We start from the raw sequence: 144,179 nt of genomic DNA on the forward strand, positions 1-144,179 counted from the left end.
TAAGACCCACCCAGTTCAGTGGAACGTTGGGGGGGGGGGCAGGTCAGGTCTTATTACTTTGTGTCTTTGGTCATCCAACCTCTGCCTCTCATCTCATCCATCCTTTGACCATCACACACACACACACACACACACACACACACACACACACACACACACATACATGTATACATGCATACATACATGAACATATATTCATGATTTAAATCCATTTCTTTCCTTTCTTCTCTACATACACTCTTTACAATGCATAAGTAACTTTCCTGCCTACCTCCCATGCTGAAAGCTCACACCTATAAGTTACTCTGTCTTTTCTTCAGTGATACTATTTATATATTAGCAATAGACAATCTTGATGATCAACAGAAATTTGATCAACATTCATGAGCTGTTAGCTCTCAGCTGCTGCTGGCACTAACTGACCACACTAGGAGAGGAGAAGAATGGGGCTTGCTCCATTACACACCTGCTCTGTCTTCTGGTCAGCAGCTCCTGGCTGATAAGGTTACTTGTAGTGGGTAGCCATTACAGCTTTGGCCTGGGAGTTCCAACCCCCATTGAGGCTTCAGTAACTATCACAGCTACAAGGCGGGGCCAAGGGAGGGCCCTGAAGACCCGAGATCAGGATGTGCCGCGATCTCTTCCTACTTAGACCCTGGACGCTAGAGGTAGACCGAGGAGAGTTCTCCAGAGAACACCACCAGACTGCGCTGCATCTTTCCCAGAATCTGCCACCTACCTATCCCTTTATTTGTAAGTTATGCCATTAAATAAATCTTCCTTTTAACTACGTGGAGTTACTACTGGAATTGTAACCAGCATTCCTTGCTGGGCAGTAACTGGAGGAGAGGGCACTCCACATTGACTCAGAGATGGATTTGATAATTATCAATGAGCATGAACAATGGGAAAGAATAGAGATTTTGGAAACTAACACATCTTCCTATAATTTCTCAAAATTTCTAATAAAATAAAGTTTTGAAAACACTTCAGAACGAATATCAGGCATTCAAGATTTTTCCAAACTTCCTTCTCAGTAACGACCAGGGCCACCCAGATGGCACAGCAGGTAAAAGCGCTTGTCAAGCAAGCCTGACAACCATCCATAGAACCCACAAGTTGTGGTTTCCTATCTGTTGTTGCAGCAACACTGCAAACCAAAGCAACTTAGGGGAAGAAAGGTCAGAGGTCACAGTCTGTCACGAGTGAAGTCGGGGCAAGCACTTGAAGCAGAAGCCACGGAGGGACACTGCTTGCTGGTTCACTCCCATGTTCACATTCAGCTGGCGCCTTCTACAGCCCAGGATCCCGTTTCTTGGGGAATGGTGCTGCCCACAGTGGGTGGAGCCCTCTAACATCAATTGGCAATCAAGACAATCAGCCACAGACGTGTACACTGGACAATCTGATCTGGTCAATCGTTCTCAGGTGACTCTAGGCTGCATTAAGCTGACAGTTCAGCTGACTAGGGCATGACATGAAGATGGAAAAAGAGAATGGACTCCACAAGTTATCCTCTGGCCTCCACATTGGGCACCACGACCCATACACACCCACATACATACATCATACACATGCAATAATAATAAGTAAAAATGTAGATAGTAATAACAATAGAATATATACAAACATTGTTACTTGTGAATCATGTTTACAACCATAGAGTGGACCAATACCAACTGTGTGGGACAGATGTCATTTTGTAGTTGAAGAAATGAATGTCTGCATTTAACTGACCAGGAGTCTTGTTGACAAGGATAAGGAGAAATGGAGAGGTGGCTCCTTGGTTAAGAGAAATTGCTGCTCTTCCAGAGGACTCAAGTTTTGTGCCCAGCACGCACATCAGGTAGCTCACAACCACTTGTAACTCTAGCTCCAGTGAATATGACAGCCTTTTCTGGCCTCCACAGGCACCAGGCACACATGAGGCACACAGATATACATGCAGGCAAAATACCCATATGCATAATTTTTTTTAATTTTAAAAGGACATGACATGGAGAAATTATTACAGTTATATTAACGGTGACAGGAGGATTTGATTCAGCTCACCAGAAAAGGCAATATCACAAAGTTCAGTCTTTGACCCCAAATATACTTTAGTTTGTCCTAAAGAAAATAATGTGAACAATGATTGAAATAAAGTAGTGTTCATCTCAGAGTTTTTTAATCATAGCAGTGAATTGGAAACAATATAAGGTATAAACTACTAGTATTTGGGAAAATGTCTCCTCGGTCTGCTGACATTCCCTAGCCTTTCTGATTTGGGGATTGACCACAGGGTTGTATTTTGTGTCACTGACTATAAGAAGTACGACACAAGCAGGTTTGAGTTCAAATCCACCCATACCGCTGAGCCAGCCTCCGTGCTGATGACAGTGAATGTGCAGATGGGTAGATAAAGAAACCGGGAGCCTACAGTGCATGTTGTCAAAACTAGTAGGAAGAATCCTACACCTCTGGACGGACCATCTGCAAAATGTCGCCTGAACTGATTACACTTTGTATGAGCAACAGATAGTTTTACCAGAGTAAGACACCAAGGTTTGAGTATTTGCCCAGTGCAGCTGCTAATGTAAACACTAAGATGGACTTTAAATATCCAATGATGAAGAAATCAGTCTAATAAACTAAAGTGATTTTCTTGCAGCTCAGATTCTCTTTGAATGAATTATTGATCGGAATCTGGGCAGTCACCAAGCTGAAGAGAGATCAAAGCTGTGTTTCCATCCTGCTGGACCATTGGCTTTAACTGCAGCTCTTAAATGAATGTGAAGTGTGCACTCACTGCCAGCTTTGTGTGGTTAAGCCAGGGTCACTCTACTTCACGTCTTTAGTTTCTCACACTGTTTGAGGTATCGAAAAATAAACAAACGATGATTTAAACAAGTAGATGGAAATTCACCTTGGGTTAAATCATTTTAAAGTAAAATGACACATTCTCTTTTCTTTACATTTTTTGAGGGGGTGCCACACCTCCATGATATCACAGGTCAGAGGACAAGTTACAGAATTCTATCGTCTCCACCCGTAGGTGATCAAGCTTGACGGGAAGCACTTTTACCTAGAATGTTGCATCTTGTGGGCCAAAATTATCTTGTGTTTATTGCCCATCTCTGTGTGTGTCTCCTTGTGACTATTAGGTCAATTCTTTTAGTGGTCGACTTCTAGGTTCTACAAACCCAGAGGCCGGCAGAATCTTGACAAGTGGTCCCTAAAACCTGCAGCAGAGACTTCCCCACTTTGCTATACCCTGCCTACCTAAGGTTTCTGCCAGTGCATTCCAAAAGTGTCTTCAGAGGCTGGAGAGATGGCTCTGTAGTTAAGAGTATGTACTGCTCTGCATAGTTCTGTTCCCAGGAAAACACACACACACACACACACACACTATACACTATAGATGAAAAAATAGATGAAAAGTGTCTTGACTTGTGTATTTCTTTGTTGGTACTATATAACATAATGAAACTGTTACCACATTGAACAAAATGGGGTTGTCTGAATCTGTGTTCTGGGCCACGGTCACTTGCATTTGACTCCAAACAATCTCCTATTCCCTTTGAGATGCAAGCTATGTTTTTTTTTGTGTGTCAACAACTACAAAGAGAATATATACATGACAGCCACCTTCAGAATCACCCCCACCTTTGAGAACAGACCACCCTCTTCCTGGAGCAACCCTAGAAAAAGACTGGGTTACTAAGACTCCCCATTTCTATCCATCACAAGACTTGTCTTGGGGGATTATCTTGGCTCCAGGGTATCTGTCTGTGGGAAACACTGCATGTCCAATTTCAACCCTCCCCTTTCCACAGGCATCTTATCCCCTGGTGAAACACATATATCCTGAATCCAGCTCAGCACCTACTTCCTGGAAAAGGCACATAAATCACTTTGCAGCCTTCTTAAGACAGAAATTAGGTCAGGGGCTATTTAGTAAATTAGTTGAGTATAAAAATGAAATTTAACAATTCAATATGACAATGTGTCTTCCTCAAACTTTAAATGTAAGTGATCGCCCTACAGATAATTCCTTATTTCTCTGCTAAGGCAGATACTACAATTGGCACATAAATCAGTGTTCTGGGATCTGCTGTAAAATGTCAGCATGGAAGGTGCGTAGCTCATGTCCACAGACATAAACTGAAATTGATGGCAGTGTGGCTCACCCATCTGCTTCAACCACTGATTCTTATAAATGATCTTCAGATAGATTCGGTCATAGGATGGACAGCTTTGGGGGCTGGAGGGATGCTTCTGAGGTCACAAGTATGGAAGGTTGCTATAGAGGCCTGAGTTTTCTTCGTAGCACCCAAGTGGGGAAGCTCACAACTGCCTGTGACTCTAGATTCAGGTGAGCTGGTGCCCTCTTCTGGCCTCTGAATTCACTGCACTCACATCCACATACCCACATAGACATTTTTTTTAACTTGGGGGCTGAAAATATGGCTCAGAGGTTGAAGTCCACTTCTGGAGAATCCAAGTTTGGTTCCTAGCATCCATAACAGATGACTCACAACCACCTGTAACTCCAGTTCCAGAGGATCTGATGCTGTTGGTATCTGGTATCCATCAGCACCTGCACACACACAGCCCACACCCATATACAGACACACACACCTAATCATAATTTAAAATAATAAAAATAAATATTTTAAGTTAAAAAAATAATTTACAAAAGAAGATTGTATTAGCAGCTTTCTTGAATGGAAGAAGAATGCACGGCCACATGAGGCAGAAAGAGCGCAGAAGCATAAGTTGGTCTGTGCATTGGGGTTGTCACAATTTAAGTATATTAGAGCTGGAGAGATGGCTCAGCAGTTAAGAACATTCGGCTGCTCTTCCAGAGGTCCTGAGTTTGATCCCTATCAACTGCATGGTGGCTCACAACCATCTGTAATGGAATCTGATAACTTCTTTTGGTGTGCATGAAGACAGAGCACTCATATCCATAAAATACAGGAATAATTAAGTATATTGGGACCATTCATATTGTCTCAAACAGAAAGAGGTAGTAGAGTTCATCCAGAGCTTACAGTATCCATAGGGAGCAACAGAACAAAGACCAGACATACAACCATCAGGGCAGAAGAAGTACAGCCAGTGTAGGATGGCATCCACCAGTGACTGTCAGCCAACGGAAGCCACCATGAGTAATCTCAGCTGCCACTGGAGAATGCTGGCTCTCCCTGTGGACATTCTAAAGATCATGCAAATAAATGGAGATCATTTGTCAGGATTGGACCCCAAAAGTGCTGTGGATATCACTCTGTATAAATAAACACTGGTTGGCCAGTAGCCAGACAGGAAGAATAGGTGGGACTAACAGAGAGGAGAATTGAGGGAACAGGAAGGCAGAGGGGGAGACACTGCCTGGAGCTGCCGCCAGGACAAGGAAGATGTAAGGTACCAATAAGCCACGAGCCAAGTGGCAAAGTATAGATTAATAGAAATGGGCTAAATGTAAGAGTAAGAGCTAGACAATGATAGGCCTGAGCTAATAGCCAAGCAGTTTAAATAATATAAGTGTCTGTATGTTTATTTTATAAGTGGGCTTGTCAGGCCCTGGAGAGAAAACTCCAGCTACACAAAAGAGCTTGTATTTCCCAAGACTTTATTCCTTCCCTACAAGAGGTGGAAAGAGAAAAGTCAGGGATGATGCTGATTCATTAACACATAATCCAGTTGTGGGCCTCACAGCTTTGTGTGGAGGCCAAAAAAGGACATTAGATCCCCTAGAGCTGGGGTTACAGGAAGTTGTGAGCCACCCAACATGGGTGCTGGGGACAGAAAAAAATGGGTCCTCTGCAAACAGTGAGTGTGCTTATGCACTGAGCCATCTCTCCCAAACTCTTAATTTTTTAAATTTCATAACAACTTGAAAATTACTTAACACAACAACAAAAATGTGCATACCCCATCCTGAAAATGAACTTCTTGGTTGGGGATCAAAGCATATAATTCTTATCTGCAGTGAAAAGTGTGTGTTCGTGTTTAAACGTTTAACTTCCCGAACAAGAAAAACTGCAGCGTCTTCAAGAAAATGTGAGAAACACAGCTCCTCTGCATTTAGTCATTGCTTCTTTCAAAGGACATGGGTGATGCTATTGCCTTTAGTCAAGCAGTCCTTGTTTCCAGTCTCAATGTCAAGTGTAGTTGAATCCTGTGATAAGTACGTATGGGCCGATCAGTCAACTGTACAGGAAAACACTCCTGAAAATACAGTGACTTGAGGAAACATGACACCCAAAGGCTTGTTAAAAGTCTGGGAGAGTGACTCTCCCTTAACAGGACATGTACTAGGGTAAAAGCCCTCCCTGCCACACATCAGTCTCACAGCGAAGCCCTACTTCCTGAGTTCTGATTCATTGCTATCATGTTTTCCCCTTTTCTCTCTTCTTTCTCACATTGACCCAAATTCTGGTCAATCAAACCTCTTGAGAGAAACAGACACAATGCATACATTACTCCTTGTGGCCTTTATAGACCGGTCCAATAGGTGATCAGGCATTTACTCCCTACACAGTCACATTTAGAAATGCATCCAGCCATCATTTAAAAGAACTAGAAGGCTGGACGATCAGGATATTTCCAAGACAGAGCTGTGTACATGGGCAAACTGTTTCACAAACCAGGTCACTGAATGCCTCTGCTGAAGTAGATGGCAAAGAAGGTACCCTCTGAATTCAGTTATCAGCTCTTCAGCTTCTTGGCTTTAACCACTCAGCTTCCTTGCTGGTAATCCATCAGTGGTCTTTAAATTCAAGGATGCCCATCCTCCATGGAGCTTGGGGTTCAACTTTGTATCTCGGTTGTTCATTTAGAGAGAGAGCCCATACATTGTGTATGGTTAATTCATCTCTTGTTAGGAGTTTTGTCTATCCATCCAGTGAATCTCTTGTAGACAGACTTCTTGTATGTTCTGTCTAAAGGCTTGTATCTTTGGCAAAATAGCAGCCTGCTCTGGGTTATGGAGCCTCTCCTATAGACATTTTGAGCAGGTCTTGAGTGTGTGCTAGTGGTAGAAGTCTTACAGAATGGGTGTCATGTATAAGGAGCTGAGGCACCAACAACCATAAAAGGCAGGATAGAAAGATGGGGAATATACAGGAGATGTGAGAGGGAAAAAGGCCCCTACCTGGAATCCCATTAAAGCCTCTTGCCAGCCTCAAAGCAAAGATTCCAACACAATTAACAGTTGCTCAAGGCCTCTTCCTTCCCACCATCACCCTGCAGTTTCCTGGGAATCTCACCAGAAACCCATTAGAGGGAAAGGAAGTGTTTCACCTTATCAGACGACAGCTCCATCCAAGGCAGGTCCGGAACCACCTCACGTATCTCTAGCTCCATCCAAGGCAGGTCCGGAACCACCTCCGTATCTCTCTTATCAAATGAGAAAAGGGGGTGGAGGCTCTTAGCAACTTTTGAGCTGTAACTTGAGAACCACCAAACGTTAAACATGGATGCTGCAGCTAAGACATCGATTGCTTCTGCTCTCTTGGAGACGTGGAGACTGCACCCACACCCCCTCTTGAGCATGCTTTACTTTTCTTCTGAGTGCCTCTCTTTCTCCTTAACCCTCACCCCTAAACCCACATTAAAACGCCTTTTAACAAACCCTCCAATCCTGCTTTGTCTTAAACTGGCTAGTCCAGAAATTATTTTCCTCCTCAAAGCTGTGAATCCTGATTTGTCCTAAGTCAATGTCCCTAAGAGTCCCAGGGGAAGGGGGACAGACTCCTCAGGCTGCGGAGGGTGCCAGTGTAGAGCCGTCTCCTCATCTCTAACAATAATGCCTATAATCACCCCAGTGAAAAGCAGAAATGAAGCCCCCAAGACCACTAAATTCCCACCACATAGTTTCCCAAAATCTTTCCCCAAAGGCAGTGACATCAAATTTCTCTTCCTGCAGTGGTGTGGAAGAGGCTGTCCCACTGAGGCTGCTATCTCTACTCATCCTTGTGACTCTCAGACAAGCTCTCTGAGAGGGCCCACCAAGGCTTTCGGTCTGAGGCTGCCTCCTTTAGACCCCTTCTCATGCAGTTATAAGAACTAATAAAGAGAAATTCCTCGATACACCTCCACCCAGTGGTATAATTTTAGTAAAACGTGAGCCTATTTTGTCAACCTGAACACTGACAGCTGTACAAACTACTGCTTTGAGTTGTAGTTTGACTTGTATTTTTATGGGTTTAAGTCTATATCTATTTATTTTTTGAGAAGCTGCAGATAGAATTTCTTTCCATCACTCATAACAGGCATGGTGGTTCACAGCTATCATCCCAGCACTTGTAAGGTAAAGGTAGAAATTCAAGGCCATCCTTCCCTCAAACAAACAGAAAACACCACAAGGCGCAGCATGGAAAATGAGTCCTAACATCCTTGTTCTAAATCCTTAATAACTTTAGTTAGTAATACACATCAATACTGGTTCATCAGCAAAAAATTAATAATAATAATATGACGAGATTGCATTAGTACATGCCAATAATAAGGAATCCAGAGGGTAGGGGAGGCAATACAACTAGCATATACCTTCTGCTTATTATTTTTAATAAACTTAAAACATCTTGGAAAATAAAATTATAGTCATTTTAAAATGCTTAAACCAATGGCTCCTTCAGCTGGACCTAGCACTGAGCAGCCGATACTGTCATCTTGGGAAATCTGCAAATTTCAGTGGCAGTGTCTGACCCCCAGCTGCTTGGTGTCATCTAAAGGAGAATGGCCACAGAAAGCGAGGCGCTCAGAAGGGCTTGGAGATGTGCGCTTCGCCCTGCATCTTCTCTGGCAGATCCGCAGCCCCTGGCCAGAATCAAGAATGTGAAATGTCCACCATTCTGGTCAAGCTCCAGGCCCTATGGAATGGGCACATGCGCTCATCCCACTATCGCTTAGATGTGAAACTTAAAATGTCAAAACATTCTCCAAGGCATAAAAAGGATTTCAATAGAACTTTTTTCTATGTCATTTTTGGTGGCTCTGGAAGAAACTTTTGTTACTGGTTTAAAAATGTGTATATGTGAAATGTGTGTGTGTGTGTGTGTGTGCGCGCGCGCGTGCGTGCGCACGCATGAGTGCTGCTGTGAAAAAATCACAAAGAAAATGTTGTACTTAATTTTTACCACAAGCAACAATAATTATTTCTGGTGGAAATATTAGACATGAATAGCACGGGAAACATTGTGTAAACTTTTATACTGGCAAAAAAAAAAATCCTCCAGAACCTTAGGAATATTTACAGCTCAAGCAATCACAGCAGCCTCCAGGAGCAATGCACTCTCCAACTTGTACATTAACAAACATGCTACACCCCCAGGAGGAGAGAACCACTTCACCTTCCCAGATAAAACCTACCACACATGAGTCTGACCAGCTAGTTAGGGGCTTGAATCACAATCCTTAACTCTGCTGAACCTTTTTCACTTTCTTTGTTAATTGAATGCCATCTTCGAAAGATGCTCTATGGATATGCGTTTGGCCTTTAGGCACTCTGATTGTCCCATTGTCCGATTAACAGGTAATGAAAAGGACAGGGTACGTGTGCCTTTCTCCCTTTCTCTTCCTCACAGGAGTGTGGTGACATAAGAATGAATGGCACATTAGTAATTAGCTAATCTCCAGAGAATGGGACCCATCTCCCTGTCTTATCCCTGATTCAGTAGTGCATGCTTCTGCCAGGTAACTGGTCCTTACTGGTTTGTCTTGAGATATCCCAGAGTTCTGTTGTCAGCTGCTCAGTGCATATGGAGAATCATGGGTAAATTATTTTTGAGCACAATCAAGACTCAATCCTGCTGATGACTAACTTGGCGGGAAGGTCCGTTTACAGATTCTCTGATCTATCGGTTCCGCAGTTTTAACTCCAGTTCCAGAGGACCTACCGCCCTCTTCTGGCCTCCGTAGGCACGGCATGCCTGTGATGCACTCAGATGAAGGCAAGACGTTTTCATCATACTCATGAAAGAAAAGTAAATAAAAGGGTTGGCAAAAATTGGCAACTGATTAATAACATCACACTGTGTGGAAGGAAGTCACCTAAGGGAGGTTTGGCGTTTCTCCATTTGGAGATGTCGGCCATAGCTGGATTTAGGGCTCTTTCACTGGCCAGTGGGAGGATTTATAAAGCTTGCAACACTTTAAACATAATTGCGATGTCCTGAACTCCTGAGGGGCTTGTGGCACCTCTTGTCTGCTGATAGTTTAAAAGGAGGGTAGAGGTCCTCCTGTCTGCTGGCTCAGATACAGCCCGGTCTAGTGTGAGAAACACCGCTGAGCTGCTAAGGTCTGCAGGGGGACCAACTCAGCTGCAGATGGGCAGATGGCTCAGTGGGTCGCTTTAAGAAATGATGCTTGCCTCACAAGCATGAGGAACTAAGTTTGACCCCCAGAACCCACATAAAAAGCCAGGTAGGGAGGCTGGAGAGGTAGCTCAGAGTTTACAAGCAGGAACTGCTCTTGTAGGAGACCCAAGTTCAGTTCCCAAAGTCTGTCTTGGGCAGCTCACAATTGCCTGTAACTCTAAATCCAGGATGATCTGAAGTGTCTGGCCTCTGACATCTCTGTGGACATCTGACTCATATGTGATACCCACACATACTACACATAATTTTAAAATCAGGCATGATGGCACATTCTTAAAACCCCAGAACTGGACAGACAGAGACAGACAGTTCCTGGGATTTAGTGGCAAGTTAGCCTCGTTTGGGAATCATTGGCAAACTAGCCTAGCCTAAGCATCAAGTTCTAGGTCTCAGTGAGAGACCTAGAACCACTAAAACCAGGAAGACAGATAGCCAGAGTTGTCCTCTGGTTTCCATATGCACAAGTACACACGTGCACCCTCACCCCACATGACCCCCCCCCCCCCCCCCACACACACACACACACACACGCACACGCGCGCACACACACACACAGACACACACACACACACACAGACACACACACAGACACACACACACACACGCGCGCGCGCGCGCGTGCACACACACACACACACACATACACACACACACACACACACACACAGACACACACACACACACACACAGACACACACACACACACGCACACACACAGACACACACACACACACACAGACACACACACACACACACACACACACACACACACACACACACACACACACCTGGCCCTTACTCTCAGCCTCACTTTAGGTTCTAAGACAGGCTTGACCCTGTAGCTGGAGAAAGATAGCTCTTGGGGCTGTGCTGACCCTTGGAGGGCTCCAGGCCCTTGCCATGTTCTCAGCCAGGCCCCTGCCATTGGCAGAGCACTTTCGAGACTACAAAGCAGTGAGAGGAAGCACTCAAGAGGGATGCATTCCAAAAGACAGCCCGCCACAGCTTGGCTGAGAGTCTTGTTGATCTTTCTAATTGTGTTGCTAGGCCCTGAGGCCTACAGTACAAAAAGAAAAAAAAAAAAAAAAAAGACTAAATAAAGTGTAGGAATTCACTAATTAAGAGCTCCTGTGATTTCCTGTGTGGTAATTTTTATGGACCACCATGATACCTTCCTCACAGGAGACCCAGACAGAAGCGAAGTGCCCAGAAAGTACTTGGGAGGAAAGATTAGCTATTTAGGGGAACATTTCCCAACCCAAACCCAAGGCTCCTCTGAGGAATGTAACGTGAGACCTTCAACATCAGTAGTGATTATTTTATTTTATTAGTATGATGTGTGCTATATACATGCATGCATATCTGTGTGCATTTGAAAGCCAGATGGCAACATTTAGCATCTCCATGATCACACTCCACCATATTTTTGAGGCAGGATATCTCACTGAACCTGTTGTTCATGGATTGACTAGACTGGATGGCCTAAGAACCCCTGGATCTTCCTGTCTCTGTCTCCCCAGCACTAGCCCTACAGACTATGCACTGTACCTCAATTTTTATTTGGGTGCCGAGGATATGAACTTGGGTCCTCATGCTTGGTAATGACACTTTACCCACAGAGACAATCGCTCCAATTCCCCCAGTTCCTTTATTTATAAGGCCATTTCTGCTTTGCCAATGATTTGGTTGCTAGGCAGGCTGTGGCTCTGTGATGCTGAGCAGGTTGAAGATCAGTGCTTTTGGACTGAGTGTGCAGAGAAGTCATCTTGCTAAAATGAGAATTCTGATTTGGTTAGGTCTGACAAGGGTCTTAGAGACTGTATTTCCAAAAAGCACACAGGCTTTCTGTTGCTACTGGTCTGCTAGCAAAGCTGTGCATGGCTAGGTTTTAAATCACTTCAAAACTAATCCAGCAGGTGCAATTTTAGATTGTAAAAGATACTCTCTAAAAAAATCAAATTAAATTAAACCCACACACCAGGAAGCTACTATGATTTTCAAAGCTAAATGGTTATGTCTTTGGGGGCCAAGTAGGAGCTCTTGCAAGCTGAGGCTTCAAGAGGAAGTTGGCAGGACAAAGCAGTGAAGACTAGAGCCAGAGCAGCCCGGAGGAGGCAGGAGGCAGCCCAAATCACTGTGGGCAAAGTGCTGTGGTAAATTCACATCAAATCAAAGCCATTTTCAGAATCTGAATTAAAGACTGGCTGGTGGGGTCCGAGGCAATCATAATCGGGCAAGAGGCAGTGATCTTGTTCCAAAAGTGTTGATCTAGAGAGAAACAGGCCCCATTTTACCTGTGTGGGAATAGAAAAGTCCAGACTTGAAAAGGTGGTGGGTCCTGGCCAAGCAAGCTGCTGCGGTTCTGGGCATGGTATCCATTACAAAGAACTGTACCAGGGTGGAAATCCTGTCCATGAGCATGGGTGAGCCCACGCATGGAGGCAGGGAGAAAGCTCATTCAGTGAAATCCAGGGATTTGTTAGGAGATGCCAGATGCTAGGATTAGCACCACACAGCTGCTTTCATGCTCCTGACCCTCAACTGTAGCTTTCCTACCAGGCCTCTTTCCAGTGACATCTCTAAGAGGACTCAATGGAACCTGCAAGCCAGGTTGCAACAAATGCCCTATTAGATTCGAGACGCTATGCTGAGTGCTTAAAAGGAACACTTGTCTGTGATCGAAGATGTTGTGGTTTGAATGCAAATGGCCCCCATTGGCTCATAGGAAGTGTTCTTGTTGGAGGAAGTTGTCACTGGGGTGGGCTTTGAAGTTTCAAATGCTCCAGCCAGACCCCATGTCTCTTCCTGCTGCCTGAGGATCCAGGTGTAGAACTTTCAGCTCCTTCCCCAGCACCACGTCTGCCTATGTGCCACCGTGCTTCCTACCATGACAAAAACAGACCAAACCTCTGAACTGTAAGCCAGCCCCAGTTAAATGTTTTCCTTTATAAGAGTTGCTGTGGTCATGGTGTCTCTTCACAGCAATAGAAACCCTAACCAGGACAGAAGAATTTCATTCTTGGAAGGTGGGAAATTGGATTAGACAAATTCTTTTGAGAAAGCTCTAATCTAGTGAGAGAGGCAAAGAGTGACATGATAATCACCAGCGTGCACTGCATTGGCTAACCAGAAAAGCACCAGAAATAGAAGGTATAGAAGTAGAATGGAAATACAGAAACAAAACTACCTGTTGACTTTGTACACCTGACTAGAGATTTAAGTAGGTGATTCATAAGAAGGAACAGGACAGAAGGGTGATCTGGCTCATTTAGTAGAGTCCTTCCCTAGCTCCTCAGCAAAATGTAAACAAGGTGTGATGGTTCAGACCTGTAATCCTAGCACTGGGAGGTGGAGGCAGGGGGATCGGAACTTTAAGGTCACCGTCAGCAACATGTGTGAGACCAGCTTGGCTTATGTGAGACACTATCTCAAAACAACGGCAGAGTTTGTTAAGAGGAATTCAGTTAGCTCATGATTTTGGAATTAGGAAGGCTAGCCAATTCAATACCCACCAAATGTCTTAATTCCCACCCCCAGGACTTCATGGAACCCAGGACAAACTCAAACTTGCTATGTAGCCAAGGATGACTCTGAACTTCTGATTCTCCTGCCTCCACCTCCTCAGTGTCAGAACCAAAGCCATTCCAAAGGTAAGTCTGTTTAGTTGGCTTTCTGCTGTTGTGATAAACACCATGAACAAAAGCAATTTGTTGAGGAAAGGGCTTATTTCATCTACAGGTTTCATACAGTCCATCATCAAAAGCAGCCAAGGCAGGAAATGGAAGGAGTCTGAAACCATAGAGGAATGCTGCAGACAGGTTTACTCCCAAGCTCATGTTCAGCTGCCTTTCTTACATGGTTCAGGTCCACAGGCCTAGGGACACACACAGTGGGCTGGGCCCACCTACATCTATTAGCAATAATTTAAAAAAAAAATGACCATAGACATGCCCAAAGGCCAATCTGATGCAATTAATTCTTCAGCTGAGGCACCCTTTTCCCAGGTGTCAAGTTCATAGCTGAAGCCCACAATCAAAATTAATCACCACATAGGATGCTAACAGGTGGGAAATGCCAATATTTGATGGTGTTTTCTTCATCTGTGACCTGCAGAGGAAGCCAAGCAGGTTGCAGATTTCAGGCAGGATTTCTGTTACAATCTAAAGGCCAAGTTCCCAGGAAACTTAGCTGTGTCCTTGGGGTGTCAACTGATGGGGTGAGGGCCGCCTACCAGAGGGCCTTCTGCTGTCCTCATAGCTCACTGATCCTAATAGCAGTCACATCTGAAATTTACTTGACATTATGACCCCATAGACACACAAACTGCTCAGGGAGGTCCTGTTCACAAGGAATGTAGAACTTGACTCAATTGGTTTCCACTCTGATTTCTATCTCCTCTACTCACCAATTAAGGAATGAACTCATGACCACAAGATCAGCCAACAGCTCTTAGCTATTCTCTCATGATTAGCCATCTGCATGTTAGGATATTTCCTTCTAGCTCAGAAGATGCTAGAGATTAAAGCAGGGTCACCTGGTTCCCAGGGTGAAGGAAGCTTTAATGAGAAATGTTTACTGGATTATATAACTACCTTTAAACAAGTTCAAGTCGCTCTTCCTTCCTTTTCTTTTTTTTCTTTTCTTTTCTTTCTTTCTTCTTTCTTTCTTTCTTTCTTTCTTTCTTTCTTTCTTTCTTTCTTTCTAACAGTTCAGCTTTGAAAATTAGGGATAGAGTCAGCACAGATCTGTTAAGAACAGAACAGCAAAGGGATGGAGAGACTCAATGGATAAGAGCACCCCAGGTGCAATTCCATACCCAGATGGCTGCTCACAAACATCTATAACTCCAGGTCCAGGGGATCCAATACCATCTCCTGGTCTGTGGGTCCTGCACGCATGCAGTACAAAGACATACATGCAGACAAAACATCCAGACACATAAAATAAAAATAAATACTTTAAATAAAAATAATGAAAAACTGGAAAGATTTTTTTTTCATTGCATTTTGAAAACCTCTGGTAACCATGACCTTGGAGGAAAATAGCCATGGGTTTCCTAGACAGAGCTAGAGAGCCAAGCAGTGGCTACTTTATAGATCAGCATCTACACTTACCTGATCATGAGGTTCTGGCTTCAGGATGTGAATTTGCCTCTTGTCAACATTCTAAATGAAGTCAGGCTGTACAATACATTATCGTGACAGGAGGCATAGGTCATGTGTCTTATATGGAATCAGACCCTTGATCAGGAGAATATGCTCCAGATCATGTCAAATCAGCCTTGTAGAAAAATCATCACAAAAATTGGAAACCCCCGTCTTGTTCTCTGGACTTCCCATGTCAACACAAAGAGACACTTCCAACCCTGAAGGAGACACCTGTCTCTTCCCATCTGTCACATCAGAGCCTGCAAGTGTGTCAGCACCCTCAGCAATGTCACATCTCCCATGTCATTCTTGTGGGAGTACAGCATTGACATGTCAGAGGGACGATGACGACTTTCCAATTCCATGTGTTGTTTTTTCTCCCCGCCTTTCTCTTTTGCCCTTCAATGCTGGGGAACGGAACCCAGGGCCTTGGGCACTCTAGTCAAGTGTTCTGCCACTAGGCTGTGTCCCCAACACTTACATGGAACTCCCTGTTAGAGATTTTAGCTAAGGGCCAAGATGTTCACAGGTTAACAATGTGTGCAGGTCATTTAACACGCGATGCTTTTAAGTTCAATTTATGGCAATTCTTAAAAAACAAAAAACAAAACAAACAAACAAAAAAACCACCTTTGGTTTTTGTTACACTTACATTACTTTGAGTAAACCACAAAAATGCATATGTGGAGGCTAGAGAGGTGGCTCAGTGGTGAAAAGCACTGGCTGGTCTTCTAGAGGACCTGGGTTCAATTCCCAGCAAACACATGAAAGCTCACAACTGTGAAACTCCAGTCCTAGGAGTCCCAACACCCTTTTCATCAGGCACACATATGTGCACAGACATGCATGCAGGAAAAACATGCATATGTAACTGGAGGTTCCCATCGAGAGCCGAGAAAGAAGGGACATTGCTGATGGACACCCGAAAAGTAAGGCTGGCCAGTAATTTAAAGAAAAAAGAAAAGATAAGGGTGAATTGAAAGGGGTGCAGCTAGCTCACAGTCAGTTAATTGGACTGCTGAAGCAGGAGAGCACCGAAGTTAAGACAGGGCAAGACAGCTACAGATTTTAAATAAAAAAGGAAATCTTCCCAATAGAGAAGAGGGAAGGAAAGGAAATTTCCCTTTAGAAAAGGGAGAAAAATTTTAATCAAGTAAAAAGGGTTTTCCTGGTAAAAAGGGGGAAAATGTTTGAAACTAGGCCTGAAGATTTTCAGGGCCCTGTAGAGGAAGGATGAAGGAAAGAGAGAAGCCTCTTCCTGTGGTAATGGAGGAAGAATAGACTCTTTCCAAGTGTAGAGTTTTCAGGATAGCTGAAACTCTGAAAGCTCTTTCTTCCTGCAAGTGCAGAGCGGCAGCATCTGAATTACAAAGAATCGGCAGGTAGGCCTCATTGCTGCTGGCTGAACAGCAAGTGAGCCCAGAGCTTCAAGTTTTGCTGTCTGTTTGCTTATTTTGGTTCAAATGTTTTTTATTTTTCCCTCGGAGTGGGAATAATTCAATATTTAGGATCCCTTCATGGGAAATGTTTTTGTTTTTCCCTTAATGGTGAGAATAACTCATTATTAGGTAGTCCCTTCATGGGAGTAAGAGCAAGTTTAAATGTGAGTACACCTGTGTGGGGCACGCGCCCAGCATGGCTGCGAAGGTGTGTGAGGTAGCCAGAGCAGCAGGTGGGAGGCTTAGCCACAAGGCCAATAAGGGGCCCAGACTCAAGGGCCGGCAAGCAAGCAAAGGCCAGGAAAGGGACTAGCACTAAAAGTTTAAACAGGCCCAACTTCTGGTGAAAAATGGTTTCGGTAAGGACATGGAATGCTAAGTCAATGCTGTTTGAATATCCAGGGATATTGATCATTCATTGTATAAAGGATTTTCCGTTCTTTTGATTGTCTTAATAAATGTTTAGATGAATGTTTGATTCTCATGGTAGATAAACAAAGGAACAGAAATCATAATTTTGAACTATACATTAGGTATGCTCTTGTCTGTTGATCATTACTGAGAATTTGGCTCTGCTCTTTAAGTTGCTTTCTAGAATTCTATAGAAATATAACATCTGGAATTCATTGTGTTGTTAGCTTATTAAATAATGTTGTTGCTAAGATAAACCCATAAAAATAATCTCTTACTGATAAAGAGGTTACAAAATTATTTTTCCAGTAAATAAAATACAAGTAAATTGTTTGGTCTGCATTGTTAATAATTGACTATTTGTGCTAATGTGTTACTTGGAATCTATAAAATAGGAACCTCTTTTTAAGATTTTATAAAAATACTCTAGAAGAGTATTACCTAAAGTTACCTCTTCAAATCCTATAGAGATTGTATTTAATGATTTTATAATTGGTATATGTAAAAAGGACCATAGAAATAGAAGCTGGTGATAGAATTGTTCAATTATTATTGCTTTCATATTTTAAATGCAAAATGGCACCTATATGTAGAACTGGAGGCTTTGGAAGTACAGGAGGAAAGGTGTTTTGACAGTTATCAATGATAAGCAGCCTAAATTAAAAATAAAATTATATGGGATTGAGATTAAAAGATTATTGGATTCTGGTACTGGATATATCTATAATTTCACAAGAATCCTGAGATCCCAACTGGCCTCTTAAAGAAGTCAGGAAAATGGTGGCTATTATAAGACCTAAGAGCTATAAATAAAATCATGCTTCTCATGGGAGCAACACAGCCTGGTTTGCCTGCTCCTGTGGCAATTCCTAAATATTGGCATATTGGCATTTAATTGTGACTGACTTATATGGATGATATATTATTGGCTGCTAAAGATTAAAAAAAAAAAAAACAAAAAACCAAAAAACTTGTTTTTGATGCCTTTTCTAAACTACAAGAGGTTCTTAGCCTGGCTAATTTACAGATAGCCCCAGAAAAGGTACAGGTATCCTTTCCCTATCATTATTAGGTCATGAATTGTTACACACAGGCATACGTCCACAAAAGATTACTCTGCGTATGGATCAGCTACGCACACTTAATGATTTCCAAACCTTTCTAGGAGATATTCAATGGCTTTGCCCCGCTTTAAAGATTCCAACAGGTCAACTCTGTCCTTTGTATGATGTCTTAAAGGGCGACCCTGACCCTTCATCTCCCTGTGAATTAACAGCTGAAGGACATGTAGCCCTACAACGTGTGCAAGAGGCCCCGGAACAGGCTCACGTGCAGTATATAGATCTTTCTTCTCCCTTATTGTATTTGATATTTTGTTTTACTCATTCACCTACTGGAGTGTTTTAGCAAACAGGTCTTATTCTATGGGTACATTCCCCAGCTTCTCCAGCAAAAACCATCACTCCTTATCCACAGGCTGTTGCTCAGATTATATTTAAGGGAATCAAGATCAGTGTTCAAACTTTTGGTAAGGAGCCAGATATTGTGGTGACTCCATATACCTAGTCTCAAATAGCATGGTTGCAAGCTAATGATAATGATTGGGCCATATTGACATGCTCCATACAGGGTCAGTTTGATACTCATTACCCCTCCAATGATGTGTGTAAATTTTTTAAATTACATCCTGTTATATTTCCCAAGATAGTACAGATGATTCCTATTCCTCAGGCCCATGTGGTATTTACTGATGGCACTTCACGTGGTTTTGCTGTGGTAGTTTCTGGTAATATAGTGAAGAGAATGAAAGTTCAGGGTACTTCTGCCCAGATGGCGGAGGTACAGGCACTGTTGCTTGCTTTACAGATGTTTTCTGATGAGCTTCTAAACATTTATACTGATAGCCAATATGTGGCACATGCAGTTATGCCTTTGGAGACAGCAGCCTACATACCATCCATTTCTCCCATTCATGAATATTTATTGCAAGTGCAAGGACTTATATCATCCTGCTCACATAACCTTTATGTGGGCCATATTAGAGCTCATACTCAATTGCCTGGACCTCTAAGTGAAGGTAATCAAAGGCCTGATGCCATTACTCATATGGCTGTCATATTAGTTTGTTCTGCCTTTGATAAGGCTACTCAGTTGCATCAACGTTATCATCTTAATGCTGGATCTCTTCGTCATCATATGGGCATAACCCGGGAACAAGCCATCCAGATAGTTAAATCATGTCCTATTTGTGCTGAATTTTTACCTGTTCCTCATTTGGGAGTTAATCCCCGAGGACTTTTCCCTAATCATGTGTGGCAAATGGATGTTACACATGTGCCTTCCTATGGAAAATTAAAATATGTCCATGTGTCTATTGATACATATTCCTCTCTAATTTTTGCTTCTGCCCATTCAGGGGAAAAGGTTAAGGATGTAAAGAATCATTGTCTTCATGCTTTTGCTTACATGGGAGTGCCAAAATGCATAAAAACTGATAATGGTCCCGCCTACAGCAGTACTGGGTTTTCAAAATTCTGCCAAGAGTTTTCTATCATTAATAAGACTGGTATTCCTTATAATCCTCAAGGACAGGCTATAGTAGAACACTGCCATCGTACCTTAAAAACATATTTTGCTAAAGTAAAAAGGGGGAACTAGGGGCTCATCCCTCCTCTCCATATTTTATTCTTTCCCTTGTTTTATATACTTTAAATTTTTTATCAGTGGACTCTACTGGAGTATCTGCTGCAGATAAGCACTGGAGGGTTCCTGTTACAAATCATCCTCTGGTGTGATGGGAAGGATCTTTCTACTGGCACTTGGAGGGGACCCGATCCGGTGTTGGTGTGGGCCCGGGGATCTGTTTGTGTCTTTCCACAGGACAATGAGATTCCTCTTTGGGTTCCTGAGCGCTGCGTGCACCCTGTGGCTGCTGCTGAATCCCAACATGGCAGAGACCTATTGGGCCTTTGTGAAGAACTCTCCCCTTCTGATGCCAATGGGGATTGAGAGCCCAATATGGCTAGACTTGGCAAACATTAATGTAAGCCTAGGAACTGTAGCCATGCGGTTGGATTCTCCAGAAGGTAATGTATGGTAACTGCTCTTTCAAGTATGTTTAAGAATGTGTCACTCAGACACCTTGGAGATTAGGAATAACCCTGAGGGTCACTGACCTCCATTTGTTAACAGTAGCATGCCAGCTAAGCCTTTTCCTTCAAGCTGGTGTAGTACCCTACTTTTCAGGAGTGGCTCTGTGCAACATCTATTGGCCTCCTGAAATTCATCTAGCCTCTTTTGAAGATCCCTTAAAATTTGTGAGCCTGAATGTAGCCATTATGAGACAATTAGTCCTGCTCCTTGTTTGTTGTCTGTTTTTCTTTATGGTTCTCAGTTTTTCTTTTGCAGAGCTGCCAGCTTAAGTCATGCTGGGATCAAGAAAAATGGACCTTGGCGGTTCTTGTTTCTGGAGTTGTTGTGTCCATGCCAGTGGACTGTGGCAGTTAGACACAGATGATGCTCACATGCTCCAGAAGAGAATCTGACATCACTGTTGCCGTTGTTTCTGTTATAGCAGTGGTGGCCACTGCTGCTACTGTTTCTGGGATTGCCATTTCATAATTGGTTACTGCAGCTAGCACAATGGAGACCCTGGCAGCAAAAGTAGCTACCACAGTTAATTAATCTTCCATTCTATTGGGCATGATAAATTTACTTCAACAGTTATATACATTTGAATTGGCTTTATAAGTTGTAAAATTTAAAACAAGTTCCATTTGCCTTTGTGACACCATCTCATGAGGACTCTAATTTGCATAAGGCTCAAAGGAAGGGAATGGTTCAATTGCCTTTAGCCTCCTGGCTATGGGTGGGTTAAGACTTCTGTTGGTCTTTTCTGTGTCGCACAGATTGCAAGCCCAGCGCCACTTTGAGATCTTTGGCAACAGTTTACTCTACAGCTCACGTGGTTGAGCCTGTATGATGAGTCTTCAGACTGGTAATGCTTGGGGGGGGGGCGCTCACCAACCTAAGACAGAGCACTTGTGTGGCCTGGGCAGGTGTCTCCATGACAGGTAAGGTGACCTGCTGACATCCCACAGAACCTAAGTCAGAAGCTCATTGCCTGCTTGCCAACCTTGACCAGATGTCCTCCCTATGCTAATTCCCTGCCAGTATCCACTGTTCTGAATGCTTAAGCGAAGTTCCTTGTCTGTGTATCCTGCATATTGGATGTTAACAGCTTAGATGCAAGAATGTAGAACAATCTGTAGCAAACTTCTGCCCTCTGGGATTCTCCCATTGTGCTGTAAGCCTGTATTTAAGGTTTCCTCCTTCCTTTAATAAACGGCATTCCGCATTCTGCTGAGGTGAGTGACCCACTGTCTTTGTCTCTGTTTTTCGATCCACAGCCCCTCGCTCGGACATGGTGAACGGGTGGTGGTAGCGTGGGCATTATTGCTACATGTAACAAGTACATTTGGACAAGTCTGAATTCAGCTTTATTCTCTCAAAGGCAAGTGCATCTGAGGGCAATTTACTCAAGGCCTAATACAAAGTCTTGTTCATACTCTCAGGGTCTTGACCAGGTATCTTTTCCTTTGAAAAGTTTTTTCGTATTCTGGAGGTGACTAGCCACATGCCGTACACCATTCGTCAGGGAGGTGAACTCATGGCAGTGGATGAGAAAAGACCAGTTTTAGTGACTTTGCTCATTGCTAAATATCTTAACAAAAGCAAGTCAGAGAAAAAAGGATTGATTTTGACTCAGCCTGGGGAGATGTGCTCTTCACAGCAGGAACGCTTCATGACCAGATGGAAGGCTGCTTGTTCACATTCTGATAAGGCAGTAGGCAGAGAAACAGGAATTCCTTCACCCATCAGGCTCCTTTCCGCTTTGTGTCTGAGATCGCAGCCCATGAGAGGTTGCCACCCAAACCGAGGGCAGGTCCTTCTCCCTTCAGGTGACCCTCTGAAAAGCCCTCCCTCAGACACACCCAAGCTGATGTTTGAAGTTGCCCAGTGTGTAGCACTGAAAGGAACAAAATGCTGCAGCCAGGGGAGGTGGTTGGTTTGTTTACTTATTTATGCGTGTGTTAGGGGTGGTGAGAGCATTCTGACACACGGGCTGAGGTCAACCAGGTCAGTCCTGGGGACAGAATTTAGGTCATCAGGCTAGGTGCCCAGCACCTCTGCTCCGAGCCATCTCACCAGCCTGGGGTGGTCTTTAAATGCCCATTTTATTTCTTGCTCAAACATTTGAGATGGAGACACCTAGACTCTCTCTGGTTAAGTGGTTTCAGGTCTCTGGTGCCCTCAATCCTCAGCTTCTTGGTGCTGCTGTGGTTCAAAGATGCACATTCCATTCACTACCACCACCGGCCAGAAACCTTGGGACATACTATAACTTCACACATGCAGCCTTGTCAGTCTCAAGACATGAGACAAACAGTATGTTTTTCAGTTGTTTTATTGGCAGCAGAGGAGTGTTCATAATCACAGATCTGAAGAACCTGCCAACAATGAAGAATTTATCTATTGCCAGCAAAATACAATCACCTTGGGTCCTTAACACAAACATAGAGTGCTTCATATGAGATGGCTGTGATACAACAAAGCCAACTTTGGGCGCTTACTTGAGTTTCTACAAACCCTTCAAAGAATGGGGTAATTTCCTTTACCCAGCATCCTCCACATCACCATCTTTACACTGCCATCCCTTTAAATCCTGTCAAGACCTTCTAACCACCTTCCCTGAAAGCTGAGCCTTGCTCACAGTGTTTCTTTCTGTCTGCTTAAAAAAGAAGCTGGGCCTTGCAGTGATGTGGTTAACCCAATACTGATACAGGAGGGCTGGCTGAGACACTATTGTTCAGCTGACTCTGTTCCCACTCATAATCTCTGATGTCAAAACTCACTGTGCATATTTGCTCTCAGCCACTAAATTGCCAGGCATGGTGGCAAAGGGGTACAGACCCTAGGCCTGTGTAGCTCAGGCCTCCCGTGTAGAGCTGTAGCTGCCCAGACATGCTGTGGGAGCATTCCTCACTGGACGTCAGCAGCGAAAGATCTACAGCTATGTGGATTTGTACACACTGGCTAGTTGGATCTTGAAATGGTCTTGCTATGCTTCTAAGACTGAAGATTGAATTCCCAGCTTCCTGCCTCAGCCTTCTTAGTGTCTGAAGCTTATTAATTACATCACAAAGAGGATATCACCCTGTATTCCAGGCTAAACTAGAACTCAAGGTCAGGCTGACCTAGAACTCACAGAAATCCTCCTGCCTCATCTGCCCAGGTCTTTTTGAGACCTGATTTTAATCTACAGAGAACTGAAAGAACTCTGCATTCCTGGGAAAGGAACCAGAGCCACGGGGACTGAAGAGCTATGTCCATCCTTTCCCCAACCCTGAGGATGACTTCCAGGCCCTCATGAAAGCAGCCAGAGGGAACAACAGCATGGTGCCCTATCTTAGCTGTAAGCTACATTATTTTCACCAAGGAGTGAGAATAGAGAGGGTCCAGGGCTTTGAAGGGAGGAAAAGCCACAGTCTGGTCATCACTGGTTATTTGGGTTAGGGCTTCTGAACCTGAGAATGCAATCACTGAAGACCAGACACAACAAGGCTCACACACTGTGGTGCTTACCCAACTGGACATTAGTAAAGGGTTTCCACACAACAGGACCCCCAGGTTACAACCGCAAAGCTTAGCCTGAGCATCTGAAGGGACGAGCTGGAGTGGCCCCTGATGACACTGACTGTACTTGGCACGGGCCTGGCAGAATAAGGAGGCTTCTGTGAACAGCATGAAAATAGTTTGCACCCCCAGATAACCCATCCCTTTTCTCCTAACCACCTCCATTTGTCCTCTTATTTTCATTCAGTGACTGCTACCTTGTGTCATCACCATGTGGCAGTGGTCTGCAGACATGTCTCTCAGTGCGATACTTTACTCTCTCCCACTCATTGGCTTCCATTAGCTCTCAGGATCTCGGTGCAAGACGTAACTAAACATTGTACCACTGAGGTCTCAAAGCTCTGACATCTGGTCCATCATGAAAAGGACACCTTCAGGTGGATGGTCTGAAATCTCAAAACACACACCCAATAGGTTCTAAAGCACACTTTGGTTTCTACGGCTGAATTTCATGCTTTCCTTGTTATTCCCTCAGAAAAAAAACTGGGTCTCCCTATGTAGCCCTGACTATCCCAAATCTCATTCTGTAGACCAGGCTGGCCTCAAGTTCACAGAGATCCACCTGTGTCTACCTCCTGAGTGCTGAAATTAAAGGCATATGCCACTATACCTGTCCTAAATTTCATGTTTTTGTCACTTATTAAAGCAAGTATGGCCGCATGGAATTATTACCCACAAACACTACTATGGTCTTCCTAAATTTCATGACCAACCTCTTCAAATTAAACAGCTCAGAAGTCTTTTACTATGGAATGTGGCAGGGTCCTGTGCTGTTGTTCCCTTTTGGGGAGGAGGCCAAGTAGGCACAGAGTCAATGACACTGATTCCTAGAGAATGTCAAAACAACAAGCTCAGTTTATTCAGGAAGAGGCAAGCATTGTATACTCTCCACCCCACCCTAGGGGAGGAAGTCTGATGAATATGCATCTGATAGTGTGACATGGCTGCCTCTCATTGGTCCAGGTCATCTCCAGATCATGTCTCAGCTGCTGTTGCTAAGGCCCTTAGGCAGACCCAGGTTGGCTCTCAGAAAGTATCTTTGTGGCTGGTTTAGGCCTGCAAGCCGGTTATGGATGAGCCATCCCACAATGGAACACACACTAAGGGTCAAAGGTTCTTAATTCTACCCAGGCTTTTCAACAATAATTTAAAAAGGAATAAAATAAACTTTGTAATATTTTAAATGGCCTTTGTTTTTTTTTTTTTGTTTGTTTGTTTTTAATGTGTATCCCAGGCTAGCCTCAGACTCGTCTCCTGCCTCCACTTCCTTCAGCTAATCCTACTGGCATGTGCCACCAGAACCGGTGGCTTTTATTTCTGTATTCAAATCCTCAAACTGAAACTGGGCCTGGTGGCTCTCAACTGAGGCAGAAAAATTGAAAATCTAAGGCCGGCCTAGGTTACAGAGTCTGCAAATTTGGGCATCAAAAGTGAGATGACGTAACTAAATAAAAAGAAAGAGGGAGGTGCAGCTCAGTAGTAGAGCTCTTGTCTAGTGTTCAGCCCCCAGCACTAAAGAAAACAAGGACCTCCAACTGAAAATCACAGTTCTGTGAGAACTCCAGTGGCTGACCTGTTCCTTCTGAGCTGTCGTTTCAACAGCTTTCCTCACTCAAGATAACAGTCGGAATGTTTCTCTGGGGTCATTTCCTTTGCTTCTTTTACACATAATCCTGCTTTGAGTTTATTGAGATGAGCAGAGGTGCAGACACGGACGGTCTGTTGGATGCACCTGACAACAACACTGCTTCAGGAGAATGAGGTAACAGATAAGAATGCAGATGGTAGATGCCCTGGGTGGGTAACGGTGAGCCTGGTGGAAATCCAGACACAAGGACGGGAACTCAGCTCTAACTTCCTGAAGCAGCAGAAAAGATCACACGCAGCAAAGACTTCCTTACAAAGAATGAAACCAAACATGTTTGCTTAGAGAGCTGTGCTCTGAGGTCCTTCTGTTGTCTGCTTAGCATCACTTTATGGCTAAAGTTAGTTCGGTTATCAGCCCACACGCTCCATGAGGTAATGTTTACATGCTACTTACTTTCTGTGGGAACTTCCTATCCTACTGCTGGCTGTGTGAGGTGTACATTGTGGGCATGCAATCAGTGTGCATCTTCATGGCCTCTGTCCAGTAACACATAACACAAAGGAATCTGAAACCCTTTGCTTCTTAGGGGGCATAGATATGTGGACCATAGAAAGCTGAACAAGTTCTACCTGCGTCAAAACAGTGACAGTTGCTATCGTCCTATGTCCCTGAAATCACTCCCTGGACCCATGGCCTGGAACTGCAGCATTTGCCTGTTCATAAGAAACCCACTCAGCAAGGAAGGGTTCCTTTACCTTATTTGGGTCAGGACATGAAACAGCGAAGTCCTTGGCCTTGATGTGATCCAAAAGTATCTATTGCTCTACATAGCTTAGAAGTTACCATCCAGTGGGAATGAGCAGCTGTTGTGTCCCAAGAGGCTGTCGGCCTCAGTCACAGATGTTAAATATGATTTTGAAGAAAGGACGCTGTAGAACACAGAGCTAGGGAGGCAAAGAAAAGAACTTCCAGGGGCAGCTTCATGCTTCAGCTAATTCCCTTAAAGCAAACCCAAAGTGCAGAAGTGACAAGAAGTCTTTCTTCCCTTGTGCTCACACCCATCTCTGCGTGCCCAGGAATGCTCCGCAGAGGGAAGGCGGCTTGTTGAGATGTGTTATTATCAAGCAACAAGTGCTACAATAGGGATTGTATCCCAGAGTGGCTGAGGTAGCCACTCCACCTCTTCATGGAGCTGACACTACATCAACACACAGCTTGTTTAAGATTACTTTATATGTATGTGGGCCTCAGTGTATTATCTGTGCACCATATGCATGTAGGTACCACTACAGGCCAGAAGAGGGCATCAAATCCCCTGGAACTAAGACAGTTGAGAGCTGCCAGGTGGGTACTGTGAACTGAACCCTGGGTGCCTGCAAGAGCAGCAAGTTCTCTTAACCACTGAGCTATCTCCCTAGACCCCACTACAGCTTATTTCTTTCAGCAGGAAAAAACATGGCTCCCTAAAACAAAGTTTCTCAGTCACTTCCTCTTCTGTTTGTGCCTCTGTAAGAACAGGAGGCCAGAAATCGCTCATTTATGCAGCCCCCCCCCTTCTCTGTGACAGCTCAAAGCACTTCTCAGGACCTGAGGCCTCTTCTTAAGCACCCTTAGTAGAATCCTTGATAAACTGATTCTAATAACCACATTTCCATCAGCAAACCACATTAGCCAAGGCTCCGATTCTCTCTACCTTTCAAACTCCTGGTTTTCACATGTGTTCTGGAGAAAGCTGACAAACCAAGATATGCAAGATAAGCTAACCATCCTCTTAAGCTACCAGTTGTGTTTAGTTATGTTTATACTTGCTCACATGGGACTTGATGAATCTCATTGGATCAACCCAATTAAACAGGAAATAATTGCAGTCAGTTATGCAAATATCAGCAATAATATTAATTTGTTGATTGCACCCAACAGATTAGCCTTACATGTTCCTAATGCCATTCTGTTTTAATGATCAATTAGTGTTGGGATAAGTGAGTCTTGATGAAGGGGTAATTGCCTGCTGACAATGTAACCCTCCTGCTGCATTATGCCCCTGCAATTGAATAGATAGTGCACAAGGAAAAAAGTATTCCAGACATTCCTTTTATGCCTGCTTAAGAAGTCATTTCCAAAGTTGATCTCCTGTCCTGTTACTTCAATAAGAATGGCAGACTGAGCTCTGTATCAGACCTCCAGGTTTTTGTTTTTTTTTTTTAAACATGTCCTGCCTTCCATTGTAACTGAGTCTGATGGAAAGCTCAAGAGGTTTTTATGTAAGAGGTCATAACACACTCTCTAGCCATCACACAGGCCACTGTTAATTTAGAAATGTAAAATCTAAAGTGGACTCGGGGCAGACAAGTCATCTCCCTTCTCAGACAACTCAGCCTGGTCATTCTGCACTACTTGACCACTAATACACTTACAGCTCTCCCAGACAGATACTAAAGACGAGGTCAAAGGGTGTGGGAAGCCAGAGCATCTCTGAGGATGCTGCCTCATGAACATGTGCAGGAAAGGATGGAGAGCAGCCAGACACCCTCACCCAAGACTTCAGTCACCAAGGGAAAGGCCCACGAAGACGTATTTTTACCATCTCCTTGCACATTCTCCTTCTCCCGGTTTCTTGCTGTTTCTGTCTAAAAGACCCAACAGCTAAATATTTTGGAACAGAACCAAAGTTCTGTGTATTGTTAAATGTCTCTAAGGAATGTCTCTAATGGATAAAGTTTTTACAATGTCCTCCCCTGGAACGCTAAAGAGACCCAAGTTTCATCAGCAAGATGAAGGCCACTGCGACCAAGAAGCCACAGTACCATGGCTGAGAGCTGACGTTCAAGGGTGAGTGCTTTCTATCAAGGCCTGAATTTCTCCTGGATAAACTGGGAGATGAAAGAATTCTTCACTCACAGTTCCTAAACAAGGAAAACACTCTCTGGAATTATTCTGTTATCTCGCCAGATGCTCATTAATGCTCACCTAAGAGAATGGTACAAAATGCAGATTAAGATCAAAATCCAGAGTGTATCTCCCTGCCTACCCCTCTATTTGGCATTTAAGATTTAATGTACAGCATCAGTAATTTCCATGTGGTTGTTACTTTATCATGAATTCTGTCCAGGGCAATCACTTCAGTTCCAATGATAATAATCTTAAACTATAAGATAATTCTTCCTACTGACTGTGACGTCTTCCACGGACAAGAAAGACAGCTTGAGGTATTACTGCTACCTGTGCCAGAATTAGGCCTGGCTCCCAAGAGGGCTTCAGCATGGAGAGACAGGAAGTATACTTCTATGTTCATTTCTATAGTAAACATGTGCTGAATACCTACATTGTGCTGGGCTTCGAGGACACAGAGATCCAGAAGGCATAGGACCCCTAGTCTCATAGCAGCACAGTGAGCAGCCAGTTATAATACTATGTAAAGAGGACAGGGGCACAGTGAGCATGAGCCTCACAGACACCCAGAGACTGGGGCAGACCATAATACCAAGAAGGACAGACTGCCTTTAGCTTGGACTTAAGGACCTACAAAAAAGCATAGAGGAAGGAAATCCAGGGGACCAAATTCGTTAAAAGAAAAAAAAATGAGGCATGATAGTACACACCTGTCATCCCAGCATTCAGAAGGCTGGGACAGGAGGACTGCCATGAGTCTGAGACCAGCCTGGGCAGACATTAGGGAATACCAGACCAGCCAGGGATACCTAGGGAGTCCTACTCCCAACAACAACAACAACAAAAAAAAAAAAAAAAAAAAAAAGCCCTGTTCTGTGTGTTTCTGACACCCATGAGCCACAGGGATGCCACCTAGGAAATGTCCTCAGGTGTCCTCTGCACATACAGAGGTCTCATTGGTTGAGGAACCCTACCTTCTACTAAGGAACAGACATTTGGATCTTGTGCAGAACAAGGGTAGGCATTTATCATCATCTTTCCAGAGAATGCTACAGGAAGCAATTACTACTACCACGTTCACAGGTGACATTTGGCATTGGCAGTTTTCTGTGGCTCAAGGAAAAACCGCCACTTGGTAAAACATGAACTCCGCAACTACAATATGCAAAACTACTAAGAGGCGGTCACGGTTGGGCGGAGGTCCGTCTTCTGTGGCACATCACCGACCGATGGGGTTTCCATCAGGGTAGCACTGTCGTCCAGTCACTCTCCACCCTTCCGTACTATGACAAAGGCAAAAAAAGCACGTGTTTCAGTCTAAAACAGAGACTTGAGCAAACCCTCAGGAACCCAGGAAGCCACAGCTGTACAACAGGCTCATTTACTACAGTAGAGAGGGCTTGGCTGTTAAGAGCACATACTGACCTTCCACAGGACCTGGGTAGGGTGGTATTGTGTTTCCCCAAATATTGTGCACCCTAATAAACTTATCTCGGGTCAGAGACAGAACAGCCACTAGATACAGAGGCTAGAAAATAGTGGCACTCACACCTGTAATCCTAGCATTCCAGAGGTAGAAATCCCTCTGGATCTCTGTGAGTTCAAGGCCACATTGGAAACAGCCAGGCATGGTGACACATGCCTTTAATCCCAGAAAGCAAGCCTTTAATCCCAGGGTGTGGTGGTAGAAAGCAGCAAGATATATATATAAGGCATGAAGACCAGAAACTAGAAGCATTTGGCTGGTTAAGCTTTCAGGCTTTTGAGCAGCACAGTTCAGCTGAGATTCATTCTGGATGAGGACTCAGAGGCTTCCAGTCTGAGGAAACAAGATCAGCTGACAAGTTGGCCAGATGATGTTAGCTGTGGCTTGTTCTGTCTCTCTGATCTTCCAGTGTTCACCCCAATACCTGGATCAGGTTTGATTTTATTAATAAGAACTGTTAAGATTCATGCTACACCTGGGTGTCTGCACACAAATGTCTCTAATTCCAGATCCATGGGATCCAGTGCCCTCTCTGGCCCCCATGGGCACCAGCACTTACAAGTGCACATACCTCCACTTCTACTATCCCCTTCTACACATAAGTAAAAATAAATCTACAAAAAAAAAATCTGGTAAATCAAGTGTGTCAACACATACTTGTAATCCTAGCACTTGGGTGATAAAGGCAGAAGGATCCATAGGAGTTAAGGCTAGCCTGGGCTATATGAGACCCTGTCTCAATCAATCCATAAAATGAAAATAACCTTAGTATGAACCTGTAGCTCCCTTTTCCCATCCTAGGAAACAAGAGCTCATTCCTCACACTGCTTTCCCTGATGCATGAGGCCGGGGCTCCAGCTACCCCAAGGCAGGTGTCATGGTGTCAATATCCACTGTGTTAAGGAAACATGAAAGGCGGCTTTGGAAGAAGACTGTAACGCTGCAATCATGTGGCATCAGCTGGGTCTCCTTCAGTGGCTCTGGTTTGAAGGCTTTTCCCAGGGTGATAGCAGAACTGTAGGGTGTAGAGCTTGGTCACTGGGGCTATTCCCTTGAAAAGGCAGTAGATCCAGCTGAAATGCCAATCTCAGAAACCAGACCAATGTCGAATCTCTAAAACTGTGAGTCAGACAGGCCTTTTCTTGTTATAAAACTACTAGTCTCGAGAATTTTGTTTTAGTACTGTGACACCCATCAATGCCATGTTATTCAAGACATTTCTCCTATCTCTTCTTAGAATATGTAAATACTTAAGAGCAACATATGATTTAGTTTAAAAACAATTTATCTTGGCATTTCATTCCTTCTTTCAGTGGAGAAATATTACTGACCGTATTCTCTACCCTGGACCCTGTGCTAAGCCCCAGGAGACAAAAGAAAGTAAAAAACTCCGGCACTAAAACAGCTCCAGGAGGGGACAAACGTAGGACAATTATAATGGAACTTCATGGTCTTAGGTGGCTCAAGAGGTATTTGAAAAGTTCCCACAGGGGTTCAGGTCTAGCCTGAACAAAAACAAACTGAGTGATAAGTTCCTGCATGGGATGAGCACCAAAGGTTGCCATGACGCTATGAGGCAACCACACTGTCGGGGTTCAGCAGAGACAGGTAGCGTCATGGACCAAAGAGCATTTGGAGAAGAGAAACTACCCAAAGAATGGAAGCCGAGATGATTAGGGTGGGCAGAAACACAAGAGCAGACAGCATGGCCAGCGTTGTCCAAGTTTACCTCTGCTTCTGTTAAAAAAAAAAAAAAAAAACAAACCCAGGAGTGCTTTTCCTTGTTGATTATAAAAGGAAAGAAATGGGGGGAAAAGAGAAGAAATAAAACAACCTTGTATTGAACGCTCTCCCTGCAGCAGGTATTAATTGTAACCTAGGACCCAGGACCAATGTGGATAATTGGCCCCATGGGACAAGAGATTAGCCTAGCACTTAGAAGTATAGACTTCAAGTCAGATCTGAGGTTTCAAAGACTTCCCCCTGGGTCATACTGGCAAGAGCCTTGGTTTTTCTTTCTCTTGTTTTTTGTGGTTGTTACTTTGTATTCAATTTTGTAGAACACTTTGTAGGGAAACATCATGTTTCCATGTAACACCCAAAGAGATCAAATGTCAAACATGATGTAACATCCTACTCTTTTTTTCTCTCAGTAATTACTAAAATTATTTTTCTTGGAAACAGACAAGCTAGTCGCTTGGCTAACAGAACCAATTTGCCATCTTGTAAGAGAATAATTTGGAGACTTGAGGACACAGCACAAAATAATTGAGGGAAAAAAGATGTGGTTTTGATTAGGGACGGTTGGCGCTGTTGCTTAACAAGCTGGGATATGCAGGGTACTTGTGCTTTGTGACTGAGTCTGAGTCACTTCCGATCTCTTGTGCCTGTGCTGATGACCTCTTTGCCTCTGTTCAGTATGGGTTCTGAGTGGACCATTGGGCTTTTTTTTTTTTTTTTTTTTTTTTTTTTTTGTCTGTTTTAAAAGATAGTCTCTCTTGTAGCCTAGGCTGGCCTCAAACTTGCAACATATCGGATAGCCATGAAGTTCTGATCCTCCCACCTCAATCCCCTAAGTGTTCAATTGTAGGCACACACCCAAAACACTATTGGTTGTATGCAGTGCAACCCAGGGCTTCATGCATGTTAGAAAGCCCGCTACCAGTCAAGCTACATCCCTAGCCCATGTTGGATTCGGTGCCTCCGCCACTAAAGAGCATGTAGTGGAGAGGGAAAAGTTCTGTTGTTCTCAAATGTTCTACCATGTGTATCTCTTACTATCGTTTTCTTTTCCCATTGTGTGTGTGCTATTCATGTGTATGCATGTCTATATGTATAGACACATGTACATGTGGGCACACATGTACAGATGTGTGGCAAGTCCCAAGGTTGACACTCTTCTACCATATCTCTAGAGGGAGGGTCTCCCAATCAAGCCCAGAGCTCATGGATATGGTGGTCTTACTGACCACTTTCTCTGGGGATCCCCTGGCTCTCTTTCAGAAGCTGGAATTACCAGCTGGGTTGCCATGTCCATCCAGCATTTGCATAGGACTCTGGGGATCTGCACACAATGAACAGCAAGTGTTATAATCACTGATCCTCTAGGTGCATCTTTTCTATTTCAACTTTTTTTTTTTTTTTTTTTTTTTTTGAGACAAGGCCTCACCGTGTATCTCTGATGGACCTGAACTCCCTACATAGACCAGGCAGACCTTGAACTCAGAGATCCCCCTGCCCATACCTCCCGAGTGCTGGGATTAAAGGCATGTTCCACCTCACCAAACTGCTTTTGAATATGATCCTCAAGGTGAATTTCTTTGTAATATTTTCTTTAATTTTTTGTTGTAGGGTGTTTTGCTGCATGTATGTGTGCACATGTGTGGAGTGCCTGGGGCACACAGAAGAGGGTACCAGATCTCCTGGAACCAGGGCTGTGAGCTGACTTGTGGGTTCTGGGAAATGAACCCAGGTCCCCTTCAAGAGCAGTAAATGTTCTTAACCTCTGAGCCATCTCCCAGCTGACCCCCAACCCCAGCTGGTAAAACTGTCTACCTGGATATCAGTCAACTTTCCCAAGATGCGGCTTGCAAGCTTGGGGCCGTTCTCCATTGTTGGAATGTGCAGCATCTGCAAAAGAAGGGAGAGGGTGGTCTGAGGGTGTGAAGCACATGTGGGGGAGACACGCAGCACGCCTGTGACATGAAGGCGACGCTGCGAGGCCCAGAGAGGCACCCCAACATACCTATCACACACACTACCTCCGACAACGGAGTCTTCTCTGCTCAGAATCTGAATAAAAACCAGTCAGCCAATGACAGCGTGTTCATTTCCTACCAACTCAATCAAGGGCACAAAAGGTTGAAATGCCATTCTTCGGGACAGTGTGAGGAATTCAGGAGACCAGAAGGGGTCCCTGAAACAGTAGAAGAACTCAACCCAGGATTCTAAGAATTCATAGGGTGAGTAATTACCCTCTGTTGAACCCTCTGGCAAGAAATCAGAACTCAAAGGTATTTTGCAACAAACGAAAGCAAGTCATTTCAAAGGAATAAATTAAAGCAAGTCTCATCTCCATTCACAAAAGGGATTTCTGAACCTGGTCTGGGGCAAGTCATACATACCTCCAAGGGCTACAACTCTCATGAGAAGTCAAGGTTAAATCCACAGCTGAAAGAGATTTCGTGCCCTTAGTTTGTATCTGAGCTATGCCTGTTCATGCCTTGCTGGCTGGTTGGCTTTTGATGCTTTGATTTTAATAGATAGTGCATATTCTCAAACACTCTTCTTATTATACCTTTTAGTATAATAGGATAATTGCGAACCCTTTGGGCTCTGAATGCCTCCCAGAACCATTTAGGAGAAGCATTAAAAATAAGTTAACCTTTGTAAACTTTTTATTTGTAAAGTAGAGTTAACAATTGGATTTTATTTACTAAAATGAACCAATAACATACATAGATATTGCCATAAAATACTCAGATTAGCCCCTTACAATCTTTCCTCCCTCTCTGCTCTTTTCTGGCCCTCTCTGGCCCTCATGCCTCCCTCCTGCCTCTCTGCCACATGGACATAAAACCAGGTAGTTCTGCCACAGTGGAATAATCTGTATACGAAACTGTGTCAGCAGCCACATCTGAAAAGCAAAATTCTAAAATGTTAAGCAAAACATAATAGTAATAATAATAATCCCAATAAGCTGACATTGTAATGTTGAATTCATAAATCAGAGGAACTTACATATAATGAGTCATCTGAAGCAGTTAGTCTTGTGGGAATAAAAAGCATACACCTGCAGAATAATGCCTACACTGTTACAGACTGCCTATACACCTGCAGAATAATGCCTACACTGTTACAGACTGCCTATATGCCTACAGAATAATGCCTACACTGTTACAGACTGCCTATATGCCTACAGAATAATGCCTACACTGTTACAGACTGCCTATATGCCTACAGAATAATGCCTACACTGTTACAGACTGCCTATACACCTACAGAATAATGTCTACACTGTTACAGACTGCCTATATGCCTACAGAATAATGCCTACACTGTTACAGACTGCCTATACGCCTGCAGAATAATGCCTACACTGTTACAGACTGCCTATATGCCTACAGAATAATGCCTACACTGTTACAGACTGCCTATACGCCTACAGAATAATGCCTACACTGTTACAGACTGACTGCCTATATGCCTACAGAATAATGCCTACACTGTTACAGACTGCCTATACACCTACAGAATAATGCCTACACTGTTACAGACTGCCTATACACCTACAGAGTAACATTTACACATTTACAGAATGCCTGTAAATAATTCCTATCTTTACGCTCTAATGATAGAGGCTGACCAGATGAGCATGAGGATTGGATTTTGCTATAATAGGGAAAGCCCTCCAACTGGTAAGATAATGCATTTATGGCACAAGTAAAATTGGATAAATGGGGGCTGGAGAGATAGCTCAGTGGTTAAGAGCACTGGCTGCTCTTCCAGAGGACCCAGGTTTGATTCTCAGCACCCACACAGTGGTTTATAACCACCTGTAACAGCAGTTTCAGAGAATCCAACACCCTTTTCTGACCTCCACAGGCACTGTATGCACATGGCACACAGACAGACATGCAGACAAAAGACCCATACACAAATAAAAGAAACAAATCTGTTTTTTAAAATTAGATAAATGCAGTAAAGAGGTAAGTATTACTTCCTTACAACTAAATCCTCGAGCTGCTTCGGAAGATCTGAGTAAGTACAGTGCGCACCACTTGAAATGTCTGCACAGTGGTCTGCGCAACGCTAACTACGGGAATCGTGGCAGATGAAAGAACGGACAGTCAATTCTCACGCGCTCTTTGTACCTACTGCCCCTCCGCTCCAACTGCAGCAGCTGGGAAGAACCGGCAGAAACCAGAACGCTGAGACCCAGCTACGTGCTCTGCAGCCTCCCTCGGCAGGCGGGCAAGGAGGGGAAGAGCTCCCCGGTTGCCAAGGACACGGCTGCCTCGATCTCAGGTCTGAGCTCTCACTCAGTCGCCAGAAAGACCCAAGTGCTGCGCCAGCTCAGGCCCAGCCAGCTCAAATTCCCCTCGCACACTCTATGACTCCATTAAGTTACACGTAAACGTCTACATTTTGTAAAATTCCATTCATTCAGTTACTTATTGTGAGCATCAGGTGAATGAGGGTGCCGTCAAGCACATGAGGGAAGCTAAGCTTCAAGAGTCAGTTTCTCTCCTTCCGTTATGTGGGTCCCAGGGACCGAAACTCAAGTTTTCAGCCTGGATGACAAGCGTCTTCCCCACTGTGCCATCTCACCAACCAGGGCACAAACCAACTTTAGAAATGACTGACATGCAGAACTATTTGTCTTACCTGGCCCTTGTAGAGAATGTCTGAAACCGGGCAGACAACGCAGGCCGTCCCCGAGCCAAACATCTCCTTCACTCTGTTCCCCTCCAGGGCAGCGGTCAGGTCATCCATGGTGAGGTATCTCTCACACACCTTAAACTCACCCTGTTTGGAGTATTAAAAATGAAAAAAGAAGAGAAAAAGAAAGTCAGTGCTTGTCTTTGGATCTGGCTGAACTTGATGGTGTCATAATGGTCCTGTGGGAGAAGCAGAAAAGGGCACACTGTGTGATTGCCCTAGCATGTTGAGTAGGAAAGGACACAATGTGTGATCACCTACTATATTGAGCAACCTACTTCCAAATGAATGACAGCTTTCACAAATGAAGTCATCAAGATATTCACCTGGGTTCCTGGCACATTTTCACACATGCCTGTGTCAAGACTTACAGTTGTCATGGATAAGGTCTCACACACTAACTCATTCTAAGTGCTACTTACTACATTTTCCACATCTTTTATGATAAAGGGGAACAACTGACTGCATCATATATCAGTACAAGGGCAGCTGCCATTTACCAGGTACCCACCACATGCCAAGGTCCTTAATGCATCATCCTCCCTACTTGACAGTTGAGGGCACTTGGTTTCCAGAAGGGTGAGGGGGCTTCCTTAAGACCAGTCAGCTAGTAAACAGTGAACCCTAGATTTGAACTAAGCCTTATCTGGTTGCCTTCAAAACTGGTAAAAATCATAAACTTAGTTCATACGGTTGAAGCACTCACTATTTGTTAGGAGCCAATATTTTGACTTTATGAGAAATTAAACCGAGGGGTGTTGTGATTTTGTTCAAAATTAAATAAATTACTAAATAATTTGTGTTCCAGAAAACCAGCAAACATTACTGAAAACAGTTAAGGTCTGTGTTCTGGAGAGAAAAAAAAAAACAAAAACAAATAAACAAAACAAACAGAAAAAACCCATCTTGCAAACCAACAGAATCGTGTCTGCTCAGCTCATCCTCATCTCTGGACTGGTTCCCCTGTCTGGCAAGTTGTGGCGCCTCCGAGTGCCTCTTGGCATTTCGTCTGTTTCAACACAGCTTTAAAATGAATTGCAGTTAAGGAGTCAAGAAAGACCCTCCATAAGAACCTGTTTTCCAAGCTCAGGAACCGGAGGTGCGGTACACTGGGCTCACACCTTGTCATTGGGCCTTCTATCCTTGGTCCATTTGTTCTCTTAGTAAAACAGAAATTACTGAGCTTCAAAAAGCCATCTTTCCAAGGGCAGACATAGTTGGGACAGGGCAAGCTGTCTGAAATTAAACCAACAGTTTGCAAATGTCATGCCCAGTGTGCCAGCCAACTGGCAGCAGTTGGGTCTTGTCTACTCTGGACATGGTAGGATTATTTAGCTAATGTCTTCTACTTTCAGTCTTTTCCAGGGAAACTGCTGATCCACTCTGAGATGGGTGTGTGTCTAAACATCTGTCCACTAGGACTGTCTGGCCACAGTGTGCTCAAAGCCTTTTCATGGTCTCTGGGGAGCTTTAGAGCACATGGGTTACAAGGACCAGCCAAGAAGCCATGCTAGCCAGCCAGCCAACTCACTCCCACATCTACCTTACAAACACTGTCACTTCAATAACAAATGTCTTACTACTCATGCCTCTTTGGCATGGATTTGAAAGCTTACTGAAAACAATTTTATATTTGCTTTCAGTGTTCTTAATTTTAAATTAAGCATGTGTAGAAATCTTCTGGAGGGGCAGTAGCGGGAGAAAGACAGACAAATCAACATTATGCTGATATTAATAGGTCAGTGAAAATCTGTAGCTCCCCTAATGGTCGTGGGCACACTGGAATAAACACAGGACACATCACCAATGCAATGAGGAATAGTTTACAGTTAAAGTTAAGGGCTGGTGGAAACACCCAGTGTAGACCAGGTAAGCTTGTATTAGAAGACACCCTGTAAACAGACTGAGGTTAGTTAGAAGCCCTCCTCACTAAGACAGCCTGTTCAGCTGGTTCTCTGTGTACTCTACTAAAAAGACTACTTACTGGCTGGTTTTGCCAACACAGACCTTCTAGAGAGATCTTTTGCACAAGGTAAGATTTGAAGATTAGATAACATTGGTGGGAACCACAGGATATGATATCATTGCAAAGGGAGGGTCATTTTTCATGATTCTTTGTGTTGGGCTCATGGGAGTTGCTCGGATCAAGGGCACTCACCCACTGTTGTGCCAGCTCTATGATGCTCTGCCTCGTCACACCTGGGAGAATGATGCCATCTAGCGGAGGTGTCGCCAGCTCTTCTTCTGTTAATTAGAAACAGGAATGTTTGCAAAATTTCACTCATTAGACATGTCACAGCAGTAGCCATTTTTAAAACCATTTCTGACAATTTGGCAAATAATAAACATGCAGATAATTAATTCCACTGCCCTGCACCATTAGGTTTCTCAAATCTCTACTCGCTTTTCACAAGATACTTATTTTAATGTAAGAACATGAGAGACTGCTCAGTGGGTAAGAACAGGTATTGCTCTTGTAAGGACCAGAGTTCTGTTCCTAGTACCCACCTAAGAGGCTTACAACTGCCCGCAACTCGGCTCCAAGGGATCTAGTCCTCCCTTCGGAATCCATGGGCACTGCACTGGTGTGCACATTTCTCCACACAGATGCACACACACACATAATTAAGAATAAAACAAATTTTCTTAAATAAGCAAAAACAAAAAGGGACCAGCAAGATGGCTCAGTGGATAAAGGCATTGGGTCCCAAGTCTGTCCCCCTGAGTTCAACCCTCTGGAACCCCATGGTAGAAGGAGAAAACTGATTCCCACAAGTGGTCCTCTGACCACCACACATGTGCCATGGCCTGTACACACACACACACACACACACACACACACACACACACACACACACACATACACACACACACACACACACATACACACACACACACAAAAATGCAAAATACTGTAATATAATTTTTGTAAAAGAAAGAATTTCTTGATGCTGAAAGGCAGCTCCTCCTCCAATCATCTTCCATGAATCCTTAGGCAGTGAACCAATGAACTGCTTTTTAAAGGTAAGAAATAGAGGGATGTCAGCCCAGCGGTTAGGAACACGTGCTACTCTTACAGAACACCCAACTTGGACACCTGTCTGTAACTCTAGTTCCGAGGATTCCAACACCCTCTTCTGGCTGTGAGGGGAACCTGCACACATGGAGAACACTTACATACATTAAGGAATGTACACACACACACATACACACACATACACACACACACACACACACACACACACACACACGGAATAATAAATAAAATCTACTCTCAAAATTGAGAATTAAGGAGTGCTCTTCAAGATGAATATCCACATCAAAATGATTCCTTAGTAGAGAAAAGCTGATTGGCACTTGGAGCAACAAACATAAAATCATACTCAGGACCCACGTCAGTGCCATACCCAGAAATTCTGTGAGAAGCCCATTTCACCTCAGAATTGGGTAGCCTGAGCAGGGGGATGATTAGTAGCAAGCCCTTACCCGGGCCTGAGTTCAGATCCCAGCACCCATGTAAATGCTGGACAGGGTGGCTCATGCTGGTGCTGCAGAGGCAGGGACCAGCTTACTGGCCAGCTAGTCTGGCCCAATCAATAGCCTTAGGCTCACCTTGTATCTCAAAACATAAGATGGAAAGCACCCTGCCTCGATCCTCTGGCCTCCACAAGCAATGCACCCACACACTCACTCACTCACAAAGGGTCATTCCTCCTGGTGCTGCCTGCACGCTGCCTTCTAGAAGCCTACATCACCAGCCTTGCAAGACACACAGGTGTCGGCATGAACGGTGGAGGCTCTGACTCCCTCGGAGATCTGAATGCAATGTGCTCAGGGGGAGCTCAGGCACCTGTACTGCGAAAGGAGAAAAGAAAATCCAAGCCTAACCTCGAGAGACAAGTTGCTGGTCTACTACACAGAGACCAAGTGAAGCCTCCACCATGAAGGTCAGGCACCGTGATCCAATTGTAAGCTCTAGGTGGTCCTCCACTACATAGCCCCACTTAAAAGTCACTTTGGTGGATCTGAAGGTAGAATTCTTACAAAGCACATGTGAAGGCCTGGGTTTGACCCCTGCATCGCGTGAACTCGGTGTGAGTGAGGTGGGACTGTAATCCCAGTGCTAGGGAGGTGGAGGCAGAATTGGGAATTCAAGATCATCCTTAGATGGGATTTGAGACTAGATGGAGCTACATGAAACCCTGTCTTAAAAAGTCAACATCTCCCTTTCCTTCCCACCTTGGGCTTCTAGCAATGTGGACTGACAAGCCTTAGGTCATCACCTTATGAAGATGCTGAACCTTACAGCAGGTGACTTACTACCTATCACCTGCTTGCAGAGGGATTCACAAATATGCTTAAAGGAATACCAGGTAGAAGCCGTAAGGGAATTGCCCTGCTGTCTTGGGGCTCCCCCAGGCCCCTGAACACAGTTAAGAACTTTAGAACTAACCCATTTCAATGCTTACTGTACAGGAGAAACAAATATACATTTTCCTAGGCTAGTGACAGTGAGAAAAAGCTATGATCACACACCAATGACCTAGCTCTGAGACCACTACTCTCTGTCTCGAGGCGGGATGGATCTAGGCTCTTCAGCTCCATACTAGTTGCCAGAATAGAGATCTGCCCATCTCTGTACGCCCCAGTCCCTGCATCATGTCTGGTCTACCATTGACTATAAGGTTTTTTGTTTTGTTTTTATGCATATGTATGGGTGTTTCACCTACCTGTATGTATGTGCACCACATGCATGCAATACCCATGGAGGTCAGAAGAGGGGACCAGATCCCCCAGAACTGGAGTTACAGGTTATGAGCTACCACTTAAGTGCTGGGAACTGAACCTGGATCCTTTGGAAGAGTATTCTGAATCACTGGGGCATGCCCCAATCCCTTGTAATAAGTATTTTTTAATTTTACTAAATGAACGAATGAACTGTCTTTGCTAGGCTACAGAAGTTTGATTTAGAGGGATTATTTTCTGAAAATTGCTTTTTAGAAAGAAGAAATTGGTTCTGGAAATGTTCCCAAGGCTACTTGTCATTTTAGAAGTGTTGATGATCTCAAAATAAATGTGTTTTGTGATGGTTCCTTAGCTAGACACAGAAATGTGTGTGTGTGTGTGTGTGTGTGTGTGTGTGTGTGTGTGTGTGTAGTTTTCACAAGTGCATAGACCTTTCCTACAGTTAGTTCAACTCGAAGACAATACTGAGTTAAACACAAACAGCAGCCTTCATGTGTGCGAAGGCTGTTGTGTGAAATGAGTTTAGCATCCAACTGTAACCACCAGCCTGAGGTCAAGAGGCAGAACATCTGTTCCCATTTCCCAGACAGAGTGAGGACATGAGGACATTTGGGTGAGAAGTAGTCATTTTCCTCTGCAAGCACAGACACACTCCCAGGAGCCGGCCAAGAGGGGAACACAGCCTGCTGCTCAGCAGAGGCTGGGGTTGGTTCCTGTCCTAAGTTCTATGACCCACTGTTTTCTCTCCCTCCTCACCCTCCAAGGAAAGCCACGCAAGGATTGTGATAGACAGCGTTACAGCATGGCTAGGACAGACAAGAGGACTGAAGAGGCCCAAGGGAGAGGACTCTTTTATTTCTTCTTATTGTATACGTGTGTGAGTGGGTCTCCTGGAGCTGGAATTACAGGCAGCTGTGAGCTGTGAGCTGCCAGACATAGATGCTGGGAATCCAATCCGGGTCCTCTGGAAGCAGAGCCTTGTCCCTGGCTCGCTCACTCCCACCCCCTTTTACCTAGTGGTGGATACCCCAATGGAAGGAGCACACTGAGACTAAAACCAGCTTGGGCAAGTCATAAAATCTAACTCTTATTAAGGACTTGTGTATTTTGCAAGAGGCAGTAGACAAATCACTCATTCCTACTCTGATCTTTACCCACAGCCACACAGGAATGCTGTGACTTCTCAGGAACATTTAGTCACCAGGACAACTTCTGGAGCTATGATGCAGGTGGTGGTTAAGTCCTTGACATCTCCCATAAATAATGACACTGCCTTTTCTGAATGATGTCCCTGTTTGTGCTTGTGGTGGTTTGTGGTGCTGGGTGGGTGGGAACAGGGAGAGGAGTGGGCAGGGAGGAAGACATCTCCTGAGCACAGGTTGGCAGTGCCAGCCACCTCTCTAGCATCACTTCACGTATATGTTTATGAGAAGTCCCAGTTTGGAATCCCCCAAATTCCAGCATAAATTTTCTTTCCTTACATTTCCAAGTGCAAACAGCAGGAGTAGAAATATGTCCGGTGTGTCTGGCTGAATCATATGCCCAGGGCCAGAGGAGACAGCCTGGCAGAGGCGCCCAGGGCCAACTCACCCTTGACAGAGCATAAGGCTCGCCTTGTACCAAACTGGTACACAGGGCTACATTCAGCCTCATCTGAATCATCTCTTCCCCTTTCAGCAAAATAAAGCACGTGTGGTGGCCACCACTAAGCAACAAGCTCCTTTAAAAGCGGTCACTGAAGCTGAGACTGGGAGCTTGTACCGAGAAGTATCATTTAATTCTTTGTGTGTGTGTGTGTGTGTGTGTGTGTGTTTAAGTGTGTGGGGGTGGGTGGGGTGGGTGGCTGAGTGTGTGCATGTGTATGTATGAGCATGTGCATGCATGTGGGTGTGTGCATACATGCAGAAACCAGAGGACAACAGCGAGTCTCTTCCTCTATTGCTCTCTGCCTTATTTTTGAGTCAGGGTCAATCTGCCTGTCTCCACCTCCTAATGCTGGTGTTGGAAACATGAATGGCCAGCCACACCCTGACTTCATTTCACATTTTCAGTGTCTATAAACAATTGGAAAACATAAACAGGTCTAAAAATGTGCTCCTACATCTCACAATCAATATCCTAATGGTCAATGCAGGCCGACTTTGTCCCTTGCTTTGGGTCATTTAGCTCAACACCATATAAACTGTCAACACTTCACTGAATTCGCATCAAAGACAGACACTGAAGCATTCAGGATGCTAGACACAGCCCTGAATTTCAAGCCACATATATTGGCACATACTTATAATTACAGCATTCCACAGCTTGAGGCAGGAGGATTCCTCTAAGTTTGAAGTTGGTAGAGACTATAGAATGTGGTCCTACTTCAAAACAACAACAAAAGCCAGGTGTGGTGATATTTTATTTGTGCTTTAATAAATAAAGCTTGCCTGGAGATCAGGGGGGAAAGGCCAGCCATTTTAAGTAAACAAAGTCAGGCAGCACATGTCCTTAATCCTATCACTTGGCAGGCAGGGTCTCTGTGTGTTCAAGGCCACACTAGGGAACAGAGTCAAGTGTGGTAACACACTCCTTTAATCCCAGTACCAACCACAGAGACCTGGAGGTCTGTACAGACAGACAATGACAAGAAAGTGAGGTAGCTGGGCTAAGAGCCAATGAGAGGGCAGAAAAGCAAGGCATAAAAAGGCGTGGATAGACAGGAAGTAGCTTGCATTTGGAAGCTGCAGAGTTGATGAGGTACGGTTGGCTGGTGGCTATTCCTATTTCCCTGATCTCTAAGGCTTTCACCCCTATATTTGGCTCTGTGTTTTTTATTTAATAAAACCATTTAGAAATTCGTCTACAGCCAGGTGTGCTATAATCCCCCACACTCAAGAAGAGAATGGAGGATCAGAAGTTCAAAGCCAGCCTTGGCTGCTTAGTGAGTTCAAGGTTATCCTGGGCTGTATACACAGGACCTTGTCTTAAGAAAAATAAAAGAACAGAATGTCTGTGATTTACATGTAGTGGCCAAGAGTCAACAAACACAGATCTACTGGCAACCTCAGGATATACCCTGGGTTATATTTAAAAGTGCAGCTTATTTTGTGTGGGAATATTCGGATACATGCATGCCGGGGCATTCAGGTGGAGGTGCAAGGGCAACTGTTGGGATGGGTTCTCTCTTTCCACCTTGTGGGTGGCGAGTGTTGAACTCAGGTCATCAGGCTTGGCGGCAAGCACTCCCAACCTCTGGGCCTCCTCGCAGCCCAAGAGTCTAGGTCAATCAAATGGAAGTGTAAAGAAAACCTGCAGGGCTTCTGAGGTGTTACCAAAATGTGTAGAAAGGACACCAATTCTGAAGAGAACTCTAATGAGAGAGAGTTATGGAGTGGTGGTGGAGCCCTGGCAACAGGAAGAAGGGTCCTGGCTTATGTCTTCAGCACCACAAGGTCAAACAGAAGTCAAAGGGCCGAGGTCAAGCCTTGTGGAGCATGCCTGGAACCTCACCATGCAGGAGGCTCAGACAAGATGGCAACCTCAAGGTCAGTGTCGGGTGCAACTACAGAGAGCCTCAAAATAAACAGTAAAATGGGGGCCACAAGTGTAGTTCTAGAGAAAGCTTGCCTAGCACGTAGGAGTTCAATTCCAAGTTCTGAAAAGAAAGGAGGATGCACTAATCCCCCATAGTCAACAGACAGTTTACTAGCACATACTACGTGGTACAGAGTGAACTACTACTGAACTAACCAAGACTCATCACTGAAGACTGTTGTGATACTAGGAGACAGCAAAGGGGAGGAAAAAATGTTTTTTTTAAAAAAATTCATTTATTTTATGTACATGGGTATTTTGTCTGCATGTCTTTACATTGCACATGTGCAGTGCCTAGAGGGCAGAAGACTGCATTGGATCTCTGGAAACTAGAGTAACAGACAGCTGTGATCCACCATGTGGTTGCTCAGAACCCAGGTCCTCTGCAAGAGCAGCCACTGCTCCAGTCTGCTGAGCCATCTCTCCAGCAGCTGAGTTTTAAGTCACAGACTCAAACTGAACAGCAGCAACAAGACTACAGAACCCTGTGTGCTGCAGGCTCCACAGCAGCCCCTGCACCCCTGCCACCAACTCACGTCACCAGAAGAGCGATTACCTCCATCTTCATTTATCCAGTAGAGGAACAGATTCATCGTGCCCACTTCAGTTATCTGGTCATCCTTGCCATACAGCCAGAGGACCTGCTGACAGCCATTCTCTGCTGCCTCGCACTGTGCCAAAAGGGATGCACCGTAATTGCTAGTGAGGAAAAGAAAACCTGCTGATTTACATACGTGTCGCCCCATGCCTGCAATCCACCCTGATGATCTCGTTATTATTCATTCATCTGATGGTGTGTGTGTATGTGTGTGTGTGTGTGTGTGTGTGTGTGTGTGTGTGTGTGTGTATGCACCCATGTGCATGTATGGAGCTAGAGAACAAATCATCAGTTGACCTTCTAACTAAGTGAGCTGCTGTGCCCACCTTCAAGGCTTAATCAGACACATACACCCACATATAGACACAGACACACACATCCATACACCCACACATAGACACACTCACACATCCATACAACGACATATAGATACACATACACACACACATCCATAAACCCAAACATAGACACACACACATATACTCACACATATACCCATACATCCACACACACACACACACACACACACATACACTCACACATAAACACACACATACACCGGTACACCAACACATAAACACACACACACAGAGACACACATGCAAACACTCATGCATGTATGACATTATCACTTTAATACATAACTCTATCTCCAAAACATTAAAGAAAGCCCACCAGAGACTCTAAGAGCAAAGAAATCTATGTTCACAGACCTGCCCAGCACCATCACAACTGAGCAGAACCATATGCATGCCCCAGGTGCCAAGGAGAAAACACGGGGCTCCTGATGCATTCTGGGAAGAGGAAGCTAGAGCCATAGAAGAACAAAGTAGGGCTAGAGGTGTTGATATTTCCCAAAATCAGTTTCTCAAGAAGGCCAGTATGCTGATTTACAAAGTTTGGCTTTGATGATCACACCTTGGCCCTGTGTCTTCTAGCAGCTTTGAATGCTTGGGATAAGGTTAAAGAATCAGGAAAGAGGACTGAGTCATTTACTAAAATTATACAAGGCCCAAAAGAAGGCTTCACTGGAATTTTGCAAAGATTGAGTTCAGCTGTAAATAAAATGTTATCAGATCCAGAAGTTACACAAATATTAATTGAATTTGGGGCTTTTGAAAATTCTAATTCTGAATACAAAAGGGTGATTAGGCCTTTAAAGATGAGATCAGCACTAATAGATGAGTGGATTAAAAATACAGCTGATACTGGATCTCATGCTTATGATGCTGCATTAATAGAAGTAATTTCTAGAAATTTTAAGAAAAATCAAAAGGTCAGGTGTTTTTATTATAGTAAACAAAGCCATCTAAGGGACTGTACGCAAAGTTTTCCTAGAAACAATGTTGTTTCTAAAGATAATCTAAACAGAGGTCATAGCCTTTCTAGAATACGCAGAAGGTGTGGCAAAGGCCAACATTGGACTAATGAATGCAGATCAACATGGGACAGGCAAGGTAACCCTTTGCCACCTGAAAATGCCTCAAGGGGTCTCTCACTATCAAATTTGGTTCAATTGTTCCCTGTCAGCACCGGAGAAACTCCTCCACAGAGCAATTAAAAGACTTAATGCCTGTTGTTAAAAACCACACTACTCTGGATGACAGAACAGCTTCACTGTATTAAAAAAAAATTCATGAGAGACCATAAAAACAAGAATTTTGGCAAACTTCTATAAATGATCAAAGACCAAAGCACATGTACTAAAAATACAAATAAATGCACTGTAATCAAAGGTTCAGTTGACACAGGCACAGATGTAGCCATAATTGCACTAAAATCGTGGCATCCAGATTGGCCTCTTCAGGAGGTAAATATTCAGATTCTAGGGATTGGAACCTTATCTTAGATAAAACAGAGTAGAAGATGGGTTGAGTGTACAGGGCCAGAAGGACAGAGAGGAAAATTAAAGCCACAGGTGGCTAATACAGCAATGAATTTATGGGCAGATGATTTGTTACAGCAATGGAAAACACAGATTAGCATTCCTTCAACCTCATAAACAAACCATAAAATAAAGAATGCTTCTGAGAGAGATATTAAAAGTATTATCAAGAACAGTCACCAACCCTTCAGGTTGTACATATAAACATGGCACAACAGCTGTTGATCTTTCAAAGGCACCATTAACTGATAACTGGCAAGCCTGCCTGGGTGGATTTAAAAGACTGCTTTTTCACTGTACCTTGATAAGAACAGGATAGAGAAAAGTTGCCTTTATGGTGCCTTCTTATAAAAATTCTCTACCTCTTAGAAGACAGAAGATACCAATGGAGGGTCTTGTAGAACTGCTAATAGAAATCATAAAGTTTCCTCAATCTATATTTTACCACTGAAAGGATAATACTTACTAGCTGAGTCAGATGTAGATACCTTAGAAAAAATATTTAATGAAAGTAAAGAGAATTTGTTGAGGATTACAAATTGCTATTGAAAAAAATACAGAGAGAAGATTCTATTAATTACCTAGGATATAAGATAGTTTTATAAAAAATTCAACCACAGAAAGAATAAATCAGGAGAGATTAATTATGAACTCTTAATGATTTTCAAAAATTGCTGGGAGATATTAACTGGCTATGGTCCACAATCGGATTAATGACTCAAGAACTAAGTAATTTGTTTCAAGCCTTCAAGGAGATAAGGACTGAAATAGTCCAAGAAAACTATCAGCTGAGGGTGAGAGAGAATTGGCTTTGATAGAAAAGAAATTACAGGAAGGACATGTGGATTATTAGGATCCAGAGATTGATTGTATTCTGGTTATTTTACCTTCTACACATTCTCCTACAGGAACTCTTATACAGAAAGAAGATAATATTTTAGAATGGATATTTTTGTCACATAAAGTAAAAAATGAAAGACCTATATAGAAAAGTTTTCTGAATTGATTCTGAAAGGAAAATTGAGACTCAGTCAATTAACATGAATAGATCCAGCAGAAATTGGAGTGCCTTTCACTAATGCTGAAATTTCCTCATTATGGACAGAAAATGAACATTGGCAGAGCTTGCAGCAATTTTGGGGGGGGGGAGGATTAACAAAAAATACCCCCCAAAGCAAGAGACTTCAGTTTATAAAAAGAACTAATTGGATCCTTGCTCACATGTTATGAGGAGCACCAATTTCTGGAGCCCCTACAATCTATACTGAATCAAATAAATCAGGAAAGGCAGATTATAAGTCAGGAAAAATAAGTAATGTGGCTCAAGGCCCTTATGATTCAGTTCAGAAATCAGAGTTGTATGCTATTCTCATGGTATTATTAGACTGTTCAGGGCCTCAATATAGTTACTGACTTCAATATGCAGAAAGAGTTGTTTTACATATTGAAACTGCTGAACTTATTCTAGATAATTCAGAATTAACTTTGTTATTTATAAAATTATAACAAGTAATCAGAAGTAGAAATCATCCATTGTATATAACATATCAGATCCCATATGGGCCTATAGAGCCCTTTAACACAAGGTAATGATGAAATTGATCAGCTATTGGTAGGAAATGTGCTAGAAGCCTCAGAATTTCATTAGAAACACCATATTAATAGCAAAGGTTTAATGAAAGATTTTTCTATCATTTGGAAACAAACCAAATTATAAGGAACTGTCCTACTTGTTCTTTGTATAACCAAACTCCACTACCTACAGGAAGTAATCCAAGGGGTACTCAAAGAAATGAAATTTGGCAAATGGATATGTTTCATTTTGTGGAGTCTGGAAAAGTATGTGCACCATACTATAGATATATATTCAGAATTTCAATGGGCAACTGCTTTGAGTTCTGAAAAGGCTGATTCTGTAATCACGCATTTATTAGAAGTTATGGACATCATGAGAATACCTGTACAAAGTAAGACTGACAATGCTCCAGCATATGTGTCTAGGAAAATGAAACAGGTGTTTGCTTATTACAATATAAAGCATATTACAGAAATACCACACAATCCTATAGGACAAGCAGGTGTAGAAAGATCTAATTGCATTTTAAAAGATAAATAATAATAAAATCATAAATATTAATAAAATAGTGCTTAATAAACAGAAAGGGGTAAAGACCCCCAGAGATAGATTACACAATGCTTTATTAACTTTAAATTTTTTAAATGCTAATAAGAAAGGAACAACAGCTGCAGAGACATTGAATAATAGAAAAAACTACAGAATTAAATCAGCCTGTATACTTTAAAGATGCGCTCACCTCAGAATGGAAACCAGGATATGTGTTACATTGGGGAAGAGGTTTTGCTTTTATTTCCACAGGAGAAGAAAAGCTATGGATACCATCAAAATTGATAGAAATTAGATATGAAAAGGAGAGACCTCTTGATTAGGGGAGGTGATACTTCATCAACCAGTGTGACCATTCAATCTAAACTAGCTTATAAGACTAACAAATGCCTTTCATTTGATCAGATATAGCCTACCAAAAGGGAAACTCTCCAAAGTTAGGGTTGGAGCAGGGTTTTGGTTTTGTCTTTTCAGGAGAATGAAGGCACACAACTAAGGAATCTGAAGACTTGTAGACAAACGAGACTCAGAAGACAATGTCCCAAGAGAAAGAATAAATTGGCCTAATGGTATGAAACATGTCCAACAGGATAGAATTTCATAAATCTTCTCAAATGTTTGTTTCTGCTGTTTCCTCTCTATATATTAAGCAAATAGTCTTTTTGTTGTCCCAGGTCAGTAAAAAATTAAAGGTAGCTTTGGAGTTGGAATGTGGCTCTCTCCTTCTTTAAACCTAAGCATATGTTAAATGTTAAATGAAAATTAAAAATCTGTTTCATGTCAGAAGAGCCACCTGGTATGGGACAAAAAAAAATTAAGGGACTATTCTATTGTCATTAATCACATAATCCTTTGGTTGACCCTTTAAAATGTTTCTTAAGGTATAAATATTATCTCAAAATATAAAAGATTGTTTTATAGCCAGGTGGTGGTGGTGCATGCCTTTAATGGAGGCAGGCAGATGGATCTCTGTAAGTTTGAGGCCAGCCTGGGCTACAAAGTGAGTTCCAGGAAAGGCTCCAAAGCTAAACAGAGAAACCCTGTCTCAAAAAAAATTAAAAAAGATTGTTTTGTATATATATTTAAACTTTCTGTTGTGATAATAATAGCCATATAGAGTACTAACTAATTCTAGAAATAGGCTTCATCTAGCTTCCTGTACATGATTTTGGGCATGAGTCTGAAGCAGGTAACTAGGAACTAAGTTTGTGTTCCCCAGAAATATTTAACAGATTGTGGTCTTTTAACCTCTCTGAGATCTGCTGCACATGACTTTTAAAATGTTTCAGTTTTCTTCAGTGAACCATGACCATTCCTGGTAGTGACCTTTGAGGTCTCCAAGAAGATGATGGGGCCCTGCAATGATGAATCCATCTAGATTGCGGTAACACCACTAAGCTGACAAACACCACCTAAAGATCAGCTTTGGACTACAAACTTCAAAGCGGTTAGCTAACACGGGCCAGCCTCACAGAGTACTCCAGTCAGGACTTCAGAGAAGCCCCACACTTTTCCATCACCCGAGACCGGACAACAGCTAGCTCTCCCAGGACTTGACCATTATCTTAATTTTCTCGGGATCCTCTAAAGATGCTGTTGCCCCCAAACAACAGGAAGTAATTTTAAGAACATGATGCCCACATTCTCAAGAGTAGGGTGGGTGGTTTTTTGGTCATTCAATGGATTATAGATGTTTATCATCGTTTAACAGGGTTAGTTTCAGGTTGTTATTGGTCATGGTCAGGGAGAAAACTAAGCAAAGAAGGTTAGATTCAGAGGTCTCTTTCTGAAAAGAAAAAAGGGGAGATATAGGAATGATAGGATAAAAAGGGAAGATTATTGAACCTACTTTTAAACTAAAAAGCAACTATTGATCTCAAATATTTTATATTGGTATGGATTTTGGTATATTGATACAAATTAAAGGTTATTTTTGTTAGAGCATACTGGATATTTATTTCTACACTTCCTTTACCTATATAGCGCATTTAAAAATTTAATGTGAAGTTCTAGTGCTTGAAAGTTATTATTACAAACTATTGAGGATAATTAAGAATTGCAGGTTAGTAGTTAGTCACGTATAACAATCAAACTTATAGCCAGGTTAGGTATGTTTTCAAGGTCAAACATGTATTTTAGATAGCCAGATGATCTTCAAATACTTCAATGATCTACAGAATATGGCATTTGAGATATTTTAATAACATAAGGCTTTTCATGACAGTGAGCTACATCTGTTCCTGGCAGCACCAATTTACTTCAGAGAAGATGATGGGCATTGAAGAACCTCCATATGGAGTTTGCTTTCATTTGTGGCAAAGTTAGCCATTGGGCAAGAAGCTGCCCTTGTTGACTGTTGACATCATGCTGCCCAAACTGGACAAACAGGACACAAAAGAAAGGACTGCCCAACTTTGCCAAGACAAAGTAGGACAGTCCTTCAAAATTCCTGCTTCACAGAAAAGTCTGTCAGACATTCTAGGCTGAAAAGATGGATGCCCCATTAACTTAGGTGACTGTCCAGGCAGCCAGATGTCTCTATTATTTCTATAGTTTTAGAAGTTGTTTGTTCTGTATTTCCTGCTTATAGATAATATTTCATCCATCCTTCTCTGGTCTCTGATGGGATTGAAGACTAGATAGTTATACCATTTTCTTTGTTACCAATTTCAGAAAAGGAACTTACAAAAGAGATGTAAAAGTTGAGAGATATAAAAGCTTAAGTAGTTTATCTAAGAAAATGTTTTAAGGTCTAAAAAGATACTTTTAGGATAGCAATACAAGTTATGATAAAAAGTGGTTTAGGTATAAAACTGTGGACTCATCAAGATAAGATAGATAATAATTTCTCCAAATCTGCCAAATACAAATGGACTGGACATTATGAATGTAGTTCTTACCTGATAATTGTTCTTATTGTATATAGTTTTACTGTGATAGAGTTAAATCCTTTCCTTTTTATTTAGACAAAAAGGGGGAAATTTGATCATACTTTGACAGTCCAAGACTGTCAATAAAGTTAGCCTTGAATCAGGAGGTGGAGTCAACAACTAGCTAACCGGAATTAGCCATAGAGATTTTGGAGAACACAGGATACAAAACAACAGAGAGGTATAGGAAGGAATAAGAAGGGGCTTAGAAAGGTTCAGGGGCCTTTCAATCTGGGAAGCCTGGAGATCAGGGTCAGCTGGTCACTCTTCTGCTGCTTTCCTGATCTATCAGGTTTTTACCCCAATATCTGACTCCTGAGTTTTTATTAATGATAAAACAATTTAGATAAACACTTCAGTGCCTGTGAGGACCAGAAGAAGGGATTGGATCCTCTGGAATTGGAGTTACAGTTGGCTGTGAGCCACCATATGACTGCTGTAAACTGAACTCAGATCTTCTGCAAGAGCAAACAGTGCCCTTAACCACTGAGCCACCTCTTCAACCCCATTTATTACTTTTCATAAGAATATACAAAACAGTGACTGAGGATGTAGTTCAGTGGGAAAGCATTTCCCAGCATGCACAAAGCATTGAATCTGATTTCCAGCAAATAACTCACACACTATCTCTCTCCCTTTCTCTCTCTCTCTCCCTTCCCTCCCTTCCTCCTTCCCTCCCTCCCTCCTTCTCTCTCTCTTCTCTCTCTCTCTCTCTCTCTCTCTCTCTCTCTCTCTCTCTCTCTCTCTCTCTCTCTTTCTCTCTCTCTCTCTCTCCCTCCCTCCCTCCCTCCCTCCTTCTCTCTCTCTTTCTTTCTTTCAAGGACAGAGAGCACATGTCAGACCTGAGTCTTTCTCCCCCCAACATCTCTAATTATTATAATCCACTTATAATTTTGAAGAATTGGTGGTCTCCAAATCCAAGCCTGGTTAAGGTACACTTGACATTGTCTCAGCCGAGAAAACCATAAGCCATACTCTGGATTGAGGCTCCAATAAACCGACCTGTTTTCTTCAAACACTTCCCTTAAAATACTGCCCTGGACCAGCAAGATGGCTCAGCAGGTAAAGGTTTTTGCTGCCAAGCCTGATGACCTGAGTTTGACCCCCAGGACCCACCCAGGAAAAAGAGAGACACAACTCCCATGAACTGTGTTCTGACCTGCCTTGCATGCCATGGCATATGCATCGACACACAGACACACAAGTGAATAAAGTAACTGCAGGATAGATAAGTGTTTAATTAAACAAATGCTGCCCCGAGAGAGGAACGAGGAGAAGCAGGATGTGAGAATTAGCCTGAAACTCAGGCCTGGCTGTGAGCCACGTGGGAAACAGCTACTTAAGCCAATACATCTCATTTATCCCAGAATGCCTCAGGCTCTAGAGGTTTGGAAACTGAAGTCCCAAGCTTCTGTAATGTTTAAATGGCCTACATTTTCTTCTCTCTCTGTTTAGTGGCTGCAAATGGAAGCCCAAAGTGTGCTGGTTTTATTATTCCCTGATGTGTAAAGAACACAGTAGCACACGATGTTAACACATGAAATGGCTGGACAATCCCCACAATTTAATGCAGGTGGCACCTCAAAACCAGAAGCAGAATATTCTCTCCCCGAAGTGATGTCTGCACCCTAATCCTCAGGACCTACGAATTTGCCAACTCACTATGACAAGGCACTCTGGGAATGGGGTTAATGTCTTCATGTGGCACCATGATGATGGCCTAGGGCCCACCATGACACACATTCCCCACAGGAAGGTTGGGAACAGCTCGAAGTGGGAAAGAGGCTGACTGACTTTGAAACTGATGACATGGAATAGGTGACATGGGACCCGAGGTCAGCAACGTGGACAGACAAGACCCTAGAAGGGGCAAGAAGTGACCAATTGTATGAATAATGGTGGCATGAAGGATGAGGAGGGAACTTTAACATTCTGTCCTATAAGGAGACATGCAGAGAATCTAGACACCTATATGAACAGCTTCACGCATGCGTGCTGTTACTAGTTTGTTCTAGGTTAACCTCTCTACCATCGCCCTGGTCTACACTATTCACATTCCAAGCAGAGACTGAGCACAAGTATCCAAAGAATGATGAAAGTGTAAGAACCTGTAACAAGAGACAGGGAGGCTGGGAAGATGGCCCAGTGGTTAAGAATGCTTGCTTCTCTTGCAAAGGACCTGGGTTCAGCACTCACATGGCCACTCACAGTCACCTAGAAGTACAATTTCAGGGGATCCAAAGCCCTCTTCTGGCCTCCAAGGACACTAGACAAGAACACAATTTACAAACTTGCATGCAGGCAAAATGCTCACACACATAGATTTAAAAACAGGACAGACAAGGACACCATGGGTCTCAGAAAACTGCCCTGACACCTGGCTGAGCTCCAAACGGGCTGCTTTGTGCCTAACTCCACCCCCAACCCCATACTGCTTGCTGGCTGCAAACGAGATGTGAGACGAGATGTAAAGATGGAATTCTACTGTCATCTCAGATCACAGACCGAATAAAGCACACCTTAATTAAAGCTTCCGTCCCTGCCTCGGCTCACTGGCATTTATGGTGAAAGATAACATGAACACTGATATTCCAGCAACACAAATATACACTCTCCACACGCGTCTGTGTTCGCTTGTGTGTGTCTGCTTATGTCGTGTGCAGGTGCCTACAAAGGCCAAAAGAAAGCATCAGATTGCTGGGAGCTGGAGTTACAGGTTGCTGCAAGCCTCCTGACATACAGCAAACTCAGGTTCTCTAGAGGAGCAGCAAGTACTCTGAACTGTTGAGCTGTCTCTCCAGCCCCCATTTGCTGTTTTAAAGGGAGACTATAATTCTAAGTCTTGTTCCTCTGTAGCAAATACTGCGGAAGTTAGATGTAACAATATTACACATACAAAGACTGAAGGAATAGACCTGAAGCTCTGAATCTGTGGTTGTTGTAGAATATTTCTCTACCTATGTAGAGATGTGTTGCATTTGTTTATGCTGCATTTCTCTAACTATGTAGAGATGTGTTGCATTTGTTTCACCTTGCCTGCCTAATTGGTCTAATAAAAAGCCGAGCAGCCAATAGCCAGTGAGTAGAGGGACAGGAGGGCTGGCGGACAGAAGGAATAAGCAGGAGGAGGAATCTAGGAGTGAGAGAGGAGGGGGGAGAGGGAGATGCCAGGGACAGCCAGCTGGGTAGCTGCCAAGCCAGCCAAGCAGAAAAAGCAGAAAAGACATACAGAAGGAATAAAGAGGGAAAAAGCCCCGAGGCAAAATGTAGATGAAGAGAAACAGGTTAAAATAAGCTATAAGAGCTATCTAGAAATGAGCGTAAGCTAAGGCCAAGTATTCATGATAATAAAAAGGCTCCGTGTCGTGATTTGGGGGCTGGCAGTCAGAGAAAGCCTGCTACATATAGTTTTTCTGGAGAAGGCCATCTTCCAGAAATGCTCTAGAAAAGGTTGTCACTGTGAGTGGAGAGCACCTGGGGCTTGTGGAAGACCTTTCACATCCCCCGTATCTCAGAGGCCTGTCGCTGGGTTCAACCTTCCTAACCCTCCCAGGACATCCTTGAAAGTCACTTTCCAGGAGTGTCTCTGTCCTGGCTGTGACATGTGTGTACTTAATCCTCTTCTATACATCGAGGGGCATTGTGAATTAGGGCCAAGTCCACCCTGAAACTGGCCAGCACATCTCCAGTACTCTTTCATTTCTTGCCAGCTGCACACAGTCTGGGAGACTGGCCAGACGTTACCAATGCAGGGCTTTCCTCCGCCCCTTCACAGCAGGTACGCCTGCCCATCCATAGCAACTGAGAGGATCAATCCCAGGACCCCAGGACCGCCCTGTGGCTGGAGAGGGGCAGAGCTCAGGGATACTGGTTCACAGCACAGTGCCACTCCGTCATCACTGTCACCACTACCTTAGAGGGGCCACAAGTAACACCAACAGCTAGTACATTTACAGAGCTAAACCACAAAGAGCTATGCCCCCTAGGACACCACGCAGCAGACAGCCACCACCAGTCAGGAAGGACACCCAGACTGACTTACCCGCCGATCTTGCAGTCCCCAGTTCCACCTTGCCAGGCTCTGACATACTTTGGATTGGCCCACAGTGACACTGGATTAAAGGTTCCGCTAGAAAAATAAGGTCCCACAGGGCTCAGGATCACAAAGAGCAAGGCTCTGCATGGCTTCTTGACTCCAAGAGATTGCTGTAATAAAGAGAAAATGCACACCTCTGTAATGGACAGTGGAACATCCTTCTTAAAGTCTAGAATAGACCTGTGCCCACCTCCCAGAGGAGTACCCAACCGAAGTCCAGTGACACAAAGCCTTTTAAAGAAAACACTGACAATGGGTATTTAAGTCCTGGGGTGGGAGGGGCAGGACCAGAGGGGACACAAGATGGCCCAGTAGGTAAAGGCGCTTGCTTGCTGCCAGGCCTGCAGACTCAACTCACTTGTGATGATCCCTGGACATCACACGGTGGGAAGAAGAGACTGACCCGATAAGCTGTCTCCTCACCGCCACACACATGCTATGGCATGCACATTCCTGCATCCCCACCCTGCACACACATAAATAATTGTAATTTTTAAAGCTTTAAGTTTCATTTTGGTTTGCTTTCTGAGCTATGATTTTAGAGGGAAAAACACATCTTTCGGTTGCAGTTGCTGCTATTGCCAACAGCAGGTGAGGAGTCTGTCTCTAACCCCTTCAGCTCTTCTCCCAGCCTGCTGCTGGGCACTCCAGAACATGTGAGGACAGTGAGCAGAGAGCAGATGGGGAGTGAGGCTGTGATCACGCCTGCCTGGAAGGCACAGAAAAGGCAGCAGAGAGGGTAGCTTTTCTAGAGGCAAAGACAGACGGGAGAAATAACATCAAAAGGACAGGAGAGAATGATCCAGAGCTCACAGCATGAACAGGGAGCTGGAGAGGTGGTCCAGTAGCTAACAGCACTAGCTGCTCTTGTAGGGGACCCAGGTTCAGTTCCCAGCACCCACATGGAAGCCCACAGCTGTTCATAACTCGACTGTCAGGGGATCCAGTGCCCTCTTCTGGCCATCACAAGTACTGCACACACATAGCGTACATACAAAAATGCAGGCAAACAACCATGCACATAAAATAAAAATAAATAAATCTTTAAATAATAAATAAATAAAAGATAGCCTTTTCCACAAGTACCAGAAACCTACAAATTCCTCCAACATGAGGGAGGCTCTTAAGTCGGGTCAGTGGATTATTAGAGACTGAAAGTCCTAGAGGCCGAGTGTCATAAAGGGAGAATGGTCTGTCTCCAGTCAGCTTTGTAGTGCAAGACCTCAGGAACAGACAAACCAACCAGGATGGCCCATGATGGGCTAACCGCTGCAGCCTGCCCTGCCTGGGCTGCCGCAGCCTGCCCTGCCCTGCCCTGCTCACACCGCAGCCTGCCCTGCCCACACCCCTGCAGCCTGCCCTGCCCACACCCCTGCAGCCTGCCCTGCCTTGCCCTGCCCATACTGCTGCAGCCTGCCCTGCCCTGCCCTGCCCTGCCCTGCCCACACCACTGCAGCCTGCCCTGCCCTGCCCACACCACTGCAGCCTGCCCTGCCCGCACTGCCGCAGCCTGCCCTGCCTGCACCGCCGCAGCCTGCCCTGCCTACATCCCAGTGGATGGCAGCCATAAAGAGATGGCTCAGAGGTTAAGAGCACTGACTGCTCTTCCAAAGGTCCTGAGTTCAATTCCCAGCAACCACATGGTGGCTCACAACCATCTGTAATGAGATCTGGTGCCCTCTTCTGGCCTGTAGTCATATATGCTGTATATATAATAAATAAATATCTAAGAGTGACAGAGACTCTGGATGCTGCACGCCTCATGCTGTCTGCATGACAAGCTGACGCTGGGCTCTCAAGTGGCCTTTTACCTGCATTTCCAATACACCTGCCTCCACTGCACTGTCTATCGGGGTCCACCCATTAGGAACCAGGTGGTAGCTGAGTGGAGACGTCGCACGCCTTTAATCCCACTACTTGGGAGACAGAGACAGGCAGATCTCTGAGTTCAAGGCCAGCTTGGTCTACAGTGTGAGTTCTGGGCTACACAGAGAAACCCTGGCTTGGAAAAAAAAAAAGGAGGAAGAGGAAGAAGAAGGAAGGAGGAGGAAGAGGAGGAGAAGGAGAAGGAGGAGGAAAAGGAGAAGGAGGAGAAGAACAACTGGATGGTAAATATCTGTAAGCCTTGAAAAACTCTGTTGGCTGATGAGATGGCATATTTGCCGTGTAAGCCTGAGTACCTCAGTTCAATCCCCAGGACCAATGTTAAAAATCCAGATATGGTGGGATGTGTCTGTAACCCCTGCACTCCTCCAGTGAGGTGGGAAGAGGAGACAAGACAATCCACCAGAAGCTTGTTGGCCGGCTAGCCTGTGGTACACAACATGGCAGCCAGATCTCACCTCAACAAGGTGAAACAGGAGAACAACCTCAGAAGCTGACTTCTAGCCTGTGCACCTGTACTCCTGTGCCGTGATGCGTGCGCGCATGAGAGCGTGCACACACACACACACACACACACACACACACACACACACACACACACACTGCCTGGGTAGGTAACAATGTCACCTAACAGCCTCCACCTCTCTCTATCAGGAAGACCAAGCAGGGGGCTGAGACCCTAGAACAAACTGATGGTCAACTGTGACTGAGCCAGAGACCAGTCAGGGAGCCCATAAAGCCTTTGCTTTGGGGCTGGTTTGGGGTTGGTTTTTGCTGTTATTGGTTTGGTTTGGTTTTTTTGAGGGGGAGCAGTCTCTCTACATAGTCCTGGCTATTCTGGAACTTATAGGGATCCGCCTCCTCTGCCTCCTGAGTGCTGGGATTAAAGGTGTGTGCCACCACACCAGGCAAGTGTCCGTTCTTTAATAGGAACTTTGTCGGAACATGGGAATCTCCTCCCCTCACCCCCATGCAGGATGAAGATCCTGGACTCCACTGTCCTTTCACTGGGGAGGGAGGCTGTGTGTGAACACACACTGTGGGAGGCTGTGCGTGAACACACACTGTAGGAGGCTGTGCGTAAACACACACTGTTCCTCCCAGCTCTGAAGAAATGGCACTGACCCTGAGTGGGCAGGACTGGATGGAGGTATCCGGCTGCTGCGGCTCAGCTGTGCCTCTGCTCAGAGCGCTCCTGCGGCTAAGTGGCCATCGGGATACTTCTACTGTGCCAGAAGTGAGGGCACCCCGGAGGGCACATTCCCAGGGGCTACATGCCAACACCAGCGGGTCCTGGCTTCATTGTAACACTCTCCTGGCGGTTGTCACCCCCTCTGCCCTGTGGGCTTTTCTAGAAACTGGTAGGAAGAAATACCCTAAAAGGGAAAGCCTGGCCACCATCACCAGAGGGAAAAGGGGTCACCTTACCCCATACACACCACTCACCTTATAAATACCCATAAAAATGCCGGGTAAACCCAGTACAACTAGCCTGGAAGAGGAGGGGTTCACGAGGGGGGGGGCAATGGGGGGAGAACAAACGGCTCCAGATACATTACGGGAGGAAGTGAAAACGTCATGAGACCCCTGGGTACAATTAACAACACTAATGCAAAGTAAAATGTCAAAATCCACAACCCAGAGTCCACTGGGCTCTCCTCCCGTTAACAGGTCAGCCTGTTGTGGAATATTTTGTTTGTGTTCAGACAATAAAGCTTGCTTGGAGTCAGAGGACGGAGCTAGCCCTAGTAAACCATAGAGGTCTGGAGGACTGTACAGAGAGGAGAGAGGATTGGTAAGGTGGGGCGGAGACAGAATCTCAGCCCTTTTGGATGGAGGAACAGAAGAGGGAGGAAGCGACTGGGCTGCTCCCCTGCTTCTCTGATCTTTCAGGTTTTTACTCTGACATTGACTCCTGGCTCTTATTGATAAGATTAATTAGATTTACCCATCATCAGCCCACTGCGGGTTCTCTTTGGAATTCAAGCTCTGCTTTGCAAGATGAGCTTTGTCTCTGGATTCCCTTGAGGAAGATAAGAACTGGGAGGAACTTTCGCCCCGCAGCAGGGCCTCACTTCCTGAGGGCTGACAGTTTGCAGCCTCACTGACTTTCTTACGTTAGTGGTGAAGAAGTGATCTCTGGCTTCCTGCTAGTCTCCTCCACCATGAGGGATTCCCTCTTGAATCACAGCCCCAAATAAACTCTTTCTTCTATAAGTTGCCTTGCTCACCACATTTTATCACAACTGGAGAGTAACTGATACAAACAAGAAGGAATCCAGAGAGGCCACTCTGAGTAAATTGCAGGTCCAATGTGCTAACTGCCACCTGAAGGCCACATTTATCTTCTAAATTCTGAACAGACTGTCTTTCTGATGTACAACCCAATAACACTTTGTCACCTACCACATGAATTCTGGAACACCTCACTGGATTTACATAAGCCAATGCAATTTGCATTCTATCAAAAAAATAACAATCACCTAAAACAGAATTTTTTTTTCTGTACTGAATTTTACCTCGTTCGGGCTGAGGAGGAAGATGTGTGGCGGAGAATACAAAGCCCTCTAGGTTTCAACAGCAGTACCAAAGCAAAAGCAAATTTCACTTTGTAACTGTGCTTCATTTGCATTTATTCCACCAGGGGGCGGAAGAGAGCAGACAGAAGGAGAAAGGCAGGATTCAGCACCTCCATCAAATCTGCCTCTAGAAAAAGCATCTTGATGAGTCATTTCATTCATATCTGTTCTTGATTAATCATTTCATTCATATCTGTATCCTTAGCAACAGCTAAGTTATACGTTAGCATTTTTCAATGCTAGCCAAAGCTGCATCTGAGAATGTAACTTCGTACCTTCTAAATTTAAGCCGGGTCCATTCACATCTGCAAGGTCCTCTGTGGACCACACCTGCATTCATTGTCTTTCCATGAAAAGAACTCATTGAGGGAGGGGGGCGGACGGCTCAGCGGTTAAGAGCACTTGTTGCTCTTGCAGAGGACCAGGGTTCAGTTCCCAAAACCCACATGGAGGTTCCCAACCAGCTGTAATTCCAACTCTAGGAGATCCGATGCCCTCTTCTGGCCTCAAGGGAGCACAGTACCCATGTGCACAGATACACATGCAGACAAAATGCTCATAGACATAAAATAAAGATGAAATAAAAATAAATAAATAAATAAAAGAATTCACTGGCTCTCCTGGAGGAGCAGGTGGGAGAAAGTCTCAATGCCATTTCAACACTGAGCGTGAGTCAAATGTCATTCTAGGCTCCGAGAAGCAGCTTGGTGACAGGCGCTTCTCCCCTCAGGATCCCTGACTAAAGCTTCTCACTTCTACCCTGGAAAGCAATTAAGATCCTGTGCTCGTGTTAGAGTTGTATTATGTGCTATCAGTCGGATGACAGTCAACAGGGTCCTTGGATGACAGCTGTGTTTCTGATCAACTAAAACAAAGCCACGTAACCCAGGGGAAGTGTGGGTGTCAGCAGCTGATGGGGGCTGCAAGCAACGAGTCTGATCCTCTCCGGGACATTTCAGGGGGCTTTTGTTTTGGCTTTGGGAGGCAGGGTCTCACTATGCGGCCCAGGCTGGCCTCAAACTCAGAGCAATCCTCCTGCTTCAGCCTCCCAAGGGCTGTGATTACAGGTACATGCCACCACTAGCTCCTTCTTGGGGTGGGGGAGTTTCTGGGGAGATGTTGGGAGTTTAATGTACACATTAGGTCAGTGCAGACCACTAAGCTACACCCCAGCCTGATCAGGAGCAATGCTAGACTTAGTATCCTCATCGAATCTGAATAAAGAATGGAAAAGGATGTAGTCTTTCGGGTGTAAAACGCTGCTTCAAGAGACCATGCTGAGGCAGAAACACCAGTGCCTTTATATATGTTTATGTGTTTCTGTACACAGAAGGAGAGACAGAGACAAGACGGGAGAGATTTTTACTGCCTACGCTAAGCTTCGCAATAGTCAAACCCCTTTGCACTCTGCAGAGAGGAATGATTCTTAGGTGTGATGTGAAACAAAGCCTACTTCACTGTGAGAATCACCACTTCTTTCTGGGTCACCCAGAATCCCTCACAGAAGGGCGGGGTGTCACTAGTTATTTGAAGGATGGCAGAAAGGAGCCAGTGAGCCGAGAAATTCCATTAGAAACAGTGTGGCCTCAGAGGCAGAGAGCACAGGGTGGGGGGTGGGGGGGCTGCTCCGGACGGTTCTAACCAGCAAAGCCAGCAAAGGCACAGACTAAGGCTCCTGGGACCAGCCGGCTCACAGCTACCAACGAGACCAGCTAGCTTTTTCCTTCAATCAGAGACTACTTCTTTAAAAGATTTCAGAGTTAGAGGAGAAAATGGAGCTAGGTACTGTGGCATATGCCTGTCATGCCAGCACTTAGGAGATTGAGGCAGGAGGATCAGGAGGTCAGGGCCACTTTAGCTACATAAGTTTGGGGCTACATAGACCTTTAAAAGAAGAAGAAAATGAAGAACAACTTGGCTGGAGAGATGGCTCAAGGGGTGAAGAGAGCTTGCTGCTCTTCCAGGACCAGAGTTCAGTTCCCAGCACCCAAGTCAGACGACTCACAGCACGGGCAACTCCAGCTCTCAAGAGTTCAAAGCCCTCTTCTGGCCTCTACCAGCAACTGCACACACACACACACAGACACAGACACACACAGACACAGACACACACACACAGAGACACACACACACACACATACACTGAATTAAAAATAAACCTTTTTTAAAAATTAAAATAAGAAAAATGACAAAGAATCTGTAAATGAAGGGTGCCACAGGGCTGAGGGCCCAGAGGTCCCCTCTTCTGGCCTCCTTGGGCACCAGGCACACATGTGGTGCATGTCCATACATGGGGATGAAAACTCACACACAATAATAACAATAACCAGTACAGTACCCACGACCTCCCCTGAACGTACACTCTGTTGCTTCCCCCTCCCCGCCCCCCCCCCAGCCCTCACGCTCTCTGTATCCCCAGCTCAGACATCATGTGTTCATTTAATTTCTCGTCCCTCCCCGCTCCACATTCTCTCCTGCCTTCCCCATCCCTACCAGCAGCTGAATTATGTCCCCCAAATCCACGTCGAAGCCCTGACTCCCTACAGTAGGGATTTTTCCCACACTGGTCAGAAGCCACGTAATGAAGGAAGAACACAGGAAGTGTCAAGTGTCTGGTCACACCGTCCTCAGTCAGGAAGAGGGACAGACGGCGGTCAGTTCAGGTTCCCTTTGACTTAGGTAGGGACACATGATGGGTGACATTGAAGGACAGGTCTCCCTCCTCAGTTAACCTCTCTGCTAATGCCCTCACAGACATGCCCAGATGTGCATCTCCTACGTACGTATTTCCAAACCCAGCCAAGCTGACAGTAAGGATAGACCGTCATGGCTATGATGTGACTGGCCAAGGACACAGGGCCTTTAAGGCGGGGCATAACATCCTGTGAGGTCACAAGAGTAAATCCCTCCAGCTGGACTTGGGTCCTCATTTGAGGCCCCGATTTGAACACTGGGGTTGGTGGTGATGTCTGGGAAAGGCTGTGGAATCTTTAGGAGGCACAAGCCTGCTGGGGGAATTGTGTGCCTGGGCAGCAGGGCTTTGCGGGTTTATGTTCTGATCCCTTCTCCTATGTTTCCAACCACCTCCCTCCCCCTTCCCTAGTGGATGAAAATGTGATCAGCCAACTTCCCGACCCCCACCTTTCTCTCTGCCCGTTGCCACACCTTCCCTGCCTTGACAAACTCTCTCCTCCAGGAGCCTTAGGTAACCTGAAAGAAACTCCCAAGCTGCTTTTGGTCACAGTATTTATCCACAGTGACGGGATAGTTAGTTAACTCGCTGTGACAAAGTAACCAACCATGCTAAGACACATCTCACCCCATCTAAGCACTTCCACCCCATCTTATACATCATGGAGGTGTCATTTCAGGGAGCAAGTGCCCCTCGCCTGAGTTAGGCCTGTGGGACTTGCCGCTCCAGCACCCTGCTTGTCCAGTGTAGACTAATGTGCAGTCATCTTACAGCTACTATTTCCCTCCGTTTCGATAACCAGTGAGCTCCATAAAGTGCAGGATCATTTCATCTTGCATTTTACTCCACGTGTTTGCCTACATGTGTGTAAGTGCACTGTGTGTGTGCCTGGTCCCTGCAGAGGCCAGAAGAGGGCTTCGAATGCCCTGGAAATGGAAATACAGATGGTTGTGAGCTGCCATATAGGTGTTGGAAACTAAACTCAAGTCCTCTGCAAGAGCCAAGAGTTCTTAGCCACTGAGCCATCTCTCCAGCCCTGTCACTCCAGGTTTTTATCAAGTATTTGTGGAAAGACAACTGAACCTTAGTAAGACATTCTTTACAGAAAATGTATAGAGGCAGGCACCATGGCATGCAACTGTAATCTCAAACACTTGAGAGCCTGAGGCAGGAGGATCACTGTACAGTCAAGGCCAGCCTGAGCTACATAGTGAGTTCAGGCCCATCTGAGATACATGAGACCTTGTCTCATACAAAAGTCACTACATTTGAAGGTCACCCAGCTGAGCAATACATTGGTGGCCTCCCACAGGTTTGCCATAGATCATAGCTCTGCTCTGTGGGTTCAGGTGATAACAGATAACCTGGCTTACATTTCAGGAACTCTGAAAGTCACTTCTGAGAACAGTGACTCCACAAATGACCCACCGAGTGAGCAGAGAAGGACAGAGAAACCTGGCATCTCTATATAAGTACTGCATCCTTTTCCTCTGTGGCTTAACTGCTGGGCTAAAGACACCTCACAGATGCCAGCCCAACACAGCCCGGAGTGCCCAGATGCAGCCCTGGAATTCAGGAAGACCTCCACCTTGTCCTCCTCCTCCTCCTTCATCTCCCATGCTGCTCGCCTCAGCTCCTACAGAGCAAAGCTGCCTCCTGCATTCCTGAATCAAGGTCTCACCCCCAGCCACTCAGGTCACATGGAAATGAAGCCAACGGTGACATGGTGACATAAATGACAGGGGATGTGGTCCCAGAGCTCGACACTCAGTGTTGAAACTGCGAAAATGAGCACTTAGGAGAAGACAGACCGTGGTAGCAGGACCTGAGATACACTGGCTGGGAAATTTAAAATCAGTCCTAAGCAGAAATGTCCACATGGTCAAGTGCACAGGGACTCTGGGAAATAGTCAAGAGGAGAACACAGCATGTCACCCACGGACATGTCATTATTGGCCCCCCCGCCTGTCAGCCTGCTCCTTCCTTTCCAGTGTGATGGGATGTGCTTGCTTGCTTTCTACTGACAGGACAGGGCTGAGTGGCCTACAAAACCAAGGCTATTTATTTTCTGTCTGGCCTGTTACGGATGGGGCTGCTGGAGCCTGCTCCGAGCTACAGGGCGGCGCAGCAAGAGGTGGTCCACAGGACTAGGAGTCTCCTCAGCCAGGATCCCCCCACAGCTCTGACGATGCCGCTCCACCTACCAGCTCAAGCGCTGTGCCGAGAGGAAGAGAGAGCAAACACAGAGCCAGATGTGGGGGTGCACGCTTGCAATCCCACTCTGGAGGCAGAGGCAGGAGGTTTACCGTAAATTTGAGGTTGGTCGGAGAGAGAGGGTGAGACCCTGACCCTCAAAAAGGCGGGGCAGGATGGGGGTGGGGTGGCAAGCACTGTGCTCAAACCTGCAGCCCAAGCACTGGGAAGGCCGACCCGGTACAATCAAGGTAGTCTCATTCTCAGGTACATTCTCAGCTAGCAGGAATACATGAGACCTTGTCTCAACGACAAATGCAGTGAAGAACAAACAAGGTGCTGTGTAACAGCATCCTCCAACATCCCATCCATCAGGGATGCTTCTTTAGCTTTTAGGTAAACAACTTGAAACAGCTTCAGAAGGTCCCTGAACCTGACCAGATTCACTAGGCCGGTCCCTGCCAGAATAAGCAATAAAAGCTGAGGGTTCCTCTCAGAAAAGCTAAGCTACAAAGACGACTCTCAGGCCAGACCAGCTGCCGGAAGAAGCAACCCCCCATCTGCTTAGAAGAGATTTAGACCAGACTTGGAAAGGACATTCTCCACCTCTTAATCTGCCCGCAGACTGTGCTCCAGGCCCCGGCTTTTGTGAGCTGTCATCTGTGCTGGGATTTGGTGATGCAGCTGTCTCAGGTCATTTCTGCCCCTGCGAGTAACCCCTGCCCCATATTCCTGTACAGAACAATAAAGCTCACTGGTTCACCAAGGTGGGCTTTGACAGTCTCCGTACTTCAGTCGGTCATGGGCTCCCTATCTGGGGTAAGTAGACGTGTGCTGCATCTCCCCAGAGGAAGTCTTGTCAACAACAGGCCAAGCCCCACACTAACTTCTACAGTTAAGAATCTTCAGAGAGGCCAATAACCACAGCTGAGTGTGTGAGGGGGCAGAGACCAACAGGTCAGGTGAACAAGGGCCCAACACTGAAAGAAGGCCCACAGCAGGGCACACGTGTCAAGAAACCACACTCTCGTTCTTAAAGGGCAAACGTGGTAGAAAGCCCTCGACTTTCTCAATGAAACCCTGATGTGCTGTGAGCAGGCGCTGCAATCAACGTGGAAAAACAGGCCAGCCAGGGGATGGATTGGACAACTTGGTGTCTACATGGAGAAAGCGAGTTCTTCAGCACAAAGTCCACATCCATATGGACGATGTTTAAAGGAAATAGAAACTTTAGAACAGAAGAATGACCAAGAGAGGAAGCCTTTAAAACACAAAGCACAGAAACCACAAAATGCAAACAATAACTTTATACTAAACGTTTGAGTCCGGTGGGTCACCCCAAGCCTGCCACCCTAGCACTTGCAGGAGGATCAGGAATTCAAGCCTCAGGAGCCAGGTGAGATGTCACAGGCTTTTAATCCCAGCACTTGGGAGGCCAGAGGCAGGAGGACTCTGAGTTCAAGGCCAGCCTGGTCTCCAGAGCAAGTGCAGGACAGCCAGGGCTACACAGAGAAACAAAGGACCTGGGTTCGGTTCCCAGCACCCATATAGCAGTTCACAGCCATCCAGTTCCAGGTGATCCAATGCTCTCTTCTGGCCTCCTGAGGCACCAAGCACACATGTGGTAAGTACACATACATGTAGGTGAAACATGCGTAAATTGAAATGAATGAATCTGAAAACAACTAAATGCTTGTTTCTCAAAAGATGCCAGTAACAGACAGGGAAACCATCTGCAATACATTTATCTTATAAAAAGTGGGACTGGCAGGACAGCTCAGGGGGTAGGGACACTTGCCAACAAGCTAGGCCCACCCCTCAACCCTTTTGTTGTTCAAACCGTCCCTCCCTTCCAGCTCCCAAAGGCTCCTCATGAATTACATTTTCAGTAATTGTTCTTTGGACTGGGACCCTCTCTTCCCATTCTTTACCAAGAGATGCTGAGAATTCAGGAAAATGAAAATAAAACCAAGCCCTCTCCCATAACCTCTACAGCACGGTCACATCCACACCCAGAGGTCTGTCATGGGGGAGGCACACCCCTGCAAGCTCGGACTAGTCTTGATCAGGGGAGGGCAAACATCACCATGCCTTTCCCTTCAGTTAGTCCTGAGTGAACTGCCTAGTTACCGATTTGATGGTGACAAACCGTCACCCCGCAAACCTAGAATATCTGCTATCTCATCTTCCACAGGAAGGATGGCCTTCACAGTTGGGAGGATGAACGGAACTGGGATGGGGAGGGGGGGCATTACTCAAACCACATACTGAAGGATCAAGAAAGAGGCATGTCGGAGGCTAAGCTGAGCAACAGTGCTCATCCCCGGCTTCAGTCTCGCACAAGACGGCTCAGTGAAGAGGAAGCCGCTTGCTGCTGAGCACAAGAACCCGATTCCATCCCCAGAACCCACACAGTAGAAGGGAGAACCTGAGGGAACTCTAGCCAGCCAGGATGCAGCAAGCATGGCCCAGGTTGCATCCTTCTCCCTCTTCCCTCTGCCTTACTAAAAAACCCTTAGACCACATTCCTAAAGCCAGCCACCAAGGTCCACTCCCTTATCTGGCCACTTCCTCCTCCTGAGGTTGACTACCAAGGTCCAGCTATCACAGTATTAGAGCAAAAGCCCCTCTTTGGCTCACCCAATTAACATGCCCAATCAAACACCCCATCCTAACCCAAGGTTCCCCGTTCCCTTTATAAACCGCCATTTGCCTATGGGCCGTGTCTGTCTCCTCTCTATCCAGAGGCAGACCTTTGGGTCGCCATACCACCCCAGGACATCCCTCCCCCTTCTCCCTCGTCCTCTATCTCTTTGCCTCTTATTCCCTGACTCTGTCTCTCTGGGGCAAACTGATCTCCTTGGTGCTGACAACTTGGTTTTGGGGCGTCCTCTGCTCATAAGGATTACTTCAGAACCAGCTCCCAGGATGGTCTCTGACCTCCACACACACCGTGGCACACATGCTCACTTGTGCACATACGCAAAATAGGTAATTTTTTTTTTGGGGGGGGGGTGGGGCGGTTTTCGAGACAGGGTTTCTCTGTGTAGTTTTGGTGCCTGTCCTGGATCTCGCTCTACAGACCATAATTTTTGAAAAGCTTTTTAATCATAAAATCCTTCCCCCAAATAGAGTCAGGTTTACCTCAGTCCCAATAAATGTGGGGCGGACGTAGAGACTGGCAGAGGTGGAATAGGGGACCCACTCTTGGTCTATCTGTATCAGCTGCCGAATGCATTCTAGAAGCTCCTCCTGGTCAAACACCTGAAAAGACAGAATCCCTAATGAACACCAACCAAGGACGCCAATGCAGACCTTCAACAGAGAGCCAACAGAAACTCTTGTTTCCAAGACGGCTCCCGTCTTACAGTCCTGGTCAGCTCCTGAACAAGCAACTTCTATTCATTCTCCCCAACATGAAACACCACGAAAGGTATCCGTAACAAACACTTAAAAAAAATCTGTGGACCCTTTAACAAGATAGAAAATTATGTAAGTGTGAATTATTCATAAGGAAAAGATAAAAAATCAGATCTCCTGAGGCCTCAGATGGCTCAGCATGTAAAGACACGTGTTATCGCTGCCCGATGACCTGAGTTGATCCCCAGAACCCACGGAGTAGAGAAGGCAAAGCTGACTTCTGAACTCCACACTGCCTCCTTCCCCCCAAATAAACAAACAAATAAATGAGATTTTTGATAAAGAAATTAGATCCCTCTCTACCACACTCCCACATCAGTTATAATTAGGTTTTACATTCAAATGTAACAAATTACGATTTTTTTAATTTTAAAATGGACGTCTGTGGCCTCAAACTCCTAAATCAATTATAATTGGATTTTATACTCAAATCTAACAAAATATTAGGACTTCTATTTAAAAATTGACATCTGTGGCCTCTTATATTCTCAATTATAACTGGATATTATGAACAAGTATAACAAAACATCATGACTTCTGTTTTTAGAATAGATGAAATCTGCAACTTTAAGGCCCAAAACAACTTCTTACCCAGGAAAAACATAACACAAACCATGAAGGAAAAATAGAGATAAAATTTGCATGTTTGAAATTTAAGGACTCCTGGTTTTTCAAGACCAGAAGCTGCTGTGGGACACCGGTGTGGAATGTCACCAGTGCATGTTATGACATCCTGAACACTGGTCAGAAAGACAAGGGGCAGCTGATCCCTCGGGGGATGTCCCCTTAACCCATGGGTTACAAAACAGGCTTTGTAAAATGTTCGAGCAGTTTCCTCATGGCCACAGGCCAGAGAGGGACCCTTTCAGAGATAGGAAGAGCTACACAAGGTAGAGCAGCACCACCCACTAGCTGAGGGGCTGACCCTCCCCCATGATCACAGTGCAGGGATGCCAGACACTAGGGTGACCATCGACACTGCCAACCCATGTCAACAAGCCAAGTCGTGGGTGCAGCTGGCCAGAGATGAAGTTTAATCGATGCCATGAATACTTGGCTGGGAAATCAAAGAAACCTCAGCCTGCTTTCTCACCCTCCTGAGTGACCACAGACAAGTGGTTTACTTCCCCTAGGCTGAGTTTTAATTTTCCTCTCTACACAAAGGCATTAAAATGTACAATAAATGCCTTAAAATGGCTCAGCAGGTTAAGGCACTTGCCATCAAACCATGTGGTTGAGAGAATTGGCTCTTGCAAGGTGTCCTCTGACCTTTAACAGAAGGGCATTGCATAGATAATGTCGGCCTTCATGAAGTTTGTGGAAAACCTGATGCAATTATTCAGGAAAGGTTTTTGTTTTGTTTTGTTTTTGATGTAAGACTGGAACAACTCATGAAATAGAAGTGAACACCAATGTGCATACCGGCAAAGTAGCCCGCAGAGCAGATCGGCACATTCTCTTCATGTTGAGTTCAGGCCGAAACAATCGGATCTTGTTATCGACTCCTCGAAAAGCCTTCAAGCCTTCAAACAGCTGAGGAAGAGAGAAAGGTGTCAGGAGGTGACTGAAGACAATCTTAGTGGTGAAGTTGCTGCCCTTGGCTTCAACTTCAGATGAACAGTTGATTGAACATGTTAGAATAACTGGAATGGAGGGGGGCGGGGAAGGGGGCGCAATGGGGGAGAGAAGGGGAGGAAAGGGGTCCTCCTTTCAGTACTCGACCTGATGGACAATCAGGAAGGGAAGATCCAAAGCGTACTGATACCCAAAGCGTACTGATACCACCTCTACCCACTGCTGGCCAGGAGCTGAGAACGAGGATGGGGAAGGGAAGGAGGGGAGGGACCAACTGTTAGTCTAGTTTTTGGAGACAGTCCTTTCTCAAGGTCCTGCTCATACAGGACTGCTCTGACCACCTTACCACCTGATGGGGACTTAACTCACACATGCCAAGATTTCTTCCTGACAGTGCCAGCTTCATGGACGACTGAACAACTGAAGGTGTGCACCCATAACAGGGTAACCACTGCTCCCCACTACCCTCTAGGCTCACAATGAGACACCCTAGAAGTCCTGTCTCACCAGAAGGAAATGAAGAGAAGTCCAGTGTGGTGGTATTTTATTTGTACTGAAATGTGATTTTAATTGTATGTTAATAAATAAAGTTGCCTTGGGGGTCAGAGCTATTAGAGCCATAGCAAGAGCATGGCGGTGGTGGCACACGCCTTTAATCTCAATACCATAGAAGACCTGGAAGTCTCTACAGACAGGCAGTGACAAGGCAGTCATGTGTTTGGGTTTACAATCAATGAGAAGGCAGAACAGAAAGACTATATAAAGATAAACACATAGGAAGTAGGTCTCTTTCAGAGAGGTAGGAGCACCGCAGGAGGAAGGGTAAGGTTTTAACTCTGAGCTCTGACCTCTTGGCTTTCTTCTTTACATTGGTTCTGTGTTTCTTATTTAATAAGACGGTTGGTTACATCTACAGTCCAGGGACTTGATCAGGTTAATCTGGCACATCAAGATGCCCTCAGAGGAGTCCTCGCCCTTACAATATCTTTATTTATCAATCTGTAATGTTCAGTGGTTTGGAAAAACCAGTGACTGAGAGAGGTAGGTGGGTCAGCCTCCAAAGGCTGACATCAACAGCCTGCTCAGAGCTCAGTCAACCTGACAGAAAATTCTTTTAATTTCTTTCTTTTCCTTCCTCTTTTCAATTTATTTTAACGTATATGAGTGTGTCTGCCTAGTGTGTTCAGGGGCCAGAAAAGGGTCCTGGTCCCGGGGAACAAGGGTAGAGGTGGTTGTGAGCAGTCATGAACCGGGGTCTTCTCCACAGGCAGAAGTACTTTAACCACTGGGACACCTCTCTGGGCCTCTTCCTCTTTCTCTCGGTACCAAGTATTGATTGATCCCAGGGCTGTGTGCATGCAAATATCTACTCTACCAACTGCCTACATCACTAGCTCTCCAAATTCCACTAATCCCTCCAGAAAGAAGGAAACCACTGGTAACAAATGTTCATCAATGCACCCAAAATGGCATTGGTGTTTTTTCCTCAAGGGAACATCTGCTAAATGCCCCAATCAAAGTAATTATATCATGTCCTTTCAAGTAAAAACAGTGTCCGTGAAAGAAATGTGATTAGTTTGACTCACAAACTCCTGGCCAAGGTGAGGTTGCTTCCCCTAAGGCCACAGCACACCAAAGGAAGCTGTGGAGTGCTGTGGAGTAGCTGTTTCGTCACACAAAATATTAAAATGATGCTTACTAGAGAACTGATAATAAAATAATGATGAGCAGACAAAATGGCTCAACAGATAAAGATGATTGCCTCCATGACCTGAGTTCAAACCCCGGAACCCATGCGAGGAGAAAACTGACTCCTGTGGATTGTCCTCTGACCTCCACAGGTGCACCATGGCAACACACACACACACACACACACACACACACACACACACACACACACACGCTCACATAGATACACACAAGTAAACATGAGGACCTGAGTTCAAGTCCCAGAATCCACGTAATCAAAGCCAGGCATGGTGGTTCAGGCTTGTAATCCCAGCTCGAGGGACAGACAGATCTCCGGGGCTTGCTGGACAGCCAGCCGAACCTCAGTCCCAAGTCACTGAGTCCTTGGATTAGAGAACAAGGTAGAAAGTGTCTAAAGAGTGACAAGCAAGGTCGAGAGAGACAGAGAGAGAGAGAGAGAGAGAGAGAGAGAGAGAGAGAGAGAGAGAGAGACAGAGAGAGAGAGAGACAGAGAGAGAGAGAGAGACAGAGACAGACAGAGAGAGAGAGAGAGAGAGAGAGAGAGAGAGAGAGAGAGAAGGAAAGATTTGTGAACTTCAGTTCTCTGAAAAACAGACATAAAGCTGATGATCCCTCAGAACATTCCATAACTGTGGAGAGTTGGAATGTTGTAGATCCAGAGCCCAATCACCCTGCATTATCTTCAATCTCCATAGCCATTAATTACCCACTTGTGTTCTAACTTCACATTCTTTCGTGAATCACTATCAAGAGATCATAAACCAGAAGCTGAGAACATCATCGGATGGCAGGACTTCTTGAGCCTGCTCCCTGATGTCCCAATCAGTACATTTTATAAGGCGCTGACTAATGTCGCCAGCAGTTCCTTCTGTATGTGCCCTGACTGGTGACTTGTCCTGTGACTATGAAAGGTTCATGTAGCTACTTTCATGGTGGAGCCATGTCATTCAGGGCGACCTGATTCCATGTGCCCAGGCCATGGCCACTGTGGACTCAGGATAACCTTCCCTCTTACTGCCTTTGGACCAGAGCTGTGTTTCACACACCACACACCTGCCTCCATGCACAAGAACGTTCCCAGGAGAACAAAGACTCACCCGAAAGCCTGGACAAGGGCACGCGATGGAAAACTACTGCTTCAGGGACTTGTAAATGAACTCCTGCTGCCCTCAGATCCCAGTAACTACACTCCACAGCTGGGCAAGTAGGCAAAAGGCCAAGGGCCATGCACACCTGGATCACAAACTTCCTTTCTAGATGGAATCCAAATATGTACTTTCCCAGCAGCCCCTGCCCAGTGGCCCTGAGCCTCTGTCTGCTTCAGTGGCCCCTCGTGTCTCCATCAAGGCTGGTCAGGACCACCTGCCCAAGAGTGTGGTGCTCAAACCCAGAGCTTCCTGTGTGACAACAGAGGAGCCTTTACCCTGAGCTGCATCCCCACCCTCAATCTAGTTTCTTTTTCTTTTATTGAAAATAGATTTTTTTCTCACATAATATATCCTGATTGTTTCTCCTCCTCCTTCGCTTCCCAATTCCCCCTCACCTCACCTCCCTTTTTGTCTCTCATTAGAAAACAGGCTTCCAAGTGATAACAATAAAATACAACATGATAAAACAAAAAACAACACATCAGAACTGGACAAAATGAACAGAAGGAAAACATGTGAAGGCACAAGAATCAGGGACCCACTCGTTCACACACTCAGGAATCTCATAAAAACACTAAACTGGAAGCCAAAATATAAACACAGAGGACCTGGTGCAGCAGACCTGTGCATGCTGCTCAGTCTCTGTGAGTTCATATGAGCTTTGCTCATGTTGACTTAGGGGGTCTTGTTCTCCTGGGGTCCTCCATCCCCTCTTACACTCTTTCTGCCTCCTTTTTTGGGGGGGGGGTGGAGTGAGGAGGGCGGGAGTGAGGGCGGGGGTGGTTGTCCCCTGAGCTCTGAGGGGATTTGATGGAGACATCCCATTTAGGGCTGAGTGTTCCAAGGTCTCTCACTCTCTACATAATGTCTGCCTGTGGGTTTCTGTATGTGTTCCCATCTGCTGGAGGAGGAAGCTTCTCTAAGGAGGAGTCATTTTATTGCTACTTCTTTTAGAACAGTCACATTTGGTTTTACCCTAGGTCCCTGGGTTATCTAGTCTCGGGTTCTCAGTCACCCCAGCAGTGTCGGGTCCACACTAGGTCTTAATGAAGACACTTCTGGTAACTTAGTCTAGCTACGAAGCCTCATAAAGAAAGGAGCGCTCTGTTTTTATTAGGTCATAATACGGGAAAGGTTGTGGCTTTCGCTCTGACAGAACAACTCTAATTTGAGGACTATTTTTGTTTTCTCTTATGTTTTCAGGCTGGAGGTGGAACACAGGGTTTTATTTACGTGAGGTAAGTGCTTGAACACTGATCTACGTCCCCAGACCTGTTATTTTTTAACTGCAATCCCAGCATTTGGGAGGCTGAAGCAGGAGGATTGTTATGAGTTGGAAGCCAACCTGCCACCGATGATGATAATAATAATAATAATAATAATAATAATAATAATATAAAAAAGTCAAGCTGGAATTTCAGTTGATCTACTTCAAAACCCCAAATCTTTAAACTTCAAAAACAACGTTAATTCTTCCTAATTCGTTTCCTGCAGGCCAGCAGTCCTCAGCCTATGGTGCCTGTGCATTTAGGTTACATAGATTCAAAAAGGAATGGAAATCAGAAACCCACTGTAATTCTGAGTGTTAAGTCTGAGAATCAGGGTCCTAGAAGCCACCAGGTTACCGGCAGCCTTTTCTGAAATGGTCAGTTCACCCGCCATTTGAGGCAAAGGGCTTGGCATGAACAGCCTAAGAACTCAGCCCAGTGCATCAACTAGGAGTCAGTTGGGAGAGAAACTTAGACCCGCTCGACCTGGCGGGTGGTACACACCTGTAATCCTAGCACCTGGGAGGTAGAGGCAGAATTGGGAGTTCAAGGCCAACTTCAGCTATAAGCTGGAGGCCAGCCTAGGCTACAGGAGACCCATCTTTAGAAAACAACAGGTGCCAGGGATTTGCTTTGATGGCCTCTGGAACAGAGGACACCACTGGGTCGGGGGTCATGCAATGGACACCAGCAGTAAAGGGCAGCAGCATGCTTCTGAGCTCACTAAGTAGCTCACTCTCCAGGCAAGGCTGGCCCCTCTCACTTCAGACCCAAGGGTGTTTACCCCAAGTGTCCTCCAAACCTGGAGTGGGCACACCCTCACCCTGTGATGGAGAGCAAAGAAAACAGCAAAAAACACTGTGTCCTTGAGAAGAGCTGGAAAGTAAAACAGTACCACTATTTATCCCACGTTTAAAAATGTCTGTGGTGGGAATCCGAAGCCAGAAGCTGGTTCAAGGACAGATCAGCCTGCTTTCAGCTGGGAACTCCAGCAGACCCCCGAGGCCATGACTCCCAACCCATGATCAGACCAGCTCTGCAGCACTCAGGGTGTCTGAACAAAGACACCCCCAGTCCCTTTTCCAGGGTGCTGTGAGCACCAATTTAATGGTGTGACTTTTGTTTTCTCAATGGGGCTACCCAGGCTGTCTCTTCCAGATGCTATGAGCGCCTCAACCTGAGCATGCTTTGCTATCTGTCTGCCGAGTCTTTGGAGCTGCTATCCATGCTTTGACTTTGTGCTTGCTGCATGCTTAAGTCACTCACTCTAAAGTATGGAACTGCATAGACTGGGTTATCACATGCATTTTCCCTTGGCACCAGGCAGGGCTCTACAGCCGTGGTTCTCCACCTGGGGGTGGAAACCCCTCGGGGATTGAATGACCCTTTCACAGGGGTCAAATTTCAGATATCCTGTACATGAGATATTTACATTGTGATTCATAACTGTAGCAGAATTAGTTATGAAGTAGCAACAAGACCATTTTGTTTCGGGGCGGGGTGACAGCGTGAGGACTGTATTGAAGGGCTGCAGCACCCGAATCTGAGCACCCCTGCCCTACCGCCTTGAGTGCAGTTCCTGATCTTACACTTTTAAGAACACAGATCCTCTACAGGGTGGGCGGGAAGGGTCATCAAGTGAAGGGCCTTGCTGCTAAGTCTCACACCCGAAGGTCGAGAACAGACACCCACTTAGAAAAGAGAGCCAGTTCCCACGAGTTATCCTCTGATGTCCACATGCAGACGTGGAATGCCCCCCCCAACACAATAAATGTAATGAAAAAACTAAAGGTAATATCAGTACCCAACTTAAACAAAAGTATTAAATCATAAATGACTGTACTTCCCAAGTTCCATAACCCTCCAGGAGCACCTGAGGCAGAACTTGAACCCCATCCCTGTCCGCCTCTAGACCCTCAATTTAAACTGAAATATTTGTTTTTTTTTTTAAGATTCCTTTATTGTATGTATGTCCATGTCTCTCTCTGTGTGTGTGTGTGTGTGTGTGTGTGTGTGTGTGTGTGTGTGTGTGTGTGTGCTTGCCCAGAGGCATGAAGAGGGCATTTGATCTCCTTGGAGACTGAGCTGTGAGCTGCCTAAAATGGGTGCTGAGGACTGAACTCTGGTCCTCTGCAGGAGCAGCAAGTGCTGCTAACCACGGAGCCCTCTCTCCAGCCCTGAACACTGATGCACACTCATTAAATGAGTGGGTTCCAAGGTAAGGTGGGAAATCTGAACTCTACACACAAATAATTCAATAAGAATGATCTATAAAGTACAAGCTCTCTAGAAAGCACAGCATTGGAATTCAGTATTCGGAAATGGTTATTTTATCATAGCTATTGATATTTTTTCCTATGGTCCTTTTTCAATCCCTTGGTAGATCTCTAGCACCTTCAATATTCTGGGAAAAGCTATCCCATAAAATGAAATGTAGGGGCGAGGGAAGGGGGCAGTGTTCTGCAGATGTGATTGACTGTGTATCTGCCGACGGCCAGGAAGTGGATTCTCCAATCACTCAAGCATGAAGGAGCACATTCAACCCCACCCTATCCTAGGCAAAACCACAGCCTGGTAACATGACAGCAGTGAGCACAGGCATCTCATCCTATGACCTTTCTCAATCACTCAACGATCTAAGAAAGAGGGAACTTAACAAAATAGTCATGGCTTTGGGGTTCCTTGAGGTGTCATTCTATGGCCCACCTGGGCTAGCCTGGAATGAACTGTGTAGTCTAGGCTAGCCTTGAACCTTCTGTCAGACACCCTGCTTAGCTTGCCAAATGCTGAGATTGCAGTCATGGCCACCACACCTGGCTTGGTGTGGGCTCTTGGACTTCTAATTTTCCTAACTATCCTTCCTATGCGATCTAAGTTTATATATATATGGATGATAGATAGATAGATAGATAGATAGATAGATAGATAGATAGATAGATATAGAGAGAGATAGATGATAGATAGATAGATAGATAGATATAGAGAGATAGATAGATAGACAGACAGACAGAGAGAGAGAGAGAGAGAGAGAGAGAGAGAGAGAGAGAGAGAGAGAGACATTCTTTACACTAGCACCACAGATAAACCAAGACAGTCTGTGAAGTTAGTTCTTAGATTTATCTTCAATCCATTTGGCTGCAGGAGAAATCTGAAGACATCTATGGCAACCTTCAGTAAAGACAGCAGAGCCTTTCCCAGCCCAGAGAAAGTTGCAAGGAGGAGAATCCCAGCCCCCGCCAGCTCGCAAGCACTTACTTCCACGCCATAGTGTAAAACCGAGGCAGCAGGATGTATAGACAAGTTTTCAAAAGGCTTAATGTGAGGTTTCTCCCATCCAGATGCCAAGGACCACTCCACCGTCAGCATGTGGTCGGTAAACGTAGCTCCAAACACCAGAGAGTCGGGGTCTGGCTTTTCCTTTAAGACTGTGGCTGGTGTAATGACAAGGTCTTTGGCCTGTGGAAGAAAAAGGAGGATGGGAAGGAGAAATGATCAGAACCACACCGCACTGGCTAAACAGTCCAAAGGTCCAAATGTGAAAGGCATCCCTTGATGTTTGCAACTAGCACAGAATTTAACACTAGGGGTCTGAGGACATGCTTCGGTTGGTGGAGTGCTTGCCCAGCATGCAGGAAGCCCTGGGTTTAACCCCCAGCACCACTAAAGACGTGGAGGCAGAAGGTTCAGAAGTTCACCAACCTTGTCTAATAAACAAAGCAAGTCTCAAACAACAACCCAAACGTAACACCATAACACTGTAAGAACCAAACGGACCAAACCTGTGCCCAGAGTTCAGCCAATTATTTAAAATCTCTGATCAGGGCTGGCAAGAGGGCTTAGCAATAAAGGCGCTTGCCGCCAAGCCTGACAACCTGAACTTGATCCCCGGGACCCACGTGGTAGAAGAAGAACCAACTCCCACAAGCTGTCCTCTGACCCCGACATAAGCACCATGGCACACGCATTCTCACCCTCGCCCCCCCTACCCCTCGGCCCCCCCCCACACACACACAATAAATTACTGTAATAAAAAAAATTTAAAACAAAACAATAATCTTGGAGCTGGAGAGATGGCTGGGGGGGCGGCATCTTGTTTCTTTGCAGAGGATCCAAGTTCAATTCCCAGCACCCACATAGTGGTTCCCAATCATTCATAAATCCGAAGTTCCTGAGGATCAGATGCTGTCTTCTGACCTCTGTATGTACCAAGCATGTACACAATGCATGCACGCACATACATGAATGCAAAACATACATAAAATAAAATGAACAAATCTAAAAATGTATTTTTTATAAAAATCAAAAATCCCTGCAATAGTGTGGCAGTGTACACCTGTCATCCCAGCACTTTGGAGGCTGAAGAGGGAGAAGTCACATATGTGAGGCCAGCCTGGACTACATGGCAAGTACCAGGCCAGCCAAGGTTACATACATAGGAAGACTAACTCACAAACCAATCTCTGCAATGACTTTGGATGTAAAGTTGTGAGAAGCAGACCTCAGGGATGTGCCAGCATGGTAGGTGTGGGGAAAAGATGCAGGACTGAGGGGATGGTCTGCTCCCACTCCCACCAGACTCAAGTGAAACATTTCAGAAAGGAGGGGCCTCCTCCAGGAAACACAGGCCTGCTCACAGTGGCAGAGGACCCTTGAGGATTGAGCCACTGCTCCCCATGGCTGCACACCATCTCCCCAGAGCATTCCAGGCCCAAACCTCCGACTCCTCCAGATGCACAGGGCAGAGATGAGTGCAGCAGAGCACTCTCCTCTTTGAAGATGGACCAGCAGAGAATGGAGCCTCAGATACAAGCCCTCTGTTCTGGGAGGACAAGATCGTGAACAAAAGCCCTCCTGTTTGGGGACACAGAACAACTGCACTTAGCCACTCTCCACAAAGCCAGTTTGACCATCACAAATGGCCAAAGTCGCCACAGTTCTGATCCTTGTGAACAACTATACAACAGTAAAAAACAAAAACAAATAAACAAAAAAACTCTAGAGAGGAGCAAGCTCTTGGAGGGGGTGGGGCTGTCAGACTCTTGTCACTCAGGTGGCTTATAAACTCTCCTTAGCTAAGGATCATCCTGCCTCTGCCTCCTGAGAAGCAACAGGTATGCACGTCACCCCAGGTCTAAGCAGTGCTCACTAGGCAAGAACTCTACCAACTGGGCTACACGCCCAACCCCATCCACAGTCTGTGACAATGAGAATATCAACATTTCTCCCAGGAAGCCACAGAACAGGACAGACTGAAGATGGATAGTGCGAGCTGAAAGGTGAGACTGAGTTCCAGACAGACCTCAAACACTGCAAAGCCAATGGGCATTGGCGTTTTAAAATGTTATTTATCATCCTGTATAGATGTGTGAGTGTGGGCACACCACAACATCTGTGTGGAGGTCAGAGGACAACTTTTGGTTGGGAGTTGGTTCTCTCTTTCCAACATGGGCTCCAGGGATCAAAATGGTGTCAGGCTGACAGAGCAATCATTTTCACCCTCTGAGGCATCCATGGCCCTGACTTTCTTCTTAAGTGAGAATCAAGAATGTGCATGGTTCTTCAGCAAGACTTTCTCTCCCCCACTTACCCACCCACCTCCTCCAGGCAGCTACCAAAATGTATAGCTTGTCTACCCTGCTGTTTTTCTCTTAAATTTAAAAAAATTGTCCTCAAGCATAAAAAATAAACTTTACTTTCACTTTTCAATGACCGTCTGAGTTAGGATAATTTAAAAACTCAAGCTTTGCCTCATCAAAATTGAATGTGCTCATTTTTGCTTTTTCCTCTAGCTCTGTTCCTCACCATCATTATTCTTAGTGTCCTGAATTTTATTATAAGCATTAGCTGCAGAGGCATTGTGGCTGGGGGAGTGCACAGAATGTACCGAGCCTGCTGGAGGTCCAGCCCTTGCTTTCTGAACAACGTCAGACACACAGGCTAGCACCTAGTGTTTTTGAGCTACTCTGTGCCTATAATGCCATGGGTCATTACATACATCAAGTCCTTGTTCTGCTAGCAAAGATAATAAGTAAGCAAAAGACTAGATTAAAAGGTGATTAATGCTATGAAGAATTAAAGTAACTCAGGAGAACAGGCAGAGAAGGGAACGTTGGTCTTTGCTTTGCAGAGGCCTGTCAGTGTAGCTGAGCTGCCCTGAGTACAGAGAGAAGGCAGGACGTCTACAGACCTGGGATTAATGCATTTCAGGCAGATGGTCCAAGCAGGACATAGCAAAGACCCTGAAGCAGGAATACAGGGAGCAATGAGAGAAGGGAAAAGGGAAAGGGTCCCAGAGGTCCTACAGCTGTCGCAGTTAGGAAAACCAGGCAAGGAATGGACCAAGACAGACGACTGCCCCTATGCACCAATCACATTCCAGCTCTCAGAGACCTCTGGCTGTTTTGCTGAGACTGCAGCCTTGGCTACCTCCTTCCCGGGAATGTAGTTTGCCATAAGCTCAGCAGGCACAGTAAGCCTCACTCACCACACTACTGCAAGCATCAGCCTGTGGAAGGGACCATCACCAGGGATGCCTGCAGAGGCAAGACTGTCCTGTATGTATTTCCTGGTGGTTTTATCAGTTGAATAAGCAAGCTCACCTATACTGTGGGATGGTCTGTATGTCAAGTTGCTCTGATTGGTCAATAAATAAAACACTGATTGGCCAGTGGCTAGGTAGGAAGTATAGGCGGGACTAACAGAGAGGAGAAAAGAAAGAACAGGAAGGCAGAAGGAGTCACTGCCAGCCACCGCCATGACAAACAGCATGTGAAGACGCCGGTAAGCCACAAGCCACGTGGCCAGGTATAGATTTATAGAAATGGATTAATTTAAGCTATAAGAACAGTTAGCAAGAAGCCTGCCACGGCCATACAGTTTGTAAGCAATATAAGTCTCTATGTTTACTTGGTTGGGTCTGAGCGGCTGTGGGACTGGCAGGTGAGAGAGATTTGTCCTGAATGTGGGCAAGGCAGGAAAACTCTAGCTACACAGCTAGGGTGAGAAGCACTTAAGGAAATGTAGGTAAAAGAATCAGAGCAATGCTAAGTTCTGTCCTGCTGGGCTTCCCCACCTCCATTCCAGTGATTTTCCAGGCCCAGGCCCTCAAGCCTGGGAGGTCAGCCGGAGATAGTTTGTGGTCTGCACTTTGCCCAGCTAAAAATCATGTTCGAAACTTTGAACAAACTAAGTCTGAGCCCCAGGGCCCCTTGGAGGTTCTAGGTCCATTTTGAAATGTGATCTAGTTTATAGCTTTTAATTTTTTTCATGGTTGGACAATGGAGAAGCTCAGTGGAAGAAAAAAAAACACTTGCTGTGAAGTAAGAGGAGCAAAGTTCAAACCCCCAGGTTAGGATGACCCTGGTTTAGTTTATACAGTTGTACCAGTTCTGAATCCTTTACCTAAAATGCTTCCAGAGCTGGGCTTGTAGCTCAGGGTAGAGCACTCTGCCTACTGTGTTTAAAATCCTGGGCTCAACACTCAGCATTGCAAAAAGAAGAAAAACAGAGGTGGGGCCACCCAGTCAGCCCAGGCTAGACCAAAGCACTAGAGCTACGTAAGGGCCAAGCTGCACAGAGAGTACATTTATGTTCAAATTCGTGTTTCCTCGAGGGCCAAGGAGACGGCTCAGAGGTGAAGAGTGCTTGCTGCTGTTTCAGAGTTCAGCTCCTAGCATGGTCAGGAAGCTTGCACACAAGCGTAACTTCAGCTCCAGGACCTTCTGCCGTCTTCTTCTGGCTTCGAAGACAGTGCACACACGGCAACATCCACGCAGACACACAAATAAACCAGAAAGAGGTTAAAACAGTGTTCTAACTCTAACTTCCGGATCCTGGCGGAGATTCTAAATGATAAAATGTCCAGGCTTCCTTCCAGTTGTATGAACCACAGCATCTTCTCTGACTACCACCCCTCTCGTCCGGACTTGAACATAAAGAACGCCCTGGATCCAGTTGTTTTCTAAGTAACACAAAATTTCACCAAGAACTCTAAATTCCTTTCTGCAATTCTGGAAATCAAGAGTTTCTTGTTTTATTTATTTGTTTGTTTGTTTGTTTGTTTGTTTTTATTTTGTTTGTTTTCTGACAAGGTTTTTTTGAGACAGGGTCTCACTATATAGCCCTAGCTGGCCTTGAGCTCAGAGATGCACCAGCCTCTATGTTCTGAGTGCTGGAATTAAAGGCAAAGGCTGGGGGCACAGGGAGGTGGGGGTGAGGCCTGAAGACATAGCTCAGCAGTTAAGACCACAGCACCCACATGACAGCTTACAGTGCTCTGTAATCCTAGTCAGAACTATGTGGACACCAAATATGCATGTGGTACACACAGAGAGAGGGGGGGGGGACTCATACACACAAAGCAAAAATAAATCGATTTTTTTCTTTAAATGTCAGATGGGCTGGTACACACCTCTAATCCCAGTGTTTGAAAGGTTAAAGCAGGTGGATCCCTATGAGTTCAAGGCCAGCCTGGGCTACATGGTGAGACCCTGTCTCAGAACGAAGAAGGGGGAGGGGACCAACCAACCAGTTTTTGTTCAGTGACGTTTTATATCAAGGGAACTGGAAGGCTAAAGGAAAGCATGCTAACTGGGAAACAGTAAGAAAAAACAAGTTTCCGGGCCATCTATCTGGCTCAGTGGGTAAAGGTACTTCGCCTCCAAGCCTGATGACTTAACTTCAATACCTGGAACATGGTAGAAGGGGAGAGCCAATGCCTACAAGTTGTTCTCTGATTTGCACATGCATAGACCCACACACATATACAAAGTAAGTAAACAAAAACATGTAAAAATATTTTCAATTAAAAAAAAGGAAAACAATCTTCTGTTGATATCTACGATGAGGAAGCACCTGGACACTTTCCTCGCCGAGCCCAGCCGTTCTTCTCTGCACTGGATACAAAAACAAACAAATCCAAAGCGCAGACTACGTCAATCAGCACTGGAAGGCACTAGGCTCTGCATGAGCGCCTGCAGCTTTCTGCTCCACTGAGAAAGACTGCCTGGTCTGCTCAGTGCTTTTCTATGGGTCCTCTCTGAGAACCTACAGAGGTCTGAAGAAGAAATGCTACAGCTTTGGGGTCAATCGGGGAAACTGTAAGATGCAGAGAGCTCATTTCTTTCGAAGAGGACCCTGGTGTCCACAGTAAGACTCAGGGGTAATAAATACAGTTCTTTAAAAGAGTGAGCTAAAGGGAGCTGGAGAGATGGCTCACCAGCTAGAGTACAGGCTGCTCTTCCAGGACTCAGGTTCGATTCCCAAGAGGCTCACAAGTCATCTGTAACTACAGTTCCAGAGGATGCAATGCATCTAGTTTCCAAGGGCACTCACATAGATGTACACAAACTTACTACACGCACGCACACATGCACATAATTAAAAACAGATCTTTAGGGAAAAAAAACTGAGAGAAAAGGCCTGTAAGGTGGCTGAGGGCAAAGGCGCACACTGCACACACCTGTGCTCTTTCTAGCACGCTCAAGTCAAGGTGGGGAAGGGGAGAAACAACCCCTCCAAGTTGCCTTCTGACACCCACACACGCACCATGGTATCCTCCTACAATAATTAATAAATAAGTAAATAAATGACTGCTTTCCAGGCCCAGCTAGAAAACATCACCCTCACTTTGATGGGACCCTGTCACAGTGGGAAAGGGACAATAAAAATAAGAAAGAATCTATGAGAGACCTGGACCACAGACAGAAAATCGTCAGAAGCGAAGATCCAAGCTAAGGATGTGACTCTGGAACAGAGACTCTTGGCTTAGTATGTGAAAGGACCCTGGGTTCAACAGCCAGCACTGAGCTTTCAATAGAACCCATCAGATGATCAGTACTGTCTCAAGCCACACCAAGAGCACAAGAAGAGTAGGTGGGCGGACATCAGCACACAACCAAGCTGCACACAAACTTCAGTTAACAAATACATTATCTTCACTATGAAGTCTATCGTGCACTGAATACTTTGTATAAAAAAAGCATCAAGTCCTTTCAATTGAAAAACATATAATAATTTCTTTTGAGAAATTGACTCAGTGAACCTTTGTCTTATAAAGCTTAGCAAAAATCCAAGGCCAGTCTGGTTTGCACGGAGTTCCAGGACAGCCAGAATGATCACCAGCTTTTCATGTAAGATAGCCGAGTCCTGGGAGACTCTGGGGATGGAATTCTAGGCAAGCACTTGTGAAAGAACTGAGCCCCACACCCACTGACTACAGCCTCTTGGAAACTACCGAGCAGTCTATAAGGATTAGCAGCTAAGCCTATTGCTTAGGGCTACTGGGGAATTACTTCAGTGCACCAGAAATCACACAGACAAAATCCACAGCAGCTCACTGTAGCATATTATACCATATTTTGGTTTAAAACAAAACAGTTGTGAGCAGAGGGCTTATCTTGAATTCAGCATTCCCCAGCACTGTCCCCACACCCCGAGTGTCCCCTGTGGGACTAAGCCCCTCTCTGAACTCTGCCAGGATGTGAGGTCACAGGACAGTCTGTACTATGGATGACAATTGGCAACGTGTATCAGAGCCAGCAAAGCGCAGTCAAGCACCCATGGAGATCTGCAAACCGCTCCAGGCTGGGGGCTGGCGGATGAGGATGAGGGCTGTCAAGCACTCTGATGAGATCTTTATCTCTGTCCCTTCAATAACTCCTCTGGGAAGCATGAGGCCATGTCATACATAAACCACACAATTCAGATGGAAAGAAAATGCAACCCTGGACTGTAGGATTTTTAAGGAGAGAAGACACAGTGCCTTTTCTAGGACAAGCAAGGTGAAGAGTTTAGCTGATACAATTAAGGAAAAGAGAAAAAAAAAAAACCTCAGGTTCCTATTCATCAATTGACTCTTTTCCAATAAAATGTCTGATTCATAAAATAAAACAAGCAGCTTACTGCTAGGTAAATTTTGTTTTGCTGACTGGTAATAATGTCGAATGACTTTTTCCCTCCCCAGCTGTAATTTAAAATTCAAGAAATCTGTGTAAACTTACACAGTTAAAATTCCTCAACCTCCAATCTCAACCTGAAATGCATTACCTCTAACTTAACCAATCCCGCAGACGCCTTACCCTAAAAGTCTCAGCCACTTCTGATCCTCGTTCTCCACCAAAGGGCGCCGCGCATCCATTACTGCAGTCCTTAAAAATAAAAATAATTAAACCTCCATTAAGCAAAGTTGGGTGGGTCATTGCAGGGACCTGATCTAGGGACTCACCATCACAGAAAACAGAAAAGCCGCGCCCGGACCGTCCAGCACCCGGTGTCAGCTCCAGCTGGAGTGATGTCCCAGCCTCCCAACCCTCCCCAGGTCTGGCTTATCTTCTAGTAGTTTAGGGAGGGGCTCCTTAAATTCCAGGTCAGCCCAGGAGCCAGGGTTCACCCGCAATGAACAAGAAAGCAATTGTCTCCCGAATGTCCGAATGAGTCGTCTAGACCAAGGGTTTAAGCCATTTATAGAGAAGGAAAAAAAAAAAAAATCCCGAGAGCGCTCAGCCTCGTGGTCTTGTCAATCACGGGCGCACAATAGGCAGGCTGCCTGGAGCGTGAGAGAGCGCGGACTGGCTGGAACCATTGTCTCCACCCGCAGGGTCCCCGGTGCTTCGGCGCGGCCAAAACCTCACACTTGAAGGACAAAACCTCTTGATACTGGTGGCAATTAAATAAATGAAAGATACCGCAGTTCGGAATTAACCAGGGAAAGGTGCAAGCATTCAAAAGCTGGACGCTAATTTGCTAAATAGCTGGGAAGGAGGGAAGAGGTCCAAGCCTGCAGAGACTGAGGTGGGATTTTGGGGTGGGGACTGCTTTTCCTCATCCTCCAGTTTTCCGGGCTGTGACACCCGCATCCCTGGTGACATCCCCGCTACCCCTGGTAATGCCCAAGTCCCTGTAGCGACCCTCAAGTTTTCCCCGTCCCCGATTGTGACCCCAACATCTCTAGTGACGACTCCTGCGTCTCCAGTGGAGAACCATGAGTTTCCCCAAGTCCCACTAGCTTCCCAAGTGGCGATCTCTGAAGCCCCACAGTGATCCCCCTCAGTCCCCAGTAGTGTCCCCAGTGGAGACCCCCGGGATGACCCCAGAATTCTCTGGAGACTAGCAGTCCCTGAGTCCCCGGTGGCCACCCCCGAGCATCCATGAATCATCTCCATCCCCGCCGCAACCCCGAGTCTCCTAGTCCTGCATCCTCCGTGGTGACCCCCGAGCCTCGTGACCCCTTCCGCTGTGACCCCCGAATGAGTCCCCCGCGGGATGCTGGTCCTGGCGCCCCTCGCCCTTCGCCATGCGGGTACCTGGCGGGCCAGGGTTGCAGTTCCCCGGGGCAAGCAGGCCATGACGAAGCTGCGGACGTGTGGGAATGCGTGGCGCGGCGGCGACACGTGGCGCACAGCGAATCCCGCGAGCCCGGGGCCGCTGTTCCGCGCGGCGGGCGCTGGAGGTCCGAATGGAGAGCCACTGACGAGCACCGGGCACAGGGAGGAGCGCAGACGCTGCAGCATCTCCGTGTCGTGGGTGCGTGCAGTCACGCGGGGCTGGGCAAGCGCATCGAGGGCCCAGAAGCACTGGCGTTTTACTCAATAACTCTGCAGGGCAAGACCCGGGACACCTCTGCGACACATTTACATCACAATGGCTTTCTCTGGGACTAGTCGAGTAAAGGACCAGGGTTTGCAGGTGGGGGCCTGCATTTGTGTCTGGGCTTTGACCTGCCACCCACCTACAGTCGCTGACCTCAGAACGTGAATCCGCTTTTCCACGCAGAGCCTCTGATCTAGCTACCCTGCTGGCAGCCTCGGAAGCAGTCTTCATGCGGTTTATCTGGTTCAGGCAAGAGAGCGTCCCTGCTAGCGTGGTGGCTGTCCCTTTTAACCCTAGCACTTGAGAGGCTGATGAAAGACGGTTGCTGCGAGTTCTGGACAAACCCGAGCTACAGTGAGACCCTGTCTCCCAGACAAACAAAAACTAGGGGCTGGAATGATGGCTCAGGGGTTAAGAGTTTGATTCCTAGCACGCATGTCCTTACAACCACCCCCAACTCCAAGGATCTCATACCGTTGGCCTCTGAGTGCCTGCACTCAGGACACATAATTAAAAATGATGAGCTACAGGGCATACTACTTTGGCATTTTTCTGGCAGTGGACTGTGAAGGGGCCCCAAAACAGCTTGACCACACAGCAGCCATGACAGGCTTTGGGGCCTAACACAGCTTCTGTGACAGGCTTACTGGCAGGCAACACCCAGATCCAGGAAAAGCCTTAAGCTGATACCACCCAGGGATATACCCAGGGGTAAGGAAGTACCTGACATCCCAAACATTCCAACCATTAGATAGGTGGCCAGATGTCCTTGAGTCTAGCACACACCTATTTTTGTTTTACAGATACCCCTAGACAATTGTCAGCCAATCAGGGTCCTGGACCCTGGAAATCCCCTCACCCCAACCTCTGCTATGATAAAAACTCCCTGCCCCACCTGAGTTCAGGGCTCTCTGCTCTCACCACTGTGTGGGACACACAGAGGGACCAAGCTCCAAGCTTGGAATAAAGGCTCTTTGCTTTCACATGCAGGATTTGGTCTCTGTGGTGGTCTTTTGGGGGTCCCCATGATCTGGGCATAACAGGACCTCGGTAGCAACGTTAGGAAGAGGCGCTGGGGGGGGGGGTTAATACAGGAAATGGGGGAGTAGGACAGCTTTCGTCCCCTCCACCCAATCTCTGGCGCCAAGTTGGAAAGCCCCACCTGTTCCAACAGCCTGAAGAGTTTCTCTTATGTGTATTTTTCCTTAACTTTTTTTTTTTAATTATCGAGGCATACTTGCTCATTGTTACTAAAGTACACTGCCATCCTAGGGATTCTTTCTTGGTCAATGTCAGCCTATAGGCAGTGAGCCCTCCTCGTTCCGAAATTAATAGTGGGCACTGGGTTGACCTAGCTGATCTTGAAATGAGAATCTGGCCTTGCATTGTAGGGAGAAGGCAGTTAAAACCTGTCTGGTTTCAAAGTCGGCTACAAGGAGCTGGACAGAGAGCAGCTTGTCTTGGGGGGCTATTCCTACCCTCTGCTCAGCTTGGCACCCCACCTGCTGATTCCCAGGTAAAACTAGAAAGGACTTTCACAGCTACCACTATTTAGGATTTTAAATTTCCTTTCGGTATGCAAAGATGGAGACATCAGAACTCTGTTGAGGCCCCTTTTAAAAGGAAAACTACTTCCTCCTGGTCAGCAAAAGAATGGAATCTAAGCTCAACCTTCAGCCAGAGTGGAGAAGAAAATTCTGATCTGCCCCAAAGATTAGAACTTTAAATACTACTGACCCCTCCCTAAAGAGTTAACTAGTGGGGTATGTCAATCACCTGGCAGGGGGCCTCTTCAAAAAGCTGAAAATTGGTTTACCTAAAGATCCAGCTCTAGCACTCTTGGCATATGCCCAAAGGACCTACATCCATGTTCATTGCTGCTCTATTCATGATAGCCAGGAATTGGAAATAGCCTAGATGTCCATCAATTAACCGATAAATGGATAATAAAGTGTGGTACATGTATACAAAGAAAACTATTCAGCTGTTAAGGAAAATGAAATGTGCAGGTAAATGGATGGAGCTAGAAACAATCATCGTGAGTGAGGTAACCCAGATCCACAACGACCAGTATCGAGTGTTTTCTCGTAGATGTGGATGCTAGTTTTTGAGCTTTAAATATTTGTTTCAGTGAATGATCACAGAGGGTAGGTAGCTTGTAAAGGACCAGGGAGAAGCAGCAGATCTTCCAGGGAAGAAGAAATAGAGTACAGTATTCTAAAGAGACAAAGGGCAAACACAGTAAGATTGACTGGGGACGGCATGGGAAGTGAAGTGCGGGGCTACGAGGAGGACAAATAACACGAAAGGCCACGTGGAAACCAACTACTATAGAAACTCCCTTAGCTATATACACATATGAGTAGAGCTTACATGGAATCACCACACAGTGGGGGAAAGAATGCCCAACTAGACATCTTATGCCACCAAGCAAAGCCTCCAGTGCCAGGAATAGGTTATATAGCTTGTTGAGCTGTTGGTCAAAGGGGTCCCATGGATTTCCAAACATCACAGGCTGTTGCCAAGGCTATTCATGTCTCTCCATGACCTCATGGTAGGGTCATATTGCTGAAGACACAACTTATATCATCAAACATGGAGAAATCGAACTAGTGCACAGCTGAAGCTTCATCTCTACAGACTAGCACGCATGGTGTTGGAAGGTACTCTGTGCTACCAGAGGAGAAAGGTAATCAGCAGTAACTACCAGCTATGAACCTGTGACTACAACAGCAACCTGTCTGCAAGATATACCGGTGAAGCAGTGGTACAAATGTTACTGTCGGATCCAAAGTGGGGCCCCCCAAATGGCTGGTGATAATGTCCTAAGCAGAAGGGCTCTGCCTTGACCTGGTAAACAGAAAGATTGTTAAAAAAAAAAAAAAAAGGATCGTAACTCAGCATTCGGCAGGTTTGTTTCCCAGGAAAGCCACTGTAGATGTAACCAACCGTCTTATTAAATAAGAAACACAGAAACAATGTAAAAGAGAAAGCCGAGAAGTCAGAGCTCAGAGCTAAAATCTCACCCTTCCTCCTGCTGTCCCAGCTTCGCGAAAAGAGACCTACTTCCTGTCGGTTCGTTTTTTTTAAAGTATGTTGTTCTGCCTTCTCATTGGTTGTAAACCCAAACACATGACTGCCTCGTCACTGTCTGAATGTACAGCCCCCTAGGTCTTAAAGGCATATGTCTCCAATGCTGACTATATCCCTGAACACACAGAGATCTTATGGGATTAAAGGCGTGTGCCACCACCGCCACACTCTTGCTATGGCTCTAATAGCTCTGACCCTGAACACACAGATATCTATGGGATTAAAGGCGTGTGCCACCACCGCCCGGCTCTTGCCATGGCTCTAATAGCTCTGACCCCCAGACAACTTTATTTATTAACATACAATCAAAATAATATTTCAGTACAATTAGATTACCACCACATTTAGTGCTGTGGGACGGTCTGTATGTCAAATTGCTCTGATTGGTCAATAAATAAAACACTGATTGGCCAGTGGCCAGGCAGGAAGTAGGTGGGACAAGGAAAGAGGAGAATTATGGGAAGCAGAAGGCTGAGGCAGAGAGACACTGCAGCCGCCGCCATGACCAGCAGCATGTGAAGATGCCGGTAAGCCACCAGCCACGTGGCAAGGTATAGATTTATGGAAATGGATTAATTTAAGCTATAAGAACAGTTAGCAAGAAGCCTGCCACGGCCATACAGTTTGTATGCAATATAAGTCTCTGTGTTTACTTGGTTGGGTCTGAGCGGCTGTGGGACTGGCGGGTGACAGAGATTTGTCCTGACTGTGGGCAAGGCAGGAAAACTCTAGCTACAAGCCACCATTCCATAACCCAGCCTCTGGCAAGAACATCTAGCTCCAGACTAACCTTGCACCAATTCCCAGGCTTTTCTGGCCCACACCTCTCCTTCCCTGTCTCCTTAAAACTGACAAGGCTTTTCCTGTTCTGTCCACACACATCCTTCCTGCCCAGACAGCCCAGCAGTTTGATTCCTCAGATAAACTTTTCTTTCTACAACCACCCTTTTTTAGTAGATTTAAAGGCCCATTCTATGAGATGGAAGGCATACATAACACTACTTAAGTGGCCTCAAACCTGAGACTAAATAGGTCATGGGCCTAGAGGAAAACGTATTACTCTTACTCTGCTAAAGAAACAGCAATAAAATGACTCCTAATGACATTGTCATGCCCATGGAGCATCACTCCACCCTCATCAGAGAGTTTCTTCTTGCAATAGATGGGAATTAACAGAGAGACCCACAACTGGACACTCTGCAGAGTCATAGATTCTGGAACACTTGGCCCTAAATAAGACACCTTTATTAAACCCCTTATCTCAAGGCTAAGGGCTCTATGCAGAGGAAAAGATGGAAAGCCTCTACGAGCCAGAGGTGGGGGATGACTCATAGCAAATAAGATCTTCCAGACAAAACATGAATGCACAAAGACTGTGACAGCATTCCTAAAACCTGCACAGGTTCAAACCAGACAAAATGCTGGCACTGAGACAGGGAAAGGGACACAAAGACCCACCTCTAACCAAGAAGCTATTTGCAGTTAATTCGTGCTGGGAGAGGAGAAAATCTGTTACCTCCAATGGAATGTTCAAGGGTGAATCAACCATACTCCAGCGCAGGTCCCTCACCCAGGCATAGTTGGCCAACACAAGGTGAACTCTGTGGTTTTATTTTGTTAAGTTTTTTAGTTTATCTGCTTTCCTTTTTTGTTGTTGTTTTGGCTTGGTTTTGGTTTTATGTTTTTATGTTTTGGTTTTTTTTCCTTGCTGTTTTGTTTTTTGAGAAAGAAAGAATATGAAGTTGGTTGGGTAAGGAGGTAGGAAGGATCTGGGAGGAGCTGGGAGAATGGAAAGAATATGAACAAGATATGCACTATAAAAAATTCAGGCCAGGTGCACACCTTTAATCCCAGTACTCAGGAGGCAGAGGCAGGTGGATCTCTGTTGCTGGAGGGCTTCTCTCCAGGTTCCCCAAGCCCCGCAGTCCCACAATCCACAAATAAAATAATCACTCAGACGCTTATATCACTTATAAACTGTATGGCCGTGGCAGGCTTCTTGCTAACTGTTCTTTTATCTTAAATTAACCCATTTTTATAAATCTATACCTTGCCATGTGGCTGGTGGCTTACTAGAGTCTTTACATGCTGCTTGTCCTGGCGGTGGCTGTAGTGTCTCCTCCTCATCCTTCCGCTTCCCAGAATTCTCCTCTCTCCTGTCCCACCTACTTCCTGCCTGGCCACCTACTTCCTGCCTGGTCACTGGCCATCAGTGTTTTATTTATATAGAATGATATCCACAGCAGATCTCTGTGAATTTGAGGCCAGCCTGGGCTACAGAGTGAGATCCAGGACAGGCTCCAAAGCTACACAGAGAAAGCCTGTCTTGAAAAAAAAATCAATAGAATTTATAAAAAATAAGATAGAATATCTGCTGCAGGATGAAGAGATCAAGGATACCACCATCATTTATCACTCTCTGCCTCCTGGAGTAGGTACAATGTGACCAGCTGCTCAAGTTTTTATTGCCTAGACTTCCCCACCATGATGGGCTGTGACCTCCAACTGTGAGCTGAGTTGCTTAAGTCCTCTTAAGTTGCTTCCCAAAATAATGATGATGATGATGATGTTATGAGAATGTATGTGTGTCTGTGCATATGAACGCAGGTATCCTAGGAGGCCAGAAGAGGGCATCAGATCTCCTAAAGCTACAGTTACAGGCAATTATGAACTACCCAACATGGGTGATGGGAACCAAACTCAGGTCCTTTACAAGAGCCACTCACAGAACCATCTCTCCAGCACCCCTAAGTAGCTTTTCTCAGGGTATTTTATCATAGCAACAGGACACGTATGGTTGCACTCACGTTCACTAGAAAAGAGCTGACCTTACAGAGGCCAAGAGCAGTGTTGATATAGACGAAGAATATTGGGTAGAGGAAAAAATGTGGAAATTTTTGTTGTTTTGTTTTTTAGAAAGTCGAACTCTGGACATGGCACATGCTAAGCCAGCATTGCATCACTGAGCTGCTGTTCAGCACACCAGTGAAGGAATGTCCATCAAGGAACACTAAGTGCTAAGTTACCCATAAGTCAAACAGGAGTAGGGACTTTTGGAACATAGTTGCACAATGGGGTGATGGTAGGTAGTAACATCGTGTACCACACAGCTCAGAAGGCTGGAAGAAAGGGTACGGATGATTTCCACAGCAAGCAGTGAATGTTTGAGGAAATGAGTTCAGCTTGATGTGATTATCATGCGATGAATTATGGGTGGAACCATTAATATGGAACCCCATTAACATGTCCATCTTGTAGGCTTCAATTTAAAATGAAGTTTTAAAAAGAAACATTTTGCTGTGGGATGTTCTGTATGTTAAATGTGTTGCTCTGATTAGTTAATGAATAAAACACTGATTGGCCAGTAGCCATGCAGGAAGTATAGGTGGGACAAGGACAGAAGAAAATTCTGGGAAGTGGAAGGCTGAGGCAGAGAGACACTGCCAGTCACCGTCATGAAACGCAAGATGTAAGATACCGGTAAGCCACAAGCCACATGGCAACATATAGACTAATAGAAATGGGTTAATTTAAGATATAAGAACAGCTAGCAAGAAGCCTGAGACATTAGGCCAAACAGTTTAAATAATATAAGCATCTGTGTTTTTATTTTATAAGTGGGCTGTTGGATTGTTGGGCTTGGTGGGACCCGGAGAGAAAACTCCAGCTACAACATTTTTGTATTTCTGTCATTTAACTATAAAATGTGACTCAAAATGCAATGAAAGGGATTGTGGATTTAAAAATCAGATAACGCAGTAGACACTTTTATAAATGTGCTGGCTAGTTTTATGTCAACTTGACACAAGCTGGGGTCATCAAAGAGGAGGGAGCCTAGGTTGAGAGAAACCTCCAGAAGATGGGGCTGTAGGCAAGCCTGTAGGGCTTCTCAATTACTGGTTGATGTGGGAGGGCCCAGCCCATTGTGGGTGGAGCCATGCCTGGGCTGGTGGTCCTGGGTTCTATAAGAAAGCAGACTGAGCAAACCACAGAAAGCAAGCCAGTGAGCAGCTCCCCTCCATGGCCTCTGCAGCAGCTCCTGATCCAGGTTCCTGCCCTGTGTGAGTTCCTGTCCTGTTTTCCTTCAATGGTGGACTACAATGTAAGAGTCTAAGCCTTTCCTCCCTAACTTGCTTTTGGTCATGGTGTTTCATCACAGCGGTAGTGACCATGACTAGAACAGTAAAAATCACTGTTATTGTATTTCATAAGAAAGTAGTTTTTCCCCACAGGAGGGTAATATCCTTGTGCTTATTGATTATTAATATGCCATAACTAGAATGAAGCAGGAATGTTAGGTTAAGTTGTTAGATGTTAGGTCACTCTGCTTAATGTCATATTAAGAAGAAATAATTTAACTCTCTCTCTCTCTCTCTCTCTCTCTCTCTCTCTCTCTCTCTCTCTCTCTGTGTGTGTGTGTGTGTGTGTGTGTGTGTGTGTGTGTGTGTGTGTATTTCAGGGTCTCATGTATCTCAGGCTGGCCTCAATCCTATGAAGCCAAGGCTGACCTTGAAATCCTGACCCTCCCACCTCCACCTTTCAAGTCCTGGGGTTAGAAGCATGCACCATAACACCAAGCCTATTCAGGGCTAGAATCTTACCCAGGGCCTTGGTGTGTGAGACAAGTACTCTACCAACTGAGCTGTATCTGCAGCCAACATAAAAAGAGGTTTCATTGATTGTAACCTACAGGCAAGTAAACCCACTGCAAGGTTTAGAATTGAGAACAGGAGACAGGGGCAGGATTGTTGTCTGAGCTCCAGTTTGGAGACTGGAGGAAGGCCAAGCAAAATGGGGCACTGAGACAACTCTTGGCAAATATGTAGAGCAGATGATCCTATAACGGAATTTTCACAGGGGCCTGCCCTGAGAAGATTCCTCTCAGAGTCCTGGGGAAGACACAAAGTCCGGTTTTCTTTATTTCTCTAAGACAAAATTCTATCCATACAGCTTCAGTTCCATCCTGACACTCAGTTCCTCCCTGTCCCTTCTTTTCCTGTCTTCTCATAGTCCTGACTAAGCTCCTATGCTTTTAACCTCTTCTTTGTCCTCTGTTCCTTCACCCTCCATCTTTCCTTCCTTGCTCCTTACCCCCGACCCCGAGAAACTCTGCCTTCTTCTCTTCTCTCTGGCCATGTGGCATTGCCTGCCTCTGGAATTCTGCTCCAGTCCTTGCTGTACCTAGTTATGCAAAAAGCCCTGTTGTCCTGAGTCAATAGTTCTGCCATGCTACTAAGCCTGAAGGCAAGCGATGATCTGAGCTTAGTTTGCACAAGAAACAAAGCTATGCTTCAGTCTCCTCCCTGTCTCCTAGGCCCTGTAGAAGTGTTAGTTACCTAGTGGATCAGCTCAGCAGTAGGTCTGAGAAGCTTAGCTATTTGCCAATACGGCCTAGTAGTATATGGGCACACAAGAATTTCATAGCAGAAGACAGTTGATATGTATATGTATATATATATATATATATATATATATATATATATGTATATGTATATTTGTATATATATATATATATATATATATATATATATATATATATGAGAGAGAGAGAGATGCTAAATAACACCAAATATTCCTTGGCTAGAAAAATGGCTTCCTCTTGAAAGACACCTTGGTCAGTCAAGGTATAGCTTATATATAGCTGAATCTCTATAATATATTCTTGCAGCTTGCTGCAATCCTGTTAACAAACTGGACCAGGCTGCAGCAGGAAATAGGGATACAGGATACTGTGTAGCTATGTTCTCAGACAGGAACAATGTGGACTAGAGGGAAACTCTTAAGTCAGGGAAATAAATACAACTCAAGAGACTCAGGAAGCATAGCTGAAAGGTTTCCTAGTCTTCAGCCACTCTGACCCAAGTAAACACACAGAGGTTTATATTAATTAAAACTACTCAGCCATTAGCTCAGGCCTACTACTGACTAGCGCTTATACTTAAACTTAGCCCATTTCTGTTAATGTTTATGTAGCCATGTGTTCCATGGCTTTATCTGTGTGCCATTACATGCTGCTCCCTGGACAGCAGGTTGGCATCTCCTGATTCAGCCTTCCTCTTCCCAGAATTCTCCTCTCTGCTTATCCTGCCTATACTTCCTGCCTGGCTACTGGCCAATCAGCATTTTATTTATCAACCAATCAGAGCAACACATATTCACAGCATACAGAACATCCCACAGCACCTCCCCTTTTCTGTCTAACCAAAAAGGAAGGTTTTAACTTTAACATAGTAAAATTACATATAATAGAACAGTTATCAAGCACGAATTATATTTATAATATCTAGTCTATTTGTATTTGGAAAAATTAAAGAAGATATCCTATCTATCCTATATTTGTGAGTCTAAAGTTTCATATCTATCTTACCTCTTATCATAACCAAGGAAAATTATAACTATCTAGTCTTCAACTACATCAAAGACCTCAGAAGGATATAATATTACCTAAGTAAAGAGGCAGAGCATTGTAAGCAACTTCCAAAAATCCAGAATGACAGAGACAGCTGCCTGCCTGGACAGTCATCCAAAGTTCCTCTGCAATGTTGGGGCATCCATCTTCAGGCCACAGGCCTAGAGTCTCTCAGTCACTTTTTCCTGTGTCCTGTAGAATGTCTGAGTGTTTCTTCTGCAAAGCAGGAACCTGAAGGACGATTTTGCCTTGCAAAGTTCAGTGGTCACCATCCCATTGGTCCTGCATGTCCAGTCGACACAATATTTTGTCAGTCTAGGCAATAACAGTTTCTTACCCAAATGGCTGTCTTTGCCAAGAAGATAAACTCCACATGGAGTGTCCTCAATGCCCATCCTCCTCTCTGAAGTAAATTGGTCCTGCCAGGAGCAGACATGTCTCACTGTCCAAAAATTCCAAGTTTTTAAAACATTTTAAATGTAGGTCTTTGAAGTGTTTGAAGATTACCTACCTAATTGAAATATATATATATATATATATATATATATATATATATATATATATATATATATATATAAAACTTAACATGACTATAAGTTTGACTATCATATAAGACTTATTAATCTGTATTTCTTAATTATCCGTTATAATTTAAATGAATTACATAAACGTAATACCTTAAATGAGAGTAGAAATGTATAAAATGTATAACAAAATTAAGTTTAAATTTGTATCAATAAACTAAAATCTATAGCAATGTAAAATATCCTATATTTCTATATCATATCTCCCTTTCTTCCTTTAGAAAGATATTGACTATGATCAATAACAATTTGTAACCAACAAAGTAAACAAAGACAAACTTCCATAATCCATTTTTGGGAATGTGGACATAGTTTTCTAGGCTACTTCCTGCTGATAGAGAGCACTGGTAATCTTATGGAGATATAAGATTGGGCCATGGATGATCTGGGCCATGGGGTCATCAGAGACCTTTCAGGGGGTCTTGGCTGATCAAACCTGATGTATCTTAACCTGGAACAAATACATAGCCTCTTGCTTCCTAAGGTAACAAAAACAGAGCCTCCTTTCCAAAGCAATATATCCTTAGATCCAAATTTTGAAGTCAAGATATCTTTAAAATACACATATTGGTTTAACTGAGCAGCCTTTACAATCAAATGTTTTTCTGCAATTAAAAATCCAAAGACAACATAATCCAGATTCTCTGTGTGATATCCATCTTTATGTGGCTTATTTTTATATTGTCTTTACTGTCTCTTTAAAGACTTTATTTTTTAAAACTATTTCTTTATATAACTGTCTATGTTCCTTTTCCTCTCTCTTCCAAGCTGATGTACATTTTTACACACACTGTAAACCATTTAAGGTCTTATACCATCTGAATCTGCCTTATTGTGAATCTATTGCTTTAAAGTGAAGCATTACTAGGACTGAAACAGCAGCTTTGGCTGCTGGCTCCGCCCATCTCAGCTTCCCAACATGGCAGAACTATGTTTATCACCAGCTCTGGAAACCAGACTCACTGCCGACTATACGATGCAGTGGGTCCATGCTTCCACCCAGCAGCATGTAGCTCAGAAACCTCTTTATTGTATTTATTTATTTATTTATTTATTTATTTATTTATTTATATTTATTTTTTTATTGTCTGCACTAGCAAAAGCTATATCCACCATGCAGTGTACTATGCAGCTTGGAGATGCCTCTGTGTAACGTGGCATAGGTCAAGCCCACATGCCACAAACCGGACATAGGGTATCTCAAACCTACAGGCCACGGCTGGCCTAAGAGAGACAACTAGGAAGCTGTTTTTAGCTCCATTTCAGATTTTTGTTTGTTTGTCTTTTTGTTTTTGGAGACAGGGTTTCTCTGTGTAGCTTTGCGCCTTTCCTTGAACTCACTTTGTAGCCCAGGCTGGCCTCAAACTCACAGAGATCCGTCTGCCTCTGCCTCCCGAGTGCTGGGATTAAAAGCATGCACCACCACTGCCCAGGTAGAATTTTTTTTAAGGCTTTCTCAGGTTTTAGGTAGAAACTCTTGACCCACATTTTGGCATGCAGGACCAGTGGGTGACAGAGATTTATCCTGACCATGGGCCAGGTGGGACACAGAAGACCTTCAGCTATACAGGAAGTCCCTAAAACTCACAAGACCCCAAAGGCCTGGGACTGGAGAGACGGCTCAGATATTGAGAGTGCATTGCTCTTGCAGAGGACCCTAGCCAACTGGGCAGCTTGCAACTGTCTGTAGCTCCAACTTCAGGGCATCCTCCCCTTCTGGCCTCCACAGGCATGTGCACTCAACCACCACCCCCTCCCCCAACACACACACAAAATAAATAAAATAAATGCATTTTTTAAAGGTTCACAAGGCCAGATGAGCAGTAAAAAGTGGTGGAGACTTGCCAGTAAGTTCTGCAAGGAGCTGGGTGGGATGGACTTTTTGGTGATACAACTGCCGTGAGTCACCCATGCTCTTGTCCGCAACCCTGATAAACTCAATGATTCACTAAGCTGGACAGAGGTAGAGCATGTGTCTGCTGTTCTATATGGGATGAGCAGAAGTCAGACAACAGAAGAAACAGCCAGACTTCAGCAAGTCTCACAGAGTGGACAGCAGGAAGGACGGGAAAGGGAGAGGGTGGGAGACGGGCAGAGGAAGAGCTCCCAGGAGAACCATGGGATCCTCCAGATGCTGTGGTCTGAGGAGGTGAACAGAGTCTGGTGAGGTACACTGAGTTCTGAGGCGTCTCTGAGATCCCCCAGGGTCTGATGACTGGCCTAGCTGCTGGTCAGCTTTTGACACGGCATTGGATACAGGTGAATACTCAGCAATGACTAACAACAAGAAAAATCTGTATTCCACCACGTGTCACCTCTGATCAATTCTCTGTTGATTTTTGAGGCAGTATCTCACCAACCCGAGGCTGGCTTCAAACTCACGAAGTATCTGTATGGCCTTGAACTTCTAATTCTCCCCCTGCCACCTCCCAAGGCTGGAACGGCAGGAGCGCTCCACCACACCCAGTTTGTACCGTGTGCTGGGGTCAAACCCAGGTCTGCAGACACGCTAAGCAAGCGCTCTGCCCACTGAGCCTGAGTCACCATCATCTCACAGTGTGGGTCAGGGGCCCTGGTGATAAGAACTGCAGATCATTTCACCCCGCCACAATAGATGTGACTCCCTCTTGGTTTTACACTGCTGGTATTTTCTTTATTCTGGATTTATCCTTTGCATTTTTTAAATTTGTGTTTGATTTTTTTTTTAACAGATTTCTTAAATCCAATTATCCCAATCAATTAACACTTCCTTATCTCATCTTCAAATCTCCTTAGCTCAGCTCCTGTAGACCTCTGCATGGCAAACCTGCTTGAGAGGCAGGTTCACAGGTGGCCCAATCCCTGGTCATGACTGGGTCTCCTCTTCACTCAGAACACCACACAGAATTGTCCCTGTGGCCACATAACAGGCAGAACACATGCAGTTCAGTGTCACAGGGAAAGCGAATGTGGTGAATGCTTCTGATACCCAAGGCTCCTCTCAGACAGGACAGGCATCTAGCCTGCTCATCACTCCCTCCCCTCCTCTGTACTTCCTGTACTTCTTTGTACAATAGACAGCCTTCGCCTGAAAGGCCTCCGGTCATCTTCAAGCTCTTTTCCCAGGATCGATGGAGAGAAAGAATCTGAAGAATCTGAGCAGAGATTAGAGATTTCAGTGTATATTCGGAAACAAGCTCAGAATTTTGCATTTTACCAAAATAGCCTTGCATCTCAAGTTCTGAGCAGGAGACATTAAGCCTAATTAAATGAGGCATAAAGAAACAACAGCAGATATTTCCTTCATGACTGTAGAGAACATTGTGTACATACTGTCACTTGAATAGGTACTCATGCTTTTTTTTTTTTTTCCTCACTGTGTGGTCCTAGCTGGCCCCAAACTCACTGTGTAGACCACGCTGGCCTTGAACTCAGAGAGATCTGTCTGCCTCTGCTTCCTGAATACATGCACCACAACACTAGGTGGTGCTCTCTACAGAGCAAGATGCAGGACAGGCACCAAAACTACACAAAGAAACCCTGTCTGGGGGGAAAAATTCATGTCATAGAGCTGGAGAGATGGCTCAATACTTAAGAGCGCTGGCTGCTCATGAAGATGTTGTGGAATGTTACTTTAACCTGCAAAGACATGCTACATTTGTTTATGCTGCAGAATATTACTTTATGTAAAGGTGTGTTATATTTGTTCATGCTGCATTTGTTTAATGATGTAAGGATGTGTGGCTGTTTCACCTCGCCTGCCTGAGGCACCTGATTAGTCTAATAAAAAGCCATTAGCTAGGCGGCAGAGCTGAGATAGGCAGGGCTGGTGGGCAGAGAGAATGAGGAGGAGGAGGAGGGAATCTAGGCTCAGGGTGGAAGAGGGGAGAGAATGAGGGAGGGAGAGGGAGACACCCAGGCCAGCTAGCCAGACAGACAGACACAGGGGAGCTGTGAAAGCATGGCACACAGAAAGAAAGAAAGGTGAAAACCTGAGACAAAAGAGAAACAGGCTAAATTAAATTATAAAAGCTGGTAGGACAAGCATATGCTAAGACCGGGCATTCATAACTAATAGTAAGTCTCCATGTCATGATTTCGGAGCTGGTTGGTGGCACAAAAGCTAAGCCTGTTACATGCAGAGGGCTAGAGTCTGGTTCCCAGCAGCCGTATAGGGGATTTCATAACCACCTGTAACTCCAGCCCCAGGAGACCCAACATCCTCTTCTGGTCTCCACAGGTTCTGCACTCACATGCACAAGACACAAAATGGGTAATTCCAGGGACCTCTGATGATGACTACATGAAGATGGAGGGCAGGGCGCTGCTCAAAACTGGTTCTGATTAAATGCCAGGAACTGCCTCTGCCAGCAAACACTGGCTTTCCTTGAAGGTCTTGTAGGCCAGCAATCCTCGGCCTGTGCTCCACTGTGTCACTATTAATGATCACCAAGAGCTTTGCAGCCATCCATGGAAATGCATCTGTGTGCTTTCTGTTGCTGCAATAAACACCTGCCCAAAAGCATCCTGGGAGTTGGGGTTTATTTGGCTCACATGTTGGGATCACCGTCCATCATTGAGGAATGTAGGGCAGGACTGCCTTCCCCAGGATGGCAGCGCCTACTGTGGGAGGAGCCCTCCCATATCAATCATCAAGAAATGCCATCAGACACGCCCACAGGACAGTCTGAATGTGGAGGTATTTTCTCAACTGTGGTTCCTTCCTCCCAGAGAAGTGCCCAGATGTAGATGTAACCAACTGTCTTATTAAATAAGAAACACAGAACCAATGTAAAAGAGAAAACTAAGAAGTCAGAGCTCAGAGCTAAAACCTTACCCTTCCTCCTGCGGTGGTCCTACCTCTCTGAAAGAGACCTACTTCCTGTGTGTTTGTCTTTAATATAGTCTTTCTGTTCTGCCTTCTCATCGGTTGTAAACCCAAACACATGACCGCCTCGTCACTGCCTGTAAGTACAGCCCTCCAGGTCTTAAAGGCATATGTCTCCAATGCTGGCTGTATCCCTGAACACACAGAGATCTACCTAGCTCTGTCTACCAAGCGCTGGGATTAAAGGCGTGTGCCACCACCGCCACGCTCTTGCTATGGCTCTAATAGCTCTGACCCCCGGGCAACTTTATTAACATACAATTAAAATCATATTCCAGTACAAATAAAATACCACCATATTTCCCCTTTTCTATTTTAATAAAAAGAAAAAAAAAGCAAAAGGTTATAACTAACATAAGAAAAACTATATACAAAAGTACAATAACTATATACAATATATACAAGTAATAAATACCTAAACAATGTCTAGTCCATTTGTATTGGACAAATCACAGAAAATAATTCCATTATCTATCCTATTTTGGTAAGTCCAAAATGTATCTAATTCACTTTCTATCCTAATTAATCTTCAACTATAACTAACTGATCTTCAACTATAACTAAATAATCTTCAACTCCCTCAGAGACCCAAGAAGGAAATAATATTAGCTAACAAAAATAAAAACAGGAAGTGCATGCAAGCAACTTCCAAAAATTTTGTGAGTTGACAGAAACAGCCAGCTGCCTGGACAGTCACCTGAGGTTTCTCCGCAGTGTTGGGGCATCATCTTTAGCCTATAGGCTTAGCGTATCTGACAGACTCATTTGTGAAGTAGGATGTACACAAGGTCAACAGTTCAACCTCACATTGGGTGAGAGCAGTCTATATACCAGAAACACCTGAATTCCACTAGTGTCATGTCATGATTCAGGATTTTAAATTCTGGAAATGGTTGACGGTTTTTTAATTCAGCTGTCCATTCTTCTTGGCTGTGTATATATGGCTTCATCTCAGCATCTATTCTTCTTCACATCCTTCTATTAAATGCCAGTCTACTATTGAGAGGTGTGAGCTTTCAGCTGCTGTTCCATTGCACAACAGAAGCCATCGGCCCTCTGCCTGTTAAGCTGCCTTCAAAGAAAAGGGCACTGTACCTCTCAGAACAGAGAACGACTTCAGCTGTTTACTCAGTTCTGTGTTTGTATTTCCTCAATTTATATCTTAATAAATCCCTATTACCCATTCAATAGACTCACATGGTTGATCGTAACCATTTGCTATTCGGCCTCTCTGAGCTAGCAGGATTTCACCTCAACCTTTGAATCCTGAGTTCTATAGAAAGATAAAGTTCCCCATAGTGGCCGTGATGGAGTCCGTGCCTGAGGGCCAGTGTGGCGAACGCTGCTTGGTGGCTTCAGAGTCAAGTGCCGGATGGGCTGGCAGTTGCTTTCGGAGCAGCCACCGTGTTGAACGAAAAACAACAGGAGCCAATGACCCTTCTGGTCCAAGCTCTTTTAGGAAGTGTCAACAATTCCACTGCCACAGGCCTGCCTATCACTCTGTCCTTCACCCTCTGGCCAAGGCAGTCTCTACTCCAAACTGTGCATGGCCCTAAGGAAAAAGTCATACGAAACCCCATGCTCTTCTAACCCCAGTAGACACCCTTCATTAACTCATCAGTTCACAAAATTGGACTGGATGCAGATACAGAGCCCTGAGACATGAAGGCTTGACCCTTGCCCACTGAGTGGAGTCATTTATTCCATCTGCCATCCCTCTGGCAATCCTTTCATTCTACAAACCGCTGTGCCCTATCAGAAATGAAGTAACTGGGCATCCGGCACTCCTTGGGAGATCAGTAAGCTCACAATAAACACCAGCTGGCCAAGCGAGCCCATCAAGCTTCCCGGGGTGACAGTGCCAAGGGCATGCCTGATCCTGGTGTGCAATCTTTATAAACTTAATGTCATTGCCAGTTTCGGCAGGAAACTGTCAATCACAGCATCCTGAGGAGTTCTGTTCAGCTTCTAGGGACCTTGACTCTGGGAGAAACTGGATTCTTGGCTTTGTAGGGTAAGCCAGCAGAAATCAGGATTGAAGTTTAGGTGGATAGAGAAAGGGGAGGCTGGGAGGGTAGAGCAGTGGTAACATGCTTCTCTGGCATGCACAAGGCCCTGGGTTCAAGCTCCAGCACTGACAATCTTAAATGGTAATAATAATAAATTTTAAGAGGCTGGAAAGGTAGCTCAGTGGTTAAGAGCACCAGCTGCTCTTGCTGAGGGCCCAGGTTCAGTTGTGAGTTTGACCCCCCAAACCCACATGGTGTTAGAAGGAAACTCACTCCCCACAAGTCAGACTACATGTGTATCATAGTACACACAGACACACACACACACACACACACACACACACACACACACAAAAATGTTCTTTCTTAAAAATCACATTGTAAAGACCTTTGAAAGGTCTTTTTAATTTAATTTAAAGATCTGGCTTCATTTTCATTTTGCTTTAAGACAAGGTCTCACTATATAGTACTGGCTGGTCTGGCACTCACTGCAGACCATACCAGCTTCAAACTAGAGGCAATCTGCCTGCCTCTGCTTCCACACTGCTGTGACGGGTGTGCTCTACCACGCCTGGCTTAGTGAACATTATTTTCCATTTCAGAATCAGAAAACACTTCACAAACTAGAATTCTTATCAGATGAACCAATGGATTGGCTAACATCAGGGAACATCTGATAAGGCTTAGACAGAAATTGTTTTGTGTCTGTTGAAACTAGAATAGTGGGTGTTGTGGAACTCAGGCGCTGACTGACTCCATTTTGACTTGTAGCCTGATCAGTATAAAGGCTGAGTTCAAAACAGTCACTTCTGCTGATGTTACTCAAAAGGTTGAAGGTTGAGAAACTGAGTGGCTCCCAAGTCTTTCTGTGTGTGATCCTCTTTGGAAAGTTCTGCAGGTTGAAGAAACTGTTTCAATGCCACATTTTTTTTTTAAGATTTATTTATTATGTATACAGTGTTCTGCCTACATGTGTTCTTGCAGGCCAGAAGACAACACCAGATTTCATTAAGGGTGGTTGTGAGCCACCATGTGGTTGCTGGGAATTGAACTCAGGTCCTCTGGAAGAGCAGTCAGTGCTCTTAACCACTAAGCCATCTCTCCAGCCCTCAATGCCACATTTTGTAGGGCAGTTATGGAACTGGATGGCTGCCCCGCCTGCTTCTGTTCCAAGGCAGTGACATCATTCTCTTTCAAATGTCTAGTGTCTGTGACACTGTTTGACAAATGGATGAAATTTGATGAATTATTCACATCTACCAAGCTTTTGTTTAAAAGTGAGACCCTGCATGCTGGTGCACACCTTTAATCCTAGCACTCAGGAGACAGAGGCAGGCAGATGTCTGGGAGTTCAAGACCAGACTAGTCTACATAGTCCCAGGCCAGCCAGGGCTATATAATGAGACCCTGTCTCAAAAGATTAAAAAAAGGGGGGGGGGGTTAAATGTGGCTGTTAAGGTGGTAACTTTGGATCAGCCAGTGTATTAAATCGTCTCCATCTTTGCCTCTTTACAGGATATTTTGCCTTGGTCCAGCTTCCATAGGCCACTGGACACACGATTAAATGTCACTGGTACTTTTGCTATTTTTTTTCTTTTTGGCCTGTGTTAGTGAAGACCCCACTCTTCCTGAGCTGTACCTATAAACAGGCTGCAGTTCCAGGCTGCAGCCATTAGAGAACTCCACCTGATTACCATACATGGGTCTGTCCTGTCCCCATGCCCTTGCAACTGCTAATTAGGGTTCTAGGACACAAGCCACAGAGGTCATGCAAGTACATGCTCTTCACTGCCAAGCCACCTCCCCAGACCCTCACTTATAATTTTTATGGTGAAGACTCATACTGGGTCTGAAACTCTTTTATTTTTAGTTGGAGGGGGTATATTTTTGTTTGTTTGTTTGTTTTTGTTTTTGAGAGACAGTCTCATGTAGCTAAGGCTGACCTGGAACTCACTGTGTAGCTCAGGCTGGCCTGGACCACGTGATCCGATAGTCTTCATCCTTTAGAACTAGTTGCGCTGCAAGCATGCTCCACCACACCCCTGAGTCAAGAGCTCCTTTGACATCATGTGTCATTTGTGAAACCTGAACTGTATATAATTTAGAGCAGAAAAGAACCACAGAACCTGAGCTCCAAAGGGCACAGTTGCAGCCTGGCTTAATGTGAGGCCAGGGCAGAACTAAGAAGTAGCACTTGACCTTTCATGATCCACAAGGGCTTTTGGCAAACTCACTGTGCCATGTAGCTCTCCCATTTCCTGAGAACTCTGGCTAGTTAGCCTTTCCTGGATGGCTGGAGCCACACACAGAAAAGCCCCTTTCCCACTGAGGTCCCTTAAATGTTCAGATGTAGTCTGGTCCTCCAAAGAGTTAAAACTTACTTCCTCAGTCTGGTTGTTTCTTTCTGTGCTTTTGTGTTGTGGGATATTTGAACACCGTGTGAAGATGTATTTGCTGTGATTGGTGTAATAAAAAGCTGAACGGCCAATAGCTAGATTGAAGGTATAGGGGAGATTTCCGGGGAGAGACAGGAAGAGGAGGAGAATCTAGGTTCACAGGAGACGCCAGGAGACACAGGGAGGAAACAGGAGGTGCAAGATGGAAGAGAGGTAATGCCATGTGATAGGACGTATTTATAAATGGGTCAATTTAAATTCTAGTTAGGAACAAGCCTAACTAGCTTGTTATAGATAGTTAGAGCTTATTAAAGCTATAGTCCGAGGTTTCACGTTAATAAGTTTCTGTGTCATTAGTTTTGAGCTAGCAGCTGATGAAAAAGCTTGCTGCATTTGGCACCTAACATGGGGCATGGAGATCTACACAGGGCCTGAGGAAGCTGGGGGGTGGGGAGGAAGGTTCCGAGTAGAACCTGTGCTTACAGCTCTCTTAAGAGGCCCTGCCACCAAGGGCTCCCAAGCCATGCAACAGAGGACCTAGCCGCTACTTAGCAGTTTAAGGCTTGGCTCACACAGGCAAAAAAGGTAACAAACATGCAAAAAGTCAGGTCCAGACCAAAAAACTTCTAAACAGATATAGTATGCTTAAAAATGTGCTTACATAGCTGAGTGGTGGTGGCTCACGCCTTTAATTCCAGCACTTGGGAGGCAGAGGCAGGCAGATCTCTGTGAGTTCGAGGCCAGCCTGGTCTACAGAGTGAGATCCAGGTCATTCACTAAAACTACACAGAGAACCCTATCTTGAAAAACAACAAAACAAAAAAAAAATGTGCTTACATGTTAAAGAAATAAAAAAAAATGGATATAGACAGTCATAGAAAAATAAACAGTTTTTAAAATAATAAGTGAAGTCTTTAAAGAGAGAGTAAAGGAGCAAAGCAATAGAAAAGTAAAAACCCATAAGGATGGGAAATACACAGGGCTTCTGGATCCTGTATGTTGCTTTGTTGACTTGGAATTTTTTAAATGATAATGTACAAAAACAATATCTGCTGAGAGACATTGGATTATGGCAACTGCTAAATTAAACCAACCTATATGTTTTAAGAATATCTTAACTTCAAAATGGAAGTTAGAAAATATGTTGTGTTGGGGGAGAGGATGTGCCTTTGTTTCCACAGAAAATGAAAAGCTATGGATTCCTTCAATATTAATAAAGATCAGATTTGATTGGAGAAGATATCCTGACATTAAAAAGAAAGAAAAAAAGACTACAAGACAGAAGATGTATATGCTGAACCCTCTACATGGATATAACACTGAGACTGGATGAGACATAATAAATCTTGCTGGCTACAAAGTTCTCATGACTTATTATTACATGCCATCCTTTCATATGGATGGATAAAGATTTATTACAGTTTGGTTACACAGTCCAAATGCACTTATAAAGTCGACATATGCCTTTGCCTGCTCAAACATAAAGCAAAAAATCATGTTTAACTGACTTGTGCTCATCACACATCCCACACTTATGTTAATGCAGATATATATGTTACCTTTAAAAGTTTGTGTGTTTTCAGAGGGAGAGGGGGAAATGACCAGATACCAAGAAAGACAAGTAGTCCAGCCTCAAAATGCCTCTGTTGCAGCTTCCTAAAAATTCCTCATCCAGAACAACTTAAAAGCTCCTAGTTGAGATGTCCAGCCTCATAGACTACTCTAGCCAGGACTTCAGATAAGTTCTAAACGTTCCCATTACACAGAGACCAGACAACAAATGATACAGCTAGGCCTCACAGGTCCTGACCATTATCCCAATTTTCTCAGGGCTCCCTAAAGATGCCATCACTCCCCAAGACAATAGGAAGCCGTTTAGAGAATATGATGCCCACTTTTCTAAGAGGTGCAGTGGGTGGTTTTTGGTCATTCAGTGGGTTATCAATGTTTGTCATCATTGGGAGTTTGGTTACAAGTTGTTTCTGGTCATGGTCAGAAAAAAAAACTAAACAAAGGAGGTTAAATTCAGGGATCTCTTTCTGAAGGGAAAAGAAGGGATATAGCATAGAAATGATAGAATAAAAGGGTAGATTGTTGAATCAACTTTTGAATAATTACTAGTCTCAAATATTTTACATGGGTATAGATTTGTGTACATTAATATAAATTTAAGGTTATTTTGTTATACTGTATTTATGCTTCTATGTTTAAGATATTGTACCTATGTAGCTCATTTAAAAATGTAAAGTTTTAATCCTTGAAAGCTAGTTAGGGATAATAAAGAAAGACAGGTTAGTAGTTAGTCATCTATAAAAACCAACCTTATATTCATGGTAGGTATGTTTTCAAGGACAAACATATATTTTAGATAGATAGATGGCCTTCAAACACTTCAAAGACCTACAGAATGTGGCATTTAAAATGTTTTAATAGCATAAGGCTTTTTATGATAGTGAGACATGTTTGCTCCTGGCAGCTCCAATTTACTTCAAAAAAGGATGATGGGCATTGAAGAACTTCCATATGGAGTTTGCTTTTGCTGTGGCAAAAGTTAGCCACTGGGCAAGAAACTGACCTTGCCTCGACTGCTGACAGTATGCTGTCCAAACTGGACAAGCAGGACACAAAAGAAGGCAACTGACAAACTGCCAAGACAAGGTAGGACAGTCCTTCAAAAATTTCCTACTTCACACACACAAAAAATCTGTCATATATTCTAGGACTGACTGAAGGCCAAAGACAGATGCCCCAACATTTCAGAGAAATGTTAAGCGACATTCCAGGCAGTCAGATGTCTCTGTCACTTCTATAATTTGGGGAATTATTTGCTCTGCATTTCCCATTTAATCAAGTAATACTGTCTCCTTCTCAAGTCTCTGATAGAGTTGAAGAAGAGATGTTATAGTTACAGTTTTCCTTGTTACTAAATTCAGAAAAGGAAATTACATAAGAGCTGTAAAGTTTATAAGGTTAAGAAACATAAAAGCTTAAGTTGTTTATCTAAGAAGATGTTTTAAGGTCAAAAAAGATATTTTTAGGTTGGTAATACAAGTTAGGATAGAAAGTAAATTAGGTACAAAACTTTGGACTCACTAAGATAGGACAGATAATAGAGTACATTCTCTGAATTTGCCAAATACAAATGGGCTAGACATTGTGAATGTAATTCTTACCTGATTTAATTGTTCTTATTGTATATAATTTTACTATGTTAGAGTTAAAACCTTCCCTTTTTATTTAGACAAAAAGGAGGAAGTTTGTACACTGTAAAAGGATGTATTTGCTGTGATTGGTGAAATAAAAAGCTGAACGGCCAATAGCTAGATAGGAGTTATAGGTGGGATTTCCAGGGAAAGGAAGGAAGAGGAGGAGAATCTAGGTTCACAGGAGACGCCAGGAGACACGGGGAGGAAACAGGAGGTGCAAGATAGAAGAGAGGTAATGCCATGTGATAGGACGAATTTATAAATGGGTCAATTTAAGTTCTAAGAGCTAGTTAGGAACAAGCCTAAGCTATAGCCCGAGCTTTCATAATAAGTTTCTGTGTAGTTATTTGTGAGCTGGTGGCCAATGAAAAGCTGGCTACATTTCTGAAGTGCATGGGGGCTATTTATTGCCAATCACTTGGCACACATTTTATCTCTGTGAGTAAACAGTTCCAGTTAAGGAAGTAGGTGAATAAAAGGTCTTCAATATTTTTTAGTGTTATAGTTTTTTTTTTTTTCTCATTTTGCTTCTTTGAGACAGGGTCTCATAAGCCTAGGCTGGTCTTGAACAGTCAGAAAATGACCAAACTATCACTCAGTCCCACACACTGAAGCAGTTTTCCAAGTAGCTGGACTGTGTCCCATATCATTTTGGAAGAGCCAGAGGCAGCCACATGCTCTGCCTGGTCCTCAATATTGCTGTCTATTAGAAAATCATTAATGAAAAAGGGTCTTCCATAGATAGTGTTTTCAAGGGTCTGAGCCTGGAGCAAGAATTGTGTTTCTGATTCAAATCAGGGCCAAGGAAAAAGGAGAGGCCCAAGGTGCCTGCTTTTGAATCCACTCCCTTGAGGGTTTAGTTATTTGAAGATTTTTGTGTGGAGGGGGTGGATAAGTGTATGTGTGTGCAAGCACCAGAGGAGTCTAAAGGGGGCTGTTTCCCACTGGAGCTGAAGTTACAGGCAATTGTGGGTCCTGGGAACCAAGCTTGGGTCCTCTGTAAGAAAAGTCCTTGCTCTTAACAGCTGACACTCTCCAGGCCCTTTAGGAGGTCACTGCTCTACTCCACCTGGAGGACTGAGCACCATGGAGATTAACTGCCTTCCCTCCTGGGGCAGCTGAAATCAAGTTGTTTCTTCCCAATGCATAACTGACTGACATTTCTTTTGCTTTCAAGACAGAGTCTCATGCAGCCCAGGCTAGCCCCAAATTTGTTCTGTAGCCACGGCTGGCCTTGAACTTCTGATCCTCCTGCCTCCACCTCCTGGGTGCTGAGATTAGAAGTGTGCCCCATCACACCCAGTGTTAGGTGGTGCTGGGATGGAACCCAGGATCTCATGCTTGTTCAGCAAGCACTGGACTGACTGAGCTACATCTCCTGCTCCTGCTTTGGCTTCTGAGATAAAGTATCACTTTGTAGACCAGGCTGGCCTCAAACCCAAATTGCTCTGGCTCACTCACCTTCCCAAGTTCCAGGATTACATGAGCCACCATATATGGCTTGAAAAAAATAATGTCCGCTTTATTCTGTGAATATCTTGTAATAAGTTTAGCTGATATTTATGCAGAACATACAATCCTAAATATGCTTTGCCTGTGTGACTGTGTATAATCTTCACACCTTCCATAAGGGGTACACATTATCATCACAACCACTCCATACATCAGAATGTTGAGTCAATTGAAAAGCAGGCTCTTTGGGGGTTGGAGAGATGGCTCAGTAGTTAAGAGTACTTGTTGTTCTTCCAGGGGACCCAAGTTTGGTTCCCAGCACCCACATCAGGTTGCTCACAACCATCTAAAACTCCAGCTCCAAGAGAACCGATGCCCTCTTCTAGCCTCTGTGGGTAAGGACACTCACATGTACACACACACACACACACACACACACACACACACACACACACGCTCCCACTATTTAAAAAGTAAAATAATTTTTTTTTGGGGGGGGGAGGTTTCGAGACAGGGTTTCTCTGTGTAGCTTTGCACCTTTCCTGGAACTCGCTTTGGAGACCAGGCTGGCCTCGAACTCACAGAGATCAGCCTGGCTCTGCCTCCTGAGTGCTGGGATTAAAAGCATGTGCCACCTCTGCAGCCGCTGCCGCCGCCGCTGCCACTACTACTACCCGGCAATAAAATAATTTTTTAAAGTCTAAAACAGAAAATTAAAACAGCCAGGCAGCCTCCTCAGAGTGCAGCCGAGTTCACACCACCCTCTGGCCCTCATCCGTGCTCAGGGCCTTTATGTCACTGCCTGTTGTGGGAATTTTGATAGCAATGTGACACTTCAAGACTGTTAAATAAAGTTTACCTTGAATCTGGGGGTGGAGCAAGCGACTAGCTGACTGGATTGGCCATGGAGGAGCCAGCAATTGGGGTAGAGAAGACACACTGGAAGGAAAGGGTGGGACTAGAGTTTGGCACTGCCTTTGTTGGTAAATACAATAGAGACTTAGTTTAAACCTACAGAAGGTCCTCCATGTGAGTGGCCTTCGGGGCAGGGCATTGACTTCTGATGGACTGTAGGGTCACAGATGATAATTAAAATATCGGTAGATTCCTATGCAGCCACTAAGCCAACAGAAAAACAACTGTGCTTCTCCCTGTGGCCCCAAGACCTTCAGTAGAGCCAGAGGCTTACAGTGAGAAGTCTTCTTATGTGCTTTGTGCACACATTACAGTAGGCTGAGGTCATCATTCTGGGACACAAGAAAAGCATGGAACAGAGATCGCTCCTCTGTGATTAGTCCCACTCTCTGCCACTCTGTTCCAATGCAGAGCCTTGGAGACAAGCAATAGAATGTCTGTGGATGGAGGCCAAGAGCTCAGGATGCCAATTATGGGAGGAAAAGACAGCACAGCCTGATGAACAGCACAGAGGGGTAGTTACACAGAACCCACTGGATGCGGTGGCTGTAATCACCCGTCTCCAGCCTAAGGGAAGGGACCAGGCACCTCTGCCTCAGAGGCTGGCACAGAAGTGACCTCACTGCAGTCAGGAGGCTCAGAGCATGTGGGGGATTTGGGGAGAGGGCACTACTATTGGGCTGCAGAAACAGATTTAGGGAGATTCTGGAAAGTAAGGGTGTAGCAGGATTCTTAAAAGTCATTATTAATAAAATCAAACCCGAGGCGAGTTATTGGGGTCCATGCTGGTAGATCAGAGAGACAGAACAAGCCACAGCTATCTCACCTCACCGGATCCTCAGCTGGTCTTGTCTCCTCAGACTGGAGGCCTCTGAGTCCTCATCTGGAATGGGTCTCAGCTGAATTACTGCTCAAAAGCCTGAATGCTTAACCAGCCAAAATGCTTAACCAGCCAAATGCTTCTAGTTTCTGGTCCTCACACCTTATATATCTTTCTGCTTTCTACCACCACTCCCTGGGATTAAAGGCTGGCTTTCTGGGATTAAAGACATGTGTCATCATGCTTGGCTATTTCCAACGTGGCCTTGAACTCACAGAGATCCAGAGGGATTTCTATCACTGGAATGCTAGGATTAAAGGTGTGAGTGCCACCATTTTCTAGCCTTTGTATTTAGTGGCTGTCTGTTCTCTGACCCCAGATAAATTTATTAGAGTACACAATATTTTGGGGAACACAATACCACCACATAAGGGAATGAACAATGAGTCTGGGGTTGGATGCAAAGTGGATGATGCTTTTGCTTTCTGGTCATGTGATCTTCTTTCCCAGTTCAACTCCGGGGTCCCACCTTCCTGACAGCTTTTCTGACTTCTGTACCTAATCTTTTTTTACTGCCACTGAACTGTGCACAGATGTTTAACTGTAGAATTCAACTGCAATATACTTGTGTTTGCTTCCCTCCCTCCCTCCCTCCCTCTCCCCCCATCTGTCTCCACAAACACAGCTATGTCTCAGGACTAGGAACGATGTGGGGCCGAAGAGACTTGGCTCAGTGGGCAAAGGTACTTGCTTCCAGGCTGGAGGACCTGAGTTCCATCCTGGGGAACATGAGGAAAGGAGAGAACAGACTCCCCAAAGAACAGGCTCCACCCCTGTGCTGTGGCTTGTACACAACCACACAATATTTTTGAAATGAAAGAATAAGATAAATTACACACTATGAAGTCTAGTAGCATCAGAAAGAGCTAGCTATCCCAAGGTTTAATTATATGAAATTAAATCAGCTGCTGTTTGTAGGTCGTTACTGCACTGTATAACTAGTACATTAAAGACACATTTATATACTCTTTTCTATTTTTAATTAGGGAGGAGGCTTGTTTTTGCTTGCTTGCTTGCTTGGTTTTTTTGTTTGTTTGTTTGTTTGTTTGTTTGAGATGGGAGCTCATGTTTGTTTGTTTGTTTGTTTGTTTGTTTGTTTGTTTGTTTGTTTGTTTTGAGATGGGAGCTCATGTTGTCCAGGCTGGCCTCAAACTTTATGTGGTATTCCTTTGGCCCCACACATATATACACATTCAGGTGTGTACAGAATTAAATGAATAAATGTACAAATAAGTAAAAATATGTGTAAACCCCTTGGTAATCCTGTCAGGTAAAGGGAGCATAAATAGTTGTAATGGAAGGGAAACAAACACAGGAAGCTGAGATGAACTCATCGGGTGGCAGAAGTCTGCAGGAAACTGGAGAAGCCCTGCTCTTCTCCCTGGGAGAGATCTAAAGGCTAGAAAAATAAACCCAAAAGAACAACCCTTCTTTGACAGAAGGGAAGTACAAAACAGCCTAGTAGATTTTTTTTCTTTCAGAATCCGAGGGTTTGGTGAACCCTGTCTCAGTGCCTCTTTGTATCTGTCCTGGTATGCCTTCATTAGTTTGCTTAAAAACAGCATTGTCTGCAACAAAGGAAAACAAGTGGACAAGGACGGGAATGAGCAGCACTGGGACATGTGACTTTCTATACTCCAATCCAGCCTGAGTCAGCTGAAGAGCAGGAAGACTTAATCACCAAGGCAGCTCTCCACCCAAGCATCATTTTCTTAATTAAGCTAGCACACCCTTCCTCAAGCCTGCTGCTTCTCTTGGGTCACCAGCAACGTCCTCCGGTGCACAGAGCATCCACCAACCCGACACCACGGAGCCCGTGATGAAGTATGCCTCCCCACATACTTGATGGCTACAGCTATCCTTATTCTTTAAAGCCAAGTTTCACACAACCCAGGCTGGCCTCAAACGTTATGATCCTGTCTCCATCTCAGCGTGTCTAGATGGCAGGTGTCCGGCACCACGCTCAACTCCCTATTTTAACTCACTCTTTTATCTTCAAAGTTCAAAGAACTACTTATTATGATTTCACAATTTGCTGAGGACGCTGATCACAAGAAGCGGTAGCTGAACCAGCTAATCAGAAGTGACCACACTTGGCAGAATTCCCCCCTTCTGTGTGGTAGTGGAATGCAAACAGCTGTTCGATGACGGCCCTGTGCAAATCCACCATGGCCATACGCAGGACGGATGCAGACCGAGGCTCAGCTGTGTTTCTTTGTCAGACAGCTGTGGCTTCTCTGGATGAGCACAGCAGCAGGTGTTCTTATATCTACACTCAAGGAATTGGAGCTTTGGGCCTCAGAAGCTCTTCCAGAGGCTTCCCTTGCATGTCTCCAGCCCACATAGAGAGCTATGTGGTGAGTTACACCCTCACCTGGACTACAAGAGACTCTGTCTCAAAGAACCAAAACCAAACAAGGCTTCCAAAGGCAGACATCCAGGTAAAGCCAAAATAACAGAAGTATACCCTATCTGTATATGAGACAGCTAACGCCAAGTGATCAAACATTCAGGTTTATACATGAGAATAAAGAATAAATGAGCTGGCTGCTTCTTCTTCTTCTTCTTCTTCTTCTTCTTCTTCTTCTTCTTCTTCTTCTTCTTCCTCTTCCTCTTCCTCTTCTTCTTCTTAGTTAATTTAAGGTTATTTTCAATGTATAGCAAGTTCACAGTTTTTCCATCCTGAAGAGCCATGGTTTTTAGTATAACTTGAAACTATTGCTTATTATGTAATTATGTCTTTATATAACTTCCTCTGTTTTTTTTCCCTTTCATTTCCCTTTTCTTTCTTTTGTTTTTATTAGAGAGAAGATCTTGCTATATGGCTCTGACTGGTCTTGTACTCAATATGCAGCCCAGGTTAACCTCAGATTTTTAACAACCCTGCCTTGGTTCCTGGGTGCAGAAATTACAGGCTTGTACCACCATGGTTGGCTATTTTCTTCTTATACTTGTCTTTCTATTTACTTTGATCCTTTTTCTATATTTCCAGAATAGGTTTCAACCTTATTATTTGACATTTTCTCTTTCCTGGAGTATGGCAGCTTAAGCCTCACACTCAGTGGTAACCCCACACCATGTGCCAACCCCACACCATGTGGCAACCCCACACTCAGGGGCAATGACATCTCAAGTTCAAGACCAGTCAGGACTATCTGGTAAAATCTTTTTATAAAAATAGGGCCTGGAGAGATGGCTCAGTGGTAAAGAGCACTTCCTACCCTTCCAGGGGACCTCAGTTCAGTCCCAGCATACATATTAGGCTGCTCACAACCATTTGTAACTCCCATTCAAGGGATCCTAAGGCCCTCTTCTGGCCTTTGATAGCATCCTCACACATATGGCATGTGCGCGCACACACATACATACATACACACACACACAGAGACATAAAAAAATAAATCATTCAAAAATAAGAGTTAAAGTCTTTTTTAAAAAACATGTATCTTTGGGGTAGGGGTAAGGGGGGTGGCTCACACCTTTAATCCCAGTACTCAGGAGGCAGAGGCAGGCGGATCTCTGTGAGTTCAAGACCAGCCTGGTCTACAGAGGGAGTTCCCATTAGCCACTGAACATAAGACAAGTGTTCTGGGGGAACTCTTTTCCACCCAAGAAGTCCTAGCCTGTATGATAGAAAGTGTCTGTGAAATACACTGTGCTATTGCGGGTAAGATGGTCTCCTCTCTAAGCTATTTTAAGGACATAAATATTCAGTTCTGGAGGTAATGTAATTCAGTGAGTAACTCCAGAGAATGACTTAGAACAGTGATGCAAGAGGAGCTGGTGCCTGACTGGCCTCCAAAGCTCTACCTTGATTTCCCATTCACACGACACCGGGCATCTAATGAGGTTTTAACATGCCACCAACTTCAAATGCAGACAGGGTCACACCTATGGACCAGTACACCCTAAATCCTAACTTGGGGCTCATTTGACGTATGTTTGTGCATGAATATGTACACTTCAGCTCCTGCTCATGGAGGCCAGAAGGCATCAGACTCCCTGGAACTGGAGTTACAGGTGCTGTGAGCTACAAGATGTGGGAGCTGGGAACCAAACTCCAGTGCTCTGTGAGAGCAGCAAGCACTCTTAACCACCCAGCTGTCTCTCCAGCCCTAAAATGTTTTGTTTTAAATTGGGTTGCAATTCTCAGGTGTGTTTCTGTTGGTTTAAACAGAACTTAGTTTCAGCTGACTTGGCTGAATGAGCCCTTCCTTACCAGCTGTGCTTCGGAGCCCAGCAGGAGGGATGGGTATCAGAGGCTCGGTTAAGCACTCTGAGCTCTGGGCAGCTGTTCAAGAGATAAAATGGCATTGCCAAGGCTGCCCACAGGTGCAGCTGAGAAGCGAGTGGGTCAGCTAGATTCTCCCATGCTTGCTGGGAAAGCGGTGTCCCACAGAGAGTACAGAGAGCTGGGACAGAGACATCTAACACACAGGTCCCACACTCATGCCCCCAGCAATACACTGAACATTCCCTGGAGTTGTTACATACTTAAAGGAATTGTGGGAGGTGGAGTGGCTCAGTGGGTAAGGCATAGCCATGAGGACCTGAGTTCCAGTTCCCAGAACTCAGCAATGTCAAGTGAGGTGGCGCATCATACTTCCTGGAAGTTCACAGGCCAGCTCCCCTGACATACTCAGTGGCTCACAAGGACTCTGTTTCCAATGAGGACAGCAAGGAGCCCGGAGGTTGCCCTGTGACCTCACCCATGCTTGGTGGCATGTGCATGCATGGTAGCATGTGCATGCATGTAGCATATGCATGCATGGTGGCATGTGCATGCATGTAGCATGTGCATGCATGGTGGCATGTGCATGCATGTAACATGTGCACACCCACACTTGCACACACAAACATGCAGGCACAAGCACACATCGTATCCATATGCACAAAAGACAATGGGCCGGTGAGAGGCTCCATGGGCAAAGGTGTTAGCTACCAAGCCCCATCTTTTCAGTTCTAACCTGGTGACCCCATGGTGGGTGGAGAGAATGGACTCAAACATTGTCCTCTAGGGCCTGGAGAGATGGAGAGATGGCTCAGTGATTAAGAACACTGGCTGCTCTTTCAGAAGACCTTGGTTCAATTCCCAGAATCCATGTTGATTCACACCCCTCTGGAACTCCAGTTCCAGGGGATCTGATGCCCTCTTCTGGATGCACACAGTGCACAGATAGATATACATGCAGCCAAAACACCACACACATAAAAATAAACCTTTTTAATTAATAAATGTGGTTAGCAGGCTTTGGAGGAATAGAGGAAACTCTTCAGCCAGGCATCCCATGCCACCTCCACAAAAGGCTTCCTATGAAGCGTGCATCCTGAAACCACAAAGTACATAACCCAAAAGCCCAGGCTGTTTCTTTGTTTATGCACTGAAACAAGGTCCGGATAGCACTAACTTCCTCCAGGTTGGTAACGGCTTCCAAGCAGTTCCCTCATGGACACACGTGACAAGGAATAAAACCAACAATTACGGAAACAACTGGCAAAGTCACGGGTACTCCCCAAAACCATATCAGTTAGGATCATATGGCTGTTTGTAACTTCCTTCCCAAAGGTTCCAACCCATTCCAATAATTAATAAACTTTAGAATCCAATGAGCTGAGACTAGTTCTTACATACAGATACCACCCCACCCACCCCGCTTTTGTTGGCATCCTTTGTCCAGGGCTGTTCTCCTGTAGCCCAGGGTTGCCTGCTACATAACCAAGGATAGCCTTAAATTCCCGATTCTTCTCTCACTACCCCACAAGCTCTGGGACTACCGGTGCATGCCTCCAAGCCTGGCTCACAGAGACATTTTTTTTTTTTTTTAACTCTCCATCCTTTGTCTCTATGGCTCAGAAAGCAAATTAAGCTGAGATGCCCCCCCAAAGTATCTTCCAGACAAGAAAGTACCATCCTAGGTCACCCCCCTTCGCTAGTTATAGAGCTTTGAGACTTCCCAAAGGGGCCACGGTAGGGGAATGCAAACCCCTGGCCTTCTGCTTGTAGCTTTTCTCTGTACATAGACTACCCACCCATGGAGTTTGGGAACTCATATTTAAGGCAGATAAATATAGCAACCGAATAAGAAAGATAGTGAATACACTAAATGCATGTCTATAAAAATAGTAAATGCATATGATTTAGTGAAACAACGTAGAGGTTTTTGTTTTGTTTTTTGTTTTGTTTTGTTTTGTTTTTAAATACCCATGTCTGTCAGGGCTAGAGGCAAAGGAAGCCACCATATGAATGGAGAAGTGACGTGGAGGTTCCGTCCAGTGAGGCTTTAGCAGTCTGTATCTCTAACTCCCTCCTCCACCTCCCCAGAAATTGAAACGTGGCTGCGCTCCGCTGCTCCCAAAAGCCCACATTTTATTACTGGAATCTTCCTTCCCGGAAGCTAGAAAACGGCATAACCAATGGAGTATCATTTCCCTTAGAAAGGGGTGCCTTTCAGATCTGGCAGCTTTTCCAGAGCCAGAGTCCTGGGGAAAAAAAAAAAAAAAAAAAAAAGCCTGAAACGCCTCTGGCTGGTGGCTGGGCTAGCTACCTCAGACTAGCATTAGAATGCAACTCCTGGCCGCTCCAGTCCTTCAGGCTGCCCTGAAGCTTCCACGTGGAAGCTGGAACCGACAAGCTGAGCTGCCCGCTTTTGGCAGCTAAGAGAGTCCTCCTCCTCCTTCTGTTACACCCACCCAGGAGAGCGCCCCAGCATCCTCCCCAAACCCCATCTCTGGGCAGCTCAGACACAAGAACACAGTCCTTCCTCCTGCCTTGGGAGCACGTGGGACAGGCGCTGTGGCGTTCTCTGAAGCTGGGTACCGCACCCACAGACCCCGGACACGAGTCCGAGTGGAAGCATCTGCTGGCGGAGATGAAGCTGGGTCCCCACGCCTGGTGGCCGAGGAGGACAGGGAACAAAGCAGGCTTGTTGGAGATGTCCCCGGTGGGTGGCTGCGTTCCAGCAGTCAGACGCTTACCTTCATTGCTAGTGGCGTGGCCGCGTGGTAGCTCCAGCCCCTGGGGCAGGTCTGAGTCCAGCTGTGGCGCGGCGACACGTGGCGCTCAGGATAGCGGGGCGCGGAAGATGGAGAGCTAGGAGCGCTCTGGTGCGGATTGCATCAGCGACTGGCCCTGCAGGGAGCTGCAGCTGGGCCTCAGACTGTGTGATGAGCGAGTGTTTGTACTGCTGGAGGGGAGGCAGCGGAGGAGGACCTATCTGACAGCACCTTTGATTCATTTCCTCTCTACTTGCGGAGAGAAGCTCTGGCTACCTCCCTCCCCTGCCGAGTCACACTGCACCAGGGTCAGGTCTCAGAGAGTGGAAGTTTCAAGATGTATTTGGGGATAGTAAGGAACAGGTTGGATTTTTCCAGGGTTGTGGGTCTTACCCATCTTGTTCTCACTTCCCCCTCAGCCTACTCTCAAATACCAATTCCTTTACTTTTTAAAATCACATTTAAATAAATGTAATAAATTTTGTGTAGGGTCAGGCACGCACTGTGTGAAACTGGAGGACAGCTAGCAGGAGCCTGTTCTCTCCTTCTCCTTCCACCGGCTGAGCCCTGGGATGGGCTCTCAGGCTGGGAAGCCAGCTTCCTTAGTTTGCATCCTCTGATGTGCACACAGAGAAGTTTTTCCGATGTGAAATTGCCCCCATCACCTGGTCACTTCTTCCCCCTCTACACACACACACACACACACACACACACACACACACACACACACACACACTTGTCATTGTGACTGGATTTCCATGCAGAGCCTCAGGCTCCAGTCCAGCTGACTGCACTCGAGGGCCGCCTCCCTCTGAGGATATGACAAACTTTCTGTTCAGTAAATCTAAGCAGAAGTCTCTGCTGTGGAATTTTCATCCTAACTCCCTAGAAGAGAACTACCTTGTCCATGACTGTTTTGCCTGTATCCTTTATAAAAGAAACAAGTAAATAAGTAAATAAAAAATTTTTTCTTTCTTTTCCTTTTCTGGTGCCTGGGATGGTAGTAAGACTGGATCATTTATCTGACAGACAGACAGATGTATTGAGTTATCTTTGTACCCAGCACAACAATAAAAAGACCTTTCCTTCAAGAGACCTTAAGTCTAGGCAGCCTTTAACTCAAGTAGCACTATTCATCAAGCAGAAATAAGTGGGTTATGGTTCATATGATGGAGCATTAATCCACAATAAGAAGAAATGAAGCCACTGGTCAGTGGTGGCACATGCCTTTAATCCCAGCCCTCGGGAGGCAGAGGTAGGTGGATCTCTGAGTTCAAGGCCAGCAGCCTGTTCTACAAAGCAAGTTTCAGGACAGCCAGGGTTGTTACACAGAGAAACCCTGTCTTAAAAACCCAGCAGGAGGAGGAAAAGGAAGAGGAAGAGGAAGAGGAAGAGGAAGAAGAAGAAGAAGAAGAAGAAGAAGAAGAAGAAGAAGAAGAAGAAGAAGAAGAAGAAGAAGAAGAAATTAAGCCAAGGTGCTGTGGTGCCTGTCTGTAGTCTCTACTCCAGAGGCTGAAGCAAAACACACACACACACACACACACACACACACACACACACACACACACACACCAAAAGTAGTTATGCCTATACCATGGATAAATCTTGAAAACATTAAGCAATTTGAAAAGAAGCCAGACAAAAAAAGCCACATGGTAGGTTGTCACCAATCTGGTGAATTGGTGCAGGATTTCTTTGGTGATGGCTAAGATTTTCCAGGCCCGGGATATAGCTTAAATGGTAGAGTACTTGCCTGCCACCCAGCAACTCCTTCGTTCAGTCCCTAAGTGGTGGAGGTGGGGAACCAAGGAAAAGGGGGGAGAAGGGTAAGGCTGGAAAGAAGAAAAAGCTGATAAAATTGTTCTAAATTCAAGTGATAGTTATACACTCAAAACCCTGCACCACGTGTTTTTTGGAGACAGGACCTCACTGTGTGGCCCTAACTGGCTTAGGACTCAGAGATCTGCCTGCCCTGCCTCCCAAGCACAGAGGCTGAAGGTGTGCACCACCCCCCCACCACCCCCCACCCCGCCATCACATCTCATTCTTTAACTGAGTTATATATGTGTTTGAGACCAGGCCATGCCCTGCTCAGGATACTCCATGTTGTGTAGGACAGTGGGTTCTCCAGGCAGTACACTGCCCTAGGAGACAACATTTAAAAGCAGCTTTGAGTCCATTCTAAGGGGGCAGGAGGATGGTGCTGGGTGGACCCAGAAACGGCACCATCTGTTGGGTAAGACATCCTCCAGCACAGACCAATATAATACTTACTTCTAGAAGTAGAAGGTGGACTATACTATGAGTTTATCAGGGCAGGTCGAGACGGGGAGAGCACACAGACATACTAAAATCATATCAAGGAATCAGGCCCGAAGCTTATTAGCTCTGCCAGGCACTGGTCTGATTTGCTATCTTATCAATGCACATTCAGCAGCCTGAAGCCTCTTGGACTCGGCTACAGCTCCTTGTCTTTATTCTATAACCCGTATACACATCTATGCATATATAGATATAGTTACTGTGTGCTGTGTGATATGAGAGTTAGTATTGGTGATTTAGATCAGAACACAGGAACCTGCTTTCGCCCCAGCCAAGCTTCCAAGGAAGCGGGCTTGTAGGATAGATTGCTGTACATTCCGCAAACACAGAAAGATGCTATGCATGTATGGACCCCAGGGACTCACCTTGGAACCCACCCACCCCAACCCTATGGCTCCCATCTTCAGTTATTCATTCTTCACAATTTCTTCTCCCACGGGTACACTAAAGAAGGAAGGTGTCCTGGGCAGTTCTTATTGTCAGCTTGACACACGCCAGAGTCACTGAGGAGAGGGAACCTCTCTTGCCTCTGCCTCTCAAGTTCTGGGACCACAGCCCTGCACCACTGTGGCTAGCAAAGTCTATGTTTTTGAAAAGGAGAGACAAATCTGATTAGAGAGAAGTCTAGGAAGATGACTCCCAGATGGGCGGGGTGGACAGGGCAAGAGAGGTTAAAAGCAGAGATTAAACCGAGTAAGCGAACTGGGGCATTGTGAACAGAAGGATGGCCTCCTGAGCCGCTCTGGGTGGGGAAGATGTCATGGTTGTAAGTAGGTGGAGGGGACTCAGATCCCCCCCCCGCCTTCAAATGCTGCCTATGAAGGTACGAACCAATTAAGTTTAGAGCCCAACTCTGGGTGGATGTCAGTGAGAGCAGCCAGAAGGATGTCTGTGCTGGCACAACTTTATGAAAATATCTCTTCCATTCTAAGAGACGAGCCTGAGCTGGACCTCAGAGTTAATCATACATCTTGAAGCCACTTAAGACTTTATCCCACCATGGACCCAGCCTGTTTGTTTAGCCTGTCTTAATGATGACTCTGAGTTAATCACTATTGTGTTCATCTCCAAAGACAACCTCACACAGAGGACTTACAGGGCTGTGTTTGGGTTTGGATTCATTGCGTTAGGTGATTGGGATGAACCTGGGGTCTAGTGCCGCTTTGGGAACTTATCAACGTAGAGGTTGTGTGGATTGAGCACAAAGACGGTGAGTTCAAGACTAGCTATGGGTGGAGTGAGCATGTGGCCTGCATTCAGAGGGAGTGAGGTCAATTCACAGTAGGGAGGGGACCTGGGGAGACAGCGCAGTTAGTAAAGGGCTTGACACGCGTGAGGTTAATACCCAGCATGCAGAAAACGCTGCGTGGATACGGTACACATAATCCTAGTGATGGGAAGTGGAGTCAGGCAGACCCTTGGGGCTCACTAGCCTGCCAATACATCCTAATGGGGGCGCTCTGGACCAGTGTAAGACCTCAGCTCAAAACACAAGGACAGCATCTTAGTCACGGTTCTGTTGCTATAAAGAGACACCGTGACCAAGGCAACTCTAGTAGAATACTGTTTTAAGGTGTGTTACTATTGTTTATGTAGCATTTGTTTAACTCTGTAAAGCTGTGTTACTGTGCCTGTGTAAAACACCTGATGGTCTAATAAAGAGCTGAATGGCCAATAGCTAGGGAAGAGAAAGGATGGGTGGGGCTGGCAGGCTGAGAGAATATATAGAAGGAGAAATCTGGGAGAAAAAAAGTAGCCAGAGAAGGGGAGGACTCATGGGCCAGCCACCCAGCTACACAGCAAGTCATGGAGTAAGAATAAAATTTACAGAAGAAAAGAATGGAAAAAACCCAGAGGCAAAAGGTAGACAGGATAATTTAAGGTAAGGAAAGCTGGCTAGAAATAAGCCAAGCTTGTTGTGCCCAGATCGTGACCCCCAGAGAGACCACCAAAGATGAGCATGCCGGAATGCAAAAGCAAGGTTTAATTTCAGGACATCCAAATGCAATACAAGCTTAGGCAGGGACTTTGTCCAATACATCCAATGCAGTGGAGGCTGGAGGAAGTGCCCACCTATCTGCAAGCTCAGCTTTTAAAGAGAAAAATCACAATGTTACTTCATTTAGGGGTGCTAGTATGGGTACAATTCTGATTGGCTCGCTTCTAGGGACTTCTAGAAATTACTTCTAAGGGAATGGTTGCCGGCCACCATTTCTCATTGGCTGCCCTCAGGTGGGGGCATTTCTGTGGTCAGTTACCCTGGAAACCAGGGAAAGGACATTCCATAGTCCAGCAGGCATTACCTCGTGACTATCTTGTGACTCTGTACTTTTACACTTCCTGGTTTCTGGAATCTGAACTGACTGGTTTCAGTAACTAATGGCCTATGGTGGTATTTTACTTGTACTGAAATGTGATTTTAATTGTATGTGAATAAATAAAGTTGCCTTGGGGTCAGAGCTATTAGAGCCATAGCAAGAGCATGGTGGTGGTGGCACACGCCTTTAATCCCAGCACTTGGTAGACAGAGCTAGGTAGATCTCTGTGTGTTCAAGGATACAGCCAGCATTGGAGACATACACCTTTAAGAACTGGAGGGCTGTACTTACAGGCAGTGATGAGGCAGTCATGTGTTTAGGTTTACAACCGATGAGAAGGTAGAACAGAAAGACTATTTAAAGACAAACACATAGGAAGTAGGTCTATTTCGGAGAGGTAAGAGCACTGCAGGATGAAGGGTAAGCTTTTAGCTCTGAGCTCTGACCTCTTGGCTTTCTCTTTTATATTGGTTCTGTGTTTCTTATTTAATAAGACGGTTGGTTACAACTACAATGGCCTATTCCCAAAAGGAGAAATCTTAGGCCTTAATTTTAGGTGAAAGCATTTTGGTCTTATTTCTAAGATGGCTCATTTTGGTCTCACATTTCCCCCTTCTCATGTGCCTAATGGAACCCAATCATGGGTTTTGGACAGTTAGCTCGTAAGTATCCCTCTCTAATAATGGCCATGTATAGTTAGCAATCTTGTCTCTATGCCAGGGAGCTTCATTTTGACCCAGCATTTCAGCCTTTTCTGAACAGGAACATGGATGACATATTCTCTTCTGGAACTGCTTCAAGCTGGCATTGGGGTGCTGTTGTCGGGGGCCCCAAAAGGCTGAAAATATAGCCAAAGACTGGGTAAGGGAGCTTTTGTCAGAAGCATGTAGTTGCCTGACCCCATAGGGACAGGGAAGAACCATGTTAGCTGGGCTGGTCCACGTCAGCTTTTAGCAAGTCCAGAGCTCACAGTCATCTGGAGCAGTGGAGTCAGCAACTGAAACTTGGAGGTGACTGCCAGCCAAGTGGAAATCTGTTGAGACAAATTTAAACTTGGAACAGAAGTTAAAATTTATGAACTTATTTGGAACCCTTAGGTCCATACCCTTAGTAATGGGAAAAGCAGTAGTCCCAAGACCAGGAGAGAGGAAAATTACCATCTTTAGGAATACTTATCTGGGGTCCTTTCAACCTCTGTGAAGTGGGTCTAGGTTTTTATGATTCTTTTGATCCTTTGAGGCCTACTTACAAAATGACATAAAAGTTTTAGATACATTAGTATTACCAATCTGTACTGAAATCCATATTGTAGACAAAGCAGGTAATGGGTATCTTGTAAAACAGCAGAAGTGGACTCATACCTTTGAGTCCCAACAAGAACTACAGATTTGGGTTAAAAGCTTGTGCATTTTCCTTCTGTCCAGAAAGCCAGGTTTAAATTGTACAGAGATTTTCAGCCTGATGAGAAGCACTTTTAGGTTTACATTTAAATATATTTAGATGACATCTAAAACAAATCCAAAATATTGAGCTTGTGACTGAACAGTAAGTAGTCATTGCTCTACCAGCTCATCAGGGTTCCTAAATGTTAAGCTCTGAACCATAGAACAGGAGAGTAATCTGAAACATATCTCATTTTAGACTCATATCTGAACCTTTATGACTTACTTAAACTTTTATATCTTAGAACATTTTCCTAAAAGTGAGCTAATGAGCTAGCTATGGCCTTGCAGAAGGATCTGGTTGATGCTGCCATACAGACAAAGTTAGAGCTAGCCTAGCCATCAGTACTATCAGAAATCTGAGAAGGATAAACTATATCTGAGTACAGACCAAGAAGCTTCCAATCCTATAAATTACAGGGACCAATCCCTACCCAGGTCTCCATAGCGTTGGAGGCACCAGTCAGAACAGCATCAATCTTCTTTCACCATCGAGCCCATTTTGATCCTATTTCCTGACTTTAGCACCAGCAGCTCCATCATAAGCTTCCCATCAGCTCCTTCACCAGGCTCTAATGTGACCATCACTTCTCCATCAGGCTGGGGAATGCTTAAGAAGAGACAGTGTTGCTCCCAGATGAACTGTCCAGTCAACTTGATATCCACATATACCTGGCCAATACCTGGCCAACCCTGGTGACACCATCTTTGATGTGGTAGAGAAGACACTCAGACATCAAGGGGTCCTCATTTAGATTTACCAGATGGGGAGTCTCTCTCTCTCTCTTTTTTTTTTTTTTTTTTTTTTTTGGAGAGAAGACACCAACAGTACCACCATCCTCTCAGACAGTCACACCCATCTCAGCCAGCAATGTTTTTTTTTCTGTCTCCTGCAGCCTCTCCATGGCCTCCTCAGGCCCACTATAGGGCTCAGCACTTGGGGAAAAGGAAGAGTCCAGCTCCCCATTGTGTGGAGGAGACGAAGGTGAAGCTGGGGTAGGAGGAGATGATGCAGTCGACAGAGCACCTCCAGGACTGCCCTCTTTTACCTTCAGACCTCCTAGAGCAGATTCTGAGAGTCCCTGAGCCATCAGCAGCTCCTGCAAATGCGCCACCTCCTTCTGCAGCTCTCGGGTAAGCCAGGCATTAGGGCATCTTGCCCTGTGGTCAGTGTAGCTATAATCCAGGCAGAGATGTTGTGGTGCCTCGTATGTAATCTTCTTTGGAGACCTTGGGTGACTGCTAGGATCTGGAAGCCTGTCTGATATAATAAGCTTTTAGATCAACATTTAAATGCCATATTCTGCAGATCTCTGAAGTATGAGGGCTGTCCAGGTATATCTGAATAGACAAACTTTGTTTGTAGTTACTTGTTTCAAGCTCAACCCTGAAAACATATGCAAGGGACTAAGTAAATGAGTAAACTTACATCAGTACTTACTTACTCTGACTACAATAAAAAAACTTGATTACTTATGACTGACTATTTATGTTCTCTAACAGTCTACAATAAGTAGCCTAAAAACAAAGCTCTTCTAGCATCAAACACAGGTTCAGTAAAGAAACCAAAACAAAATATCAATATAAAACATATATGCCCCAGCCAGTGGGGTGTCAACAGGGGCGACCCACCTGTGGGAGAGAATGAAAGGGACGGGGGAGACACGAGAGAAGACAGCAAGACAGTGTTCTGATCAAGCTGCAAATTTTATTCTCCTCAGCAAGGCTTATATAGCATGGGAGGGGGAGGGGGCAGGAAGGAGGAAAGGGGTGCACAACGTGCAGTATGTGCAGGTGAAGGGGGATGTGCAAGTCGTGAGGCTGCTAGGTGGTAAGGCCACTGGTCAGGGCCCATTGTTCTGTTGCTATGCTACCTGACCTGCCTGACCTGTTCTTTATCTTTGGGGGCATCTGGTTTGGGGCAGGGGCTTGTTCTCTGGCCTAGCTAGTACTTTTCCATGGTTCATGTTTGGTCCCTGACACATATATGTATTAGTTCATCCAAATAACTTAAGCTTAACAAACTTAGCAAATACAAGTAGGCTAGACAACATTCTTAAGCCTGAATGTACCTTGGGTAAGGAGAAACATTTTTTAAGTCATTGGTTTTTAACTATAAAAACTGTTCTTAAAAGATAAAGATCTCTCAAATGTATTCTGTAATATCAACAATTAAGTATCTTTTTTTACTTTAAGGGGGAGAAAACATGGCATCATCACAATCTGTATAAAGTAAAACCAAGCTCCAAAGTATAAACAATCCCGAAGTTCAATATCTGGGATTTATTTATAATCCTTTTGGTTCTTTAAAATCATTATACAAAGTTTAGCTGCCAGAGCAAGGTATATTCCTGTGTATAAAAGCATTGATGTGCAGCTTTAATACTAATCAAATACCTTATTTATTAAACATATGTTGCCATCTATTTAAATTCTCTAGAAACTTGCTGTTGAACACTTGGTAAAGACATAAGTATTAGGTGTTAACCTGAGTAGATCTTTATAACCTTAGAAAAGATGGCTGCCAGCCACATGGCTGCCCATGAGGTCACCAGCCAAGATGGAGGGAGCCACGTGGTTGCTGTTTAAAGCTTGTTTTTCTAAACAATAATTACTTGCACATATAAATACAGTTGAATCCAAGTTACATACATACATACATACATACATACATACATACAGTTAAAGCTTGCTTACATTTTCAAGTCACATACCTGTACATATACACACATAAGCAGTTTGCAGAATCATTAGCCATTCTTAAGATGAAAACCAACAAGAATTAACTTTTAAATTCAGTATTTGCAGGTATAAGAAACCATAACAGTTTACATCACATCCCCTCTGACTTTCTACAACCTTCCATATACCTTCAGTCCATTCCTTTGATCCCTCGGACATTTACTTTAGACAAATTCTGCTTTTTCTTTTCTTTTGAAATAGAAACTCTTACCAAAGTCTTTCTTGTGATTTCCCTCAGTACTCTAGAATATATTGTAAAGTTACAATATTTTAAACAAGAACAGAAATACATGCATATACCATAACAAGAATAACTCTCAATTTGCATCAGCACTGTACCACAGACAAACTGTTGGTGACATTCCATTCTTGGAGCCAGACCTTGATCAGGTTTTAGCCCCAGGGCAGGTCTTGGGAGCCCCACCCAACAGCATGGAAGAGAATGGGGAAGGCATGCACTATGGAGACAAAAGATTGCTGTCAACCTCAGACTCTCAAGTACACGAGAACGGCAGACTGAAAGTGACTCCATGCCCTGGCTGGGCCCACAGACCTCTAGGCCACTCCTCAGCTGTGACCCTAGAGGGGCAGCCAGCTCTCCACCAGCCCCCACACTGAGCTCCCCGAGGCTCCTGCCAGCTCTGCCCCACGTCCACACAGGAGCCCAGCCAGAACCTGTCAGCCATACCTGGGCCCCACACTGCTCACAGCCCACCCCAGCACACAGCCATGCCTAGTTCCCATGTGGCCTCTGGGCCAATCTGGCTGCCACCACATCATGCTGTAACGTCTCTACTCCAAAGCTCTCTGAGCGAGCTGGGGCCCTGAACCTGCTGCGTCTAGGCCCTGTGATGCTCATGGGCTGCCTAGGCCTCTCAGCAATGCCCTGGGTCCCCGAAGTAGTAGCTCTGCAGCCTCTGCCTGACCAACTCATTGCAAGCTTTCTACTGCCTGCTTCTGCTGGTAATCCAGCCCACAAGTCCCAACGCATACACAAGCTCAGGCATAAAACACTCACACATGTGGCCACAGTTCCCACACATTTATACATTTATATAGGTATAACAAATAACACTGACGAACAAGATAGGCAGACAAAAAGGAAGAACAAGGGCCCTAGGGTGAAAGCATTTTGGTCTTATTTCTAAGATGGCTCATTTTGGTCTCACAAGCTAAGACTGGGCATTTATAAGTAAGAATAAGCCTCTGTATGATTTATTTGGGCACTGGGTGGCAGGCCCCCCAAAAGAGCAAAAACAAAAAGCAACAGGCAACTCTTATGAAATAAAACAGGTTCAGAGGGTTAGTCCATTGTCATTATGGCAGCATGTACGTCACTAGAGCAGTGGCTGAGAGCCACGTCCTGATCTGCAGGGAGAGACACTGGGCCTGACATGGGCTTTTAAAACCTCAGAACCCGGGTTGGAGAGATGGCTCAGTGGTTAAGAGCATGTAAATAAGACAGCTCTTCCAGAGGTCCTGAGTTCAATTCCCAGCAACCACATGGTGGTTCACAACCACCTGTAATGAGATCTGGTGCCCTCTTCTGGCCTGCAGGGACACATGCAGACAGAACACTGTATACATAATAAATAAACAAATCTTTAAAAAAAAAAAAAAAAAAAGGAGGTGGTGCTGGCTAACGCCTTTAATCCCAGCACTCGGGAGGCAGAGCCAGGCAGATCTCCGTGAGTTCAAGGCTAGCCTGGTCTCCAAAGTGAGTTCCAGGAAAGGCGCAAAGCTACACAGAGAAACCCTGTCTCGAAAAACCAAAAAAAAAAAAAAAAAACTCAGAACCCATCCCCAGAGACACACTTCCTCCAACAAGGCCCAGTCTTCCTAATCTTCCTAATCCCTCCAAATAGCACCACTCCCTGGTGACTAAGCATCCAAATAAATAACTTTATGGGACCATTCTTATTCAAAACACCATAGATAGCTGGCGCACACCTTTAATCCCAGTACTCAGGAGGCAGAGCCAGGCGAATCTCTGTGGGTTCGAGGCCAGCCTGGGCTACAGAGCAAGATCCAGGACAGGCACCAAAACTACACAGAGAAACCATGGCTTGAAAAAACCAAACCAAACCAAACAAACAAACCACCATAGATGCCAACTGGGGGATAATGCCAGAGGTTGACCTCTGACCTCCATACACACATAAATGGGTGCACACATACACATGAACGTACACAGGGATCTACATGCGCACGTAGAGAAAAAGGTCCCATCAGGGGAGCTGGAAACATTCAGAAAATACCTTGGAAGGGGACATTCCACAGAGAAGGTCTGCTGTATGGTGTGTGTGGGGGGGGGGCGGGGGGAGTGCCCTGAGAGGATGCAGGAAACCCACAGGTAAGACCACAGCAGCCTTTCAAGCCTGGGGAAACTGACTCATATTTAAAGAGGTCAGATGGTCAGATGGGAGAGTCCTAATGCCCCTGGGAATTCTCTTTGCTTTTTCCTTTCACATACCCCTCTCCCCCACCCCCTCCCACTCACACCACCCCCTACCCCCCATGTCTATGTGTGTCTATGTCCGCCTTCTCCCTCAGGTTCATCTTGTGTCCTTAACACTTGGTCTTTCATTCCAAACGCTCTCCAAGGGGAAGGATTCAACACTGGCTAATTCCATTATTTATCTAGTGAGAGAGAGGCCTTTTCCCTTCTAATAAAACTCTAAACCCCCCTCCCCCAGGATTTCCCAGTGTATCCCTGGCTGTCCTGGAACTCTCTTTGCAGACCAGGCTGGCCTAGAACTCACAGATGCCTCTGCTTCCTGAGTGCTGGGACTAAGGGTTCACTCACCTGGCTACTGAGAGCTTATTTTTTAAAAGAAGGTTTATTTTGCCGGGCAGTGGTGGCGCACGCCTTTAATCCCAGCACTCGGGAGGCAGAGCCAGGAGGATCTCTGTGAGTTCGAGGCCAGCCTGGGCTACCAAGTGAGTTCCAGGAAAGGTGCAAAGCTACACAGAGAAACCCTGTCTTGAAGAAAAAAAAAAAAAAGGTTTATTTTATCTTTAGTTATGTGTGTGGGCATGTGCACATGAGTGCATATCCAATGGAGGCCAGAAGAGGGCGTGTGATTCTCTGCAGCTGAGGTTACAGGCTGAGATGAGCTGCCTGATGTGGGTGCTAGGACAGAACTGGAATCAAGGGCAGTGTGTGCTCTTAGGCACTGAGCCCTGACTTTTTACAGAGGATGTGCATAGTTCTTTGGGAGACAGAAACTCTCCCTAGATCTACAGTGTACTTATCTCCTCACACTCTTTTGGACAACAAAGGACAAAGGGACCAAGTTTGGTCAAAGGAACTCAAGAGGAAGTCCCCTGAGGAATTTCACCTTCCCACAAGGAAAACTGGAATTTGGGCAAGATCTGGGTATACAGGTCTTTTAAATTTTATTTATTTATTTATTTTTATCTATCTATCTATCTATTTTTCGAGACAGAGTTTCTCTGCATAGCCTTGGCTGTCCTGGAACTTACACTGTAGATCAGGCTGGCCTCGAACTCAGAAATCCACCTGCCTCTACCTCCTGAGTGCTGGGATTAAAGGAATGTGCCACCACCACCCTGCTGAAAATGTATGTATTTATATATTTAATGTATATGTATGCTTTGTCTGCATAGTCTGTGTACCACAGACATGTGTATGTCTGTGTACCACAGACGTGTATGTCTGTGTACCTACCACAGATATGTGTATGTGTATGTCTGTGTACACAGACATGTGTATGTGTATGTCTGTGTACCACAGACATGTGTGTGTTTCTGTACCACAGACATGTGTATGTGTATGTCTGTGTACCACAGACATGGGTATGTCTGTGTACCACAGACATGGGTATGTCTGTGTACCACAGACATGTGTATGTGTATGTCTGTGTACCACAGACATGTGTATGTGTATGTCTGTGTACCACAGACATGTGTGTGTTTCTGTACCACAGACATGTGTATGTGTATGTCTGTGTACCACAGACATGTGTATGTGTATGTCTGTGTACCACAGACATGCCAGAAAAGGCATCTGAGCCCTGGAACTGGAGATACAGACAGTTGTGAACCACCATGTAGGTGCTAGGAGTTGAACCTGGGTCCTCTGGAAGAGCAGCCAGTGCTCTAAACTGCTGAGCCATCTCTCCAGCCCCTACATGCAGGTCTTGATTTAATTAGAAGCCTTTTTACCTCTAGTGGGGACATCAACCTTGTGTGGGACAGACTTCCTAGAAGGCATCCAAAACACTTAGCTCCTTACTAAACGCCCCCAGCTACCCCTTCTTGTCATCACAGGAGCCCCAAATGTCTGCACACCTTTCCAAAATGCTTCTAGGGGTTCAGAAATACTGCCCTTAAGAACCGCGTGCGGACAGGAGACTGCTCGTCGGCGGGTTAAAGAGCTTGCTGAACAATTGTGAGGAGCTGAGCAGGGTCCGGGGCAGTAGCGCTGCAAGTGTCTATAATCCCAGTGCTTCTGTGGGGTTGGGGAGGTGGGGATGAGAGAAGCCAGGGATGTGCTCTCAGACCAGGTGGCCTCTGCAGCAGAGGACAGCAAAGAGACCCTGCCTCAAAACAGGGTAGCCGCTGAGGACGGACATACAAGGCTGTCTGCTGACCTCCACGTGGAATTTACTTTCAAACAAATCCTAGGTCAGGGAGATGCCTCACTAGGCAAGACTGCGTGGTGTTCACGAATGGGGACATGAGTTTCGATCCCCAGTATCTGTGTGAGGAGCTAAGTACAGATGTTCGCACACCCACAGCCCCAGCAGAGGGAGGGAGACGGGCTGGATTGCTGGGGTTGACCTGTCCTAGAACAATCCTAGTTCCAAGTCAGTGAGAGACCTTGTTTGGAGGGAATGAGCTGGAGAGTGACGTGACGGAGCTGGGTGCCTGGTGCCTTCCTCTGGCCTCTGCGGGTGTGCGCGCACACGCACACACACACACGCACACGCACGCACGTGCGCGCGCGCACACACACACACACACACACGCTCACGCACCCACACACACATGCACGCACGCACGCACACACGCGCTCACGCACACGTGCTCACGCACCCACACACACAGACTTCAGTGTTATTAGCATTGTATAATTACATGTCAACCACTTTATAAGTGTAAGGGAGACCAGCTGACCTACGGTGATCACGGACTCCCGGTGGGCCTCTGACGTCACCCCACCCCCATCAGCACCTACCGCAAGGTTTTCTGCCCTCCTAGGCCCCGGCAACAATTAGCACATTAGGCACCAAAATTGGCTTTTACTGGCAAAACAGGAGGCTGTTCATGTTCTCTTTTTAAAGGTCAGAGTCTCACGAAGGCCCAGCTGGCTGGCGTCTCTGTGCAGCTGAGAATGACCTCGTGTTTCCGACTCTCCAGCCTTCACCTCCCATGTCCTGAGATCACAGAGGGTGGGAGGTGCTTACCACCCACCGGGGTGCTGGGAGCAGAAGCCGGGTCCTCTGGAGAGCGCCGGTGACTTACCCACCCAGTCAGGCTCCAGCCCCTAGGAACTGTTTTATCTTCGATCTTCCCCCCCTCAGAAGCAGGGTCCTGGCTGGGGTGGCACTGCACACCTATAATGCCTGTGGGTTGGAGGCAAGGGCAACGGAACCCCAAGTTTGAGGCCCAGCCTGGGTGATCTACCAAGATTCTGGGTTTAGGGCGTGGGAGGAGGGAAGACAGGGGAATCCTTGGCTGATATGTAAAATTAAATTAATTATAAAATAAAAATATTTTTTTTAATTTTTTTAAATCTAAAACAAAACAACCCAGTTACACTAGAATAAAATCGTGTGAGTTTTGAAACCTGAACATTTCTATAGTGATATTTTCAAAGAATGACATACTACTACTACTATAAATTATTATTAGTAGTATTCACAATTGAGCACACAATATTAAATCACAAGATTGAGCAGAAGATGAATTACAGAGATGATAATTTTCGGAAACATTGAGTTTCAACTCGATACCACTAGAGGGCGCTAAAGACCCCCCCCATATTTTCCCAACATCTAGTGTTTTACTGAATTTCAACAGTGTCTATGACATTTGACTATCTACAATTTATTATGGATTTATACCTCCAATATCTCCTGGATTTATATTTGTGCATACTTTATGTACTTCACCTGTCAGATGGGCAACAATGAACACATTTGCGTCCATGAGGGCGTGGATCACAGACACTGGTGCAGCTACATTGGTATACTCTCTACACAAATGAACCTGGCAACTTTGAAAAAAAATTCAAAATGAAGTTAGGCGTGGCACTCACACCTATAGCCCAAAACTTGTGCTGAGGTAAGAGGGCTGCTGTGGATTTGAGGCCGACTTGGGCTACACAGTGAGACCCTGTCTCAAAACAAACCAGCAAACGACAGTTCAGGGTTACCATGCTATAGTGCCCACTTCAAATTCACGAGGTCCTAGGTTCAATACCCAGCACAGGAGAAAAGAAATTCAAAATGAAGCTAGCAATCCTGGTGGACACCTGTAACCTAAGAACAGAGGGCCGAGGGAGGGGAATCAGCAGTTCAAGGCTAACCTAGACTCTGTAGAGTTGACGGCCACCCAGGGCTACATAACGTGACCCAATCACAATAGAAAACAAAAAAAACAAGCTCAGAATGTTTAGTCCCTTAGACAAACCTCTAAATTGGTTGCATGGGTTAAGAGAGGAGAGGCTATACAAGTCCAAGAATAAAAGCTCAGCATGGTAGCCCAAGTGTGTAATCCCTGTACTTAGGAGGCAGAGGCAGGAGGATCAGGAGTTCAAGGTCATTCTCAGCTTCACAGCCTGGGTTCATGAGATCTTGCTAAAAATATATGGATGGATGGATGGATGGATGGATGGATGGATGGATGGATGGATGGATGCATGGATGGATGGATGGAGGGAGGGAGGGAGGGATGGAAAGGGAGAGATGGCTCAGTGGTTAAGAGTGCTTGCTGTCTTGCAGAGGATTTGAATTCAGCGCCTAATGCCCATATCTCCAGGCTCAGGGCCACCTGTAGCTCCAGCTTCAAGGGATCTGATGGCCTTCTCTGGCAATGGACACCACATGTGGCATATACATAGCTTTAAAAAAAATCTTTAAAAATAGAGAAGTCTACCATGAAGCATTCCTAAGTTAGGGAAAGACGGAACCTGCTGAGTCTCCCTCCATGGTCTCTGCTGGGGTTCACAGCCAGCCTCCACCCTTCTGCCATTCTGAGAAACCTCAGCGTAGATGCTCATTTGGAGCAGGAAGTTTGTCTCATTTGTCAGAGAATCAATATGGTCTGATGGGTTTAGTGTCTGGCTCTGCCCTGGCTTCCTTTCTGCCCAGGGGATCTCTGGGTGTTGCTGGCTTTGGTCTCTGTGGACTGAACGCGGGTGTTAGAATGTCCTGGATGTTAGAATCGCTCATCTCTTGGGAAGCTAATCAGAGCAAGTCCAGAAAAAGGGATGGGCTGATGGCTCATTTTTTAGGCACTAACTGCTAGATGAGGGGAGCTAATCCCTGCATGTGTTAAAGGAGTTCCAGAAAGATTGTCCAAATACCTGAGTTGGGCCAGGGATATATCTCTTAGTGGCTAGAGTGCTTGCTTAGCGTGCATAAAGGATTGGATGCCCAACACTACAAAACCCAGTGTGGAGGTGCAGATCTGTAATCCCAGCACCACAAAACCTTTAGTGTTTTAGTCGTTACATTTGCACAATTTATATACTGTCTTCCAAGCCAGAAAAGGGATGGGCAGCATCCTGTATGTTTGTAAAAACTACACAGCAACACTGATCCTTATTATCTTAGGAAATTCCACAATGACTTCTGCTCCTGTGGACGTACCTTGGCATGGTATGGTAGAGTGCTTGCCTGGCACACAGCCATGGGTTCAGTTCCCAGTACTTCCTAAACCACTGTGCATGCATGCAATCCCAGCACTTGTCTACAACATGAGTTTGAGACCAGCCTGGGCTACCACATGAGGCCTTGTTGGAAGAGAAGCATCAGGGAGGAGGCTTTCCTGCCCTTCTGATTGAGGAAAGGACGTTCAGGTGAGGTTTGTGCTGGTGGACAACATCCACGTGGTTCCCCACACACAGGCTTCCTCTTCAGCGACAGGTGTGGCTGATCCCACCTTGTCCTTCACACCGCCCCCTTGCCAGCGGGTATAAATCAGCATAAATGAGCTCCACCTACCCCATCCATCTACAGGCCTCCGCTCTCCCTGGTGTGGATACGGTTTGTGGTTCGTGGCATGCTGGAACAGGCCGGTGAAAATACAGTGGTGAGATTTCCCCAAATAAGAAGTTCAGCATCTGCCCTGACCTTGCCAGGCAAAGTGCTGCCTCTGTGGGGAAAACCATCGCACGGGCCAGCCCCACATACTGCCTCACTCCTGCCTCAACCTCAAAGTACCTGTTGCAGAAGACACTGACCGACATTGTCAGTGTAAATCTCGGTAGAGAAAATGGGAAACATGAAGTAAAACTAGACAGGAAAGGTGAAGGGAAAGATACATAGCAGACAGAGTCCTGGAAGTTCCCTCCTCCCTCTGTCCCCCAGGCTCTCTTATTTTGACACAGGCTCTCTCTGTAGCCTAGAGCCTCTACTCACAGTGATCCTCCTGCCTCACTCAACCTCCCAAGTGCTGAAATTACAGGCATGAGAATTGTCTTCAAACTGACTTTTGGGGAGATTTCCGAAGTCTTCACAGGAGTTTCCAGACCTGGTCCTTTGGAAGGTTCATCCCTTGGCAGGAAGCAGGGGTATGATTTTGTAGCCTAAGAAAACAAGGAAGCCCCTGAATTCTTGGAGTTTTGGGGGCTTATTGTAAATTTTCTTCTGTCTGAGAGAAAAACTAGACTTGATAAAATAAGTGAAACCGAAGAAGACAGGTGAGTCTCCGAAGCATGACAGACATTTGAGGAATCGTCCCCCAAAGATGCTGATGGGGTTGGTGTGACCCAGTCAGGATTTAATATGATAGTTATGTAAATGGGAAAGGAGGAGAGGGTGACAATCTCCCCAGCGTGTGTGCCGTGTGTGTGTGTGTGTGTGTGTGTGTGTGTGTGTGTGTGTAACAGAAAGGTGTACAGATGACTGACTTAATGAGCTCTTGCTGAGCTCAGGACATGGGGTTTGCAAGTCACTTTCATGACAGCTGGTATCCCCCATCCTAAGAAAGATACAAAAAAAAAAAAAATGTTTAATCTAACAGATCTGGAGCTCACAGATTAAAGAGGGCATGGCGCCCACACTGTAATCTGTGCGTGGAAGCTGAGGCAGCAGGATTATCATGAGTTCCAGGCCACAGTGAGACATCTTAAAACAACAGCCACAAAACCGTGGGTGCAGTTAAGTAGAAAACACTCTCTGCCTCCCCCCAGCCTGGTGGATAAATCTGAGACTTTGGTGTGCACATGTATGCACATGTTCGTGTATACGTGTGCACATGAGTACAGTGGTCAGTCAGCACTGGCCTCTTCACCTGCCCTCCATTGTTTTAAAGATTATTTATGCGTGGGAGTGTTTTGCCTGTATCTATGCATGGGCACAGTACATGTCTGGTGTCCCAGGTGACCAGAGGAGGGAGTCAGATCCCCTGGAACTGGAGTTAGGGGCAGTTGTGAGCACCATGGGTGCTGGGAACTAAAGCCAGGTCCTCTTCCTGAGCGGCTGGAGCTCTTACACAGCAGAGCTGTCTCCACAGTGCACTCGATCTTGTAACATGAATTGTTAAATGGTCTTATTAATAAAAAAACCTAGAGCCAGATATCGGGGTAAAAGCTGAGAGACAGAGAAACAGAACAGCCAGCCACTAGTTCTTACCTCTAGGAAATCCTCAGTCTAAAGAGAGTGAGTTCCTGTTTCCTCACGCCTTATACACCTTTCTCTGCCCAGACATCACTTCCTGGGATTAAAGATGTGTGTGCTTCCCAGTACTGGGATTAAAGGTGTGTGCTACCACTGCCTGGCTCTGTTTTCAGTGTGGCCATGAACTCACAGAGATCCACACGGATCTCTGCCTCCAGAGTGAAAGGATTAAGGGTGTGTGTCACCACTGTCTGGCCTCTATGTCTAATCCAGTGGCTGGCTGTGTCCTCTGATCCTCAGACAAGTTTATTAGGGTACACAATATATCACCACACTATCTCATTTTGTGAAACAGGCTCTCACTGAGCACAGAGCCCACTGATTGTCTAGACTGGCCGGCGATGACCCCAGAGAGTCTCCTGTCAGGTGTTCCTGACTGGGGGTACAGACTGCCCTGGCCCAATTCTTAGTTGGGTTCGGGAGATCAAACTCAGATCCTCATGCTTTCAAGGCAACCACTTAATCTGCTGAGCTATCTCTCAGTCCCATCTTGTGCATTTCTGTCTGCAATAAAATCATTATCAGCCAATACTTAAAGGATACGTAATGATGTCTGTGTTGTGCACAGATGTTAGATTTATCATAACTCACCAAAAACTTTGAGGAAACAAAACAAGCATATGTATGCCTGAGCCGCAGAGTGCAAACGTCTTAGAGACTCGTGTTGAACAACATGAGTAGTAGTAATGAAAGTTAGATAAACGATAGCACCACCTGAGGACACCTAAGACATGAGTCGTGCCCATTTACAGATGTTGTCTTGCACCACCAGACAGCTGCATCCTTGCTTTCCAGTTCTGTACCAGGCAGTGTTGACTCAGCTCTTTTGCTATCTAGAGGACAGTCCCAGCAATAACAACAGGACTTGGGTTCTACACATGGGAGCAATGGCGTCTGCTTCCAGGAGAGTACAAAATAAGATGAGGGAGGTTACAGGGCTTGGTAATTGTGGTCATTAGTCTACACAGCATTACCTCATGTGAGTCCCAGTGGAAATTCCCACAACAGACACGTAATTCAACGTTTTAATTTTCTTTAAAGTATTTTCCATGTGTGTGGTGTGCACTGGGTGTGTATACATTTGCATGTATGTGGGCACACCTGTTGAGTGTGCATGAGGCTGTGAGTGAATGTGAATCCCCACTCCCCACCCCGCAGACTGCTCTCCCACTAAGTTCATGGAGGCAGAGTTTTTCAGTAAAACCCAAAGTTGACCAATACGGCTAGTCTCAGTAGCTAGCTTCCTCTGAGGTCCTCTGTCTTCGCCTTCCCAGGCTAGAATTACAGACAGGCTGTCAAGCTCACTCCACATCCTCACAGGTCCTGTGAGTCAGAACTTAACTGCTAAGCCCTCTCCTTAGCCTTTTAACTTTGGACTTGTGTGCACAGCGACATAGATACAGCTTAGTTTTTCATGCCCTCCTAAGTCAGGGTGCTCTCGGACCCTTTTGAGTGGTGACAGATCAAGACCTCAGTGGTACTTGGTTCTCAAATAAGTTCTCTTTAATCTGTGACTGAGTCATGAAATAGCTGGGATATACTCTATTAAAACAAATTTCATTTGTGTGCTTTGGACGCAATCTGGAGGTGTGGAGAGATGGCAGGTTTTAGGAGAGCGGGTGTTTCACTCACCATAGTACCCCCAGCGTCTGCAGAGATCAGTGCGATTTGGGTATTTAGTAAACAGTGGCTGACTGCCTATGGGCATAGTTATTAAAGGTTATAACTGAGGGCACTAGGAATGCAGCTGCTGTTTGGAGAGGGGTGGTTCTCATGGCCTGGGAGACGGCTCACAGCGCACTGGCTGCTCTCCCAGAGGACTTGGGTTTGATCCCCAGTACCTGCTTGGCAGCTCACAACCACCTGGAACTCCAGGACCTGGGATCTAATGTCCTCTTCAGGTTGACACAGGCACTTTGAAACACATGGCACACAAACACACTCAGGCGCGCGCGCGCGCGCACGCGCACACACACACACACACACACACACACACACACACACACACGGTTCTTGACATTGAGAGTTCAGCAAACAAATGGGTCATCTTTGTATGAAAATATAAAGCATAAAGTGAGAATTTTCTTTTAAAGGTTTATTTTTGTTTTATATGTATGAGAGATGTATATACAGATTTATTTGTATGAAGCAATACTTACATATTGCCTGCATATGTCTGTGTGCCACATGTGTGCCTGGTACCTAGGGAGATCAGAAGAGGGTGTCAGTTCCCCTGGAATGACAGATGGTTGTGAGCCACCACATAGGTGTTGGGAACTGAACCTGGGTCCTCGGCAAGACCGGCCAGCACTGTTAACCTCTGCACCATCTCCAGTCCATGATTTCTCTTTAAAGAATGATTCCAACAGGGTGTGGTGGTGCACGCCTTTAATTTCAGCACTCAAGAACCAGAGGCAGGCAGATCTCTGTGGGTTTGAAGGCGGGTCTGGTTTCCATAGAAAGTACCAGACTATCCAGGGCTAAATAGTGAGACCCGTCTTTAAACACACACACACACACACACACACACACACACACACACACACGCACGCACGCACACGCACACTCACAAAATGCTCCAAGCGAGTTGTTCTAGCAAAGTTCACTCTTAGTTTCTCCCTTTCTGTCAGAGCCTTGTCACAGGCAGACACAGCGCAGAACAAGTATGAGCTGTGTGTTTGTTTTGTTTGAGAAGGTCTTGCGTGCCCCCAGCTTGCCTTGAGCTTCATATAAAGCCAAGAGTAACCTTTATCTTCTGATCTCCTGACTCTACCTCCTGGAGTGGAGTGGTGGGATCAGAGGGGTCTGTCACCACACCACCCTAGATTTGCGGGTCTTAGTGCTTTGGAAGGTCACACAGGATCTAAAGCTTAGAAGAAAACTAGAGGCAAAACAGAAAAGACAGAGAAGGCAGCTCACACTGAGAAATCTTTATCTTTCTGTCTCCTCTGACTCCCACCTCAGATCTGCTGCATCAGAATAACTCAAGCTAATCCTAGGAAGCTTTGTCTGTGTCAGGGACAGTGTCTTCAGGGGTCTCTCTGTAAGAACTGGTACCTCAGTGCCAAGCAATGATTACCCGAGTCATAGACCTGCAGGACACAGGAGAAAAATGGACTGCAAAAGCCCACAGAAATCTTGCCTAAACGCTCTATGGGAGTCAGATGCCCTCTCATTATAGCTTTCAGAAGAGCAGGTGGTGTAGCAGACATCTGGGGAGTCCAGGGTCTATTCAAGGGTCCCTGTTCGCCTCATGCCAAACCTACCTCAGTTATTTGGCTCTAGAAGAGAGAAATGGCCAACTTGAGACCTCAGCTGAAGAGGTAGCCAGTCTCTGACAAGGCACTGGGAAGGACTTGGGCTCTCCAGCACATCCCCTCTAAGTCACCACTCTGTCAGCTGTGGTTCAGATGTGTTCTGTTCACAGATGACTTCTCGTCAACACTTTAGCTCTTCCTTTCCTCTCAAATTTTTAAGCAAGGGTGTCATCTGAAAGTAGCTGGGACAGACAGTCCCAGCAGCTGGGAGGAAATCTTGGGAACCTGATAATTATAGGTGTGGTGTGATTGCAAGGTGTCAATGCTGCCAATGATATATGGGCTTTTTATAGAAGATTTGCTTCATGGATTTTCGTTGTTCTTGTTTTGGTTTTGGATTTTTGGTTGTTTTAGTTTTCGAGACAGAGTTTCTCAAGGTAGCCTTGGCTGTCCCGGAACTCACTCTGTAGACCAGGCTGGCCTTGAACTCACAGAGACCTGCCTGTCTCTGCCTCCTGAGTTCTGGGATTAAAGGTGTGTACCACCACCACCCAGCCGTTTCATGGCTTTTGATATCAAGAATTAAAGTATATCCAAGGAAACAACAAATATGTATCAGAAAACAAAATTATGGCTGGAAAGATGGCTCCGTGGTTCAGACTGCCTGCTGCTCTCTTAGAAGACTTGGTTCAGTTCCATACACCCACATTGGGCAGCTCGCAACTACCTGTAACTCCAGCTCCAAGAGATTTGCTGCCCTCATCTGGCCTCATTGGGCACATGTACATATCACATGTGAATACACACAGGCACATATAAATAAAAATAAAATAAATCTTAAAAAATTAATATGACAAAATGTTCAGTAAAATTATAAATCCCAAAAGAAATCAGAAATATTTGAGTCCAGTACCTTTGCACTGACTCTAGACTTTGTATTGTTAATAGAATAATTTTGTTGAATACAATAGTGTGTTTTAAGTTTGAGATCACAAGATCAGCCTTAGACGAACAAAAATGTATTGTACTCGACAACAAGCAAGTTCCTTTAATGGCCACCATTGTTGGACACTTCACTGGCTGAAGTTAATGGCCATCAGATCGGAGATGAAGTCAGAGCCTGCACTCTGGCATCTTCTCCCTAGTCTTTCCAGTACTCTTGGTCATTATAGACCTTTCAAGCTGTATCTGGCTTTGGAGTGCTGTGAATCGAACCCAGGCTTCACACAAGCCAAGCAAACCCTTTGTTACTGAGCTATATCTGCATTCCACTTTGAAGATTGCCTCACCAGGCTGAAGCTGAATTAGTGGTAGAGCTTGCCTAGAAGTGGAAAGTCCTGGGTCTGATTCCTAACAGTGCAAAAAGAAGGCATACATCCCATACCCAAATAAAGTTTATTAGCTTAGAATTCATTGTTATGGGACTGGGAATAAGTCCTATGACTTCAATTTTTTATTAGGTCTTAGAAACTCTTCCTAACTATGCCCCTGTTTCTACTATTTAAGCAAAAATTTGGGTTTATTTCCAAATCTCTAATTTTTTCTTATAAGAAAAAGTCATGTGTTTTTTTTTAAAGACTATCTCATCATGCAATAAAAATAAGCTGGAGGGCTGGGGGGCACAGCACACTAATAAAACAGACACTAAGCCTATAAAAAGCCCTGGGTTCCAGTCCTACCCCCAGCAAAACAAAGCAAAAGCTGTACTAGAATCAGACATTCTCTGGCTCAAACCGTAGTGCTGGGACCATTAACTGAATCTGTTTGAGTCTCAGCTTCTCTGTAAAGGGGATTTTCCATATATCTGACAGGGCTTATATGAAGTTCAGGCACAAAACACATACACCTATGTACCAAGTAGATTTTGTTCTCAATTGATGAGAAGCAGGACTGTGTCAATGGAGATGGTGTTGGTGTATGTGTGGGAGCTGTTGGTACCATTACAAAC

The 144,179-nt window shown here is 45.1% G+C and overlaps 1 protein-coding gene and 1 long non-coding RNA gene across 5 annotated transcripts; both read right to left on the bottom strand.

Annotated features, from left to right (window-relative positions):
• Positions 1-25,272: 25,272 nt before the first annotated feature.
• Positions 25,273-120,399, bottom strand: Bcat1 (branched chain amino acid transaminase 1). Of its 4 annotated transcripts, none has more exons than XM_016008322.3 (11): positions 120,261-120,399; positions 85,965-86,033; positions 78,142-78,342; positions 70,608-70,718; positions 68,910-69,029; positions 56,364-56,527; positions 45,340-45,482; positions 38,620-38,705; positions 36,408-36,548; positions 33,576-33,650; positions 25,273-29,817 (listed from the first exon to the last, which is right to left on the bottom strand). In XM_016008322.3, exons 1-11 carry the CDS (start codon positions 120,264-120,266, stop codon positions 29,776-29,778), a joined length of 1,158 nt encoding a protein of 385 aa, XP_015863808.1. In that variant the 5' UTR covers positions 120,267-120,399; the 3' UTR covers positions 25,273-29,775. The 4 variants fall into 4 exon arrangements, with proteins under 4 accessions (XP_015863808.1, XP_006990106.1, XP_015863809.1 ...); XM_006990044.4 differs by lacking the exon at positions 120,261-120,399 and adding an exon at positions 87,189-87,476; XM_016008323.3 differs by lacking the exon at positions 120,261-120,399 and adding an exon at positions 86,111-87,198.
• Positions 120,400-124,514: 4,115 nt separating this feature from the next.
• On the bottom strand, positions 124,515-128,668 carry LOC143272200 (uncharacterized). The gene is made up of 3 exons (XR_013049631.1): positions 128,382-128,668; positions 125,431-127,767; positions 124,515-124,976 (listed from the first exon to the last, which is right to left on the bottom strand). It is a non-coding gene; the product is annotated as an uncharacterized LOC143272200 (long non-coding RNA).
• Positions 128,669-144,179: the final 15,511 nt, after the last annotated feature.

This window comes from Peromyscus maniculatus, chromosome 3 (genome assembly GCF_049852395.1).
Source record: "Peromyscus maniculatus bairdii isolate BWxNUB_F1_BW_parent chromosome 3, HU_Pman_BW_mat_3.1, whole genome shotgun sequence".
Lineage (NCBI taxonomy): Eukaryota > Metazoa > Chordata > Mammalia > Rodentia > Cricetidae > Peromyscus > Peromyscus maniculatus.

What these genes read in the sequence shown, in the direction of transcription:
- Bcat1 (XM_006990044.4), bottom strand. Translation starts at nt 87,395, where the DNA reads ATGCTGCAGCGTCTGCGCTCCTCCCTGTGCCCGGTGCTCGTCAGTGGC. An exon ending in AAGTGGCTGAGACTTTTAGG is followed by an intron (nt 78,343 to 85,964) that starts GTAAGGCGTCTG and finishes TTTCTTCCACAG; the next exon opens with GCCAAAGACCTTGTCATTAC. An exon ending in GAAAGTTGACTGATATCCAG is followed by an intron (nt 29,818 to 33,575) that starts GTAGACAGTTTT and finishes CCTTTGTCATAG; the next exon opens with TACGGAAGGGTGGAGAGTGA.